The sequence below is a fragment of the Eleutherodactylus coqui genome, chromosome 10 (assembly GCF_035609145.1).
Source record: "Eleutherodactylus coqui strain aEleCoq1 chromosome 10, aEleCoq1.hap1, whole genome shotgun sequence".
Lineage (NCBI taxonomy): Eukaryota > Metazoa > Chordata > Amphibia > Anura > Eleutherodactylidae > Eleutherodactylus > Eleutherodactylus coqui.
In genome coordinates this window covers 114,537,261-114,667,789 of record NC_089846.1, presented here as the reverse complement: position 1 = coordinate 114,667,789, position 130,529 = coordinate 114,537,261, and the positions used below count along the sequence as shown (strand labels likewise).

The following is a 130,529-nucleotide window of genomic DNA, read 5'->3' as shown; positions in this document are numbered from 1 at the left end:
AATTTAATGTGTAGCCCAAGATAATTCTTCTTCCGACGTGGCCCAGAGACACCAAAAGGTTGGACACCCCACAAATTACAAGTGTAACAGTCGAGAAGTGAAAAGACTACTAAAAATGTAAAAGAATAAAGCACACACAAACTAAAAGCGTAAAACTATAGAGTGACCGAATGGACAACTTTACGGGAACTGTGGTGTCCAGGGACAACTTTCTAGCAGTAGATTCTGGAGCAGATTAACCCAGGGGCGTAACTATAGAGGATGCAGGGGATGCGGTTGCACCCGGGCCCAGGAGCCTTAGGGGGCCCATAAAGCCTCTCTTCTCCATATAGGGAGCCCAGTACTATGAGTAAAGCATTATAGTTGGGGGCCCTGTTACAAGTTTTGCATCGGGGCCCGGGAGCTTTAAGTTACGCCTCTGGATTAACCGATGTCCTAAATTAAAAACTGTTGCAAGAAACTTTGTCGCTGGACATTTATCAAGCGTCTGCAGCATCACTTGAGACGGGTACGTTGGTAACTTGTCTTTTGTGTTTTAATAGAGGTGTGTGAAGGTGTGGCTTGTAGTCATAAATCTTCAACATATTTATGACTGTCTAGAGAGTGAAATGTGCCTTAGAACAATGGAGCACATGTATGACAGGTCAGCCCTGGCACACAACCTATGTCTGTTTTATAGGTCTGTAGTTTCTGACACATTTATCATGAGCTGTAGGACTTCCTAGAGAATATGTCACTACATTACTCTAATTTGTCTCAGGCTTTATTTTAAAGGGGTTTTCCAGGTAGCGCCGGAATACACCGAGGTTGGAGCGAAAGCCGCTGCTCCGACCTCTATGTAGTGGCCAGCATCGGTAATTGCAGGCGCAGCTCCCATAGATTTTAATGAGAGTTGCAATGGCCACTACATAGGGGTCGGAGCAGCAGTTTTCGACTCCGACCCTGGTGTATTCCAGCACTGACAGCCGGCGCTGTTTAGAAAACCCTTTAATAAGAAAAGCTATCCACGTACTGTTAGTAAATTCATCCCAACAGGCAAACCTTATGCTATGAACTAGATCCCGGGTTATACAAGGTTATGTAGAGGTTATTATATAAGCTAGTTGCTGCCCTATAACTGTCCCACATCACTTTTAGACGCCTCTGTAGCTATAAGTATACATTAACATTTCCAAATGCTTTGTCCTAAGTAGAGAGTGAAGAATTTGGACAGGAGGGAAGTGGGCAGGATGCTCAGAACAGGAAGTCAAGAAGGAAATTGGCACTTTAACAGCGGTCACTGCTAAGTATCTACTTTTATAGTAAAGCAACTATGTTTATTAAATGTCAAAAGTTACAAATAGCCAGTTTTTTTTAGTAGTTTTAAGAGCAATATGTGACTCACAGGCAGCCCCTATGGCCATAAATACAGAGCACCAGATCTGCCTTAATCAGTATGAATAAAGGGAAAGATGATTTACAATAGTTTCTAGATTTTGAAAGTTGTTCTTCAGGCCACATTTACACGCATGAGAAAAACGCATGAGTCCTGTGTGATTGCGAGCGCATTGTAATAACCCAATGTTTCTCTCGCGGTAATGCCTCAAAATAGAAGAATCGAAGAAAGATCAATTTTCTGGGTGATATCACCCAATTTTTTTCTATGGGAGCAAAAAATAAATAAAAACTCATATCACTCGCATGCAGATGTCATTTTTAGGCGAGTGCAATGCAATTGTTTACTTTTCCTATTGAAAAAGTCCCTTTCGGAGAACTCAACTTGCATGAATGCAACCCAATGGGCTTGGACAAACAAAGTTGGCCAAACTGCTTCTCTGACTACCTGATGCACAAGGGGCATAGCATGCACCATTACTATAAGACCCTGCACCAGCTTTGATTGGCCAGTGCTGCCCATGTGAGCAATGATGGCCAGTTGGAGCAGTATGTGGTGTCTTAGACCAGTGTTTCCCAACTCCAGTCCTCAGGGACTGCCAACAGGTCATGTTTTCAGGATTTCCTCAGTATTGCACAGGTGATGTAATTATCATCAGTGCCTCAGACCTTGCCAGGTGTACTTACCATAAGATACCCTGAAAACATGACCTGTTGGTGGTCCCTCAGGACTGGAGTTGGGGACCCCTGTCTTAGACTACCAATGCATAGTATGCACAGCGTGCATCAGGGGTGTAACTATAGAGGATGCAGGGGATGCGGTTGCACCCGGGCCCAGGAGCCTTGGGGGGCCCATAAGGCCTCTCTTCTCCATATAGGAAGCCCAGTACTATGAATAAAGCATTATAGTTGGGGGCCCCGTTCCAGGTTTTGCATTGGGGCCCAGGAGCTTCAAGTTACGCCTCTGGCGTGCATTAGGTAGTCAGAAAAGCAGTTCGGCCATCTTTATTTGTTCAGGGCTGGAGGGTCCCTTTACCACTACACAATTGCGTAATGTTTGATTTTCCTCGATGCAAGACCCCATCTGCAATCAGCTCATTGTCTACGAACCTATAACACAGAAAAGGGTTTGCCAAAATGGACTAAGCTTAAGGGCTCCTTCACACTGGTGAATGCGATATCACCACGAGAAAATCGTGGCAAAATCGCAACTTATTTCCTGCGATTTTTAAGCATCAGCACTGCTTTTTATCGAAAAAAATAACTGCCATGTGCGATTTTCTTGCGCGTTTTTTCCGTGTGATTTTTCTGCGCAAAATTCAATAGGACTTTTTAATGTTAAAAATGTGTTGCATGAAAATCGCAAGTTTGTGCTTTGCTATGCGATAAAAAAGAGGTTCCATGGAAACATAGGAGATTAAAAAAAAAACACAAAACGCAGAACGATAGGACATGCTGTGATTATTCTTTCTTGTAACATCGCATGAGTGAAAACATTGCAAATGTGAAGGAAACCATTGAAAAATCACTGATTTCATAATCCTGCGTTTCACACTCGCATCACGCGATTTTATCGCCCGTGTGAAGGCAGCCTTAAAGGAGTATTCCTATCTTGGCAAATCATGGCTGTGATGGGAATACACCTGTACAAGACAACTGGGGTGGTTGAAAGTAACACAAAAACAGCCAAGTGGGCTATGTCATGCTGTTTCTGTAAATCCCCATAGAAGTGTATAGGAGTTAATCGCATCTATGCAAATCGCATCTATGTAGATCCCATGCTTTCCTATGGGTTTCTCCACACAAGCGATATTTTGTAGCCTGTGACGTTGCGAGACTACCAAATCGTAGCATGCTCTATACAGTAAGAAAATAAACAATTTTTTGTAGCCCATGTTTCCCTATGGGGCCTTCCTTTCTGTTGCATTGCATCACACAAAAACGCCATTTTCATGTAGTACGATGCAACTTTTACAGTAGGAAATCCTACTGTTAAAGTCCTAAAATAAGCCCTAGCTGCATAAAAACAAAATAATACATCACCTCTCTGGCACATCTTCTTCCCTGAAGCTTCCCCGGTAGCCGTCTTCAGTCTTCTGCCAGCCCTTCCTAGATTGGAGGATCAAAATCCCCGCCTCCAAGAAGGGTCGGCTGTGACTGGTTCACGAGCGCCGTGGCTTAGCCAATCAGAGCCACTGCTCGATGAACCAATAACAGCCATTTATTGAATCATTGAATCAGATTCGTTCTCAGTTGCGCGGCTCAGCCAATCAGAGGCAGAGCTTCCTAGAGGCGGGGATTTTAAAAGTCCCAGCCAGAAAGCTCTGCAGGAGCCTTCAAGCAACTTCCGGGGAGCTTCAGGGGAGATGCACAGGGAGCTGACAACGCCGGAGTGGTGATGCATTCCTTCTTTTTTTATGCAGCTAGGGCTCATTTTCGGGGTTGCACAACTTTGTAGCGAAACGTGCGACTTTGTACCAACACCAAATTGTGTTATCTGTGCCAGAAAACGCAGTGATATCATACGGACTACCGATGCAATATCACTGCGATCTTCTTGTACTGAAATCACATTGCCTGTGTGGATGCGGTCTAAGGCCTCTTTCACACGGGCTACAAATTCTCACTGCAATATCAACGCATGTATGTGAAGCTCATGGTTTTAAATGGGTTCTTTCACATGACATGTTTTGTAGCCTGAAAGAAGCAATTGGAAACCATGGGCTTCACATACATGCATTTCGTAGTGATGATTTTGTAGCAAGATTTCGTAGCCCGCGTGGAAAAGGCTTAAGGGCTCATGTCCACGGGCAAAATGTGATTTAAAATCCGCAGCGGATCTCCCGCGCGCGGATCCGCACCCCATAGGGATGCATTGACCACCCGCGGGTAGATAAATACCCGCGGATCGTCAATAAAAGGCATTTAAAAAAAAATGGAGCATGAAAAAATCTGGACCATGCTCCATTTTCATGCGGGTCTCCCGCGGGGACGGCTCCCGCGGGCTTCTATTGAAGCCTATGGAAGCCGTCCGGATCCGCGGGAGACCTAAAATAGGAATTAAAAGCATTTACTCACCCGCAGCGGACCGCGAAGCTCTGCTCTTCCTCACGGCCGCATCTCCCTTGCTTCGGCTCGGCGGATGTGCCCGGCGCATGCGCGCGGCACGTCGACGACGTGCCGGCGACGTGCCGCCGGCGTCAGGAATTCATCCGCCGGCCGAAAATGAAGATCCGGCCGTGAGGAACAGCTGACCTTCGCCGCCCGCTACAGAAAGGTAAATGCTTTTAAATTTCTATTTTCGGCGCTCATGTCCGCGGGGCAGGAGGGACCCGCTGCAGATTCTCCATGTAGAATCTGCAGCGGATCTGATTTTCCCCGTGGACATGAGGCCTAAGGCCTTCTTCACACAGGCGACACAACATACACGAAAAAAAATGGCAGCGATATTGCATCTGTGGTCCGTGGGATATCTCTGTGGTTTCTCGCCTTTACCGCGACCTTGTAGCACCGCTTGTGGGGATCTTCAGGGAGAATAAGGGGTGTGTGGCTTGAAATATAAGCCCTACCCTGAAAATAACCCCTAGCTGCAGAATAAATGTTTAAAATAAAAAAAATATCCCCTAAGAAGCGCTGTCTGGCTTCGCTGCATCTTCTCCCCGGTCCCTGGCACTGGTCTTCAGCATCTCTTCTGGCCGGGGATTGGAAAATCACTGCCCCCAGGAAGCGCTGCCTCTAATTGGCTGAGTGCTGTGATACTCAGCCAATCAGAGCCAGCGCTCGATGAACCAAATCACAGCCATTCATTTGAATGCGCTATTGCAATGCCAAATTTCCGCTATAGTAACATAGTATGTTAGGCTGATGTCCATCTAGTTCAGCCTGTTTCAACTCCACCCTTGTTGGTCCAGAGGAAGGAAAAAAAAACAAGCAGCTATTTAGCTCATTCGGAGGAAAAAAAATCCTTCCTGACTCTATAATGCAGCCATAGTAATCCCTGGATCAACGTTTGAGATTAACAACCCCGCTGGTCACCTAATGTCTATATCCTGTAATATCATAGCGCTCTAGAAAGACATTTAGTTCCCTCTTAAACTCCTCTATGGATTTTCCCATCACCACGTCCTCAGGCAGAGAGTTCCACAGTCTCACTGCTCTTACAGTAAAGAACCCCCTTCTCTGTTGGTGATGAAAGCAGCTTTCTTCTAGAAGTAGAGGATGCCCTCTTGTTACTGTCGCAGTCCTGGGTATAAACAGATCATAGTATTGTCCCCTCATGTATGTATACATAGTTATTTGATCGCCCCTTAACCGTCTTTTTTCCAGGGTAAATAGTCTCAATTTTGATGCCTCTCTGGGTATTCCAGTCCTCCCATTCTGTTTATTAATTTAGTTGCCCTTCTTTGAACCCCCTCAAGCACTGCAACATCTTTCCTGAGCACCGGTGACCAGAACTGTACACAGTATGCCATGTGAGGCCTGACAAGTACCTTATATAGCAGTAGAATAATGTTCTCACCCCTCGCCCCAATACCTCTTTTAATGCACCCCAAGGTTTTATTTGCTTTTGCAGTAGCTGACTGGCATTGGTTGCTCTAGTTAAATCTACAGTCCACTAGTACTCCCAGGTCTTTTTCCATCTCACTTTTCCCTAGCAGTACCCCACTTAGTGTATATTGGTGACATCCGTTTCTCCTGCCCATGTGCATAACCTTACATTTATCAACATTGAGCTTCATTTCCCATTTTTCTGCCCAAGCCCCCAGCTTATCTAGGTCCTTCTGTAGCCGTACATTGTCCTCCGTTGTATTAATTGTCTTGTATAATTTTGTATCATCTGCAAATATTGATATTTTACTGTACAGCCCCTCTATCAGGTCATTGAGAAATATATTGAACAGAATGGGGCCTAAGTCCTATTGTGACTCTACAAGGAAACTGAGCACTTACTGCTATCTTTCCCCTCAGATTACAGCTGATTGGGGGGGCAGGGGGGCACAAAGGAGGACACATTGTGATATTATTGTCAAGGTGCCCTTCAAACAAGTAGAGATTGTCTTGAGCAAAGAACCCATTTAATCCCAAGCAGGCACTCATCTACATTTTTTGCTGCTGAAGAAACAGTTGCCAATCCAGTTGAGAGAATTATGTTAAAGGGGTTTTCTGGGACATGAAAAAACAAGTTATACGAGCTCAAAATGAAGACACAAAGAAGCAGCAACTAAAAATGGCTATTTCATCTAATGCATTCCAGATGTGTTCTTTTACCAGCGGTATTAGACAGTGTTTCATGCATCTCCTCGCGTATTTACGCACCCTGCATTGACTTCTACGGAGAACTTTAGGGCACAAATGCGCATGAAAATAGGACATGTTCAATTTTTGTTTTGTACGACCGTAATGTGTGCGCAAAATACGGAGATGTGAGCGAAGCCATTGACATCAATGGGTTCTATTCTCTGCGTATCGCACGTGCAAATACATCCGTGTGAAGCCGCCCTAAAGATACATGTATCCTTATTTTATTCTTGTTCTAGAACGGAGTCGAACAGTTGAGTTAATAAGCACAAGTGTGAACGAGCCCTTAGTTTTTAGACATGAATCAAATCAATGTTTCTTGTTACAAAACATGTGGCATTGATACAATTAAACTGGTGTAAACAAAATATGTTATTTATTAGGAGGTCATAACAAAATGATGGAACTTTAAACATATTTCTGTAGGTTCTGAAGCCTGAATGTCATTTCCTTTTGTAAACATGTTCTAGTTGTCGCCCTCATCATCCCGCTATGCAGCGATTACAGTTTCCGTGAGCATGCAGCTGATGAAAGAGTCTCTTAAAGTAACTAAACATGTTGCGGATTGATGTCATAGCGATACAGAAGAATTACGCCCCTTTGTTTGGTTTATACAAACACAGCAATAGCTAAACAAATGTGTACACAACACTAACATACCACCTAATGCAGGCCAGATGCACTGAGAACTGGAGCAGTTGTGTACAGTGTTGATCAAATACATTAATAATAGAGATGAGCGAACGCGTTCGTCCGAGCTTGATATTCGTGCGAATATTAGGGTGTTCGGGATGTTCGTTATTCGTAACGAACACCATGCGGTGTTCTGGTTACTTTCACTTCCTTCCCTGAGACGTTAGCGCGCTTTTCTGGCCAATTGAAAGACAGGGAAGGCATTACAACTTCCCCCTGTGACGTTCAAGCCCTATACCACCCCCCTGCTGTGAGTGGCTGGGGAGATCAGGTGTCACCCGAACATAAAAGTCGGCCCCTCCCGCGGCTCGCCTCAGATGCGGTGTGAGTTAGATGAGGGACAGTGCTGTTTATACCGGAGCTGCTGTAGGGAAAGAATTGGTAGTTAGTGTAGGCTTCAAGACCCCCCAAAGGTCCTTATTAGGGCCACTGATAGCTGTGTGTTGGCTGCTGTTAGCAGTGGCAATTTTTTTTTCTTCTCAAAATCGGCTCTGCAGAGCGTTGCACCCTGCATTAGGGACAGAAGTGCTGCATAGGCAGGGAGAGTGTTAGGAGTGAGTGTAGCCTTCAAGAACCTCAACGGTCCTTTCTAGGGCCATATTTATCCGTGTGCAGTACTGTCCAGGCTGCTGTTAGCTGTGCTGCATTTTTTTTTGCTTCTCAAAATCGCCTCTGCAGAGCATTCCACCCTCCATTGATACTGCAGGGAAAGAATTGTATAGGCAGGGCCACAACACAGTTATTATTCATTGAATATACGCAGTGCTGCCTTTTGGTGCAAAAAAACGGAAAATAATTCTATTTGTCCTGCCTCTGTCCATCCTAAGGGCGGTGGACACGTGTCGGCTGCGTGTGCAACCTTTAAAAAACAGATGCACCCAGATACGTTTTACTCCTGGCTTCGCCATTTGCTTTCCTTAATTGGGAAAAAAACTACCTGCTCTGCCACAGTTAATAACTCTGCTACCCTCACGTTCTGTGACACATTAGCAGGAAAACAGCACAGTTATTAAACTTCTCATGTTCATAGAATATACGCAGTGCTGCCTTTTGGTGCAAAAAACCGGAAAATAATTCTATTTGTCCTGCCTCTGTCCGTCCTAAGGGCGGTGGACACGTGTCGGCTGCGTGTGCAACCTGTAAAAATCAAGCGCACCCAGCTACGTTTTACTCCTGGCATCGCCATTTGCTTTCCTTAATTGGGAAAAAAAATACCTGCTCTGCCACAGTTAATAACTCTGCTACCCTCACGTTCTGTGACACATTAGCAGGAAAGCAGCACAGTTATTAAACTTCTCATGTTCATAGAATATACGCAGTGCTGCCTTTTGGTGCAAAAAAACGGAAAATAATTCTATTTGTCCTGCCTCTGTCCGTCCTAAGGGCGGTGGACACGTGTCGGCTGCGTGTGCAACCTGTAAAAATCAGACGCACCCAGCTACGTTTTACTCCTGGCTTTGCCATTTGCTTTCCTTAATTGGGAAAAAAAATACCTGCTCTGCCACAGTTAATAACTCTGCTACCCTCACGTTCTGTGACACATTAGCAGGGACACAGCACAGTTATTAAACTTAGATTATACATTCACTAGAGGCAGTGGGGCCTTTCGTTTTCAAAAAAGGGAAAAAATTATATTTGGCCTGCAGTCTTGCGCCAATTTATTAGCTGCCTGTGAAATCAAATCACTGGTAATACAGCATGCTGAGGGGTAGGGGTAGGCCTAGAGGACGTGGACGCGGCCGAGGACGCGGAGGGCCAAGTCAGGGTGTGGGCACAGGCCGAGCTCCTGATCCAGGTGTGTCGCAGCCGACTGCTGCGCGATTAGGAGAGAGGCACGTTTCTGGTGTCCCCACATTCATCGCTAGAGATGAGCGAACGCGTTCGTCCGAGCTTGATATTCGTGCGAATATTAGGGTGTTCGGGATGTTCGTTATTCGTGACGAACACCATGCGGTGTTCTGGTTACTTTCACTTCCTTCCCTGAGACGTTAGCGCGCTTTTCTGGCCAATTGAAAGACAGGGAAGGCATTACAACTTCCCCCTGCAACGTTTAAGCCCTATACCACCCCCCTGCTGTGAGTGGCTGGCGAGATCAGGTGTTCGCCTAATATAAAAGTCGGCCCCTCCCGCGGCTCGCCTCAGATGCGGTGTGAGTTAGATGAGGGACAGTGCTGTTTATACCGGAGCTGCTGTAGGGAAAGAATTGGTAGTTAGTGTAGGCTTCAAGACCCCCCAAAGGTCCTTATTAGGGCCACTGATAGCTGTGTGTTGGCTGCTGTTAGCAGTGGGATTTTTTTTTTCTCAAAATCGCCTCTGCAGACCGTTGCACCTGGCATTAAGGACAGAAGTGCTGCATAGGCAGGGAGAGTGTTAGGAGTGAGTGTAGCCTTCAAGAACCTCAACGGTCCTTTCTAGGGCCATATTTATCCGTGTGCAGTACTGTCCAGGCTGCTGTTGGCTGTGCTGCATTTTTTTTGGGCTTCTCAAAATCGCCTCTGCAGAGCATTCCACCCTCCATTGATACTGCAGGGAAAGAATTGTATAGGCAGGGCCACAACACAGTTATTATTCATAGAATATACGCAGTGCTGCCTGTTGGTGGGAAAAAACTGAAAACAAATCTATTTGTCCAGCCTCTGTCCGTCCTTACGGGCGGTGGACACGTGTGAGCTGCGTGAAAAACATTGCTAAATCATACGCAGCCAGCTACGCTTTACTGCTGGGTTCGCCATTTGCTTTCCTTAATTGGGAAAAAAAATACCTGCTCTCCAAGAGTTATAATAACTCTGCTACCCTCACGTTCTGTGACACATAAGCAGGGACACAGCACAGTTATTAAACTTCTCAGGTTCATTGAATATACGCAGTGCTGCCTGTTGGTGGGAAAAAACTGAAAAGAAATCTATTTGTCCAGCCTGTGTCCGTCCTTACGCCTGTGGAGACGTGTGAGCTGCGTGAAAAACATTGCTAAATCATACGCAGCCAGCTACGCTTTACTGCTGGGTTCGCCATTTGCTTTCCTTAATTGGGAAAAAAAATACCTGCTCTCCAAGAGTTATAATAACTCTGCTACCCTCACGTTCTGTGACACATAAGCAGGGACACAGCACAGTTATTAAACTTCTCAGGTTCATAGAATATACGCAGTGCTGCCTGTTGGTGGGAAAAAACTGAAAACAAATCTATTTGTCCAGCCTCTGTCCGTCCTTACGGGCGGTGGACACGTGTGAGCTGCGTGAAAAACATTGCTAAATCATACGCAGCCAGCTACGCTTTACTGCTGGCTTCGCCATTTGCTTTCCTTAATTGGGAAAAAAAATACCTGCTCTCCAAGAGTTATAATAACTCTGCTACCCTCACGTTCTGTGACACATAAGCAGGGACACAGCACAGTTATTAAACTTCTCAGGTTCATTGAATATACGCAGTGCTGCCTGTTGGTGGGAAAAAACTGAAAAGAAATCTATTTTTGTGTACCGCCGGTGGGTTCCAGGGAGCCACCCATGCTGTAGGTGCACACTGAGTTTTTAATACATCTGTACACTTCTAAAGAACCCGTCTGACTGGGGCATGCAGTGTGGGCCGAAGCCCACCTGTATTACGCACGACATTACTACCTCAGCTGTGTTGGGCAATGCAATGGGATATTTCTATGTACCGCCGGTGGCTTCCTGGCACCCACCCAGGCAGTGGGTCCACAGGGAGTTAAACCTACATGTGTCCACTTGTAAAGAACCCCAGTCTGACTGGGGCATGCAGTGTGGGCCGAAGCCCACCTGCATTACGCACGACATTACTACCTCAGCTGTGTTGGGCAATGCAATGGGATATTTTTGTGTACCGCCGGTGGGTTCCAGGGAGCCACCCATGCTGTAGGTGCACACTGAGTTTTTAATACTTCTGTACACTTCTAAAGAACCCGTCTGACTGGGGCATGCAGTGTGGGCCGAAGCCCACCTGTATTACGCACGACATTACTACCTCAGCTGTGTTGGGCAATGCAATGGGATATTTCTATGTACCGCCGGTGGCTTCCTGGCACCCACCCAGGCAGTGGGTCCACAGGGAGTTAAACCTACATGTGTCCACTTGTAAAGAACCCCAGTCTGACTGGGGCATGCAGTGTGGGCCGAAGCCCACCTGCATTACGCACGACATTACTACCTCAGCTGTGTTGGGCAATGCAATGGGATATTTTTGTGTACCGCCGGTGGGTTCCAGGGAGTCACCCATGCTGTAGGTGCACACTGAGTTTTTAATACTTCTGTACACTTCTAAAGAACCCGTCTGACTGGGGCATGCAGTGTGGGCCGAAGCCCACCTGTATTACGCACGACATTACTACCTCAGCTGTGTTGGGCAATGCAATGGGATATTTCTATGTACCGCCGGTGGCTTCCTGGCACCCACCCAGGCAGTGGGTCCACAGGGAGTTAAACCTACATGTGTCCACTTGTAAAGAACCCCAGTCTGACTGGGGCATGCAGTGTGGGCCGAAGCCCACCTGCATTACGCACGACATTACTACCTCAGCTGTGTTGGGCAATGCAATGGGATATTTTTGTGTACCGCCGGTGGGTTCCAGGGAGCCACCCATGCTGTAGGTGCACACTGAGTTTTTAATACTTCTGTACACTTCTAAAGAACCCGTCTGACTGGGGCATGCAGTGTGGGCCGAAGCCCACCTGTATTACGCACGACATTACTACCTCAGCTGTGTTGGGCAATGCAATGGGATATTTCTATGTACCGCCGGTGGCTTCCTGGCACCCACCCAGGCAGTGGGTCCACAGGGAGTTAAACCTACATGTGTCCACTTGTAAAGAACCCCAGTCTGACTGGGGCATGCAGTGTGGGCCGAAGCCCACCTGCATTACGCACGACATTACTACCTCAGCTGTGTTGGGCAATGCAATGGGATATTTTTGTGTACCGCCGGTGGGTTCCAGGGAGCCACCCATGCTGTAGGTGCACACTGAGTTTTTAATACTTCTGTACACTTCTAAAGAACCCGTCTGACTGGGGCATGCAGTGTGGGCCGAAGCCCACCTGTATTACGCACGACATTACTACCTCAGCTGTGTTGGGCAATGCAATGGGATATTTCTATGTACCGCCGGTGGCTTCCTGGCACCCACCCAGGCAGTGGGTCCACAGGGAGTTAAACCTACATGTGTCCACTTGTAAAGAACCCCAGTCTGACTGGGGCATGCAGTGTGGGCCGAAGCCCACCTGCATTACGCACGACATTACTACCTCAGCTGTGTTGGGCAATGCAATGGGATATTTTTGTGTACCGCCGGTGGGTTCCAGGGAGCCACCCATGCTGTAGGTGCACACTGAGTTTTTAATACTTCTGTACACTTCTAAAGAACCCGTCTGACTGGGGCATGCAGTGTGGGCCGAAGCCCACCTGTATTACGCACGACATTACTACCTCAGCTGTGTTGGGCAATGCAATGGGATATTTCTATGTACCGCCGGTGGCTTCCTGGCACCCACCCAGGCAGTGGGTCCACAGGGAGTTAAACCTACATGTGTCCACTTGTAAAGAACCCCAGTCTGACTGGGGCATGCAGTGTGGGCCGAAACCCACCTGCATTAACCCTTTCCAGTCCACTGTGTGACCTGTGAAGACATTAGGGTTTAAGGCTGTACAGCTCCGTTGTTGGTAGACGTCCGTCGGGGTTCTCTTACTGTATATTGCCAGCCTCTCTGCTGTCGGAGCCTATCCTACGTGTCAGCTCATGCAGTACTGGCTTTAGCCAGCATATAGCGCCGTTGTATAACAGCAGAAAAAGAGTAAGCCCCCTAGGAAAACCATATACAAATTGGATTGGAAAGGGTTAAGCTCAACATTACTACCTCAGCTGTGTTGGGCAATGCAATGGGATATTTCTATGTACCGCCGGTGGCTTCCTGGCACCCACCCATGCTGTAGGTGCACACGGAGTTTTTACTACATCTGTACACTTATAAAGAACCCCAGTCAGACTGGGGCATGCAGTGTGGGCCGAAGCCCACCTGCATTAAGCACGACATTACTACCTCAGCTGTGTTGGGCAATGCAATGGGATATTTCTGTGTACCGCCGGTGGGTTCCAGGGAGCCACCCATGCTGTGGGTCGACAGGGACTTCACAATAGGGAGTTGTACCTGCCTGTGTCTATGAATTAAAAAGCCCGGTCTGACTGGGGCATGCAGACACCTTGACAGAATGAATAGTGTGTGGCACATAGGTTCCCCATTGCTATGCCCACGTGTGCAGCTCCTGATGGCGGTGGCACAGGATTCTATTTATCATTGCTTCTGTACAGCATTGTGGGCTATCGCTCCGCCACTTTTAAAGAGGGTCGCTGCCTAGCCGTGCCAACCTCTGCAGTGTGTGCCTGCGGTCCCTCGTCATGGCAGACGCAATTCTAAATAGACATGAGCGTGGTGTGGCATGAGGGCAGCTGAAGGCTGCGCAGGGACACTTTGGTGTGCGCTGTGGGGGGGAGGGGGGGCGGTTGGGCAGCATGTAACCCAGGAGAAGTGTCAGTGGAGTGTCATGCAGGCAGTGATTGTGCTTTGTTGGAGGTAGTGTGGTGCTTAGCAAAGGTATGCCATGCTAATGAGGGCTTTTCAGAAGTAAAAGTTGTTGGGAGGGGGGGGGCCCACTCTTGCCGGTATTGTGGCTTAATAGTGGGACCTGTGAACTTGAGATGCAGCCCAACATGTAGCCCCTCGCCTGCCCTATCCGTCACTGTGTCATTCCCATCACTTTCCTGAATTGCCCAGATTTTCACACATGAAAACCTTAGCGAGCATCGGCGAAATACAAAAATGTTCTGGTCGCCCATTGACTTCAATGGGGTTCGTTGTTCGAAACGAACCCTCGAGCATCACGGGAAGTTCGTTACGAATAACGAACACCCGAACATTTTGGTGTTCGCTCATCTCTATTCATCGCCCAATTAATGGGTCCACGCGGGAGACGGTTATTAGAAAATGAGCAGTGTGAGCAGGTCCTGTCCTGGATGGCAGAAAGTGCTTCGAGCAACCTATCGTCTACCCGCAGTTCTGCGCCGTCCACTACTGCAAATCCGAATCCTCTGTCTGCTGCTCCTTCTTCCTCCCAGCCTCCTCACTCCACTACAATGACACCTGCTCAGGAGCGGGAACACTCCCAGGAACTGTTCTCGGGCCCCTGCTTAGATTGGGCAGCAGCGGTTCCTCTCCCACCAGAGGAGTTTATCGTCACTGATGCCCAACCATTCGAAAGTTCCCGGGGTCCGGGGGAAGAGGCTGGGGACTTCCGCCAACTGTCTCAACAACTTTCTGTGGGTGAGGAGGACGATGACGATCAGACACAGTTGTCTTGCAGTGAGGTAGTAGTAAGGGCAGTAAGTCCGAGGGAGCAGCGCACAGAGGATTCGGAGGAAGAGCAGCAGGACGATGAGGTGACTGACCCCACCTGGTGTGCAACGCTTACTCAGGAGGACAGGTCTTCAGAGGGGGAGTCAAGGGCATCAGCAGGGCAGGTTGCAAGAGGCAGTGCGGTGGCCAGGGGTAGAGGCAGGGCCAGACCGAATAATCCACCAAGTGTTTCCCAAAGCGCCCCCTCGCGCCATGCCACCCTGCAGAGGCCGAGGTGCTCTAAGGTCTGGCAGTTTTTCACAGAGACGCCTGACGACCGACGAACAGTGGTGTGCAACCTTTGTCGCGCAAAGCTCAGCCGGGGAGCCAACACCAACAGCCTCACCACCACCACCATGCGCAGACATATGATGGCCAAGCACCCCGCAAGGTGGGACGAAGGCCGTTCAGCGCCTCCGGTTTGCACCCCTGCCTCTCCCCCTGTGCCCCAACCTGCCACTGAGATGCAACCCCCCTCTCAGGACACAGGCACTACCGTCTCCTGGCCTGCACCCACACCCTCACCTCCGCTGTCCTCGGCCCCATCCAGCAGTGTAGTTCAGCGCACCGTCCAGCCGTCGCTTGCGCAACTGTTGGAGCGCAAGCGCAAGTACGCCGCCACGCACCCGCACGCTCAAACGTTAACCGTCCGCATAGCAAAATTCATCAGCCTTGAGATGCTGCCGTATAGGGTTGTGGAAACGGAGTCCTTCAAAAGTATCATGGAGGCGGCGGCCCCGCGCTACTCAGTTCCCAGTCGCCACTACTTTTCCCGATGTGCCGTCCCAGCCCTGCACGACCACGTCTCCCGCAACATTGTACGCGCCCTCACCAACGCGGTTACTGCCACGGTCCACTTAACTACAGACACGTGGACAAGCACAGGCGGGCAGGGCCACTACATCTCCCTGACGGCACATTGGGTGAATTTAGTGGAGGCTGGGACAGAGTCAGAGCCTGGGACCGCTCATGTCCTTCCCACCCCCAGAATTGCGGGCCCCAGCTCGGTGGTGGTATCTGCGGAGGTGTATGCTTCCTCCACTAAAGCACCCTCCTCCTCCTCCTCCTCTGTCTCGCAATCAAGATGTGTTAGCAGCAGTACGTCGCCAGCAGTCGGTGTCACGCGGCGTGGCAGCACAGCGGTGCGCAAGCGTCAGCAGGCCGTGCTGAAACTACTCAGCTTAGGCGATAAGAGGCACACGGCCCACGAACTGCTGCAGGGTCTGACACAGCAGACCGACCGCTGGCTTGCGCCGCTGAGCCTCCAACCGGGCATGGTCGTGTGTGACAACGGCCGTAACCTGGTGGCGGCTCTGCAGCTCGGCAGCCTCACGCACGTGCCATGCCTGGCCCACATCTTTAATTTGGTGGTTCAGCGCTTTCTGAAAAGCTACCCACGCTTGTCAGACCTGCTCGTAAAGGCGCGCCGGCTCTGCGCACATTTTCGCAAGTCCCACACGGACGCTGCCACCCTGCGCACCCTGCAACATCACTTTAAGCTGCCAGTGCACCGACTGCTGTGCGATGTGCCCACACGGTGGAACTCTACGCTCCACATGTTGGCCAGGCTCTATGAACAACGTAGAGCTATAGTCGAATACCAACTCCAACATGGGCGGCGCAGTGGGAGTCAGCCTCCTCAATTCCTTTCAGAAGAGTGGGCCTGGTTGGCAGACATCTGCCATGTCCTTGGTAATTTTGAGGAGTCTACCCAGGTGGTGAGCGGCGATGCTACAATCATTAGCGTCACCATTCCTCTGCTATGCATCTTGAGAAATTCCCTGCAAACCATAAAGGCAGCTGCTTTGCGCTCGGAAACGGGGGCGGGGGAAGACAGTATGCCGCTGGATAGTCAGGGCACCCTCCTGTCTATTTCTCAGCGCGTACAGGAGGAGGAGGAGGAGCATGAGGAGGATGAGGAGGAGGGGGAAGAGACAGCTTGGCCCGCTGCTGACGGTACACCGGCTGATTGCCTGTCATCCTTTCAGCGTGTATGGCCTGAGGAGGAGGAGGAGGAGGATCCTGAAAGTGATCTTCCTAGTGAAGACAGCCATGTGTTGCGTACAGGTACCCTGGCACACATGGCTGACTTCATGTTAGGATGCCTTTCTCGTGACCCTCGCGTTGCACGCATTCTGGCCACGACGGATTACTGGGTGTACACACTGCTCGATCCACGGTATAAGGAGAACCTGCCCACTCTGATTCCCGAAGAGGAAAGGGGTTCGAGAGTGTTGCTATACCACAGGACCCTTGCGGACAAGCTGATGGTAAAATTCCCAGCCGACAGCGCTAGTGGCAGAAGGCGCAGTACCGAGGGCAAGGTAGCAGGGGATGTGCGTAGATCGAGCAGCATGTACATCCCAGGCAGTGCAACAGTCTTTAAGGGCCTGGCCAGCTTTATGGCTCCCCACCAAGACTGTGTCACCGCTCCCCAGTCACGGCTGAGTCGGCGGGAGCACTGTAAAAGGATGGTGAGGGAGTACGTAGCGGATCGCACGACCATCCTTGGTGACGCCTCTGCCCCCTACAACTACTGGGTGTCGAAGCTGGACACGTGGCCTGAACTAGCGCTGTATGCCCTGGAGGTGCTTGCTTGTCCTGCGGCTAGCGTCTTGTCGGAGAGGGTGTTTAGTGCGGCTGGGGGAATCATCACAGATAAGCGTAGCCGCTTGTCAACCGACAGTGCCGACAGGCTAACACTCATCAAGATGAACAAAGGCTGGATTTCCCCAGACTTCTGTTCTCCACCAGCGGACAGCAGCGATACGTAAGCAATACGTAGGCTGCACCCGCGGATGGAAGCTACGTTCTCTCTCACCATCCAAAACGGGGACATTTCTGCTTCATCAATCTGTGTCTAATATTCCTCCTCCTCCTCCTGCTCCTCCTCCTGAAACCTCACGTAATCACGCTGAACGGGCAATTTTTCTTAGGGCCACAAGGCTCACTCAAATAATTTTTCTGAACAATTTTTATAAGTTTCAATGCGCTTAAAAGCGTTGGAACTGTAACTTGAACCAATTTTTCGTTACACTGGGCTGCCTCCAGGCCTAGTTACCACTTAAGCCACATTAACCAAAGCGATTAATGGGTTTCACCTGCCCTCTTGGCTGGCCATGGCCAATTTTTGGGATGTACATTAGTACTGTTGATACAGCAATTTTTGTGGGCCCTCGCCTACAGTGTAATCAAATTAATTTTTAGCCCACCTGCATTACAGCTGACGTTACCTCAGCTGTGTTGGGCAATGCAATGGGATATTTCTATGTACCGCCGGTGGGTTCCAGGGAGCCACCCATGCTGTAGGTGCACACGGAGTTTTTAATACATCTGTACACTTCTAAAGAACCCGTCTGACTGGGGCATGCAGTGTGGGCCGAAGCCCACCTGTATTACGCACGACATTACTACCTCAGCTGTGTTGGGCAATGCAATGGGATATTTCTATGTACCGCCGGTGGCTTCCTGGCACCCACCCAGGCAGTGGGTCCACAGGGAGTTTAACCTACATGTGTCCACTTCTAAAGAACCCCAGTCTGACTGGGGCATGCAGTGTGGGCCGAAGCCCACCTGCATTAAGCACGACATTACTACCTCAGCTGTGTTGGGCAATGCAATGGGATATTTCTATGTACCGCCGGTGGCTTCCTGGCACCCACCCATGCTGTCGGTCCACAGGGACTTCACAATAGGGAGTTGTACCTGCCTGTGTCTATGAATTTAAAAGCCCGGTCTAACTGGGGCATGCAGACACCTTGACAGAATGAATAGTGTGTGGCACATAGGTTCCCCATTGCTATGCCTACGTGTGCAGCTCCTGATGGCGGTGGCACAGGATTCTATTTCTCATTGCTTCTGTACAGCATTGTGGGCTATCGCCCCGCCCCTTTTAAAGAGGGTCGCTGCCTAGCCGTGCCAACCCTCTGCAGTGTGTGCCTGCGGTTCCTCCTCATGGCAGACGCACTTCTAAATAGACATGAGGGTGGTGTGGCATGAGGGCAGCTGAAGGCTGCGCAGGGACACTTTGGTGTGCGCTGTGGGGGGGGAGGGGGGGCGGTTGGTCAGCATGTAACCCAGGAGAAGTGGCAGCGGAGTGTCATCCAGGCAGTGATTGTGCTTTGTTGTAGCTAGTGTGGTGCTTAGCAAAGGTATGCCATGCTAATGAGGGCTTTTCAGAAGTAAAAGTTGTTGGGAGGGGGGGGGGCCCACTCTTGCCGGTATTGTGGCTTAATAGTGGGACCTGTGAACTTGAGATGCAGCCCAACATGTAGCCCCTCGCCTGCCCTATCCGTTGCTGTGTCGTTCCCATCACTTTCTTGAATTGCCCAGATTTTCACACATGAAAACCTTAGCGAGCATCGGCGAAATACAAAAATGCTCTGGTCGCCCATTGACTTCAATGGGGTTCGTTGTTCGAAACGAACCCTCGAACATCGCGGGAAGTTCGTTCCGAATAACGAACACCCGAACATTTTGGTGTTCGCTCATCTCTAATTAATAACCCTAAATATATCAATGTTTAGGTACCTTTACATGGGATGACTGCTGGCTGAGTAATCGCTCAAGCATACATGTCCTGTACACTATTGAGCTCCACCCTTGATCATATGACAGTGACATAATCATCCTTCACAGAACTTGTCCTCTTCACTGCTAAACTTTGTCTCGTCATAATAATAATCATAATAATCTTTATTTATATACCCTGTTTCCCTGAAAATAAGACATACCCTGAAAATAAGACATAGCATGATTTTCCAGAATTTTTGAGGATGCAAAATGATTTTTCAGGCTTTTTGAGGATGCTTGAAATATAAGCCCTCCTCCAAAATCAAACCCTGCTAGCAGTTAATTAAAAAAAGTCAATTTAAATAGTGTCCAGGCAGCTATACATGTAAAAAAGTTAAACTTTTTGAACAAAAATTAATATAAGACACTGTCTTATTTTCGGGGAAACACGGTAGCGCCAACATATTCAGCAGCGCTTACAAGACAGGGGGAATAAAAACAAGACCATGGTTACATTAAATATTCAGTTGATGGAGACAGAAGGGGTCCTGCTCCAACAAGCTTACATACTACAAGTAATGGGGTGATACAGAAGGTAAAGGGGCTGGAGATGTGCACGGTATGGCGAGGTGGAGAGTGAGGGATGCTATGAACATAAACAATGGTCAGACCGTATAGTGGTGGAATCGGGATGACTGCAGGTGCCGGTTGATTACAACTAGTAGGAACTGCAGTCGGTAGGTCAGGGAGCATGTTATCAGGCTGAGTACAGAGAGGTTTGGTTTAGGGGATATACTATGCCTTACTGAAGAGGTGCGACTTTAGAGCACGCCTGAAGTTGTGTGAGTCAGGGATTGTCTAAGTAGCTTTTGGTAGCGCATTCCAGAGGTACTGGTGCTGCTCTGGAGAAGTCTTGGAGGCGGGAATGAGAGGTTTGAATAAAAGGGGCACTTCGCTTGATTTCGTCATCACATAATAATGACATTACCACAGGTCATTTCCACTAATCTTCTATACAGCCTGCAGCTTTGACTTGTCCCTTCTTAAGAGCTGGAGGATGTCACCTCAACTTGCCTCATGATAGGTGTTCCCCTGATGATGGCCAGTCAATTGCTTTCTGTTTTGCCTCATACGGGGGGTTCCCATGCAGGGAGATGCCCCTCTATTATATTCCAATTCCTTGAAGGGGCATGTAGACATGGGCTGCCCTGTTGGAATAACTGCATTAACTTCAATGTGGGGATGATTTGCTGTCTAAAAGATGTGCAAAAACTGTGCAAAGGCCCATTTAGACACAACGATTATCGCTCAAAATTCACTCAAAAGACATCTTTGGAGCAATAATCGTTGTGTCTAAATGGGCCTTAACAGTTTTAGCACATCACAGTCCTGCGATTTGAATCCTCTATATATATTGTTCTAGCAACATTTAAAGTGGCTTTACACCTAAGATAGAAGCAGGTTGATGATTGAACTATGGTTGAAGAAACAATTGCCTGGTGAGCGCTCATTTCACACATGCAGCCATACACATTTTAGTCCATATTTGCTGTTACAGTTGTTTAAACTGGCCACAGATGTTCAATGACACCAGGAAACAAGCGAACAAACTCTTTGGGAACATTCTTTTGAAGAAACATCATTAGTGGACAAAGTACATTTTGCCTGACTACTGGCCGAAAATTTCAGATAAGACTGTCTTCTTTCCATACAATGATAATCTACTGCTGGTTAGCTAAAATGATTGCTAAATTTCACCCATCAAACGATTCTTTTGGCTAAAATTGGCCATTTTCATCAACTTAATATGTTTTATCACCTTTACAAGATACTTGCCATTGCTGAATCCAAAAATCACATTCACTTCCTCCAGTTATATCTAGTTTTTCTGCAAAAGGCTGCTTACTGATAAACTGTTAGGCTGCATTCACACAGGGCGGATTTGCCGCGGAAATTCCGCGCGGAACTTCACTGCGGCGAATCCGCCTGCGGCCGCTAATCTCGGGGTTCGCCAGCCATGTGGACGAGATTTCTCAGAAAGTTCGCCCACACGGGACGGGCAATCCGCTGCGGTAAGTCTGGCTGGAGATGCAGCATGTCTATTTTTTTTTTATTTCCGCCGCGGCCGCGCTCTCCTCTATGGGAGCGCCGGCCGCAGTGGAAGAGCGAGCGGCCGGGCCGCTTCAAAGCCGCCGCGGGTTTTTCCGCGGCGGTTCTCCCGGCGGAAATCTCGCGGTTTTTGCTGCGGCCAAACCGCGGGATTTCCGACGGGAATCCGCCTAGTGTGACCCCAGCCGTATAGTAAAAACGTAATGTGAGCGAAATTATAATGTATTGTTGTATTGGTATGTATGTGGTCTCTGGAATGTGTATGGGATGTCCTTCAAGAGCACATGCTACACAGGGACTAAAAGGTGTTGGCTAGAAAGATCTCAAATATTTCCATATGGACGAGGAGCTTGTAGACTGCATTGACGTCAAAGGACTTATTGAGTCAATGGGATGTGATAGTCATCTACCTGCAGAATGGAGGCTTTTTATTGACAGTTCAAAGAGAAGTCTAAAGTGTGTGTTACTTCACAATGGTAACATATTAGCTTCCATTCCTATAGCTCACTCGGTTAATATGAGAGAAACTTATGAATCCATGAGAGCCATCCTCTAATAAAATCAAATCTAGTGATGATTGCTGGAGTTTATGTGGCCACCTGAAAGTTATATTGATTCTTCTAGGACAGCAAAGTGGATACACAGAATTTCCTTGTGCCTTTGAGATAGCCGAACAAAGGCAGAACATTGTATAAGGACCGCATGGCCAGCTAGAGAGAATTTTACAATTGGTGAAAAGAATATCAAGAATGAACCACTTGTTAAAGGGGTTGTCCCGCGCCGAAACGGGTTTGTTTTTTTTTCAACAGCCCCCCCGTTCGGCGCGAGACAACCCCGATGCAGGGACTTAAAAAAAAAACCGCACAGCGCTTACCTGAATCCCCGCGCTCCGGTGACTTCTTACTTACCTGTTGAAGATGGCTGCCGGGATCTTCTCCCTCGATGGACCGCAGGGCTTCTGTGCGGTCCATTGCCGATTCCAGCCTCCTGATTGGCTGGAATCGGCACGTGACGGGGCGGAGCTACACGGAGCTACAAGGAGCCCCATTGAGAAAAGAAGAAGACCCGGATTGCGCAAGCGCGTCTAATTTGGCTATTAGACGCCGAAAATTAGATGGCTCCATGGAAACGAGGACGCTAGCAACGGAGCAGGTAAGTGAATAACTTCTGTATGGCTCATATTTAATGCACGATGTATATTACAAAGTGCATTAATATGGCCATACAGAAGTGTATAACCCCACTTTGTTTCGCGGGACAACCCCTTTAAGTTTGCTTCAGTTATGTTTTGGTTTTCATGTCCTTCGGAAGGACCCAGGGCTATCATATATGTCTCTCTATTAGTATGGGCCTGTGCCCTGCGCAATCAAACAATTTCAAGTTCAGGTTCCCTACTGGGACTAAAAATAAAAAGGATAAAGAAGAGAAAAAAGTTTTATTGTTGTAAAAAATAAAGATACTAATAAGTAAAAAAAAAACCTTTTCCCATATTTATGATAGAAAAAAAATTAAAACACATTTGGTACGACCTCATCTGTAAAACTCTGATCTGTCAAAATAATGCATTATTTATTCTGCGTGGAGAATGCAGTCAGAAAAAAAATACACAACACCAAAATTGCACTTTTTTGGTTTCCCTGTCTCCAAGATAAAATGTAATAACTTAAATGAATTCAATTATCCAGGTCCAAATAAATTACACACTGTAGGAAGCAGCAGAAGTAATTGCTGAACCACTCACCATAATGTTTGAAGGTTCCTGGAGAACAGGAGAAGTCTCAGAAGATTGGAAAAGGGCAAATTTTGTCCCTATCTTCAAAATAGGGAATAAGGTGGATCCAGGAAACTACAGGCCTGTGAGCCTGACTTCTATACCGGGAAAGAGCTTATTAAATTATTAAACAGCATGTATGCAAGTACTTGGATGAGGATGGAGTAATTAACCAGAGTCAGCATGGGTTTGTAACAAAGGTTATGCCAGACAAATCTAATTTCTTTCTATGGCAGAATCACCGACTGGGTTGATCAGGAAAATGTGGTAGATATAGCATAAATTGACTGTAGTAAAGAATTTGATTAAAAAATCTCATACCATCCTTATTGAAAAAATGACCAAATATGGGATTGACAAGGAAACTGTTAGGTGGATTCAAAACTGGCTGAGTGATTGTACTCAAAAAGTGGTCATAGATATACATCCAAGTGGAAGAATGTGTAAGTGGGGTACCACAAGGCTCTGTCCTAGGCCCAGTATTGTTCAACATTTTTATAAATGATCTAGAGGAGGGAATTAAGGGGAAACTGATGACGTTTGCCAAATCACACAAAGCTAAGAGGAATGGCTAACACTGGAGAAGAGAGTATTCAAAAAGATCTGGACAAACTTGAACAGTGGGCAGCGACTAACAGAATGGTCTTTAACATGGAGAAATGCAAAGCACCACATCTGGGCAAGAATATTGAAAAAAACACATACAGAATTGGCGGAATTGAGCTAAGCAGCAGCACATGTGAAAAAGACTTGGGTATACTAATAGATCATAGACTGGACATGAGTCAACAATGTGATGCAGCAGCCAAAAAGGCAAACACAATTCTGGGATGTATTAAGAGAAGCATAGAGTCACGTGAGGCAATTATCCCCCTCTGCTCTTCCTCAGTCAGACCTCATCTGGAATACTCTGTCCAGTTTGCCCCCCCCCCCCCTAATTTAAAAAAGGAATTGACAAACTGGAGCAAGTTCATAGAAGAGCTACCAAGATGGTGAGCGATCTGCAAATCATGTCTTATGAGGAACGGTTAAAGAATCTGGGAATGTTTAGCTTGCAAAAAAGGAGGCTGAGAGGAGACTTAATAGCGGTCTACAAATATCTGAAGGGCTGTCACACTGCAGAGGGATCAGCCCTATTCTCATCTGCCCAAGGAAAGACTAGAAACAATGGGATGAAATTGAAAGGGAGGAGACACAGATTAGATATTAGAAAAAACCTTGTGACAGTGAGGGTGATCAATGAGTGGAACATAGCATGATTAAGGCTGTATAACAGCCGAAAAGCGTCAGCTTGTCTTTTAATCCCTGTGCGCATGGGAAATTTTAAAATATGTACCCAATAAAGATGTGATTTTTTATTAAAAAAAACATTGGTGCTGGATCAATCCTTCATACTTTTCGGACCCCATTATAGCCAATCGTGTCCATTTGGTACAGGTTGGTTCCATTATGAGACGTATCCATTCATCCAGGGGATTGCACTCTCCTGCTCCCATAACGAAGCAGGAAAATTGAATCCCTACCGCAGATGTGAATTTAGCCTTAAGAACCTTCAGAATATATATGTGTTTTAAGAAGTACTTCCCCCATGCACACTATTTCCAGCTGCCTCACTCCGCCATCTTCCTGTTCAGGGCACTTGTGAGAAGCTAACAAAGGGCGAGGCTTATAACCAGCACCATAGATGGAAGAGATTCAGGGACTCCTACTCTGTGCTGAGGGTCCTCCAGCAGCTTCCTTCCCGGGTGCTGCTATATACCAGGAGGTTCATGGCGCTGCCACACTGTTTTACATATGAGGCTCTTCTGAATGCTGCCTCATGCAGGACTAAAGGCCCATTTACATACAACGATTATCACTCAAAACTCTTTAGCTGAATGATAAATTTAAGGTGAACTTAAAATCCATTGTTCAGCTGGAGAGTAGATAACACAGACTGCATGCTGTGTTCTCCACAGAAGCAGCTGATTACATTGTATTCATGCCTGCAGCCTGTGACAGCCCATATGAGAACAAAGGAGCTGATTGCAGAGCTCAGACCACCTGCTGAGCTCCGCAAGCAATTCCTGGAGGCTCACTTGCACGTAAATGAAGCTGATAAAGTGCTAATAGGCATTAGTACCCATTAGTACTTTATGCAAAATGATCACTAAAACTGTCAATCTTTCAATTGTTTGAAAGATTGTCTTTGCATGTAAACGAGCCTTTAAAATCTGCCGCCTGAGGCAAGAAACGCAAGCTGCCTCATGAGTGGAGCACTCCTGGTTTTCATAACAGGCTTCTTCTGATGATTCACTTCCTTCTTCTTTTTATATTGCAGGAGTGCTAGTGCTGAGAGACCGAGAGCTGACATTTTTTCTCATGCAATGTAGTTCCTGACTCCGGTTGATTTAAAAGTGTAGTATAATGTAGGCTGAACTTTGGTGAACCTTTCAGAGTATATTACGGAATTGTTTAAATAGCTCTTGCATGATATAGTGCAATTATCTGAGTCGCTGCCTTCAGCAGGCCAACAGAACTGTTCCAATAAAAGGGATTCAAAAGGAATGGTGCAGAAGTAAAGCGGATTTATTCATACAGGATATACAGCAGACAGAAGGACATAAAACAATAGAACTCTTCTCTTTTTAATGTACCTTACAGATCTTCGATGTCGGCGCCGTTGGTGACATTAGACGGCCTAAAACAATGCATCTGTACTAGAGATGAGCGAGCGTACTCGCTAAGGCAAATTACTCGAGCGAGTACTGCCATTTTCGAGTACATGCCCGCTCGTCTCAAAAGATTCGTGGGCCGCCGGGGGGCGGCGGGGTAGAGCGTGGAGGAACGGGGGGGAGATCTCTCTCTCACTCTCTCCCTCCCGCTCCCCCATGCTCACTCCCGCAACTCACTGCTCACCCCCGCCAGCCCCCAAATCTTTTGAGACGAGCAGGCATGTACTCGAAAATGGCAATACTCGCTCGAGTAATTTGCCTTAGCGAGTACGCTCGCTCATCTCTAATCTGTACTGCAGTGGAATCGATAACAGATAATATGGACTACTGCACTACTGACATGACATCTGTTGTGTCACCAATGGCACCCACATCAAATATCTGTAAGAAGCAAAGAGGTAGACTGTAGTAATGCTGAGGTACCTCCCGATTCACCAGTACTACTGATGTTAATCAGAGACAGTTCAGTTTTGTTCATCCCATGAGTCAGCCCCAGTGTCATCGTAGCCTTATCTGCAGTTTGCGGCAATAGGGAAAGCAAAGTCTCATGGCCGGGCTCTAGCCATTCTAGGCTGGGATGGAGCCAATGTTGCTTATCACGGTATCTGCCTCGCCCTGAAAGGGTGGCTCTGGAGCTTCTTGGGTAGGAGACAAACTCTGGTTCTCTAGACATCTCTGATGCTTTATAACTTTTATTCAATAGGTATGGCAGCAGAACAAATAAACTGGCCATACTGGCCGCAGCAAGATGTAACAAAGTGCAACAAAGTCCTGAGACCCTGGGAGCTGACTATATTAGTACAGTCTGTAGAACATTGCTGGTAACCGACTATAAGAAAGTCCATTTAGTTAAACACTGAGATAACCAGATACTGGAATTTACCAGGAACAAGCTTACTGCCGTCATAGTTCAGAGAAGCGTGATAATGGCCGCTCATTGGCTGGAGGAAAGCTTATGGAGGAAGCAGAGTCCAGCAGAGTGCAAATTATATGCCAATAGGCAGGAACTTAGCTCAAGGCTCATGGGCCCGGGGGCAAAAGTTTATCTTGAGGTCCCCCAACTTCTCTTAACCCCTTAATGCAGAGGCATAACTTGAAGCTTCTGGGCCCCAATGCAAAAGCTGTAACAGGGCCCTCAACTATAACACTTTATCCATAGTACTGGGCTGCCTATATGGAAAAGAGAGGCCTTATGGGCCCCCTAAGGCTCCTGGGCCTGGGTGCAGCTGCATCCCCTATAGTTACGTCAGTGCCCATAGGGCTTCTGGGAGTAGTCCGCCTTGCTTGGCTGTCCATAGGACGTATCTACTCCGCAGCCTATGCGGAATTCCCCTCTTGTATGTGCAATCTGTAAAATCTTCCCTAGCACTCTGACGCCCTCAAAAACTGGAAGTGCAGAAACACATGTTAGACTCTGCTCCTCCCCAAGTCCCTGCATAATACCCTTAAAGGGCGCACACATTGTTAACACCACCGAATCAGCAAACAACAGTAGAGAACAAGCCCTATCCCCTTTACAGATGCATTCAAATCTTGAAGAGCTTTTCTACCTTTTCTTGTCATTCTGGCCGTTGTAGGTCACATCATGTATGAATAAGGGTGGTTTCACACCTGCACCCGGGGTTTTGCTTTCCTGTCCATTTGGGGAGCAGGAAAGGGGAACCCCCGCGGCCGAATGGCTCCGTCTCAGGAACCAAATAGCATCATTGAGTATAATGGGGTCAGTTTGGTTTCCGACTTTTGCACGGAAGAAAAAGCGCCGCATGCTGTGCTTTTTCTTCTGGCATTTTGAGCCGGATTTACAGCAGAACCGCTGACCGGAGGTCCCAACGTGGATGTGAAAACGGCCTAAATCAGCTTTATTATTGCACCCGTGTTTTTTGAATCACCCCGTTCAGCTGAACAAAGTGATGAGCTTTCATTCCCTACTGCTCTTCTGTTAGCATAAAACCAATAGTTTTACAACAGTCTTGAGCCTGTGTCCATCGTAGACTTCTGGCTGCTCTAAGTATCCAGTTATCTGCTGACAGATTCGGAGTGTAGCCGTCATGAATTCCAGTCTGCAGAGCCCTAAATCTTATCCTTTGTTTGTCCTTGGATCGCTGCTGCAGCTGGGTTGATTCCCGATAACAAATTCTTGCATTATTATTGCGACGTCCCTGAATAAATCGAGCATTTGCGCTGCTTTCTTGCAGAAAGGGCATTGTGCGTTTTTTACTGTACTGTTTGCATGCACAAATTGTGCACATTTGGGCACAAAAAAAGACCTTATAATTCTCATGAGTTGCTTTATCTTCTTGTAAGCGTTTTTTAATCATTTTGAAGCCATTTAATAGCTATATGTTGAACATTTTGGGAAAGGGATACATTTTTCGCACGTCTCTGCACCACAATTTTTTCAAATGCTCCCTATTTGCTTTTTTGCCATATACTTGTAGAACTCACAGTAACTAAGAAAACACCACCCCACGCAGAGTGATGGCACGCTGGAGTCCAGAGCTACATTAATTTTTAGCCATGGGGAACGATGATTTTAGTACCTCAAGATAGCAGCACTATTGCATCACCTGATAAAGTTATACCAAGATCAGACTCTTGCTACTAGGTACATTGGCCCTTGCTTTTTACAAAGAGATGATTAACACTACCGTCGTACGTATTGTTTAGAAATGATTTTGATTTTAACTCTTTGCAATCCAATTTTGGATTCAGGGTTTCCTAGGGGGCTTTCTCTTTCTGCCATTATACAATAGCACCGTCTGCTGGCTAGAGCCAGTACTGCGGTATGGGAAATGCTGGAGAGGCCCCCGACAACAGAGCAGCCAGTAATATACAGTAAGAATACCCTGCCGGACGTCTTCCGACATCGGAGCTGTACAGCCTTCAATCAGAATGTCTTCAGACGTCAGACATTGGATTGGAAAGGGTTAAAACGTTCATGTTTTTGTAACACTCACCAGCCCCAGTACAGTTCCGAAACTATAGGCGTATTCTGCGTAAAAATACAAGCACCCAAAAGAAGTTGTTGTTTTGCTGAAAAACTCAGCATGCAGTTACATTTCAGGCAGATATGCAAATAATTAGAGTTGTGGCATGATTAGATGAACCGCCCGAGGCCCTAAAAGTAGTTCCCCCCTTGGCCTTGACCACCGCTTCTGTAGAGTTTGTTGACCACTAGACGTAATTGGGAAGATTTCACCCGGTTAACAAAGTTTAAGATGGGAATATTATTGGAATGCGAGAAGCTGGATGGTCATATTGACGAATTACCCCCCACCGGCCGTTCTGACCAGACTGTTAGGAGCTGTTGGGACCAGTGGATGTGTGAGGGCACACTCACAAAGTGTCCGGGCTCAGGATGCCCTCAACAGACCACCAGTAAAGAGGATCGTCTGATCGTCCCACAAGCATGAGCATTTCCAACTGTTTTGTTGTCCACCATCCAGAAACAGGTGGCACCTTAATTACAAGCCATTTTGTCTGTTGGAACCATTTCCAGGTTCTTGGCTGAAGGACATTTGTTCTCACAGCACCCATTACATGTACATAATGAGCCTTGTGTGGCGCAGAGTGTAAGCTCTCACCTACAACCTGAAGGTTGCAAGTTCAATACCCGCATGGTTCCCGTAGCCAGCTCAAGGTTGCCTCAGCCTTCCAAGGTCGGTAAAATGAGAACCCAGCTTGGTGGGGGGTAATAATTAATAATTACCTGAAAGCGCTGTGGAATAAGTTGGTGCTATACAAATAACAAGATTTTATTTTATTTACTGCATTTGACACCTACCATCGCCTCCATTTGCAGTGATGTCATGAATCATGAAACTGGATGCTACAGAGTGGAATCGGGTTGTTTCCAGCACTGAATTCAGGTTTAGTTTGGGCACTGACAACATTCATATTCATGTCTGAAGACCCCGGGGAGAGCAACTCAACCTTGTGGAGCAGCACACTGCACCCACTGCGGGTGTAGTGGTCTAGGGAGGGCCATTGCATATGACAATCGGTCACCCCTAGTAGTGGTACCAAGGACAATGACAGCTCAGTGGTATGTTCAGGACATCCTGCAGCCACATGTGTTCCTCTCATGGCGGTTTCCAAGAGGCAGCAGGATAATGCTTGGCCTCACACACAAGAGGATCACAGGATTTGGAGTTGGATTTTCAGAATGGGCACAAACTTCACTGCCGGACAGAGTGAGAATGGGAAAGTGGATGAGTATAAAAAATACATCTCCCGGTTCCCCGTCACCTTCCTGAACAGCACCATAACTTACTTTATAGTGCTGCTCCAAGGTGACAGGTTCCCTTTAAAGTCACTTTCAGATGAGCATATTTTTGATCCATATTTCATCCATATTTTGCAGACCCTAATATGGAGCTAATGAACACCTACATATCTATTTAGACGGGAGTATTCTTCACAGCTAGGTTTAAAATCTTGCTCTACTTTTTATGAAAGACACGGCCGTTATAGTATATAAAAAGTGAATAAAATCAGATACATCCATATTTCAATGGTATTTGGCCTTTTTTTGCATTCATAGGTATTATTTTCTATTGGGCAAAAAACTGATCTGTATTTGCCTAGTAGAAGATAAAACCAACGACAGCAAATACAGATTAAATACAGGAACACATACTGATGCAATACTGAATATTGGGACAGTTGGGACAACAGCTGATTGGCTGGGGTCCCGAGTTGGGGATCCCCACCAAAGTTTAGTCATGGAAAACCCCTTTTAAATAAAGGACAACTCTACAGGCAAACCTCTTTGAGAGCGCCAGAGATGTGAGACTTGGACGGAAGATCGTGATCCGGCAGGACCAGGGGCGTAGCTAAAGGCTCATAGACCTGGGTGCATAGTTCATCTTGGGCCCCCCCAACTTCTCTTAACCCCTTAATGCAGAGGCGTAGCTTGAAGCTCCTGGGTCCCAATGCAAAATATGCAACAGGGCGCCTCAACTATAATGCTTTATTCATAGTACTGGGCTCCTTATATGGAGAAGAGAGGTCTTATGGGCTCCCTAAGGCTCTTGGGCCTGGGTGCGACCGCATCCCCTTTAGTCACGGCAGTGCAGGCCAACCCTAAACCTACTGCTAAACCTGCACAGGAGGGGTGTAAAGGGGAAACATGGAAATGTCTTGCAATAGTCTAGTCAAAGCCCAAACTTCAAGTCAGGCCACAGATTTACAATTGGATTGAAGACAGCTGTATATCAATGCAACCCATCTAATTTAAAGGAGTTGGAACACTTTTGACTGCAAGAATGTGCAAAAATCTGTATTTGCAGCAAATAGTGGTTCCACGGAGTATTGACTATTGGGGGGAATACTATTCGTACCAATTAAGTTCTCTTTGATTTTATGTTTATTTGTGTCGCAGTTACTGATGAAAAAGTTTTTGAAAAGTTCAGTTTGGCTGGATTGCCAAACTTTTGCAAAAAGTTCAGTCGGTCTTAATTAGTTCGAACCGAAACTGGTGTATAGCACTGTCTAAAAGCCATAAAAACCCTGTATAACACTCTGAGAGGGTCAAACACGAATGTTCAGGACTAGTGTTGAGCACATAGGCGTACCGTCAGGGGTCGCTAGGGTCACAATGGCGACCCGGCCCCTGCGCTTAAGGGGGCCCAGAGGCCGCCCTCCACCATATACAAAAACACATTCAGGTTGCGCTGTTGGCGGCCACATGATTAGCTTGAGCAAGAGGAGAAGGAAGGAACAAGGACTCGGAGGGAGGACTAAGGAGGGGGAGGGGAGGAGGACCAGCAACGTGGGGGTAAGTAGGAGGGACACAGAGACAGGCGCACGGCAGGGCAAGGCATAGAGTGGAGCAGGGATGATGATGTCATCTCCCTGCTGCTCCCTTCCTGCTGATACTGTGTATAGCTGCTCTCCTCACACAGAGAAGTGGTCCGGACCCGAGAGTATGTATGTATCTATCTGCTTGTGTTTCTATCTTTTTCATGTCTGTCTATCTATCTCTCTCATATCTATCTATTTATCAATCTATTTCTCTCTCCTATCTATTTCTATCGATCTACCTCTCAATCAATCTATCTGTCTATTTCTATCAATCTATCTATCTCTCCTATCTATCTCTTCTATCTCTCAATCTATCTAATTCTATCTCTCTCTCTCCTATCTATCCATCTATTTCTATCAATTTATCTATCTCTCCTATCTATCTTTCAAATCTCTATCTATTTATTTCTATCAATCTATCTCTTAATCTCTCTCTCTCTCTCTCTCTCTCTATCTATCTAGCCCATGTGTAGCTCATGTCTAGCTATCTCTCCTATCTGTCCATCCATCCATCTATTTCTATCAATCTATTTATCTCTCAATCTATTTATCTATCTATCTATTTCTATCAATCTATCTCTTGTATCTATCTCTCAATCTCTCTATCTATCTCATATCTATCTATCTCATATCTATCTATCTATATCATGTCTATCTATCTCTCCTATCTATCCATACATCAATTTATCTATTTCTATCAATCTATCTATCCTGTCTATCTCTCATATCTATATATAGCCCAATCTCTCTCTCTCTATCTGTCTCATATCTATATATCTCTATCAATCTATCTATCTCTCATATCTATCTATCTCTCAATCTATTTCTATCTATTTATTTCTATCAATCTATCTCTTCTATCTCTATCTCTATCTATCTCTGAATCTATTTATTTCTATCAATCTATCTATCTCTTCTATCCATCTTTCGCTGATATCTATGCATCGATCTCTCATACTTATATCTATCTCTCTCATATCTATCTCCCAATCATCTATTTCTATATATCTATTTCTCATATCTATCTATATCTATCTTTCATATCTATCTTTCTCTGATATCTCTCTCATCTATCTACTATCTCTCACTCTCTCTCATATCTATTTCTATCTCTCACTCTCTCTCATATCTATCAATCTCTCTCCTATCTCCATCTATATATCTTTCACTCTCATATCTATCTATCTCTATCAATATATCTTTTCTATCTATCTTTCTCTGATATCTATCTATCTCTCATAATTATCTTTCATCTATCTCTCATAATTATCTCATCTATTTATCGATCTCTCTCATATTTATCTATCTATTTATTTCTATCAATCTATCTTTTCTATCTTTCTCTGATATCTATCTATCTCTCATAATTATCTCTCTCATATCTCTCTATATCTATCTTTCTCTCATATCTATCTCACACTCTCTCATATCTCTCTGTCTCATATCTATCTCTCTTATCTATCTATCTATCTCTCATTCTCTCTCATATCTATCTATATCTATCTCTCAGATCTCTATCTACCTCTATCTACCTATCGATCTTTCACTCTCATATTAATCTTTCTATCTTTCTCTGATACCTATCTATCTCCCTCTTTCAGATATCCATCTATCTATTTCTATCAATCTATCCCTTGTATCTATCTAGCTCTCTCTCATATCTATCTAACTATCTCTCAATCTATCTATCTATTTATTTCTATCAATCTATCTATCCCTTATATCTCTCTATTTCTCATAATTATCTCTCTCATATCTCTCTCTTTCATCTATCCCTCACTCTTTTTATATCTATCTATCTATCTCTCATAGCTATTTCTATCTATTTCCCACTCTCTCTCATATCTATCTATCTCTCACTCTCATATCTATCATATCTATATCTGTCTATCGATCTTTCTCTCATGTCTATCAATCTCTCTCATATCCATTTCTATCTGTCTTTCACTCTCATATCTATCTATCGTTCTCTGATACCTATCTATCTCCCTCTTTCAGATATCTATCTATCTAGCTCTCATATCTATCCATCTATCTCTCGCTCTCTCTCATATCTATCATATATCTATCTATCGAACTATCTATCTCTTATGTCTATCAATCTCTCTCATATCCTTATCTATCTTTCACTCTCATATCTATCTTTCTCTGATACCTATCTATCTTCCTCTTTCAGATATCTATCCATCTATCTCTCACATCTCTCTCATATCTCTATCTTTCATGCTCATATCTATCTATCTTTCTCTGATATCTCTCTCTATCTTTCTCATATCTATCTCTCTCTCATAATTATCTCTCTCATACCTATTTTTCTCTCTCATTTATATTTATTTTTTACATCTGTTTATCTCTCATCTATCTGTCTCTCTCATAGCTCTCTCTCTCTCTCTCTCTCTCTCTCATATATCTACGGCTGGTATAAGTTATACATCTTTCTGTATGTACTGCATATAATTGCACACTTTACACACAATTAAATACCGCATCAAAGTTATCTGTGAACCTCTGGTCCCGGACACTTTCTCACAAACACTTCACAGACTCTCTACCGGCACACACTCACGGAGTAGTAGATTTGCACCCCACGCTGCACAGCGCGAACCTGTACTTCTTGCGGCCTTTCACTCGGCTACTCCTCTATACAGGGGAGAAGAAGGGGGTCCACAGCACACGTTTTCTATCCTTTCAGCTTCTTCCATATCCATTACACATAGACTAAGGGCTCTTTCACACGGCCATAGTCTCTTTTACGTGGGCCCGCCGGCGCCATAAAAAAGCGTGAACGGGCAGACAAATCTAAGGTCTGTGCGCCCGTTCAGATAGCACAGCCCCAGCGTATATACGCCAAGGCCGCAATGCCGTTGGGCGTGTGGAGACAGCTTAGCTGTCCCCCCCCTTCCCTCCCCCTCACCAGCTCCCCTCCTCTCTCCTCCCCTCCGGCTGTTTGCAATGAGAGGGGGGTGGTGCGTAGCTAAGCTCCCGCCCCTTGTCCGCAGCCAGCAATTGGAAGGGGTGGGGTGGGACAGAGCTTAGCTTTGCCACTGTCCCCTCCAATTGCAAACAGCCGGAGGGGAGGAGAGAAGGAGTTTAGCAGTAACGCTGCTTCTCTGGCCACTGTCATTAGCTCCCATAGGAGCCCATGTAGCAGCTGACGTATTCCGGACGGAAAGATAGTTCCAGGACTATCTTTTCGTCCCGGCGTAAAAGCGCCTAGCGCTATATTGGCCTGGCCGGGCGCTTTTACGCTGCGGGAGTACGGCCATGTGATCTGATGCATTGGAATCCAGCGGCAACAGCTCCGATAAACTGTGTGGCTCATTGGAGCTGTTAACCCTTTAAATGCTGCCGTTAATTCAGACAGCAGCATTTAAATTCCCCCGCCGATATTTAGGGGTCACATACGCAAACCCCCCCCATCCCGCGCAATGAGATCGCGTACGGGTGTCTGCAGGAGCGATCAAAGCATCGCAAGTTCTTGTTCCCTCTGGGGACTAAAAAAAAAAGAAGTAAAAATTGAGTTTGAAAAGGTTTTACTAATTATTACAAAAAAGGTAATAAAAGTTAAAACCCCTCCACCCCTTTTGCCATATTCACAATAAAAAAATCTATGTAATAAAACAAAAATACATATTTGGTGAAGCGTTATTTACCCTCCCCCCCCCCTCCAAAAACATAGAGAATACCAGAATTGTAATTTTTTTTTTTTGGTCTCCAAGAAAAATGTAATAAAAAGTGATCAAAAATTCGTATGTTCTCCAAAATGGTACCAACAGAAACTACAGGACATCCCACACAAAATGAGATGTCGCACAATGATGTCGACAAAAAAAAATAAAAAGGTAGAGCCGTCAGAAGATGGCAGCTGGAAATAATTTTAAAAAATTAAATATCCTTGAAAAAAGGTAAAAAACTATATAAATTTGGTATCGTACTATTCGTATTGACCCATAGAATAAAATTATCAGGTCATTTTTGTTGTAGCGTGTACGCCGTAGAAACAGGACGCACACAAAGATGGCGGAATTTCGTTTCTTTTCCACTTTCACTCCAGTAAGAATTTTTAGAAAGTTTTCCAGAATATTATATGGTACATTATATAGTACCATTGAAAAAAACAACTTGTCCCGCAAGAAACAAGCCCTCATACAGCGACGTCGATGAATAAAAAAAAGAGTTACAATATTTTAAGGGGGGCGGGGGGCGGACATAAATGGAAAAAAAAGGGGACGGTCCTTAAGGGGTTAATCTAGAGGTGTTTTCTTTTATATAGGGTTTTAAAGGATTTAAATAATCCCCAGTGATGTATGAGACATGAATATACTGACTACATGAAACTGTACAAAGTTGCAGAGTTGTGCAGCAGTTGCCCATAGCAACCAAAACTCTTCAAGGCAAGAAGTGGAAAGTGAAAACAAAGCCCTGATTGGTGGCTGTAAGCAGCTGCTCGGGGTTTTTCTAACCTCATTTAACCTCCCTGTATATACATACACACTTCTTCTTACAGCTCGCCTGCATTTTCTACAGCGCCGCAAGGGTTACTAAAACCTTGCCCTGAATAAACCCGAGGAGCACAATAGACGCCTGTGTGTCCGTGAGCGACAGGCCTCTTAGCCAATGGGAGAGCAGGTGGTGTGGAGATCATCCAATAGGAGCGTGGAGGCGGGGCCGGAGCCGGAGCTGAGCGCTTTGGCGGCCGCTGAGTAGTGCAGAGTGCTGGGGCTGCGCTGTGGGGACCGGAGTGCGAGGGAGCCGGTACTGCGCCGGACACCGCGGACCAGGCGGCCATATGGTGAGGACCCCGGGACGTTACAGTGCGGCCAGGCCGGGTCTTGTGGGCTGTTTGTTGCCTGTCATGTCCTCTGTGGTGGCTGCGGTACCGCTGCTGTGACATGTCATGTGTACGACAGCCGGGAGGGGGGGATGCTCCGCATTGTGGGGGGAGGGGGGGCAGTAACTTTTTAGGACTAATTATGACATTTGTGTTGATGAGATAAATATGTGTTCACAAGGCAGAAATTCACTAATGTGGACGCTGCGTTTTATGGACACTCGTAACCTAAAACGCGCCGCGCAAAATTTATCGCTGACTTATCTCACTACTGGCGTCTATAAAATGCTCCGTTACGTGACAAATGGCGTACCGCATGGAGCAGGACGGAAAAAAAAAATATATATATTACATTGTCGCTGCCGCTTTGACACTTCAGCGTCCGTATTTGTATATCATTTATTTTTCCTCGCTCCGGCTAGATTCGTACGGGCGACAAACTGTCGGATATCGCACTTTTAGACTCGCGATTTTTTTTTTTTATATGGTTTTTCCTAAAACATGGAAGTCGTTCCGATTTTCACACTCATGGAAAAAAAAATTGGAATTACTTCTAGTCGTTTCAGTGGTAAAAATTTCGCTTTCGCGATGCGATATTTATTTATTTTTCCTTTGAAGAACTTATTTAGCGAAGAATCGCCCCAAAATGGGACGTGCAGCAATTTTTTGATGGTCCAAGAAAAGAAAATTGCTTGTGAATATACAGGTTGAAAGAAAATCGTGACTTTTCACGCGGTTACCATCCATATCGCTGTTGGACAGAACGCGCGCGTGAAATTCGCCTTGTACGGAGACTGCCTTGACTTGCGTTGGTTTGTGCGTCTGCAGGAGCTTGCAGTCTAATAAGGGCGCCTTCACCCTTGCGAGCGCGATACACTGCGTTTTTTTAACGCGAATGTCATTAGGACTTTCGAAGGTTAAAAACTCATCGCACAAAAAAAAAAAAAAAAAAAAAAAATCGCAAGTTTGTGATTTGTGCGATTTTTTATTATTTTTTTTTTTTTACTTTAGAAAGTCCTATTGACATTTGCGTTAAAAAAAACAAAAAACGCAGCGATATCGCGATCGCAAGTGTTTTTAGGTGGCGGTCCCAAATTTTACCTTATTTTATTATTTTTCCCCCCAATATGTTGTATATACCTTGGTCTGGTTTCAGGCGAGCGTTCTGTAACACGGATGCATATCACGGACGCGCTCCCGATGATACCACGACCGTATAATCCGTTTTTGCCTCCGTAGATTTCACTTTACTCATTAGAAAATAATAGCAATATGGAGGCAAAACCGCGAAAAAAGCGCGTACGTTTAAAAAGAATCCGACCGTGTGAGTAGATACGTATATTTCTATTACGGTCCGCAAAACACGGACCAAGTTCGGAGGTAAAATACGCTTACGTGAAAGCGACCTATGACTGTAAACGAGTGCTACATCAGACCAAGAAAATTGGCGGATGTATCGTAGACCTGCCATTTTTTTTTCTACAATTGCGAAAAACGAATCGCATCGCTTCACATGCGAAAATATTGCGCGCTCTCCCCACACTTGCAGTAATATGAAAAAACCCACAGCACAATCGCATGCAAGGGGGATACGTTTTTCACACACCCATAGGAAATAGTGGGTGATTTTTGAACAGAATTGCCCCAAAACAGGACATGATGCAATTTTTCGCTCTCGCACTATTGAACCTAAAAGCAACAAAAAAAATTGCGTATATAAATTAACCCGTTGAGAACCATGTGTTCTTTTTGTGTCCGATTTTTGTGCATCTCGCAACGCGCAGAAATCGCACTTGAAATTCGCCCATATTTCCTAGTAGAGTAAAGGAAACTGTCACCCATTTTTTGGGTGATGGGACCCCTATGAAAACAGACCTTCTACCCACTTTCGGGTGATGCGGCACTCAAGTGGCAGCGTGGTTGGTCTAGTGGTGAATCGTACGATCCAGTGTTTAATTCGGACGCACAATATAAATGGCGACCGCGATACAACTTTTTGGGGCGGCTGTGTGATGACTCTTTTGCTCCGTATCAGCACTGAGGATGGCAGATGGTGCAGGGCACAGGCGTTGGCGGGATGCTGCCCAGTGTAGCACACCTGTCTCCCTGTGATATCCACCACCTGTTCTTGCGCAGCGTCCCACCTCTTGCCTTCCTCCCCTCCTCAGTCACCTCTAGCCAATCTTTCCAGGGAAGAGAGGAAGGGAGGAGCGCAGTTTGGCAGGGAGGGCTCCTACGTGGCTGGAGACCTGGGGTGGGAGCATGAGATTCCTGTCTCCAGGAAACCGCAGTACCACAATCTCCCTCCACAAGCCTCACTCCTCCCCTTGCCATAGAAATGTCCAGAGAGCAACGCACGGATACATGAGCCCAAATCACGATGGATGCACGGTCACAGCACTTCTGCTTCTTTTTTTCTTGTTGCTAAACACCAGAAAGTTACATTTTTCTGTTTTGGTTACATTTGAGATGTTTACAGATTTGTAAGAACATTGTTTCTTTCCAGGACAGAAGTTACTATTGTAGCGAGTTGAATCTGTCATTTAAAACTTTTTTTTTTGCTGCATAAGTTTTAAGAAATGTGACAAAGTTCCTTGGCAAGACTAGAGCGCTGTGTCTCTGCATCATTTGACTACATGAGATTTGTCCTGAAGCACTGCTGCAGAGCTGATGGCCATCTGCTTGCTCCGTCCTTTATGTTGGCCCATTATTCATTCCCTTCATGCCGACCGCTGCCTGAGCCTCTCATGTACACAGTTTTTCTTAATGACGTTTTCGCTAATAAGTATCTACATTTCTACATTTTTGACCGATGGCAATGGCCATCTCGTCTTTGAGAGGTACACACACGGTGTTTGACATTTGCTGGATGATCCATGGAAAATACTATCAGCGAGGTCCTAATAGAGCTGTTTTTTATAGCAGGACCAAGAATTGATCCTGTAAGGAAAGGTTCTACCTGTTAAGACTGATGTGAAGCCCCTTAGTATGTACCAGACCCCCACCTACCACATGCATTGTTCGCAGTGACTTCACTCTATGTAAGATCTATGTTCATTATAAAAAGTTAACCCTTTCCAATCCACTGTCTGACCTGTGAAGACATTATGATTTAAAGCTGTACAGCTCCGATGTTGGAAGACGTCCGTCGGGGTTCTCTTTCTGTATATTGCCAGCCTCTCTGCTGTCAGAGCCTATCCAACGTGTCAGCTCATGCAGTACTGGCTTTAGCCAGCATATAGCGCCATTGTATAACGGCAGAAAAAAAGTAAGCCCCCTAGGAAAACCAGGATACAAATTGGATTGGAAGGGGTTAAGGCCCTTCTAAACAGGCAGGTATTCTGCTCTTCTTAAGTGACACACCCTATTTTGAACTTTAACGTTTTTGGGGGAATTTTGTCTCCACTTTTCAAAAGCCATAACTTTTTTATTTTTATTTCGTCACGGCCGTATGAGGGCTTGTTCTTTGTATGGCGAGCTGTAGTTTTTATTGGTACCATTCCTTGGGTACATATGATGTATTATAAAACGTTTATGAATTCTTTATTTTGGAGGACAGGGAGGAAAAACACCTCAATTCTACCATGTTTTTTTTTTGTACAGCGTTAATCATGCAGCATAGCTGACACCTTCTCTGTGTGATTGTAACATTGATATAAGTAAGTGATTACAATATCAGAGCAAAAGGATCATTTATTGTGGAAAATTGAACACTTGAAGGGAGGCTCTAGTACCCTGTTGTACCGCCTCTAGCTTGGATACAAGATGTGATGCAGGTGGGCATGGAGGCTCTAGTACCCTGTTGTACCGCCTCTAGCTTGGATACAAAATGTGATACAGGGGGTATGGAGGCTATAGTACCCTGTTGTACTGCCTCTAGCTTGGATACAAGATGTGATACAGGCGGGCATGGAGGCCCTAGTACCCTGTTGTACCGCCTCTAGCTTGGATACAAGATGTGATACGGGGGGCATGGAGGCTCTAGTACCCTGCTGTACCGCCTCTAGCTTGGATACAAAATGTGATATGGGGGTGGTATGGAGGCTCTAGTACCCTGTTGTACCGCCTCTAGCTTGGATACAAGATGTGATACAGGCAGGCATGGAGGCTCTAGTACCCTGCTGTACCGCCTCTAGCTTGGATACAAGATGTGATACGGGCGGGCATGGAGGCTCTAGTACCCTGTTGTACTGGCTCTAGCTTGGATACAAAATGTGATATGGGGGTGGTATGGAGGCTATAGTACCCTGTTGGGCCACCTCTAGCTTGGATACAAAATGTGATATGGGGGTGGTATGGAGGCTCTAGTACCCTGTTGGGCCGCCTCTAGCTTGGATACAAGATGTGATACGGGCAGGCATGGAGGCTCTAGTACCATGCTGTGCTGTCTCTAGCTTGGATACAAGATGTGACATGGGCGGGCATGGAGGCTCTAGTACCCTGTTGGCCTACCTCTAGCTTGGATACAAGATGTGGTATGGGGGGAGGGGAATGGAGGCTCTAGTACCCTGTTGTGCCGCCTCTTGCTTTGATACAAGATGTGATATGCTTGGGCATGTAGGGTCTAGTACCCTATTGGGCCGCCTCTATCTTGGATACCAGATGTGATACGGAGGAGCATCTAATCATGCCACAACTGTAATCATTTGCATATCTGCCTGAGATGTAACTCAATGCCAAGTTTTGCATCAAAATGACAACTTCTTCTAGGGGCTTGATTTTTTTGACAAGGAGTGTACTCCCAGTCATCGTTAAAAGGCTCGTTACAAAGGTCCAATATTGATTAGCAGTAATGCAGCTTTCTAATAGGAGGTGCTGTAGAGGCATAATTCTATTTTCCCATTTACATACATTTCCCAGAGCAGCATGCTTGGCCCTATAAGTTTCCTCACATTTTCTAGGTTCTCTCCATTGTACCTCATACGACATATAGATGTAGGTTGTGCAAGCACAGTTCTCACTGCAGGAACCGGATTATCACAGGATGAATGTTGCAGTTTTATTACTTTTTTCCCCCCTTTCCTTTCCACAGTTTTGATATAGTATATGCTATCACAATGCTAGAGGTTCAATCCGTGATTTTTTTCATAGGTCAATGACAATTGTGTAACATTGATTGGTACTTTGTGCAGGACTTTTAAATGGCATTTAAATCCAGCAAGTCTCAGTCAGACTGAATGGACATCTTCAGACCCCGCTGGGCTTCTCTTAGGACCAGCACCCTATGCTATATTAAAGTTATCTGTATAAATAGATGTATCTAACACGCAGTTAGGAACAATTCTAGACTGTGGTGCTGCAGTCGCTGTTGTGTAAGAGAGCTGCAGATTCATCCTGTGAATGGTCCATTTGTGACAGAGATACCCAGGAATGTGGGGTTACCAGGTCAAAGGATTAAAGCCTATCAAATGAGAGAGACTCTGTAGATTAAAGGGAATATTTGACCCCAACTGGCCAAGGCCTCTGAGATATTTTTTTTAATGTTCTCCTGCAACTGCAGATCTGTGGAGGAGGCATCTCGGAGTAGATTACATTATGTACATTAGATGAGGTTCCCATGGAAACACATAAGTAACATGATTGATTTATCATTGTTGCAATTGCAATCTGTGGTGTATGCTTTATGATGAAGTGTTGTATGTAATTCCCAGTTTGCTTGAAGGAACAGAACTTGCCATTGCTAGTTATTTCTCCATACTTTGGTCTAGATTGTTGGATTACATTGCACACAAAAATTGTATTGATTTCAGCTAAGATGGATTACGCTTCGGGACAATGAATCAGTCATTTAATGTCGTCATTGTTTTCTCACGTCTTTGCTATGCACAACGTCTTTTATGTTGAGCAATTTGAATACTTGATCTGTGCAATAAAAAAAATGATCTGGTTACTTATTCACCCAAGTACAAAACTTTACAGAACACAATTTTTTTTTGTTTCTCGATCAGTTAGTATTGCGTTCTGCAGACCTTCTTGATTGGTATTGAAAAGAGCAACTAGATTCCTGGTAACTGGCTGCTATGGGCAATACTAGAGACTTTTTGCATGGGATTTCACAAATAGGCCCTATTTTATTCTAATGATCTAGATACACAGCTGTTATTTTGAGTAAGATTAAAGGGACACTGTATTCCCATCTCAGGGCCTTATCCCATCCAGATACTCTTGTCCCGCTGGCTTCATCCCCCAGAGGTAAATGGGAGTCCTATAGACACTTTAGCACAGGGCACTTGGCCGATTCTGTAAAACCCCGGCCACCTCTGTGAGCCTGGATACAGTGGGACGGGGTAAAGCCATAAAGATGGAATTCTCTTTAATGCCGGCTTCACACGGATGTACTTACGTGCAAGATATGCAGAGAACAGAACACATTGATGTCAACGGGTTCGCTCACATTTCCGTATTTTGGCGAGTGCATTTTGGTCACACAAAAAAAGATGGAACATGTTTTACCATTCTGCGTATTTGTGCTCCCAAGGTCCCCTAGAAGTTAATGGAGGGTGCACAAATGCACGTGCAATACGCAGGGATATGTGTGAAATACTACGTAATTCCACTTTAAAAAAAAACAAAAACATTTTGTGCATTTGTGTCCTGCAGGCAAAAAAAAAACAACACGTCCTGTGGGCAGCAATAGTACAGTGAAATATGCTAAGACGTGCGCGCAAAAAAGCCTTGGTCATTACACAAAAACATGGTGCTGAGGCGCAAGCAAATGCAGATATGCTTGTGTGGACTTTTTAATAGTATTTTCCTCAGTATTTGTAAATCAAGAATAGGAATAAGTCCAAAATCTAGAAAAGGCACCAGCATTTCCATTAAAGGGGTATTCTGGGCTTTTACTATTTATGACTTTACCTTGGGATAGGTCATCAATAGTTGATGGGTGAGGATCTGCTGCTCTGGATCCCCACCGATCAGCCGATTCTCCGGCGCGCTGTCAGTGCAGTGGGGCGGATGTCTTCACCAGTGGTCAGGGCTGGAAGTTTACTCTATGGGATTGGTGCCCTCTATTACAATTTCGGCACCTCATTGTGGTGAGAGCCAGAAGTGTAATAGGAGGCATTACTCCCATTGATTTCAATAAGAATGAATCTGTCTATTACACTTCCTGCCCTTACCTCCGATATGGATATCTGGCCTTGCTGAAATGACCAGCGCGCCTGAGGATCAGCTGATCCATAGTTAAAGCACAGAATACCCCTTTAAGCTCTTTTCTCTGATTTAGCTTGGAAATACTGTTTTCAATACCGCTGTATGAAAATGGCCTTAGGTTTATGCAGATGACTGCTTGTATCTGTATGGTACAGATCCGTAATACGACATTCATAGAAATCGCCTATTGTAGCTTTATGCGATTTTTTTTTTTTGCCTGATAAATTCCATGGGAATCCACAAGAAGACAATAACAGAATTCTCCCTAGAATGTTACATTGCTTAAATCAGCATTTCCCAACCTTTTTTGACGCACCTCATCCAAAAGATTTTATTTTATGGCATCCCTGCGCAAAACAGAAAAAAAAAATTCTCTTTTGCGTTCTCTCTCGGCACTTTGCACTGCAACCTGGTTGGGAATCGCTGTTTTAAGCAATTCCCCCTTATAAAGCTTGCACAACACGGCACCCCTGTGTATCTTTATTGCATGCATGGAAATGTTCAGTTGCAAGGATGGCCTGGAATCTGCAGCACTAACTGCATGTGGTGCCATCTGTGCTGAACATCCACACTGTGCTTGAGGATGGCTTCAGGGTTATATTAGGGAACGGTATAGACTGCGGCTTATTATCACAATCACCATTCCTGTAAGCAGGAGGGATCCTAAACCGCGGGGCCACGAGGAATTTCATAAAATCGGCTACTGTCCGAGGAATACAAGCTCCAAGATACAAAGTGTCAGCCCTCCTTTCTGCAGAAGAAATCCAGTTGGTAAAGAGGGCAATTGATAAATATATAAGAATTGTATCAATAACGATTAAAGTAGCGCTTTATGTTTTGCTTCTAGTTTGTATTATTACTGTGTGTACACGGATGCAGAGGCTTTGTATAATAAACTCTATTGTATCTTTTTGCAAAGTTTTTTTTTGCAGCTGACCGGCTCTGATCTGCCCACTTGCATCCCACTATAGATATACTTGCTTATTTTAGATTCCTCTTATTATACTGCGCTCGGTTTTCGTTAGCTTCTGCCTCGTTATTGCAGTCAGAGGCTGGAGTCCAGGAGATGTTGGTGTGTAAGTGATTAGAGGGTAAGCAAACGCAGATTCCTACATGCTGACGGATTTCCTGCAAAGTTGGATTTTTCTTTTTTTTTGCTGATCTTTCCTTGTCTGTCCCTGGCCACCGAGTGCAGAGTTTCCGTTCCAGTGGCCCCACTCCAGAAGGCTGCCAGGTTTCCTGGTTACAGAAATACTAACCCTTTCATTGCTGAGTTATGAAATAAATGGCTTTGGCTGTCATCCCCGCCTCCTCCTCCTCTTCTTCTTTCCCCCCCCCTCTCTCCATGACTTTCTGTTGTATTGCAGAATGTGTTGGTGCTAGATGTACATTCTCATATTGCGGAAATAGGGGTGGTAGTGCAGCAAAACTTTACCCCACTGTAACAATACCGCATGTAGTAAGAGGCACATTTGCAGTGGATTGATCGCAAATGGTTGGGACAACAGTTGCAGTAAAACAGCAGCAGAAACACAAGTATTTCCAAGTATGAAGTTGCTCTGTAGCTTCTGTCGATGAACAACGATGAAAAGAGTGTAGGAATGTTAAAGTGAAAAAGTGGAAATTGTTTATGACTCCATATGTCAGTAGTTCAAATTGTAATTATTAATTAGTCATTCATTTATTCTAGCTAATTAGCAATTTGTGCATGCTGAATACGTTTTGGGTTGCTGCCTAGCAATATGTGTTGCTGCCAATGTGTGATGCTGCCCAATGTCCATGCTGCTATGAGCTGACTGGCAATAGGATTTTCCGAAAATGGCCACCATATCCCCAGTCCTCAAATCTGACATTTTTCTTTCTTTATCTTCAGTCCTGTGATTTAATAGGATGGTGAAGCAGGCAGGAGACAGCAATTTCTCCATGGAGACTCCTTTTTACTAACAGTATGTCTATGAGATTAGTGAAAATGGTAGTGAGTATTCAGGATTCTCCCTTAGGCCTCCTTCACACGGGCGACACCGCATCGCTGCACTGTATGATATTGCTACGATTTTCTCGCAGCAATACCGCGATTTTGTAGCATCTGCTACTGTCAAAGTTGCAGCGCGTTGCATGCAAACCGCATTTTCGTGCGATGCGACGCAACAGAGAGGAAGGCTCCATAGAGAAACATGGGCTACAAACCTAGCGTGTCGTGGGGATATCGCCGGACCTGCGAGGTTTGTGTGTCGTTTTGTAGCATGCTAAAAAACATCTCATGTGTGAAGGAACCCATAGGAAACATGGAAGCATGCTGTAATCTAAGCCCTAACTGCAAGGGAAAAAAAACAAAACACATACCTCACCTTAGACGAGCGGTCAGTCCAGCCGCAGCTTCTCCCCAGATCCCGGCACTGATCTTCTTCTTCTCTTCTGACCGGGGATTCAAAAATCCCCGCCTCCTGGAAGCACTGGCTGTGATTGGCTGACACTTAGCCAATCACAGCAAGTGCTCGATGAATGGCAGTGATTGAACCAATCACAGCCATTCTTCGAACACTGGCTGTGATAGGCTAAGTATCAGCCAATCACAGCCAGCGCTTCCAGCAGCCGGGGATTTTTCAATCCCTGGCCAGAGGATGAAGAAGATCAGTGTCGGCACCTGGGGAGAAACTGCGGCGGCGCCCCGGACAGCGTGGAATAGGTGATGTATACTTTTTTTTTCTCCCTTAGTTACAGCTTATTTTCGGGGTAGAGCTTATATTTCAAGCCCCCCCGAAAATCCTTGCACGTGATGCTACAAAGTCGCACGATTTTGTAGCATCACATGCGACTTTGTAGCGCTACGAAATCGCGGTATTGCTGCGAGAATATCGCAGCGATATCGCACGGTGCAGCGATGCGATATCGCTGCGATTTTCTTGCAGCGATGTGTTGTCGCCCGTGTGAAGGAGGCCTAAGGCTTCCTACACACGGGCATGCGTGATATTGTGCTTGTCAATGTGCGACTTTCCCACGGATGTGAGGCGGTTTTCACGATGCGGGGAGAAAGATTAAAAAAAAAAAAAAAAAAAAAAAATCGCTCATGTATATGATCCCACTCAAAAGCATTGAGTTCACATGCATGCGAGATTTGTGCGTCCAGCAACACACAAATCCCGCATGATTTTCTCGGCCGTGTGAAAATGGCCTTATTAGGTTATGTCCACATGGGGTGGGATTGGCTGCGGAGTGTCCACAGCGAATATTCTGCAGCAGAAAAACTGCACTATTTTGTTCTGACTTTGGCGCGGATTTCACCTCCTCGTTTGAAGCAGGGGAATCCACATTGAAAGTCCGGTGCTGTAATTGACATACTGTGGATTTAGATTCCGCACCACATGTAAACTTCACACGTTTTGAAACTCTCATCCATCTTCTGCTACTGCAAATGCATCTCAATTTTCCGTGCCGCAGGTCTGCATGCAAAATTTGTGGCCAATTCCGGCTCGTGTGGATGCTATTTTTTTTTCGAAAACTGTCATTTCAGAAAGTTTCTGACATGTTCGAAATTTTCATTGGTGGGGATCTGGGTCCTGACATCCTCATTGATTGCTGAAACTAAGGGGTAGAAGTGCTCATTAGTAGTTCAGAAGCGATGGGGTTGGGGAGGTGGAGTGCCTTGCAACCTCACGTAAAGCCATTGCTTCTAGGAAAATATGGTGCCATCATGATACAGCAAATGCAGTACGACTCCCATAATATGATGTATCTGTAGTGTTTTGGTCTCTTTGTGCAACGATGATGCGTGTTTGAACCCTGAGGGCAAGAACACATGTATCAGATTAGTTCAGAAGTTTTTGAACTAGTCTCATTCATGTGAATGAGGCTTGCAGAAATCCATGTGCTCGCTGCCAAAACATCCCCGGTCAGATGACTGCTACTAATTTTCATTTGCAGGAATTTCTATAAAATATTAGCTGTGTGGAAATGCACCCTCAGGGTGCCCGTACCCCCGCGGTGATCTGCTGTCACTGCATACGGATGACCATTGCTAATTGCTGGGCGGTGCCTGGAATTGCTGTTGTTTCAGGCGACATTAGCAGTCCCGCAGCTTGTCCGACTTCCTATTGTGCAACTGGTTCAGAGCTGTTCTAAAATAGCCAGAAAGTCACAGTCACGCGAGACTCACATTCATAGCTATAGTAGAAAAAGTTGCATGTGACTTGTGATTTAGGCTTTCTGGGACTGCCATGTTGCCGTCACGTTAGATGTCAGCATGACGCTATTGGCAATCACTAGATGCATCGCTGCATGGGACACATGTTTCCGTGTACCTCTAGCCTCAGCTGCTACCTGACAATTAGCGTTGATCTGCGAATGGTTCCAGTGGATCCCTACAGCACGTATGGGCACCTTTAGCCCTTAGAATACTACAAGAGGGCTATTAACACTCGTGTTATAGCGCAAATTGCCAGGTCATCTCAGCAATTGTTGGCAAGAGGCGATAGCTCAGCCGCTAATTCTTCTGTAATAGCATCTTTAGGCTAACTGTAGGTGGGAAAGCGTGATATCAGGCCGAGAAACTCGTTCCAATATCGCGCTTGTCAACATGCATTTTACATGCTTATGCAAGACAATTTTAGGGGAAACGCCTTGCATCGCTTCTTTGAAATTCCGATCCTCTTGTGCGATAAACAGTCGCTCAAAGGTTGAGTGACTCCTGTTTCGGGCGGACTCACACAGGCATATGAGCAAAAAAGCACATAGCAGCGCAGCGCATTTGCTCTGTTAAGGACGTGCTTTTGCGCGCATTACTGTAGTTTTTTGAATTTGCAGGGCCTTTTCAGCACCTCGATCTAAAAGGTTCTTTAGCCTAAATTAGTTCCAGAGGTGTTCTTTTTCCCTGCACAATTGCACAGAATATCGCATGGGTATCAGTCGCACTTCCTATAGACTTCTATGGGATCTTTGGTGGACAAGTTTGCACAAAAATAGAGCACGATGCATTTTTTATGCACGCAAAAGTGAAAAATTTGAAGCAATGGGCCCTACGCTCTGCACATTGCGCTCGCCCGTACCCTGAATGAGAAGTCGCTTTATTTCAGCGAACCGAAGTGAAGCTACTAGTGATTTCTCGCTCAGTGCCTTATTAGTGGCTGTGTGCACACGGTTCAAGCATCGCCAAAAACGGTTCCTTTGTATGAAAGGTATGTTAACACTAGGGATGATACTATGTCACAGCGCAATATACCGTGCGACAAGCGCTACGTAGCCCTGGTCTGATGCGTCTGCAGCAGAACTGGTTGCTTGCGAGTATACAGAAAGGGTCAGCGCGGCGGAGGAACCCCATGGTTGTCTGTATATGAAATGTAATATAAAAGGAATGACCCCGAAATCCCTTATTGTACCATTATGTAAATATTCTCTTGGATACCTTCCTCCTTTAGAAACATTACTCGCCGGCCGGCGTTCGGTCTTGTTGCTTCGCTTTACGTATTTTGGCTTCTGGGTTACATCATTAATTTCCTTATAATGTTCTTACAGTTGATTAAACATCCACATTGTTCTAGTGCAGAAAGGAAACAAACATTTGCACCTTTGTCTACAATGAAGGCAAACTTTATGTCAACACATTATATTGGCACTTCTTTAGTTGCTGTGGAGCTGAACAATGGGAAGCATTATGGACATAAATGAGCTGGACGCTTATCAGCCGCTCAATAAAAGGGAGGAGGGGGCATTGTAAGCGAAAACCCCTATGACATCAGACATAAGGAGCAGACATAGGATATGGAACCTCTCCCAATTCTCAGCAAAGTACACAGCGCTTCATGCATGGAGGATTTGTTACATCTTTATACAAAGTAGCTTTTCTGTAGATGGCTTTGCATGTTCTGCAAGGTAACATTTCTCAGCATGTCTAATGACTTGCAAGCATTGGCTGGAGAGCGGTTCTGCAGTGGATTTCGGAGGCTCACATGATTCTCATCAGTGCGGAGGCCGGTTACATCAGCATCGCTATGCAGAGGGAGGCATCGGAGTGGGGGATGGAGTTGCAAGGATTTCTGTATTTGTGTGTTTCGCTGGCCGTAGCTTTTGTGCATATTCTCTTACCTTACACCCCCCCTTCCCCACCAAAACCACTAGTTTCCCAACAGCCATCTGCATTTAATCAGTATAAAATCAGGTTGGAAACTATTTCTGATTGACTCTGGTTACATAGTTATGGTTCATTGTAAAAGGAACAACAGAAGAAAAAAAAAAAAAAGAGTGGAATCTCTAAGCTCTCATGCTGGACATAAAGCCTTCTGCTGCCTCTCCGCTTCCTTCCTACAGGGCAGATGCACTCTGTGTGTCGCCATATGGTGCCTTTGTACAGTGCAATTTTGGAGATATTGTTCCGTGATACGGAGTAAGTTGAAACAGGGCACAATTTGTGTTCTGCTGGACTCCCATGGAATAGTATGAATCTATGCTCTAAGAATTAATATTCTCTTGATATAACTAGTATTATAATGGATTGTTTTATACTTCTTTATCACTAATATTCCAAGTATAACCGTAAAGGGCGCCATTAACACTTATGTAATAACGCTAATGACTGGGCTACCACTGGGCAAGCATGTTCAGCCTGGCAATCAGGGCCGTGGAGTCAGAGTCCCATTTTGGTGGGAAATGTACCAACTCGGTACCATATAAATGCAGAATTTGTTGCATATTTGCTTTCATAGGAATTTAAGAAACTTTTGAAAAGTCCTATAAATATATGTTCTATTCATCTAAGCCCCCCCTCCCAATCCCATGTAGATTTTCCTTTTTTTTTGGCAGCCCTGCCGTTGCCTTCCTTTTACAAATAGGGAGCGTTTCCTAAAGATGCCATGCTACCAGTATTGTACCGGATGGGACTTCCACATTCATTGAAACTGATGAGGTGTGGTAGGACATGATGGTTCTTAGGATCTGCACATCCAAATTGAACGCTTCTCCTTTGGTGACCTAGGGAATGGTTGCTTGGAAGGACTAGAAGTTCCTTATCTACATACTGCTTGTCCTTACACATGGCTCAATATCCACAATACAGCCATAGCTTTCCATCTAAAATTGATCCAAAACATGAATGGTCCATAAAATGAATATCTTCTTCCCATTTCCTTAGGTTTACTCCTTGATTTACCCAAGGCCACCTTGAGAACGTCTTGAATGATAACACAATGTATGTTCCCTCTTTATTGAGCTTCTCTTTCTAAAGCTGGGATTGATTTAAAGGAGCTGTCTGGATGCGAGGCTATTTTCTAAATATCGATAGAGGCCTGTTAGAACAATAAAAGCAGGGGTGCGTTCCCTTCGACTGGTGCTATTCAGCGCTGCAGCCTCGCAGTCCTCTTCATCTTTGCTGTGAAGCCAATCAGAGGCCGCCCCCAAATGCTGGGAGCTTTGATGCCAGACAATGGCACCCGACTGCTGCGACCTCTGATTGGCTGCAGTGGTCAGGTATTATCCCTTCCAAAACAAAGGCTGGGAGGACCATGGGGGTGCAGTGCTGGATTGCCCTAACAGAGGATGGGTAAGTACCCCTGCCTCTATTATGCTAACATGACTGGATTGATTATTAGAAAGTTGACTCGCACACTGAAATAATTATAAAACTTTTCTTAGACTACTGCTTTTAAGACTTGCTTCAGATTTTGGTTGAAAAAAACATACTTAAAGAAATTCTCCATGACTGAAACCTAGATAATCTACTTTTAAGGCGGGCCATCAGTGTTTGGACGGCACAGAAATCCCAGAACCTTCATCAATTATCATAGTAACATGGTATGTTAGGCTGGAAAACAAAGACATATGTCTATCTAGTTCAGTCTATCACCCCCCCCCCCCCCAATAGGCAAAAAAAAAAAACCCAATGAGGTACGAGAAGCCACTTTTCCTCATTTAAGGAAAAATGTAATATTGTATCTCTCAAGAAAATCATCCAAGCTTCTCTTGTATTCTTTTATCTAATTCACCATCACCACGTCCTCAGGCAGAGAGTTCCACAGTCTCACTGCTCTTACTGTAAAGAACCCCCGTCTGTGTAGAAACCCTTATTCCTTTAGATGTACAGGGCGCCCCCTTGTTACCATCACAGTCCTGGGTATAAATATATGATGGCAGAGATCTCTGTATTGTCCCCTGATATATTTATACATAGTTATTAGGTCGCCCCAATTTTGAGAACCTCTCTGGGTATTGTAGTCCACCCATTCCGTTTACTATTGTACTTATTCCCCTTTGTACACACTCAAGCTCTGGTATGACCTCCTTGAGCACCGGTGCCTCAAACACTACAATATTCCATGTGTGTTTTGACCAGTGACTTGTAAAGAGGAAGAACACGGTTCTCGTCATGTGCCCCTCTTTTAATGCATCCTATGATTTCATTTGGCTTGGCAGCAGCTTCCTGACACTGGTTGCTCCAGTTAACTGTAAATGTAACTAAAATCCCCAAGTCCCTTTCCATATCAGTTTTGCCCAGTGGTTTCCCCATCAAAATCAGTTCTGTAGCTACTTCCATGTTTATACAGACACATTAGTTCCTCCATAAGTAGCGCATCAAAGCCTGCAGACCTTTAGCTCTGAAGAACCATGGTGGTACCCAGGAGTTGGACCTCCACGATCAAACACTGCAGGACTGTTTTATGGAATACCCTTTATGGATACATCCACACACGATGATATAAACTCCTTGGGAAAAATCCGCTGCAGATTTTACATAGAATCCGTTGCAATATCTGCACCAGTTACAGATTTGTCGCCGCACCCCGAATTGCTGCAGATTTAAAATCTGCACCGCCATCTATGTGGATTTATTTAGCCTCATGTGGATGAGAGTTTTAAAAATCTTCCCCCATTTTGCTGCTACTGTAATTCCATGTGGATTTTCTGCAAATACATCATTCCATGTGAACATCCTCTACTTTGTCCTTGCAGGCACCAGATGATGGCTTATGGAGCCACTATGTGACATCAATATAAATGGTGGATCTGACCTGTTTTCCTATCTTTGGCTAAATTTAAATACTAAATCGGTGTTTGATCTGTTGGAATGGGAATAGGTCTATCTATACACATTCTATAATCTGATATATCACACTACCAAGAAGCGTCTAGTGTCTTGTATCTCAAGATCTTATTCTGTATCTGGTCAGCGGACAGTAGAGCCTCCTCAAGGAACAAGTTTCCATTAGTTGCATTCTTTACTTGGCTCTTCCAGAATTGATCTCTCTGTTCCATTTTTGACAGCTGGTCCCTTCGGCTTGGCATCTGGCAACAGATGGGTTAACTGACATCTCCTGGCAGTACAAAGGTAGCAGTACCTTTTTGTCTATCTGCTGAATAGCCCTACCTCTAGGAGGCTTCTGTGGCCTTGGAAATCAGAAGTATCAGTTGTCCTTTGATCAGTGTCCCCTTGTTAAGTGTATGCAGAGCATAGAAATGACTCAGATTTCCGCCCAGTTTTGGCCTTTGTTCTGCATTCCGCGGTTTTATATTATTCTCTGTCCCTCTGGAATCTGCAGCATAGAGATTTCTATCCACTGTAAAAGATATATCAGGAAGGCTTCATCAGCGTATGTTGTGTATACATGTAACGTTGGGCTGGAGCTCTGGCACTGGTATTGCTCTGGAGTATATGATTTTATACAGCGCAGCTAAGGGCTCGTACGAAAAAGTCCACTTTGTTTTATAGAGAGACAGTCTGAGACCGGTCTTCTACCTTCATCAAGCAGGTCAGTTGCAGGCCAAGTTCACACTTAGCGGTGTTTTTTGCATTCTGGCCTCTACGACACTTTATTGCAGGTGCAGAAGACAAAAAAAAATCAGATTTGCACAATGGAGTCCAATGTTTCTTCGGAAATGCAGCATTTTCTGTCATATCACCATACTTGTGCCTGACGGACCTCGTTGACTCACAATGGGATCCAGTTAGGTTCCATAGGTGACTATCATTTTGACCAGAAGACTTCTCCATGTGTTCCTATTTTTTTGGCCATTATCTCTGCCAAGACTTCCATTGGAAGCTCATACACATAGCAGAGTCTATACAATGTCATCAGATGTCAGGATCCGGGAGGGGAGAAAAAAAAAAATCACCCTTTGAGCCCTGAAGAATCATTCTGCGTTATGACTCTGTACAACTCGAAATTTGTACAAAGTTGTAATACAGAGATGTGCATAAGGGCTTAAACGGATGGGCATATGCACAACTACGCTCGACGCTACGGAGCGTGCATGAACTGGGGGGGTTATTTTGTATGCCGGTCAAGTCCACACGAGTTCTGAAAATCTGACTCTTCTCAGACTGCTGCGCTCTCAGATAGATTGTTGGGGAAAAGGGGTTTTCATTTTTTTTTTGGAAACATTTTTAACAATGTAATTTATTAAAACTTATATTTTTGAACTTGCAATTGTTTGATCGCTTCTACAGTAAGTACACTGTAATTTTGACAATCACATATTAAGCCCTGACACATGGAATTGGGATCTGGAGAGTTTCCTGGCCGTGCACCCAAAATTCCAGTGTTTTGTTCACTGAGCCACTTAGATAGGACTCTCGCCTTGTGACCTGGTGTTCCATTAGGTTGGAAAGAGCATTGCTCATTACCAAGTTGCTCCTGATTGGTTGGGAGAAGTTGCTCCTGATTGGCTGGGAGAAGTTGCTCTTGGAGGATGTTTAGATACCATTCTTTATTCATGGTGGTGTTCTTAGGCAAAATGTTGAGTGATCCCGCCCCCTTGGATAAAAAGCAACCCCACAGATGAATGGTCTCAGGATGCTTTACTGTTGGCATGGCACAAGGCTCCTGGTGGCGCTCACTTTTTCTTCTCTGGACAATCATTCTTCCAGATCTCCCACACAGTCTGAAGGGGGCTTCATCAGATAAAACACTGTACAAGAAATGGTCTGCAGAGGACAGAGGAAACGAAAAATCTCATGTATGGAGCAAGCCGTTTCTTCAGCCTATATGGGGACTTTTGTCGCAACTCACGCCACACAGCCACAGTCCTGCCTGCATTGCGTGTAAAATAAGTCAACGTGGCCCATGATTTGGCATTTGCAAGAAATCCAGCAGGTTTGGCTTTCTTGCAAGTCTTAATGCGCCTCCATTCGCTTACACGCGGTGCAGGCAGGGCAACTCATTTTTGAACTCTGGGAAAACATGTAACGCTAACCGGATTTTTCTTCCTGCGTTCAGGGTTGTCCCTGCTGCTCAGGTGACTCAGCCGGTGTGGTATGGACAGTCAGGCTTGGCTTCCGGCCATACACCTGCTTCTCACCACACCCTACACTGTAGAAAAATGCAGGCAGTTCTGGAATATGTTTACCGAATCATACAGCGTACCCTCTTTACCTGCTTGACATGCAAATTTTTTCAACCGTTCACATTTTGCTTCTGGCTCACGTGTTCAGTTTCATGTACTTTGCTCCTCTAACCGTTCATCCAGAACAGTCCAGTTCATAGACTGCTGTGCAGCAAAACAGACAAACTGTGCATGGCTCAAAGTAACTGCAGAACTCCGCATCTTTATAGTCCATTCAGAGTAATGACTGCCATAACGGCTCGAAGCCCATACTATTCATGCAGAGTCACAGTGGGACCATATTGTGGACCTCTAGGAGGCTCGCATGCGGTCATGCACAGTACAGTTTTTTGTTTGTTTGCATTTCCCGCACCGTCACTTAGCGACGACACGGGCATCCGCAGCTCATACGTTGATTGTGTATGGGCGTGTGGGTCAGATGCCTCCATTGACGTCAATGGAGGCAGTCTGCGCAGATTCCGCGGTAAAATAGAGCATGCTCCGATTTTTCTTCCGCTCGTGGAATACGCAATTCGTATCCGCAAGTACGAAAGAAAATTCCAAAATACATACCTTTCAATACCTGCATTGCGGACGTTGATCACAAAATCCGCAATTCAAATCCGCTCGTGTGAGCCCGACCTTAGAAGCATGAAGCATTGCTTCTAAGGCTGCCTGTCCACGGGCGTATTTTCATTGCGCTCCCCGCGGCGATAGTCCGGCCGCAGGGAACGCAGTGAACGCTTTACATAGTGTTGCTATGGAAAGCACAGCCCCCCTGTCCACGACAGGGGAAGCATAGCGATTCTCCGGTCACAGGCGGCAAATCGCGGCATGCCACAATTCTCCACTGTGAGCCCATCTGTCAGATAGGCTCAGTGCGGAGAACCATCAGATGGCTCCTGCTCACCGGCAGTGGCTCCCGTGGCGGAGATCTGCCGTGGGATATCGCTACGTCCGTGGACAGTCAGCCTAAGGGAGAGTAGCTCCATAATATGGCATGGATTGTGTGCCTTGGTACGAAATCACACAGAACATTGATCTACAATGTATTGTCACTTTTGGACACTCCACAAACTATGGATCGTATAAGGGAACATTCCCACGGTATTTTTTTTACTATGCTTTGGGATTACGTCAGGGGGTTCCATCATAGCTGCTGGAAACACTGTGACAGAACCCCCAAGGAAAGGAACAGAACAAGTCACTTGCATTACTGAAACAGAGACCACTTGTTAAAGGGATTGTCCAGGAGTAGAAAAACATGGTTGTACTCTCCTAAAAAAAAAACAGCACCACACCTGTCTGTGAGTTGTGTCTGGTATTGGAGCCCAGCTCTTATGAAGTGAATAGAGCCGAGCTGCAATGCTACACACAACCCATGGACAGGGGTGGCGCTGCTTTTGAAGAGAGCAGCCATGTTTTGGTAATCCGAGAGAACCCCTTTAATTTTACCCTGAAACGCATAGTCTATCCAGCGAAGATACCTGCATGTATTATATGCTGGGAGACGGCATTCTCTTACTGTTTGCAGTACTACAAGTATGAAACATTAAAACCTAGTACTGTGAGGAGTTAATAGCTGCTATTAGTCCCTCGCAGTCACCGACAAAGGGTTAGATCTGGAAGGAAGTTCACAATCCAGTTTGATTTCCTGCAGCGCTTAATCTTCCTTTTACTGCCGAGCGTCCTGTGTACGAAGGCAGATGTTACTCAGAAACCATTTTTTTGATCAGTGATCATTAAGAAATGCCTTCTTTTCTTATTATTCCCTCAGCGACTAGATGTCCGACAATTCTATATAGTACAGAATGAAAAGACTTCATCAGGTTATATTACTAACCGCCCCCCAATCCCACCTAGTCCCAGAGCAAATCATGTTTCACGATCGAAGGGTTTGGGTTAATATTATACATTGTGGAAGCTTCTGAGGAGCGCCACTAAGTATCAAAACTTCACGATCAACAGAAGGGAGCATAGTCAAGTGTCCTTCAGAAGGTAGAAGACAGCAAGGGCCTAACAATACTAGTTTTCCAACATATGAAGGCCAGCTATGATCAATCACTTTCTCCAGTTCTACCAATGAGATCATTTTCTAGTACAGGTCTCGGCCTGCACAATTTTACTGGCTTTGGCACCTGTTAGGCAGGAATTAAAGCACCCTTATTACTTCACTAGAAGTCCTAGGGTGGTGCAGCATACCTGAGCTTCCCATGACACATAATATTTCCTCATCATAAAGGTTACAGTCAGACAATCTCCTATTCTGGCGATTGGGTGGATTCACCCACTAATACTCATCATAATGACCATTCTGCTGATACTGAACCTAGGACGTTAGCAGGTTGATATAACTCAGCACTATATAGAAATCTGTCAGAAATATAGTTGCTGAGGGAATAATAAGAAAATAAGGCATTTCTTAATGATCACTGATCAAAAAATGGTTTCTGAGTAATATCTGTCTTCATACACAGGTCAGCAGTTTGCAGGGAGTGTGATTGTGCACCGAGCTGACGTGTGCAGGAAGCAGACAGCTCCTTTCCCACTGCAGTGGTGAGGTTTGGTATTGCAGGCTAAGTTCCCATTCATTTCAATGGAAACTAGGCCTACAATACCAAGCCTGGCCACTACAGCAAGAACGGTGCTGTATGCTTCCTGTAGAATTCAGTTCAGTACACCAGCCTAGTGAACAACTGATCGGCAGGGGTCCCAGGAATGGATCCCCACCAATCTACCATTGATGACTTATCCTGTGTATAGGCCATCAATAGTTTACAGCTGGACAATCCCTTTATTCAATAGGTACTGTATATTGATCAGATTACTAATATAAACGCAATTGCTGTCCAATCACAATGACCTCTACAAGATTCTCTAGCTTCAATAAAAGTCATGAATAATTGTCATTTTTTGTAAATGCAATCACTGGTAAAACTGCTTTATTTTTACGAACCGTCCAGAAATTTATGGCTGGTTGGAGACCCTTTTTTATTAATCATATGGGAGAAACGGCCGACAGATGAAAATTCTTATTGGTTAATGTTGGATAATATTACAATGAATGAACAACTTCAAGCAGCCAGTGAATCCCTGCAACATAGATTCATTATGTCCTACAATGTGACGGACTGGTGGTGCTAGACCAGAGACATATATGGAAAAGAGCAGCCCCTACCAGGTATCTGTGCCTCAACCAGCTTGTCTGTGGGATCTAAATTCATGGTGTTTATGTTACAATGTAACTAAAGGTCCTGTGATATTAAACATCGGCCCATGCCCTGTGAGACAAGGAGGTGAGAGGGGAAACCTGATGGGGGGTTTGTTATTTTCTTGTGTAATCTGAGTAAAGGGAATTTACAAAGTGTTGCTTTGAAATGATCCAATGTGTGCCCTCAGATAGCAATTTAGTGTCAGGAATCGGAGATCCGTTAATGAACAGCAAAATGTCATACAAAGAGCCGACTTCAAAGGGCATCTTATCAATGACATTAATAGTTACAAATTCTCAAACGTTTTGCAACCAAAACGAATGAGATGTCACATTCAAGCTCCTATACTCCTTCAAGACTATAGGATGGCGTTGACAAAAATATAGAATATTTGCATGAGTTAAAAAAGGGGTTTTCTGGGACATATAAATAAAAAAAAGAATTATAAAGGGTTAACCCTTTCCAATCCACTGCCTGACGTCTTCCTACATTCTGATTGGAGCTTGTACAGCTCCAATGTCAGAAGATGCCCGACAGGGTATTCTTACCGTCTATTGCCAGCCACAGCTCTCTGGCGCACACACACTGGCTTTAGCCAGCAGGTGGCACCGTTGTATAACAGCAAAAAGTGAAAGCCTTTTAGTAAATCCTGAAAACAAAATTGGATTGGAAAAGGTTAAAATTAAGAAAAATTGAATAGTCACCTATCGCAGGTGCTTCCCATCCAGAGCTGCAGCTCTAGTGCCCGCCGCACAGAACCCGGAGAAGGGGCTACCAGTCATGTGATGTTCATTGTGCACATAACCATCCAAGCACTCACAGGCTTCGGTGGTGGTTCTTCTATGGTCGCGGAAGCCTGTGAGTGGCTGAGCGGTCACGTATACAATGAATGGCAATTTTCTGTTTTTGTAATGTCCCAGAAAACCCCTCTAATGTTTATTCTCTGGAAGCTGCTTGGTGATTGGTTAGATATCTCTAGTATTTTTTTATTTATAGCGAATGGAAAAATATAAAGGCTTTGCATTGGTTGGACTTTCTTCAGCAGGTTATTTGCGGTGGCCATGCTACCTGTATGAATGTGTTGCTGTCTTTTTCCTCAGCTGTCTGTCACTTCCTTACAGCCTTCTTGTCATCTACAAAGAATGTGGACTGGGTGTTTATGATATAGGCTTTATGATCCACCCCGCTCCCTTGTTTAGGTGTCCGATGTACTCCTGAGAATTGTTGCTATTGTATGGCTGATAATACGATTTTGTTATTCAGATGAATGTGAGTTCATTAACAAATGAAGCAACTTTTTAAATGGAAACTGCAATCTAAAAGGTCCATAGTTCCTGCTTTATGTGGAGCGGCCCTGAATTGTCTATAAGCCCATTTAGACACAACAATTATCGGTCAAAATTCGCTCAAAAGCCAACTTTTGAGCGATAATCGTTGTGTGTAACTGCACTGGCATCGCGCAGTTTTCGTTATGCCATCGCTCATCGTCGTCTTTTAGCGAGCTCAAAGACGACGATGAGCCTTATCAGGGATTCACAGTGGGATACAGCTGATACTATTGTTTCAGCTGTATCCCACTCCCTGATAATGGGCTGAGTATGAAGGACAGAGCGGTCCAGCTCTGTTCTCCATACCCGGCACGGAGCACTCGGCTGTATAATAGCCGGGCACTTCGTGCAGAAAACATCTGGATGCATAAGACAAGCAGGGACACCCCGCTTGTATTCTGCATCCTCCGCTGGGAGCGCTCTACTGTATGACATAACAGCTGGCGCTCAGAGCGGGGAAACATCTGTATGCAGAAGACAAGCGGGGACACCCCGCTTGTCTCCTGCATCCTCCGCTCTGAGCGCTCGGCTGTATAACAGCCGGGTGCTCCATGCAGAAAACAGCTGGATGCAGAAGACAAGCTGGGACACCCCGCTTGTCTTGTGCGTCCTCCGCTGGCAGTGCAAGGGGATCGCTCATCTTGAGCGATCATCTTGGCCTGCAAATGACACGATTATCGCTCAAAAGTTGCTTGAGCGACATCTTTTGAGTAATAATCGTGGGCCCTTAGTCTTGTATGTTCTAGCAGTTCCACATACAGTAGCTCAACTTACCATTACAGTTCATGAAGGTGTGAGAAAACATTAGGAATTACAATATAGCAGTGCAAGAGTAATCTGATAACATCCAGGCCTGGCCAAGTTTTATATTCATGCAACTTGGCTGTAGACATCTCAGCAAAATACAGGCTCACTACTGTATAATGTCATTGACAAACCATGGACTGGAAATGTGCAGCCTGCTTTCAGGGTAACCATTGGGAGGCATTATATATATTCTCTTGTCTGTTGCTGCGGTTTTACAATAGCCCATAGGCTTTACAGCTATATTTCTGGATTATGGTTACTAAATGTTGGATAATGTATATATTTTTAAATGTGTTTTCAGACTGAAGACAGCAGTAGACTGAAGAACATTCCTCATAGGTTCACAGACCTCCTCATGATCAGGAAAGCGTCACAGTGTTGGCCGACAGCAACTCTCATCAGACAGAAATAGGTAAAATTACAGAGATTTGGTTCACCTCAATCTGCTCTTAATTGTTAACCATATTATAACGAATGTCATTTACAAATGTATTCTCTAAAAAACAAATTATCCTTGTTAATTGAAGGGTAACTAAACTTTTGACATGACAGTGACGTGTTAGAAGTTTTGATTGGTGGAAGCACGGCTGCTGTCCCCCCCCCCCCAACCCCACCCCCGATAGCTTAAGTGAATCAGTAGTATGTGCTGTGCCCGTTCGGCTGTTTCCGTCACTGCTTGGAACAGGGTACAGGTTCAATAGAAAGTCTATGGAGCCCTTATAGCACTGGCAACGACAGCTGACAGCGTTCAGATGAGCCCTGCTGGCCTTTTGTTTTGGTGATCGTGGGGATATCAGCACTTGGACCTCCACTAATCAAAATTTCTGAACTTATGATGTCATCACGACATATATAAAAAGTTTTGAAAAAGTGTAGTTATACTTTAAATGATTAGAAATTGGATTTTTCACATCGTGAGGTCTTTTTTAACCATGAGTATTTAACAACAGCATTAGGCCTCCTGCATACGGCGTACGTGAATTTCCGCAGTGGAAGACCTGTGAGTCAGTGCGCAAGTGATTTTTAATTACTTGGCAGCAAGGGCAGGAAAAAGAGAAAGGAACCCCCCCCCCCCCCAAAAAAAAATAAAAAATAAAAAATAAATAAATCGCAAGCCCAAAGTGACTGCCTTCCCACCTCCCTGCTTGGTCTCCAAGCAACCAGAGTGGCATCTGCCTACAAATCCGCAATGCATCCGCAATTGAATTGAAGATGGCTCTTTTCCATAGAGATCAATGGAGCCCATCTGCGTGGAATCCGCGGTAAAATGGAGCACGCTGCAATTTCTTTTAAATACGCAAAACAAATCCGCATGTGTGCATGGAGGTGCGGACGCTCCATGCTTTTCTATGGGCGACTTGAGCTGTGGATCTTCCGCGCGGGTGCCGATCACGGATTCCGCAATTCAAATCCGCCCGTGTGCATGGGGCCTTATAGAAGCGATATCTTTATTGGCTAACCCGAACACATATTTGTAAGCTTTCAGAGCACAGAGGCCCCTTTATCAGGCAGGTAAATAATGATTCTGCACATTGTTAGGAGTAATCTGCAGTGTATCAACATTTTCAGTTTGCTTAGTGTCAATGGCTGACTAGTAAATCCCATCTGGGATTGCTCAGGCTTTCCTTATTGCAAAAGTATAACACCAATGTTAAGTTTGGTTGGACTAGGTTTAAAAAAAAATCTAGCAATGTGTTGCGGTTCCCAAAATTGATACGAAATTGCTGCTGTTGCAGGTCACTTGGATTCCAGCTTTAAGGGGACAGTGTTGGAGATGAGGAATTCAGAAGAACAAGCAGCCACCACAGTGTTGCAGAGACTGCTGCAGGAGCAGTTACGTTACGGGAATCCTAATGACAACCGTAACTTGCTGGCCTTGCATCAACAAGCTACAGGGAACGTGCCCCTCTATGGTGGTGGGCAGTTATCCCAGAACGAAGGACTGAATCCTCAAGACATCCAGTTCGTTCCACATGCTGCTCGCCAGGAGCCACAAGGGCAGGAGATCCAGGTGGAGAATATGATGGAGAAGCAGATACCATTGAGAGCTCAGAACAGTGAAGAGCTCCCGACTTATGAAGAGGCCAAGGTTCAGTCTCAGTACTTCCGTGGACAACCTCATACTAGTGTTGGAGCTGCTTTCTACGTAACTGGTGTGACCAATCAGAAAATGAGGACAGAGGGTCGCCCCACGGTTCAGAGGGTTAACACAGGGAAAGTTCATCAGGATGATGGCCTAAAGGACTTAAAGCAGGGCCATGTGCGGTCCCTTAGTGAACGACTCATGCAACTTTCACTGGCTACTAGTGGTGTAAAGGCACATGCCCCTGTTACCAGTGCCCCCCTTTCCCCACAGCCAGGAGATTTCTATAAAACCTCTGGATCAAATGAAGTATACAGGAATCAATCACTGAGCTGCGGACAAAAGATGGAACACAGGGGGCCGCCTCCTGATTACCCATTTAAAAATATTTCCACTTTACCTACACAAGGAAAAGCCAAGGACATGGGGTATCATTATGGGGATCCTAGAGGCAGTCTGCCCAATCGATCAGATGGTCCAATGCTCCGTTACCAGCCTCCTCCAGAGTATGGGTCATCCAGGTAGGCTACTTTTTCCTGTTCCTTAACTTGACCTAACTTTTATGTATGGTGTGAGAATGGTTTCAACAGACTTAGAGTATATTCAGACCTAGCGGTTATGTTGCCCTTTACACTTTTTTTTTTTTACTGCGGCCACCACAAACCTATGGTAAAGCAGTAGTTTTTGTCAGATCACGGCAAGACCAATGACCTTTTGCTAGGGGCATAGCCAGGTGGGGTCAGGCGGGGCATGTGCCCCAGGTGCTATCAAGATGGAGAAGGTTGGGGTGGACGCCAGCCTAGCCACTTAACCCCCCTACATTTTACCTGGAGTCCGGAGAATTGGCTGTTCATTCGACAGCTATTGAAGGTGGATGAGCATTATAGATTGCATTCACATGTTGAGGAAATTCCGCAGCATTTCCGCAGAAAAACCACGGGTTAGAGCTACAGTACAGATACAGCAGAATCTGCAGCATTTTTTCCCTGTACATGTGAACAGGATTTACTTTAATCCCATTCACTTTAATAGTAAATGTTTCCGCTGCTGAAAAACGGCAGCGTTTCCGCAATGTGTGAGCGCACCCTAAGAGGGTATTCCGGGACTTTAAAGTTGATCAATGGGAGCTCCGCACTCAGGACCCCCACCGATCAGCTGATTGTTCAGCCTGATGTCAGTGCAGTGGGCCGGATGCTTGACAAAGACCACAGACGTGGTCGAAACATAGCATGTTCTATCAGTGGATTCAATAAAGAAGCAGCCTGGATGCAAAGAACTTTTTGTAAAGTTTCCTGTGTGCTGCTCAATTTACTATTGCATATCTGGATTCTGTGGATCCTTGAAGTCCAGATCTGCCAAGAAGTGCGCACACCTACGGCTCCCCCAAGTGTTTGGGTATATGGTTGTGCTGCTGGCACCCTTCTATTTCATGCAGTGAGGCAGATGTTGGTCATGCTTGTTGGGGAAGGGAGGGGGGGGGTATCGTGTTAGCAGCTTCACTCCTATTGCAATCAATGGGAGCAATGCCTCCTATTACACTTGCAGGTCCTCATTGCGTTCAGGGTCAGATGTTCCATCCTGACCACAGTGAGGAGCCATAAGTGTAAGAAGAAGCAACCCTACCATTAATTTCAATAGGGGTAAAAGCAGCCATTACATTCCCGGCATTGACCAGCGATGCTCACATCCAGCTCACTACACGGACAGTGAGCCGAACAATTAGCGGGAATCCCAAGCAGGCCCCCATCGATTAACTACTCATCACTTATCTTGAGCATAGGTCATCAGTAGTTAAAGTCCTGGCATACTCCTTTAAGATACAAGCATATTTGTTATCATCTCCTACATTTCATGATAGTAAGACTCTCCATACAAAATGTTGTAAAGGTCAGTTTGTTTTTAACCGGCAGGTTTGTAGGAAAAGTTGTTAAATATTTAAAGGGGAGTATATTCAATAATTTCATTGTCAAGGAGCTATGAGTTATGCAACTATTTGACTCCAAACGTGTTATCACAAGAGATTTGTAGCAGAATATTTAATACACTTGCAAATATTTTACCATAGAAGGTCAGTACACCTTTGCAATTAATTGTTGTTTTATTGCTCCATTGTTTTTAAAGGCCCACTTAGACACGATGATTATCGCTCAAAAGCCGTCTTTTGAGCGATAATCGTTGTGTCTAAATGCACTATTCGATCATCGGTGATTTCTAGCAAGCTAGAAATCACTGATGACTCTTATCAGCGCCACAGGCTGATTTTCTCAGTGGGCAGCGCTGATAGTATTCTTTCAGCTTGTATCCCGCTGGCAGTTCTCAGCGGGACACAAGCTGAAAGGTCCAAGAACAATGCAGCTGCTTGCATATACAAAACAGCTGCTTTGTTCTCTGAGCTATTGCGGCGGTATCCCACTCCCTGCATAACTCTTAAGTAGCTAATTAGCTACTTTGAGTTATGCAAAGAGGATCGCTCAAAACTGTCAAACTGTCGTTTGAGCGAATTTTGAGCGATCATCATTCCGTGTAAATGGGCCTTTAGATAAAACATGAAAGTAATTTGCAAGTAGTGGATTAAAAATCTCAAAACAAATCCGGAGTAGTTTAAACCTTTAGTAATAGTCCCTTCCTTCTGTCCTCTACCAAATAGCCAGAGCAAAAAAATGGGGGACAGATGGAAAAGTAGTAGTATGACTGCAAGATCAGACTGCATAGGGCTTTTCAGTCTGTAACCCCTATAGGTCTGCATTGGTGCTGCATTAGTCCTAAATGTTTTTAGTATATTTGTAATAGACTGTACAAAATTGCTTTTTTACGTTAGTATTGATTTTTGATGGATTGGAACAATAATAAAGGCTGCACAGCTCAGCTTACCGTTTAATGTCAATGTAGGTCTCTCCTTAACTTTGTATACATGAGCGCCGTACAGATGTAGAGAGCATTGCTAGTCTGATGTGATACTGTATCGATCTAGGCAATGAGATAGTTTGTACAAGAGCATAATCTCTTAATAAGTATGTGTCTGAATTAATGCAGAAGAAGCAGGTAGTGAAATGAGGTAGGGAAACCAGTCCTGTACATTCTTGATGGCTGATAAATTACACCTCTGAGGAGAGAGTGTGAGGGATGTGACCTACATTCCTATTAATGACACATATCCAGATCCACCTTCTGGACGTGGGAAGAAGCTATGATGCTGGCCGGTCCCAACAACCTCAGTCACACACAACATCACAAAGCTTTCCTCCTTCGAGAGTTCTCAATTTACTACTTGTTCTGCAGAGAACATAGTCCACAAGTGCCCTCATAAGGCTTTAGATCAAAAAGAGCCAATTCGTCTCCTACTGGAAACATTGTTTCAACCCTCTTCGGCTTGCTGTACCACAGAGGAGATGGAATATACTTGGGGGATTCGCTGATGATAAACAAGCTGGTACTTCTAGAGGATGAAGAAGGGAGGGACCACCAAATAATTTGGAGTATGCGGTGAGACTTTTGTATACTTGGACATCTCTCCTGCTTTTCATGTATGTTGCTTTCTTTTTTTTTTTAGGAAGAAGTTTCTTATTTCCCCCTTTGTTTTTTTTTCTTTAGTTTTCTTCTGTTACAATGAGAGTTGTTAGTAAGCAGTGTATTCTTATTTCATGTGTGAATGGGATGTATGTTTTGCACTAGGGTTTTGTACAGTGTGGAAACAAATATGAAGAATTGTAGTTGGTCAAGTGGTAAACCTTTAGATGCAACAGAGATCTCCGAATTTATTATGAGATTCTGATAACTTGCTTGCCTGCTGTCACTCATCGTAATGTAACACTATGGATGCATTTACTCTCATTGACAAAAAATATAATGCACCCAGATAGAAATGTCAGATTGCTGCAAAACGCGTCCCGCAGTTATGTCTCAGGCAGATATGTAGAGGATTACACTTGTGGTCCGATTAGACATAGGGGTCTTACCACCTGAGGCCATAAAAGTGTTTCCCCCATTGACCTATAAAAAGGTCTCAGGGGCTACTTTGGTGTTGTGTACCTCTTGTTGAGAGATCGCTGACTACCAGATATGCTCTACGATGCATTTGAAGACATTTTGCTCAGTTAACAGACTTTTAAAGGGGCACAGAATTTGAATGAGAGAAGCATTATGGTCGTTTTGATACGCTATCTTTTCTCCTTAGGGAGAGCACCTAGATGGTGAGTGATGAGACTCAAAAGGCCTTTCATGCTCCTCTGGGTAATATGCAAATAAGGGAGATGGAATAATACCTCCACAGTGCCACCCAGGCACTTTCAATAGGTGGCACTGTGAAGGTATTTGGTCATTTTGATGAATTGCCCATCATCTTGGCCATTCTGACCAACCTGTTAGCAAGTACTGGGAGCAGTGGTTACATAAAGACATGCACACATGGTGAATTGGCTCCGGATTTTCCCAGTTAGACGACCAGTAGAGAGGAGCATTTGATCTTCCAATAAGCAGGAGCAGATCCAAAAGTTTTGTTGTCCAGCATCCAGACATAAGTGGTACCTTCGTTACAGAACCCTGTCTCTGACTGGGCCATTTCCAGGCACTTAGCAGAAGGAAATTTGGTGTCACGGTGCCCATTATGTGTCCTGCCATTAATACCCCAACACCATAACTTTTGTTTGCAGTGGTGTTGTGAACGACAAGCCTGGACTGCTACAGAGAGAAACCATATCCTATCTAGCAACGAATCCAGGTTGTGTTTGGGAGCCGACAACAGTATTGGAGACTTTGTGGTGAGCGCTTCAATCCTGCCTTTGCTGTGGAGCGGCACACTGCCCCACTGCTGGTGTGGTGGTCTGGGGGTCCATCACATACGACAGTCGGTCACCCCTAGTAGTGGTACGAGAGCAATGACAGCTCAGCGATATGTCCAGGACATCCTGCAGCCACATGTGTTCCGCTCATGGCGGCTTCCAAGAGCCATTTTTTTAACAGGATAACCGCACACACACAGTAAGGGTTTCCTAGGAATGCCACTGCCAGGTTGCCACACTTCCTTGGCCTGGCCAGTCAGCAGATGTATCTCCGATCCAGCATTTATGAAGCCCGCTGGAACTCCAGCTTCAACAGGTAATGAGTGTGCAGGATCTAGAGGCCCAGCTGCAACACCTGTAGGCAAATGTGCCGCAGGATAACATACAGAACCTGTATGCCTCCATGCCTGACCCCGTATCTCATCATGTATCCAGGCTAGAGGTGGCGCATGGGTACTGCAGCCTCGCTTGAATTGTACAGCCTTCACCAATAAACGTATCCTTTCCTGCTAATATTGTAACCACTTAAATCTATCATCAATACAATCACACATACTACATTTCAATTCAATGCAGAGAATCGTAAGCCCGGGTGCAAAAGATCAGCTTGGCCCCCACCACTCCAACCACTCTTCATAGTAGCTGCTTGTGTCCTACCCAGGACTTTCTGCTGCATCGCTGGGGCTCTTAAGTGACCTATTAATGCAGCCCTCGCAGCCAGGTGTGTTACTAGGGTCCGAAAAGATTAGGGGCTCCAAGACGTAGATTTTGCCCCCCACTATTAAAAAATAAAAAATATATACAGTACATATAGGAGCTGACGAAGGTATAAGACCAGTTTTATAACCAGGCAGGCTCAGATAAAGCATCTCAGCTCTAGTGTACCTCTAAATGATGGTCACCATATGGCGGATACCAATTCTATACAGTGATGGTAGATCCGCAGCGGACATCATCCTCTTCTATTGAAAGGGTGCGATCTTCTACAACAAAATATGTGTCAAAAGCACATCAAAGGGTGTAGATTTTTACTCAATGTTGGTACGGATTGGCAACAAAACCTCCAGTGCAAAATATGCTGCAGATGTTGGTGCAGATCCACACCAAAATCTACAACACGCGAACCCATCTTAGTAAGGCCAGGAGTGATCACTGCACCAAAAAACGGGTTTCCCTTTTCAATATTTGGCACATTAGGGGCCCATTAAGCTATGGAGACATATTCCATCATACCATAGTCCGCAGCTTGATACCAATAACCCCGGGCTGTTGTGGCGTGTAAGACAGCTGAGCTGATGGGGCACAGGAGTGGCGAAGAGGCCCATGCCGTACAATTGGAGGGGGCTGTATCCCTAACAAGCTGCTCCCTGTCCGCCTATACTATGCATAGAGTTGCATAGCCCAACTCCTCCCTGCTATGTCCTTAAAGGGACCCTCCCGGCCCGGATAAACAAAGATGGCCACACCAGCTTCTCTGGCTACCTAATGGACAGTGCATCATTAGTCTAAGACACTTCACCTGCTTTGATTGGCCAGTGCTGGCCAGTTGGAGCTGCATGTAGTGTGTTAGGCTACTATTGTATACCAATGCATGGTGGGCAGCAGATAGTCAGAGGATCTCTGTTTGTCCAGGCTTGGAGGGTAGCTTTAAAGCACTGGGGTTAGGCTATGCTGTACACAGCCTGACAAGCAATACAATGGAGCAGCGTGATAGGGAAAGTGACTTGTCTTCTGCACGTGGGACAGAGTTTCGGAGGAGTTTGCGGTTGGAGGATAGACAGCCAGCAACATTCGCTGTGGCGAGGGAGACCTCTAGGTCCACCTGGCATGGGTGCCCGGTTGCAGTTGCTACGCCACTGAATGCTACAGGGGTAAGGTATGACTGACCTTTGATGATCTGAGCAACACAGTCCAATATTGCATTGCCACATTGTAACCTCCTATAAGCTAAATGTATCAATATTGTAGAAAAAGGCAAGATGCACATCCACATATACGCTGATCTTGTGCTTCTGAGCAATGTTTATAAACATGAGGGGCTCTGTTACATTTTGATCACATTATACAAACCTACTAGCCACTTCATAGCAACCTGTTTTTAGTGGAACCCTATGGTACTTGCACAGTACTCCATAGTGACCCCTGCTACTATGATACAGTGCCTGCAGGAAGAGTGACTTGGTTGCCCAGCAATTCCACTGCTACCAGGCCAAGCCCCCCCCCCCCCCCCCCCCCCATGGCTCTGAGCCACCCCACGGACAATGCAGCACTGCACCATGTGAACAGGCTTCTAAAGCTTACCTGCCCATACACTCTCCGATATGAGGTGCTGCACCCAGTAGCGTGGGGACCGACTAAAGAGGTCACCGTGAAGTGGCTAATGGGCTTATACAATTTGATCAGAGTGTTAAGGCAGCAGAATGCAGTCCCAAGCTCTCGCTCACGGCCTGAAGGTTGCGAGTTCAATCCCCACATGGTTCAGGTAGCCGGCTCAAGGGGGGACTTAGCCTTCCATCCTTTCAAGGTCGGTAAAATGAGTACCCAGCTTGGTGGGGGGTAATAAACAAATTACTTGACAGCGCTGCGGAATAAGTTGGCACTATACAAAATACAGTTTGTTTTTTGTAAAATGCTAAATATTGCCATACTGCATCACATGTGTCTCTATCAAAGTTGCTGTGTAGTTCTAACCTAGGGCTCATTCACACAGGCATATATACAGAGTACTGGAACCAATTGATTTGCATTGGGCTACTAAGACTTGCATTTTTCACATGCACAAAAAAGGAAAAACTGCATCTTGGCCCACTTTGGTTTCTATTTCGGACCACAATAGTTCATTAAAGTCAATGGGGCTGTACAAATACACAGGGAATGCACATGCCATCAAAAATAAATAAATAATGCAAGCAGGCCCCAATACACAGGAAATACCCAGTGTTTCGGTATGTGGAAGTGCTGCCTATTCACAGACTGTAAACTACACACTTTCATGTGAATGAGCCCTGGATCTGAAAATCGCAAGACTGTGCCTACATGTAAGTTATGTTAGTTGCAGCAAAAATGTGCCTGCTTTGTTTCTACTGGAAGGATCAGGCTTGCACATATGTGCTTCTCACCATGGCGTTTTGAATGCCGCGCTAATTGCGGTACCACGACCCCATTGATTTCAATGCCATTCGAAAATGCTGATTAAAAATTGCGGCAAAACTCTGCAATCAAAATCACTGTGTTTTACTGACGCCGTGTGAGAGTGGCGCTAATCAACAGATTGCCACAAAGCGCTCCTATGTAGCAGCTGTAGTGTGAACACCCCAAAGGCCAATGTTGTACAGCCATGATCTTCAGAGCGCGGTCACCCTGTAGGGCTTCTTCACACACGCAATACACCGTGAATACAACCCATTAATTTCAATGGGTTCGTTCACATGAGCATATTTTGCGCACATGCAAAAACCCTGCAGCATGTTCTATCTGTGTACATATTGCGCACCAACATAGCACACATTAAACTAATTTAACTTAATTGCCCATTGAAATCAACAGGAGCATGGTTGCGCATTGAGGTTTTTTTTTTTGCACTTCCGAATATGCATAACATGTGCATGCAAGAAATACAGTATAACATGCACAGGAGCCCGCAAAAACGCAACGTCCATCCCTCACTTGCGTGCGTAAAAACGCTTACACGGGTGTGAAGCCATCCCTAAACCTGCTTTCCATTGCTGCAAAAGCTACCTGCATCTGAGGCTCGGCCCCGCCATAGCAGCCAATGGCCCATCTTGCTGATATGTCTGTGATGTATGAAAATGTCTTCCATGAGGATTCTTTTTGAAGAACTGACCGACGTTACTGCGAGTGCGCATTTTGCATCAGTCTTTGCACTTGTAACGTGTGAATCTCCTGAATGTAGCCTGTTTTTCACATGCGTGAAAAAAGATAGAAGTTGGCGCAATTGATGGCATTTAAAATGCGCTTCAGCTTCTGACAAAAAATTGCGCATGTGAGTTCACGTACTCCAATGGGTCCAAGTTCTATCTCTAACAGAACTCGGACGTAAAAAGTTTGCGTGACTAAACCCTAAGGTCGCTCTCACACAGCCCACTTTTACCCCGATTAGCACAGCGTTTCAAACACCGCACTAAAGACAGTACGACACCTCCATTGATTTCAATAGAGCTTCGCAGACTAGCGCTCGAACGTGACGCTGTCTGCTCTATTCTCATGCTTTTTTCCGCACCTCATTAACCATTATAATGATGGGGTGCGTCAAACGCTGTCAAACGCAGTGGAATGTGTTAAAAAATGCGGCGCAAGATCGCGGTAAGACACCGCGGTTTTGAATAAGCCGCTTTGGTAACGCATGTGTGAGTGGCCTAAGGGCTTATTTACTTGGGTGTATGCAGATTTCGATCCTCGAAAAGCAGTGCATTTGCAGCCTGAAACACTCTGTATTCTGTACGTGTCGCGATCCGTCTTTTTTTTTTTTTTGTGCCTTTTTTACGTGATCGCTCAGCGTTCTGCTCCCGGCGCTTACAGCAAGTAGCTGATTTAGAATGGCTGTCAATCTAATAAAAGGACGGGTTAAGTGGAATGGAAACAACGGCTCTCCGTTTACGCACAGGGGACTCTGGTCTATGATGTGCTTATGCCTACTAGGGTACATGGATATTGGTGTCTCCATTAAAAAGCCAATTTAGAGAAATTTCTAGAAAAATTATTATAATTTATCTTTTATTTTAATACTTTTAGGCAAAATCAGGATGTGCACCAACATTACCAGCAGAGATCCCCACACTACCACAGTCCCACCTCTTCTCTTACCTCCTTGGGATCAATGAGCCTCATCCAGTCCCCTCTACCATCAGGCATGTCACCATCTCAACAGCTTCCCTCCCCAAGCCATGGGGAGTTCTTCTCCGGGACACCACGGCCTCATCAAACATCCGGCCATTTTCACCATGGAGATTTTTACCGCATGTCTCAGACGTACCTCGGTCAGCAGCAGCCGCAGCAACAGCAGCAACTACCACAAATGGACCCTGCAAGACCCCCTCCATTACCCTCCCCGTATTCCCAGATGCAGGGTGACCCGTTCGCCATTGTTTCTCGGGCACAGCAGATGGTGGCCGTTCTGTCTGAAGAGAACAGGTCTCTGCGCCAGGAGCTGGAAGGATGCTACGACAAAGTGGCAAGGTTTCAAAAAGTAATTATGGACCATTGACTTTTTTGTTGTAGTGTTGTTGTAATTTTGGGATAATGTCTCTTGTTAGCACCTTCTATCTTCTGTTTAGTGGGTTTCTGCAGTATTTTATGGAGCAGATGCTTATTTTCTTTTACATCAGTTTTTGTTTGAAATCTCCTCATTTGGGAAGGGAGGAAACAGGTGCAGTGTGTCATTACGGAGGGAGGGAGGGTAGAGTTGGCCACGCTCCTCATGACGTTCTCTTGGCACTTTGTAGATGGAGATGGAAATCCAGAGAGTCTCTGAAGCATATGAAAATCTTGTAAAATCCTCATCCAAGAGAGAGACTTTGGAGAAAGCTATGAGAACAAAACTGGAAGGCGAGATCCGAAGGATTCACGACTTTAACAGGGACCTCAGAGGTACATTTTATAGCGCCGTGAGAATGTGTTAATGCTCCGTCAAGGCATGTTTAGTTTTCCTTGTGCATAATACAATAAAGCCAACTTTAAGGCACCAATTTAGTGATTTGCGCCCTGAAAAGCAGACCTTGGTTTTTAAAGAGAATATGACAGGACTTCTGACAAGCTGGACAAGCCTCAACCTTTAGAGCTGGGTCCATGCTGACTCAATTGCCATGTTGATCCAGAAGAAGGCAAAAAAAACCCCAGTGAGGTAGAAGCCAATTTTTCCCCATCTGAGGGCTTATTCAGACTACTGTATATCGGCCAGGTATTCTCGCCCCGGCCGATATACGGTGTCCCTCTCTGCAGGGGGAGGAGGCTGGAAGAGTCAGGAGCAGTGCTCTGAGCTCCCACCCCCTCTCCGCCCCTCGTCACTATTTGCAATGAAAGGGGGCGGGACAGGGACTTAGCTAAGTACTGGGACTTGGCTCTGCCCCCGTCCTACCCCTCCCATTGTAAATGGTACCGAGGGGCGGAGACGGAGTGGAGAGGAGGCGGAAAGGGGACAGGAGCTCAGTGCACTGCTCCCGACTCTTTGGCCACTGAAAATTTCCAATTGCTGCGGATTTTCCATTGCAGAACGCCTGCAGTGATTTACCCTGTTGGTGAAGGCAGCCGTAGGGAGCACAAGAATGGTGCATGTGATTTCCCACCAGTGAATGGGGCAACAGTGCGCCTATATGACAGCAATCCATTAACTTCGGTAGGACTGAGGGAGCTACCTGTTTCTACCTCTTGGCTATCACCATAGACAGTAAATGGATCTGTGGTCACACATGCGCACTGCCTCTTCATTCTCTAGGAGGGACTGGAAATCAAGGAAACTAGATATGAGCACTGTTGCTTAAAGGAATTATCCCCCAGAACATATGTAAGATGGTTGGGAGGGCTGACCTCTGTACCCTCTCCCCCCCCCCCCCCCCCCCAAGGATTACGAGAATAATGAACTCCGATTAAAGGTCAGCTTCCTATGTCAGATTGCTCTGGGATTCTTCAGAATTCCTGTTTGAGCAATCAAGGATTATTTTGCTAGGATACAGAGTAGAATTTTATCATTTCCATTTAAGCTTCAAGAATAAGTGTTGCACCAAGATTAGCGCTTGATCTGTAATCAAAAGTTGAACCTAGAAGAAAAGTGTCTCATACGGTGATGGTCAGGTGATCTTCCCAGCATTCATAGCAATAATAAAACTATTGCTACTACCTGCAGCAAACGTGGGTGAAACTTCACCACCCAGGAAAAGCCTATCAGGCTCTCAGCCGAGTCCACCATCTTGGATTTCACCTGCTAAACTAAGTTCAACTAGTTTGATCCACCAAAATCAGGGGCTCAGATTGAACATAGATTTGAACCAACATCATGGGCTAAACTGTTGGTGCAACATTTTTCTGCCTGATCTTGGAACAACTCTTCTTGATCTCGTATCAAAACTTCGGTGCAACCGGCCCTTGGTACACCAAAAATGGTAGCGTCTAAAAGGACCTTGTTGTGTGCTTTCTGTTATCACATATTGATCCTGTATCGGCACTCCTGCCTATAGTCATTAGAGCTACAGACTAACCAAGCAATCGTCCTACTCCATACCAAGCCTGTGCTTTCAGTTTCCTCGCAAGTAGAATGATATACAGATCATCTGTGCTAAACTTGAGTTGTGGAAATGTTGGCAATCGAATGACCTGGTTTTCCAGAAGTAGTCCTGTTGGGAGGATTTGTTCATATGACACAGTTGTAAGAGTTCTCTTAAAATTGTTTAGCTGTTCCTTATATCGGAGGCCCGTCTTTCAGCAAGACTTTTTTTTTTTTTTTTTCTTCTCTTTTCTGCATTATTGTCCTAAAACTTTGACCCTTGCAAGAATGAAGAGTCGTCTCCTTTTCATCTGTGGATCCTGTTCATTGAGTCTTCTAGCACACAATGGCCATCTGAAGCATGCAGTGCAGATAATTGATATTGTGAAAGAATAGAGCCTACCCCTTTTGTCTTCTAGAAGGCATAATACCTTCCTACATTGCTTCTGTTTTATGCACCCTGATTGTACAAATCAATAATTATATCCTTTTTTTGCTCTTCTTTTTGTAAGAACGAATGGAAACTGCAAATAAGCAACTCGCAGCAAAGGAGATCGAGGGATCTGAGGACAACAGGAAGACCATATCCCAACTACTAGCACAGAGTGAGTTCGGTGTCCTTGAATGTAACTTGTATCATAAAAACAAACCCAATGAACTGAATCTTTTGTGTGTTTTCCAGTACATATCAATCTTTTATAGCGCATACGTGTGTGCTTTTTTTTTTTTTCCTTCTTTCTAATGCATTCTTCTCTAGGGCTTCGGGGCACTAGCTATACACAAACCCTGCCACGTGACCACTTTCACCCCTGATGTGGACATGGCATAGAGACGTGTCAAATGTATTGATCAGGGATCCCGCTGCTGAGACCCCCACTGATCACTACAATGAGGGGGCTGCAGTATTCGCCTGACCGCTGTGCCCCCTTGGCTTTCTTCGCTGCTCCCAGTAGCTGAAGACAGCCCTGATAGAGGTGTGTAGAAAGCGCTGTACATTTCTGTGAGACCATCTTCGCTCGTTTTCAGCTACTTCCAGGAGCTGAAGATAGCGAGGGGACCCATCACTCATTTTAGCGATCAGCGGCACCCCATTTATAAATATTTTTGATACGTCACGGAAACCTCTGAAAGGTAGTAGCTACTCTTTAATTTACCTTGGATGGAACAAGTGTTCCTTGTCCATTTCTGACAAATTATTTGCATAAGGCCGCTCTTGCGCAGGACACTTTTTACCGTGATTAGCGAGGCATCTGGAATGCAGTTACAATGCCGCCATTGATTTCATTGGAGCCTTGCAGACCAGTGCTTGAATGTGGCGTTTCGAATGCTGCTATCTTCTAGCGCTGTCTGCTCTATTTTCGCACATTTTGGCGCCTTTTAACGCACCTCATCACCCATCGCAGTGACTGGGTGCATTAAAAAACACTGTAACAGTCGTTTGAAGATGCCACTCGAAATCGTGGTAATATGGTGCGGTTTCTGAATGCATGTGTGAGAGCAGCCTAAAGCCTGCCTTCACATGAGCGTATATGCACAGCTATTTACCTGCGTAAATACGCCGGCCATCAGAGAAAAAAATGCATTGGATTTAGTGCATTCAGCTGGCCCAGCGTACTTGCATGGGTAAATAGCTGCACATATATGGTCATGTGAAGGCGGCCTTAGGGCCAACATTGATCAATGCCAGTCAGTGTGATTGATTTAAAGAGCACTTTTTATTTTATGGTATGGAAGAGAAGTTTCTTTAAAAAAAAAAAAGAAAGAGGGAACCCCCCCCCCCCCCCCAAGTAATATGAAGGAAGATGTAAGAAGAAGAAGAAGGTCATAAGGTTGAAGCTGCTATTGAAAAATGAATTCCTTCCTTTTAAAAAATGGAAGTAAAGTGTAGGTAACAATCAGTAGCTCAATCCGGGGTATGGGGGGGGGGGGGGGGGTATTCTGCCTTTAAATTAAACGTGTGTTTTGTGGAGATCTGGGTTAAATGTCATTGTGTTTTAATGATTTGTAGAAACAAAGGGTTTCTGCATTCCTTGTATTGATGTCTTAATCTGCGGTTTGATTTTGTATTTTCTCTCTTTTCTTCATCTGGATCTCTTGTGTTTGATGTTTGAGGCTTTCATCTCCGTTTTCCCACCCATTGGAAGGAGGGGTGATTATTATGTGGTTTCTCGTATGGAAGCTTTTCAAAAATTAAAGGAATTTCTATCTAAAGTAAAGCAGATGATCCTGTTTTAAAACGCGACTAATTGTATGAGGAAATTAAAGGTGTTTACATATTTTCTGTGGGAGTTAACTAGCCAGACCATATTTTCTGTGGGAGTTGTCTCATTTCTCTTTTTCACATTTCTATGGGTGTTACCTTTGTTTAGTACTCCATAGATTTCTTTTGCCTTTGCGAGCTCTGAAAGGGTAAAGTTTCTTCGTAGGGTAGTTTTTAGCTAAGTAGCAGATCCAGTCCAGAGAGCTGCTAAGTATCATCTGGGGGATGCCCATCATTTAATACTACGCTTCCATAGCTGCTGCAATGATCTACTGCTATTATACTCATCTGTACCTACACTTTGTGCTATAGCACCAATCAGGGCATTTAGACAAGCCTGATTGTTAACCAGCTTCTTTCTAGTCGGCTTTAGGGTTTTATTACAAGGAGTATGAAATGACCCGCAGTCCGATGTAGATGTGGACGTAGCCCTGAGTCCCATGTGGGGAACGTTGTCTTACCTACTGGGCAACTACCTTTCACTTGACCTGACCCAACAGATTGTCACCCTTGTTCCTCGTTATTCCACTTTCAGTAGATCGGCAGTAATTATTCTACTTACCTCAATTATAGTCATTAAAACCTCCAATTGTAGAAACTGCACCAGCTCCTCTAGGGACAAATGTTGCAAGACCTAACCATCCATCGGTGAAAATTCAACTCTGTTCAGGCATCTTGAAAAGTTACGTCCATCCGTCATCTTAAATCAAATTCTGCACTGCTGCTTTGTGTCTGAAGTTGGCCAAAGAATGTCCCATAGCTAAATGCTTACATCTTTTCTTTCCTGGTCCTTTTTAAAAGGGAAAGATCATGTCTCATGAAGATGGCTGCCTTTTTTTCCCCATATGCCGCATTGGGATATGTTTAAAAGTCATAGAAGCGGATTCTCCTACTGTAAATGGGGTTTCCCTGCATTGGTGGACCTAGCCCATCCCTACAGTATATGGACGGCCATTCATTTGAATAATCGCCATGTAAGGCTCAGTTCACCATGGCTTTTTAGTTCTTCACTGAGCTTTCTGGCAGGGAGATACATTTGAGTACCCGAAAACGGTAAAAATGATCAAAAATATCCCCTAGTGGGTTCATCTACTTTAATCGGGCTGAATCCAAAAGTTTATACTTTGCACTCTGTTTGCCCTAGTTTGGATGTGTTGACCTCTTTTCTTTGGCTGCTGCCATAATGTACTCTAACATTTTTATAGTGTCCTCTCAAAAAGACGCAGACAACAAGCAAGTCAAATAGAGCCCAGCTTGGACCTTTTGGACTCTGGGTCACCAAAGTGAATGGAACTGCTGTGGTAGACCTTGTTAATACAATTTTCAGATATTCAAACATCCCCCTAACCTCATGGAAAGCCCAGCAGAGATCTTAAATGCTGTGTGAACCGAGCCTAATGCTACATTCCCCCCCCCCCCCCCCCCCCGGCAGTGGTTGGTTCAGGAAAAATGGCTGGCCAGAAATAATTGGAGACTCTGGACCTACAGCGATCAACCGGCTTTCATATAAAAAGGATTACTTCAAGGCACAACGCATACGCACAACTTTTAATTTTATCTTGTACTTATTGGCCTTTTAAGTTCATATTGCCAAGCGGAGGGTATTCTATGCCAGACTTTCCCCGGCTGCTGCGTTAAGCTGGTAAAGACAGCAATTAGTGTTACACTTTCAGTAGATTCACAAGGATGAGAAAGCGTCTTCTCGGAGCTCATTACAGGCTCTGCCTTCGTCTCCTTCACGTGTAAACCTTTGCCCTGATTCACCTTCCTCCCACAGCCGCGTTTCAGGAATGCGGCATTACTGGTCCATCAGTGTCAGGGTGGTAATGGCTGCAGGGACTCTTCTTACCAGATCATCCGATTAGTTATTGTTACCAGTCACTTGCAATTTAGCAATGCTGTAATTTCACCTGTTCTGTCATAATCTCATCTGAAATGAAATATGTAGGCGCCATGCTTCATTTTAACACCTTCCTCTCTGACTTTCTCTTGTGCGACACGGTCTAGATTTTAATTTGTTGGAAATATCTGTTACTCTACCTTTTTTTAAATTGGGGCTTTATAAGTGATTTCTTTCTTTATTTTTTTTTTTTACAAAAATTTCACAAAATCCCTCGTTTTTAGGTTTTTGTTTTTTGTTGTTGTACCACAGTCCAGTATGGGCTACACAGTCAAAAAGGGGGGGGGGACTTTTCTTGTACATTTCATGCAGCATCATGGCATTTTCTTAGTGAAACTACACCCACTTTTTGCCCTGTTAACAACTTTTTTGTTTCTGCCATTGATTTATGCCCTAGAGAATTGTACAGAAATACACCCTTCACTCCAGTTACGCCCAGATGTTTGTGCGTAGCTGGGAATAGAGGGATGTGGGTGATGTTGTTTATAATTACTTTTTAACTGAATGAGTCAAAGGATTGGCACTAGCAACGAGGGAGCGACGGCAGGAACAATGAAGGCCATTCAAAGATTGCTGCGCTTTCTGTACAATAATATGAATATTACGCAGCCGAGGTCAGAAAACTGTCACTTAGTGATACTTGAGCAACTTATTTCTAATGCCTAATGGGGGAAAGGGTGATATTTTCAGATACCAAGGTGACAGTCTCTTGTTTATTCGCCGTACCGCAATATTCAATGGGGAAGAAATAGGGTAGAGGTATAACGGCTTCGATCTGTCTACCTGGATTCTCCATATAGTGTAATATTACTCCATGACCATTTTCTATGACTTGGCATGTTTTCGTTTATAGCGTAATGCCAAAGTATTCATGGCCATGAATATGTGAGGAATGTGACATCCTCCAACTCAAGCATCACAATGCTTATATAGGAAAGTGAGATGCTCACACTGCAGGCAACTTGTGTCCTTATTATCCATCTACAGTTTGGTAACTTTTAGAAGACTTAACATGTGTTTTTTTTTTTGTAATCTTTAAAGACAAAGATCTGCAAAGAGAGAAGGAGAAGGTGGAAATGGAGTTATCCTCCTTACGATCCATGAATGAGGACCAGAGAAGGCATATTGAGATCCGAGACCAGGCCTTAAACAATGCGCAAGCAAAAGTGGTGAAGCTGGAAGAAGAAGTAAGTTTTAAAGTCCTTTAGTGGTGGATATAGATGTAGAATATGTATGTGTGCGGCAGCTAGACTCCTCTTCCTATCCAGTTGCTTCTCAGATGCCTCTTCACTATGCTAGTTGCTGCACTGGCTGCCCATCCACTACAGAACTCAATTCAAGCTCATCACCCTTACCCATAATACTCTCCATGGCGCCACGCCACAGTACATCACTTCCCTCCTGTCCGTACACCACTCAGCCTGTGCTCCGCTTTGCTAACACACTCAGACTAAACACTGCTCTAATACAAATCTCACATGCTCGTCTTCAGGACTTCTCCAGAGCAGCACTGATCCTCTAGAACGCTCTACCCCAAAACATGCTCGACGCACGGAAGTTCAGACATGCCTTAAAGACGTAACTCTTCTTCAAAGTAGCATACCCAACCTCCTGATCTAGTCTCCCACCCCACTATATGCCCCTTGCCCCTACCTATGGCTTTTCACTTTTGCCTCACATGTATGCTTCCTGCCTTGCACTTCCTGTACTACCCCCACCCTGTTTGTGTCCTAAAAACTGTATATCACGTTATCGTTGCATTGCTGTTTCCCCCTTGCTCCGCCGTCTGCCCCTGTACCTTCTGTATCACCCCCCCTGTTTCTAAATAATTGAATACCACATGTAACTTTTGTAACGTCTGTAATTTTTGTATTGTTTGTGCTCCCTATGTGCCTCGAAAGCGCTACGGAATAAGTTGGCGCTGTGCAAGTAAAAATTATATATGATGATCCTGCATGACTATAAGGGTGCCCTCACACATCTCTGATTAGCTGTGGATTTTTTTTGCGGCTCTGCAGCAGATTTCAGCCCTTTAATTGAAATGGTGAAATCTGCTGCAGTTCCGCACCAAAATCTGCAGCAAATCGACTACTTTTGAATGCCCCCTGACTCACTTAAATTGGTTAAAGCTTGCTTGGAGACCGCATTTCTTTTCACTTCCAGAGGCTAGCTTCGCGTCTGCATTGAAAGTTTCCATTCGGAGGCCAGCGTTGCCAATGTGGATTTTTGTGTTTTTTTTTCTGGACAACCTATCCAATAATCAAGCAGCCAGTATTTTTTTTTTTTTTTTTTTTTTTTTACTGAAAAATTGGAAAACCACGATGACTGATAATAAGTCATACATGTCTATAGGTCAAATACTTCTATGACCTCATTATTGGCATTTACTCTGAGCTGTAAAAGGATGATGATTACAATTCCTCTCTTTTTATAGACTGTCCAGGAATTCCTGGACTCTCGGCAACCCTGTCGGAGTCTCCGTTGCAGATTCAATCATTCCTTTTTCACTGAAATCATGAAAACCCAATGGACCCCATTAGTTTTTGGTGTTCATTATGTGACAGATAGCGCTGTGCATCACTTTCTTCTTCTGTTCCTATAATGAACCAGAAAATTGGAAATGTTTAGCAGAGGTGTAAAAATAACCCAAAAAATTCCCTTGCTTTGTAAACAGCGGACAAATCTATTTTTTTTTTTTTTTTTTCTTGGGGGAGTTGGTACAAAGAGAAAATGTCAGTAGTTTTTCTTAAAATAAATAAATTCTAAAAAAAATCACATGAGTAATTAAAATACTTTATATTCATGACTCATTAGTAAGGCCATGTCGGTGTTATTTTCTGAAAAGGCTGGCAACCCCGAGCGCTGTGACTCTGACCTGCTTTTAATCATAAGGATAAAGTCTTTAAGTTCTTACTGGGTAGTAAAGACCCTGCTTCTCCTCACCCTACACATTCCACACTTCTACCACTCATGCTTTCGTAAGTGGCCTCACATTCCAAAAACTGTCAACTCCCGGCTTCTTAATGATACACAGATTGCCAGATTTGACTGCTTCATTTATCCCTGACTTTCGAAAGCTAGGCTTGACATTCTTTGCTGGGAGTCTGTGCAGTATCTGAGAAAGGAATTTCCAGCAAATGAAGATGGAATTTTTTTTATTTTCTTTTTTTAATTTTTAAAAATTTTTTTTCTTGTTTTTACTGTCTGGAAAACATCAAGGTCTTTGTAACATTCCAACGCGAAAGGAACATTGCTGATCGGGCTGGAAGACTAGTGGACAATCCACACCACTGTATACCTCCAGCGTCCCTTATGTTCAGGCTAAATCTGCTACATGAAGCAAACATTAAGAAAAATTTTATCTAAATTAGAAAATGTATTCTTAAAAAAAGTATCGAAACATTCCAAAAGACTAAAAAAGGATAAAAACATGAAATGTTTTTCTTTTTCCTTGTTAAAGGGGACACATATTTGTAAGATATGAAACACATTGGCTTTAGTGAACTGTAGCTGGGGCATAATATACCGTATATACTCTAGTATTAGCCGACCCAAGTATAAGCCGACTCAGTAAGTTTTACCGCAAAAAAATGGTAAAACTTATTGACTCTAGTATAAGTCGAGCTATACTGGGTAAAAAAACCCCCACAATACTCACCTCCCAGCCGGCGTCTGTGGCAAGCTGCTTCAGAATTCTCCCCGCTGTCATCTCCCTGCTCGGCTTTGAATTCCCCCCGCCCTCAGCACTGTGTAAGTAAGCGCTGTGATTGGATCGAGAGCTGGCTGTGATTGGCTGGCACTCGAGCCAATCGCAGCGCTTACTTACACAGCGCTGACGGCGGGGGAATTCGGGAGCAGCTTGCCGTACCACCCGGGAGACCATCGTGCCGGGGACACAGACGCCGGCTGGAAGGTAAGTATTGCGTTGTTTTTTTTTTCCTTACCGCACTCAAGTATAAGCCAAGGGGGACTTTTTCAGTAGCAAAAATGTGCTGAAAAACTAGGCTTATACTTGAGTATATACAGTAATTCATTTTGACATAAAAAGTTAGCGTTTACTTTATATAACAAAGTAATGTAATAGCTAAAGTTATTAGTGCATAGCATAGCGGTTCGGGTGTTTATAGGACTGCTGGTTGACAGGCACAGGGCAGCGGATGATTGAGGTTTGATAAATATCCTATAGAAGTCCACAGTAAATATTCATGCACAGCAATATATAGTTAAGTGCACCAAAGATTTCAGTGGCATATTCTTGGCCCTATAATGTGTTTTGCTCCGTGCGATGATCATCATGACTGTCAGACTGACGTCTCTGGCCAACCTTCTACCGTAAGAGGCATCTTGAGCTGCAAGTATAAACAGAGGGGATTCCTCTCATAGTTCTGTCAAGTGCCCTCTAGAAGAGACTTTGCTTGGCAAGGGCTTGGGATATACTGGATTCCTTACATACTAGAACTGGACCATAAAAGGCACAAGAGTAGAACGCCTGAACATTACTGTATACATTGCATGCTTTCTTTGTTCCGGAGCCAGGACTTGAACATGCAATGTATTTAAAGACCCGGCATAGCAAGCCGAAATACTTTGATTAGAACAGAGCAAAATATAATCTACACTCTTTGCTTGCTAATTCTGACTTTTCCCCAGCCTTGGTATGGAAGTTCTCTTTCATACTCGTAGGAGAAAGTAATAAAAAGGAGACGTACTCTACTTTAAAAAGGGACTTTCTGTTGCATAATGGGTATCATGGAGCTGAGGAACATTTTTCTCATGTCTTTGAAATGTGACCAAACTGGTATAGTGCTACCTTGCCTCCCATAGAAGCACGTTTGGACAGGTCTCCTCCTAAGGGATCCTATCATTCACCTGCTGTGCCAGTAATGGGATGTGGGAGATCTCTTTACATCCAAAGACCTTTTCGACGATGAGGTTTTTAGACTCTGCTCTTGCTTTAGAACTGTGATGCCCTGCCTGGCAGCCACATGCCACCCTGGTCGCGTACAGTTTATTGCCTTCTCCAAGTTGGCCCATTCATGGTTTGGTGCTCAGGTTTGGACATGAGCCACAGTAGCCCAGGACTAGTTTGTTGCAAGTTTTACTTATATAGCTACAATACATATGAGCCTAGACATGTGAAGGAAAGCAATCTGCAAATTTAAAATGTTTTGAGTCGAGAGATGTATTCTGCTTTAATGATGTACAAATCTAAATTCTGAATTGTGGGTACTCAGATTGTTAGTTTTTAATTGTTAGTACGCACCGTGAAGATTAAAGTATTGACTGTTTTCATTGCAAAGCAGTTACTTATACACTATGTTGACAAAAGCAGAAAGTGATGGAATTCGATTTTATTTGCATTTTTTTTTTATATATGCTGTTGGGCCGCCTTTGACCTCAATAACTGCAGTGACCCTCCTAGGCTGCTTTCCACCAAATTATGATGTGTGGAGGGATTTGCCTGCATTCCTCAAGGAGAGCTTCATATAATGATTCGGGGGATGATAGGCATGCATGGATATGGTGTTCTAGTTCATCCCAAAGATGCTTGAGGGGATTGAGATCCGGACTTTGGACTGGCCAGTAAAGTTTGCAGACGTTCTGCTTCTCAATCCAAGCCTCAACACTGCGTGATGTATAACATGGTGCTCAGTCATGTTGATAGGGATTCGGATCTGTACCGAAGTATTGCCACAGGATAGGTAATGCCACACTGTCCAGAACGTCTCTATACCCATTGGTGCTGAAGATGGACTTCACTATAACCAATGGCCCTAGTCTTTCCCAGCCAAAATACCTGCAAACCATAACAGAAACTTCTCCAAACTTTACTGTTGGGACAATGCAGCAGTGTATAAACCGCTCTCCAGGCAATCACCACACCCAAGTCTGGCCAACCAATCTGAAGATGGCATACCATGATTCAGCTGTCCACAACCCTTGCTTCCATTTATTTACAGTCCAAAAATTACCTCCAAGCCCCATCAGAGGGACCTCTGTGCACTCACTGCTATGATGTTTGCAGACACTCATCCATGGTAACCTTTTGCATGCAGTTCCCTATGGATGGTTCTGTGCCAATGTATGTTCCAATGGCCTGTGAGACCTCCTGAGCGAGTATTTTGGCAGACGACGAGCATGATACCTTCACAGCTTGTAGAAGGCTTCCTTGTCTACGTTCTGTAAGTTAACCAGGTCTCCCTGACCGTGGCTGCACTGCCCACAGACCAGTTCATTTTGGATTTCAAAAATAACATTGCCAACAGTGGACTTTGAAAGCTCCAGAAGTACTACCATGTCCCATACTGATTGGTTGCTCAGGTGACATCCCACCACCAGACCCCTTTGGAAGTCTATCGCCTCCATACCTCATTTCTGTACTGGGATATGCCTGTGAGATATACCTAATTCTCACACATCCAAGTTACATACCGTATTCCCTTCACCTGACATAGGATTGGTGGGGTCCGCAATACTTTTGTCAACATTGTGTATTTACATCTATATAAAAATCTGAGTGAATATGTAAAATGTGCCGTCAGGTAAGCCTGGAGGCGAAGAAAAGAATGGCTAATAGGCATTTTATGAAGAGGCTTACGCATTACAAAAAAAGTTTGGTTAATGTGACACTTTTTGTTTCATTTCTAGTTGAAGAAGAAGCAGGTTTATGTTGATAAAGTAGAAAAGATGCAGCAGGCCCTGGCTCAGCTCCAGGCCGCCTGTGAGAAGCGCGAACAGCTGGAACATCGACTACGTACCAGGTTGGAAAGGGAACTGGAATCTCTACGAATGCAGCAGGTACCGTCAACTAGGTTTTCATTTCTTTATTTGACTTGTATTATCCAATCCTTTCCTCCAAAAAAGGGGACAACTGATGCCAACTAATGGCACGCCAATGATTTTCATTGGAATTGTGGTATTTTGTCTCCCTTTTTCCTTCCTTCAGTTGGGACACTTTTGCAGCTCATTTTGCCTCTGATTGGTGTCATTGTATCCTGTCATAATGGACACCAGTTATTTAAACAATGTAGTTTACTTTTTAAAGGAGAATTTCCATCTTGGCCAAAATTAGCTGACATGGGAATAGTAGCCTGTATCTGTGGCCTCCTGTGACCAGGATCACGGAAACCACTGAATTGGTTGTTCGGTACTGTTTCTGTAACTCCATAGAAATTAATGGAAGTTGTGTAGCACAGCCAGCAACGCTGTTTCAGAAGTTACGGAAACTGCATCGCTCACTGTGCTATACTGCTTCTGTAACTTGCGTTTATTTCTATACAAGTAATGCTGTCTGCGCCAAACTGCCAGTTCGGATGTTTCTATAATCCTAGGCACTGAACCTGCGGCATACTGGCTGCTATTCCAAACTCTTAAACTTTGCACGTTAGAATTTCCTTTTTTTTTTCTTAAAAGATCTCCGAGAAAAAAAATTGAAAATATGTTTTTAGTGGATATTGCATGTGTTTAAAGGAGAAAAAAAAATAAAATATATATATATATTTTATTTTTTTAAATTTTTTTAAAGAGCTCATACTTCAGGATTGAAGTTACAGACCCAATCCTAAAGTCTTGACTAGCAAAACATCTAAACTCCTTAAATAGCTCCCCACAATACCTGCATTGCTCTACATGGTTTTTTAAACTGTTGTGCCCTTACAGTTATCTATTTTGCCCGATGGTTGGTACTTTGGGTCAGCTGAAACGGATACCAGTCTCTTTTAAAGAAATGGCCAAATTAAAGGGGTTCTACTACAATTGCAAGTTATGCTTTATCCAAAGGATAAGGAGATTACTTTCTAATCTGTGGAGGTCTCGCTCATCTCAAGAACAAGGGTCCCATGTCCCTCTCTCCTTTCACTTCGGGGTTCGCTTCACTACCCACAGTGATGTCACTGTGAATGGAGCGCTGGCCAAGTATGCACCATAAGCGCGCCATTTGTTTCAATGAGGCTGACGGAAATAACTAAGCAGTACCCACTTGGGTATCCCCACAGTCCTATTGAAAATGAATGGTGCGCTTATGCGAGCAGCACTCCTTTCAGTCTCCTCCTTGGAGTGAGGGCAGTAACCCCACAATGAGGAGGACTGCACATGGGACCCCCATTCTCGAGATCAGTGCATAGAGCATAACTGTAATCGTGGTACAACCCCTTTTAATTGGATGTACAGTACCCTTTAGAAGTTTGGAAATGCCCCATGTTTTAAACAGGAATCGCAAACCTCTGGGAGATTTTTCCACCAAGAATTGAAATGCACCCCGACTAAGGAGCATCAAGATTTTAGATCTTTATTTCCAATTTTACAGTTTTTAAAGCATGTTTCCCAACATCTGGATGGCACTAGAATGGCAAGAATCCAATGTTGCAGGATACGTGGCATATTTTGTTCTGGGTTGAGCACCAGTAGGTGACCTGCATGACAACGGTGTTCTCAGGTCTTGTAAATGCGATGCTGAAATCTGCTGTAACATTTGTGTTTCTGCAGCGTTTCTGAATGTTGCTCATTGTATTCTAGTACACACGCACTTTAAATATACATCGGCCTTCATATAGCCGACCAACAGACTCCCTACAAATAGCCGGTATAAATTTAGTTCTTTCTTTGGCCCAAGCAAAGTGCTGTGTGTGCACATTACTCGGAGATTATTTGCACAGTCAGGTCATTGCAAACCCCCGGCCTTCCAAGAGTCCTGCAAAAACTAGCGGAGGTGAACTGTGGTCAGCGGCTCCTGCGGAGAGCCAGCAAGACAATCGCCTTGTTTGTGTGTTGTGTCCAGAATGAAAAGCTAATCCCGCTTCCCTCAAACCGCTGCTTCAATGACTGGACTTGTATCTTGTACTCTTACATGTAGAGTCTCTTCTGTGTCAATGCTTCATTGTTCTCTTCACAACATTCTATTACTGTATCTCTTCTGTATCCTGACACTTATTTAGTCGACTGTTACACTATACTCCAAATATAGTGGAAATGAACTGAACCCCCTGTGGCGAGATATGCTCGTGTTTCCCCGGCCTAAATGGGATCCTTCAGTGCCGGTTTGGATCCGTTGTTGTGACAGATCCATTTTTACATCATGTCTTCCTTTATAAATGGGCACCGAATTACCAGAGCTGTAAATATCAGGGTCTAAGGGCACATCTAAAATTGGCCCAAGTGAAAAGCCTTTGGAATAACTCAACGTGTCCAGAGCATCAGAACATATGCCAAAGTTGCATAAGTTTTTTTTTTTTTTTGATTGAGGTAGTTAACTTTTTAGCTATGGTTGAAGGTCGTAGCAACAGTTTTGTAGCTTTTATATAAAAATAAACACACACGTCTTGAGATGGCACACAAGTACTGAGGCTTATTGCAGCTGTATGTACTATACAGTAACTGATACATTTCGTATTAAGACAAGTTTACTCACTCTTCTATCCTTTGTTACAGCGCCAGGGAACCTCTCAATCCACCAGCGTTTCCGAATATAACGCTTCTGCCTTAATGGAGCTGCTGCGGGAGAAAGAGGAGAGAGTGTTGGCCCTGGAGGCGGACATGACCAAGTGGGAGCAGAAGTACTTGGAGGAGAGTGTTATGAGACAGTTTGCACTGGATGCTGCTGCTACCGTGGCTGCTCAGAGGTGATTGACTTATGTCTTGTGTGCTGCTTCTTCTAATTAAATGTCTATTGTCTATTTTTACCTAATTTTTGAAAGAATACATTTAATACTACAACACGACTCTAAAGGTATATTTCCACAGTGAGGTCACTTACTGGATCATACTTGCCCTCCTACCAAATTTTGTTTCAGCTGTAGATAGTATAAATGCCCCCCCCCCCCCCCTCACCACCTATTATACAGGTAATTGAAAGCACCAATACACAAGATACCCAAAACATATTTGGCCGCAGTAGTAATGGCGTCCCTGGTTAGTAGCTGCAGTAGTAATGGCATTCCCCAGCGGGGCAGCAACCGACAAGCATTTCACTTGCTCTGCAGTTCTAGCCTGGCGGAGGCTAGGGCTGCTGCTACGATCATAGTGTGACCCCTGACCTCTCGTCCGGAATAACAGAGCAAGTGAGTGAAATGTTCGTCAGGTTGCTGCCCAGCCGGCTCGCGGGTGACAACTATTTTTTTTTACTGGCCATTTATATGGGGCAGCAACCCACTGCCCCACCTGGCAGTCTGAGGTTGCCTTCTGATCCGGGCGCCCCTGGCTGTAGAACTAATTTTTTTTTTTTTTAATGAAGAATCCAGCTGAGAAATTTAACCATTTTAGCCTCATTTCTAGATCTTTTTCAAATATTTATTTTTCATCTTGTATGGTTAGTTTAAAGGGGTTGTCCCGCGAAACAAAGTTGGGGTATACACTTCTGTATGGCCATATTAGTGCACTTTGTAATATGCATCGTGCATTAAATATGAGCCATACAGAAGTTATTCACTTACCTGTTCCGTTGCTAGCGTCCCCGTCTCCATGGTGCCGTCTAATTTTCAGCGTCTAATCGCCCGATTAGACGCGCTTGCGCAGTCCGGTCTTCTCCGTGTTGAATGGGGCCACTCGTGCTGGAGAGCTGCTCCTCGTAGCTCCGCTCCGTCAAGTGTGCCGATTCCAGCCAATCAGGAGGCTGGAATCGGCAATGGACCGCACAGAAGACCTGCGGTCCACCGAGGGTGAAGATCCCGGCGGCCATCTTCGCAAGGTAAGTAAGAAGTCACCGGAGCGCGGGGATTCAGGTAAGTACTATGCGTTTTGTTTTTTTTCAACACATGCATCGGGTTTGTCTCGCGCCAAACGGGGGGGGCTATTGAAAAAAAAAAAAAACACGTTTCGGCGCGGGACAACCCCTTTAACAATAGCCCATGATGGGGAATATTAGGCCGTAATTCAGTCCCGCTTCTTGTTACTATCTGGCTGACAGATGTCAGCCGATCATGCTCCATCAATATCTGGGTAAATTACTTTGGTTAGGGTGCTTTCACATTGGCGGGGTTAACCCGCAGGATGCGCCATGCTGCACTGCGTGGTTTTTGGTGACAAATTTAAAATGGCTTTAGTCTGCTAGAGTTCCACATCAAAATTTGCAAAAAGAGATTTGTGGGTTTTGGTGTGGAATTTGCTGCGGCGGATTTGGGTGCCTAATGCGTGCCAACCCCAGCCTGTGTGGGTATTACCTGGGAAAAGACTGAGGCTTTGTTAAAGCACCAGAGAAGAGGCTAAATCACAGGAAAGTTGCTTAAAGCTGCATCTTCGTCCTGCGGGTGAAGATTTTCCCTTTTTCAGCTTTGCGCTTTCCCCTTCTCACCGCGGAGGAGGTAGTTGTTCTAAGACAGGTAGGTTACTTAATTGGCAGCTTGCAAGTCCCAGTTGTGCTGATGTAGTGAAAATGTGGCCAAGCCCCAATAGCTGGTTCTTTGGAGCACTGTGCATTCTGGCCTTATCTTATCTCCTGGTGTGCTCTTCTCAGGACCGTGTGTTGGAATTTTACTGGTTATTTCAGGGACATGGCTGTTTGAAGAGCTGAAAGTTGTAAAACGCATATCTTGGTTCTGAGCCAACTAGTGTAAGCAAATACTTTAACTGTGTATGCTCTGGGTAGGCACACTCGCTGGATTATCTAACGGATAACTAGTATCCCAGAATGATAATCGGGCCCTTTTAACGTGGCCTGATTACCAGGGATGAACTTTTGTCCGCCAGATCATCGGGCCGTGTAAAAGGCACAACGGTCAGCCAATGAGTGAACACTTGTTAGTGAGTATTTTCATGCTTGCAGAAAACAACCATTAGCTAACAGCAGAGGCGTAACTTGAAGCTCCCGGGCCCCGATGCAAAACTTGTAACAGGGCCCCCGACTATAATGCTTTACTCATAGTACTGGGTTCCATATATGGAGAAGAGAGGCATTAATGGGGCCCCCTAAGGCTCCTGGGCCCGGTTGCAATCGCATCCCCTGCATCCTCTATAGTTACGCCCCTGGCTAACAGATAATCTGTACACACCGGTGAGATGTATAGCCGGCTTATGGGGATGAATGTTCATACTTGCAACCATTTGTCCCTACAGCAGTCCTTTCCAGGCAGGAAATGAGCACCAATCGACTTGCTTTTTGATCTGTGCACATTACATCGTGCCAAGGGTCGTGCCCCATAGTTTGTCGTCACCAACCCCCTTCCCTAAGAAATAATCCTAAAATAAAAATACATAGCAGCTAAAACGTACCATGAGCTGCAAAAAAAAGCCCTGTTTGGTGCAGAGTGCTAAGGCAGCAGAATGCAGTCCTAAGTTCTCGCTCACGACCTGAAGGTTGCAAGTTCAATCCCCGCTTGGTTCATGTAGCCGGCTAAAGGTTAACTCGGTCTTCCATCCTTTTAAGGTCGGTAAAATGAGTACCCAGCTAAATAAATAAATCGACTGAAAGCACTGTGGAATAAGTTGGCGCTGTAAAAATAACAAGAATGTTGTACACACAGCCTGGCTTTTATATTCTCCATTGCCTATTGTATTCCTTACATTTACCAGGGTCCTGAATGAAAGCTGTGCAGTTTTGATAACTTCTGTTTTATTTGCATTCTTATTTTAGGGACACCAGCTCAATAAGCCATTCTCCTAGTGCAAGTTTTGATACCACTCTGGAGGCCCGTATCCAGAAGGAAGAAGAGGAGATACTTTTGGCCAATAGAAGATGTGTCGACATGGAGGGAAGGTGAGCTCTAGAAGGCACAGTGACATAACACTCGAGAACTCTTTCAATGGCATTCGGCTCTGTAGTTCTCAGGAAAGATTGAACCTTTTAGAGACCAATACGGAGTTAATTAGATTTTTACAGCAAGCAAAAATGTTAAAAAGAAAGAAAAAGTAACTATAAACCTGCCGATTGACAGAAGATGAGTTGTATACTGTTACTATTGAAGCATACATTTTTGGCAAAAACTTCCTTTTCCACTGGTCTTTATAGAAGGATTCCTAGCATAACATGACTTTTGCCATGCATCCTAGTAACAGACAGAAACAAGGTGGTACACAAAATATATGGTCAATAGAACTTGTTTGTGTTCTCAAAATAAATCCCAATATATCTATTAAACTCACGCACTGATTTGTTACAGAGCCATGGCTTTCAGTTGTGCCATCTTTCGCTTTCAGTTGGCTAACTGTAGATCCTATTGACTAAGGGCTAGAGATAAGCGAGTATACTCGCTAAGGCACATTACTCGAGCGAGTAGTGCCTTAGCCGAGTATCTCCCCGCTCGTCTCTAAAGATTGGGGGGCCGGCGCCGGTGACAGGTGAGTTGCGGCGGGAAGCCCCGCCGGCCCCCGAATCTTTAGAGATGAGCGGGTAGATACTCGGCTAAGGCACTAATTGCTCGAGTAATGTGCCTTAGCGAGTATACTTGCTTATCTCTACTAAGGGCCCTTTTTACGGAATGAGTATAATTCGGTTTCTTGCTGGATCGTGCAAAACTGGACTATAATCAGCCAGTGTAAACTCTGCCAGTGACTGAACGATCAATGATCATTTGTTCACTTATTTGTGGTTCAGTGTAGGCAGGCATAAAAGTCAAACGACTATCGGCCAATAGTTCATCTATGACCAACTGCCTGTTTACTGTGAATGGAGGCGGGCAACCGGAACTATCTCCATCCCGCTCCGCCTTCCTTCAGACAGTTGTCCTACCTAAAAGGACCCTTAACTGTCCATACATTTTTAGACCTCCATTGGCCAAGGATTTCATGTGATGAAATGTAAAGCAGAACTACAAGAAAAAACTGTGGACCTGCGCTACTTTCATATATAAAAAAACAATATTAAATATCTCAATAGCCAATATTTGGATAGAGACAAAAATAGGTTTTTATTTCATACACATAAAAGAGTGAGGTCTCAACCTCATACAATTGTATAAAAATACTTGCGGGATCCTATGCAACGCGTTTCGGCGTAATACACGCCTTTCTCAAGCATGTGATGAAATGTAATTTATCTAAACTTAAATCTAAAGATTTTAAACTTTTTTTTAATTTTTGCTAGGATAAAGACTCTTCACGCTCAGATAATTGAGAAGGATGCTATGATTAAGGTGCTTCAACAACGTTCCCGTAAAGACACCAGCAAGACGGATCAACCATCTTCCATGCGCCCTTCAAAGTCCCTTATGTCTATCTCAAATGCCAGCTCGGGGCTACTCTCTCACTCTTCTACACTCAGCAGTACACCCATTCTGGAGGAGAAGCGAGAGGACAAGAGCTGGAAAGGCAGCTTGGGTAAGACGGCGCACCGGATGCAATATGACATGAGGAAAAGGATTCTATTTGCAGAATCCTTTTATCTTCAGCCTTTGATTGGACATATGGTAATTTGTAAAGGGGTAGATGGACTAGCTAATATTTCAAATTATTCATAAAGTTTTTATATATTTTTTTTAAACGTGTATTTTTTTTAAATTTTTTATTCTAAATATGTAAATTTTTTTGTGTGCAGGTGTTCTACTAGGAACAGAATATCGCTCGGAGTCCATCTCCTCTACTCCCTCTCCTGTACTTCCATCCACGCCACAACTTTCTGGACATTCAAAGTCTGGTAGCAAAGACTGCTGCACACAGACGGACAGAAGTAATGAGCAGAGCAAAGCCCCTTCAGTGAGTGCATCTCCAGGCCCGGGGAGGCTGGCCACTCCGAGCCCTATGTATAGCTCTGAGAAAACTGGTAAGATCGAACCCCACAATGACAGTTGGCCTTTTTTCTTAGAATAACTAATGCATTGTAGTAATTCAGTTTTATTACAAATTATACTATTGTCTTGCTTTGTGAAGTCATGTCTTCTGATGCCCATGCCAAAAAATACAGACTCCCCAAGAAATGGCTTTAACACTTGTGCCATAGTATCTGTTTGGATTACTTGGCATTAGTTGAGCGAACGTACTCTGTCGAGCTTGATGCTCGTTCGAGTATTAGTATACTCAATGGTGCTCGTTACTCGAATGAGCATCACGCCGTGTTTGACCCCGCCCCAGTTTTTGGCTCCTCCCCGCTGTGACGTGCCTGTTTTGGCCCCTCCCTGCCGTGATGAGAGATGCGAACCAAGAAAAAAAAAGGCTGGGGACTCGGCGTCCCTTATACAAAAATGCTCAAGTCTCCCATTGTAGCCAATGGGGTTCGTTACTCGAGTAGAGCTCTCGAATTTTACGAAAAGCTCGACTCGAATAACACGGACCCGGTCATTTGGGTGCTCGCTCATCTCTCGTTGGCATTGATAACTTACGACTTTTGCATTTACTATTGAAATGTAATATTTGAAATTTTTTCCCCCCACAGATACAGCTTTTCAGTCCAGCACTTTGGATCGAAAAAATGCCATGCCGTCCCTGGGCCAAGATCTTACAGATGGGGAATTGGTGGAATATCTTATATAAACAAGATTTTTTTTTTTTCCTTTTAAACTATTATGGTATTTATAGGAAATCTACCCCAAACGTATTTATACATATTTGAATTTTTTTTTTTTTTCTTCCAGTCAAGCAGACTGTGTTAGACTGTTTGTAAATTACATGAATGGCTTTTGTACAGACCTGAAGGGACCCTCGTGTTGAAAGTAATCTATAATTCTTGGCGGAAAGCCTACGACCGATTTTTGTCTTTGTAGCTTAAAGCACATGGCCTATCTGCTGGCGGAGGACTTGGCACTTGGTCTTTTTGGATGAAGTTGGAGGATACACGGGCACTTTTTTTATTTTTTTTTGTCTTTTGAAGGTGGAATAAATAAATTCTCTCAGCAGCAGCAGCATACATTCATGTTGCCGCCTTACTTTTTCAGAGAATGGAAACCTACACTATAAAACACAGATGGTAATGCAAAAAGACATCCTATGATATATATGGCCTTTTTGGAAAAGGTCTCACTTGTTAAAGAGTAACTGCTCTTTTTACAAGGTTTTGACTTGTCAAAAGTTTTGATCACTGGGGGTCACACTGCTGAAACAAGGGGCCTACAACACTTACCCAAGTCCTGTGCCGCCTCAGCTGTCTTCGCAAACTATCGGGTCCTTTCAGCGGCTTAAGACTTGACTCGTAGAGATCCATAGAACATGTCTATAGACCTTTTATGCGTTCATCTTCCACCACTCCTAGAAGCCAACAGACATAAGGGCTGCTCGGGTGAGTCCTGCAGCCCCCTTGTTTCAGCAATCAGCAGCAGGATCCCTACAGATCAAAAACGTCCGACATGTCAGAAGTTTGTAAAAAGTGCAGTTTTTTTTTAAAACAATAATAAATAAATACAAAATAAAATCTTTTCTACTAGTGAGCATGATGGTGACCACTTTAGGTGAGCATGATGGGGACTGCTGTGTGAGCATGACAGTTTACTTATCCTGCATTTGTACCGCATCTAACATTCCAACGTGCTAATTACAATGCGTAATTGATGCATAAACCCTTATCTACAGTGACTGTATGCTCTAGAGTGCATGAATATATATTCATTACATAGGCACAGAAAATGACTCAAAAAATGTGTTGATGGGAATTTGCTGAAGAATGTGTACTAGGTGTCAGTAGCAAATACTGGGGCTCATGTATGTATATGGTGGAAAAAAGAAAAAGGGTGTCCAAGGGCAGTTGACCACTTGCAAGCCTTTACTAGACAGGAGCGAGCATGCTTGAATAAGTCAGTTACTCGAGCGAGCCTCGCTTTTCTCGAGTAACTGTATTCTTGTCCGAGCGTGCTGAGGGGGCGACGGGGGAGAGAGTGCGAGAGATCTCTCTCCCCCCCGCTCACCCCCGCCGCCCACCTGAGCATGTTCGGAGAAGAATGCGGTTACTCGAGAAGAGCGAGGCTCATTCGAGTAACTGACTTATCCGAGCGTGCTCGCTCATCTCTAGTCTTTACCATAGAATCATTGTTTTAGCACACTGACCCTCTGTGGACTGCACAAAAGGATTACAGAAGATGGTTGCGCAACTCATTGCTTTTAATGAGGTAACACTATTTGCTGGCATATCAGTTAGACCTGTGAGAAGGTTACGTCAATGGGAGTCTAGGAGCTGGGATTACACTGATGTTTGCACATGAGAATTTTGGCATTTATATCATGGGAAACCATTAAATTCCCCTATCCATTGGTTTGTGTGACTCTGATTGCTACAGATGCCAACATAGGGTGCCAGTGCCAATTTGCGTAGTGTCATTGATGGATTTCCAGCTCCTAGACCCCTTACTCAAATTACTTTCTTGCATCTCTGTGAGTAAAGTACAAATTCACTTGGAATCCGTTTTATGGGTCCAAAGTTTTTTTCGGACCTGCTTAGAGGTTTTTGTGACGGCTAGTTCTTTTTCCTGCAGTCCTACTACTTTAACAATCAAGAACTGCCCATGTGGAACATTACAAATTGCAATCCTAATTCAGCCCGTTATCCATAACCTCTCGACAAGAGATTTCACATGCAAACAATTTACTCTAAAGGCAGAGACTTGTGGGAGCCTGGATTATGGTGTATGACACAATTAGAAGCATTTGTGGCATAATGCATATGAGTTTTATCCGGTAGCATGTTGCAACTTTTTGTCTGTTTTTGAATTTGAAATGACAAGAATCTGTTACGTTTTTACTTGATGTGAAATTAAGACTTCGATCAAAATGGCTCAGTGGAAAGGGGTGAATGTAAATGGCGAGATGCACTCAAGTCCTATTTAGTGGGCATCAGTCCACAGCTGCAAGACTTCACTCTGTTCTATCGCTGTTACCTTCTGCTTACTACGGTGGAGGTTAACAAAGAATTCGCGTTATGGTGCCGCTGCTGAGTATGCCAGTGCAAAATTACGGTACTTTGATAGCCTCTGCACCATGTAAATCTTTTCTGATGACCTATTCTTGACTGCTAGTGCTTCATTTTCAGCACGGTCCAGCAAAACCTGCCTGTCCTGGGTGAAAACGCCTTTTTTTCTACCATAGGGCAGAATTGTATTTAATTTAGAAATACCCTGTGATTCCTATGAGCATGCTTGTTGCATAAATAGCATGTGTACACATTATGCACCTCTCAGGCCATAATAGAATGTCTAAATATTTCTATAGCGAGTTGCTTCATACCTTAATGCAAGCTGTATGCCTTATGTTTAACTGTATATGAGCAATTAAAAGCTATGGAAAGCCTTGTGCATGGAAAATCAGTACATGCATATTTACGAAGTCCCTGCAGAAAAATGATGCACTTAAATTTTTGTTTATTTGCATTGAATTTTCCTTCTCATGCATTTAGAAAGTTCCATACTTGATTTGCAGGTTCTTCTGCATTCAAGTTTCTCGCTCAGAGGTGTTCTCAGCACTGATCGGCTGGTCTCTCTCATGAATGACTACAATCCCAGCTCCCGCTGCCCACTCCTCTTTCACAGGCTGTGTAGCATAACCACACCCACTTAATACTACACAGCTCTCTCTAGCCTTATCTCATCCTGTCTGAATAGCTACTGGTCCTCTTCACTCTCACTGCTGATGACAGCAGAAAGTTCGCCTGGAGTGTAATATTAGTTTACTCTGTTCTCCTGATCTCCTCCACCATCATTTTACGCTGTCATACAGCCATCTGTAATAGCTCAGTGGAAAGGCAGAGAATGTACCTTCACAACAGGGGAGCAGACTGGGGAAGAGCTGAGAAACAACCCGTCAGTTTACTCTGACTGAATTTGCTAAGGTTTCAGTCCTCCAGTCGGCAATGCCTTGGAAAACAATACAAGTGTAGACCTCAAACAAAATTTAGAAATTTTTAATGAAAACCAATTACAAAAAGTCTTAAATTCCAAAAAAAACACATAGATTAAAAAAAATGCAAAGGTGTACACAGCCTTTAATACAAGGGATACGGATCCCTTCTAATATGAATCTTCCACAAAGGGAAATTATTCCTCTTTGACTTATGAGATTAACCCCTTGCTGTATTTTGTTTTCCAAAGGCAAAAATGAGTAACCTCGTATTTAATGATTGCCTGTGGTTGCATTGTGACCCCTCATCTCCCGCCACTGGGCTGTTCCTAGACATCGAAGCGTGTTGTGTGACTTTTCTACCCTGGCAAGACAGGGTACATGACAAAGTCGCAGATTATATATAATATAAATTCCACCGCATTTATGGCACGTGTGTGAAGTCTCTCTAACTATGGTAAACTAATCATGTTCTCCTTGGTTACATTGTCCCGTGGCACCAAGATCCTCTGTGCGATCACTTTGACCCACGACATGGACTGTAAAATACGCTATTATGTTTGTTTAGATTACAAGTAAATGTCTCAAGACTAGAAACTCTTCCCGTTTCCTGTGGAAATGTAGAAGTTCTTGTTGAATTGGGAATAGATCAACTCAACCATATATTTAATCACTCAGCCCTAAGGTTCTCAGGCACCCCCCCTCCCCTTTTTTACATCCGTTTTTGCCATATAGTTGAATTTTGACGGATCAATAAAATGTTTTCTATAGATATTGTAGATATTTAGGCTTTAATAAACCTTACTATGAAGGAGATAACATTGCATTTAATTCAGACCGTAGAAGTCAGAAGCAACATTACTCAGAAAAAAAGCTAAATCTGTGGATTTTCACTTCGTCGCTCTAGCTGCAGCTAAATATAAATTTAGGTAGGTGGAAAAAACCATGAACTTCTTCTGAAGATGTAACTACTTTTTGACCTGCTGAATATTTGGGTTAATGTGCTCAGAAACAAAAGGCTTTTTTTTTTTTTTTCGATTGTCTCTGTTAATAGTATTGCCTATTAACTTTGCACTGCCAAGTAGAAGCATTTTAGTCTGATTTTGATTTTATTTATTTTTTTTTTCTTTTTGTTTTATAGTCATTTTATATGTAATTTTTTTTATTTTTTTTCTTATTTTTTTCCATTAAACTCAACTTTTGTCTTTTCTCTTCTTTGACTGTCGGAGGCATCCAGAGTATTGCAGAGCAATATATAGCTCGATGTTTTGGTAGCCAAAGGGTTAATTTAATGAATTGTATATTTAAAAGCATATTTTTCTTTTTTTTTTCCCTTACCAAGTAGAACTTGGGTCTTTTTTTATTATTTAAAAAAAGATATTTTCTGAGTTTTATGACATTTTTTTTTTTTAAGTATATGTTTTAGTTACGTTTATGCTTGTCTCTTTGAGCGGTTCTCCAGTCGTGCTCGCTATACCTTTTTTTTTGTAGGATTCCCTGAATTTCTATGAATAAGTTCTCCTTGTTTACAGTCAAGTGGCGCTTTCTGGCATTCCTCAGTAGAACATATTTCAGTTTGAGGGTTTTTTTTTATTCTCTTTTGTTCTTCTGAATAGACTCGAGCATCTTTCCTGCCTTTTCACCATCTTATTGTGTGCTTCTTCCGCTGTTATTGTGAGACAGAGTAACGTGAAAACGAGGGAAGTATAGTCTCTGCTGTTGCCAAGACTGGCTTAAGCAGGAAAATGTTGTAGCGGTGCCAATACATTTTTATCCTGTTGTTCTGGCTGATAGTCTCACTCCTGTCCCTGCTGCCAGTACGGTGTGTTAAGATGAGAACAGCAAGGGGTTGGAAGGGGAACTGCTGACTTCCTGGATACCATAAGACCTAATTGTATGCATTCCATGTCCGGATTATGGCCACATACTGTACATTCGCTTCTGAAAAACAGAGAAATCCCTCAATTTCCTTACTGAAAGATGAAATTTACATTCAAAATGTTTAACCCTGAAACTATTCTAGTTATTAGAAATTACAGCTAGTCTCTTAATTGTCAAATCAACTTAATTTTGGCACTTTTTCTAAAGAAAAGGAGTGATTTCCATGATAAGAGAAATCACAACTATTATCTATGCTGTACATAAGAGGGGCAGTTGTTTTTCAAGATTAGGTCTTTAAGCTACCTAAAGTGGCGCCTACTTAAGATGTACATAACCCAGAAGCAGGCTTATATGTCTTCTATGGCCAAGTCCTAGTGATAAAATGTGCAAGACTTTCCTCTCCAAAGGAGCTGCAGGATTGGCAAACATAGGGTAGGGAATTTCCCCAAAGACCACGGAGAAAAGACGTGAAGGGAGGTCAATTTTGATCTTTCTTGTGGAGCCCCCCCCCCCCCTTTTTTTTCTTTTATGGCTGCCACAATTCCCCCAATTTTTTTTTTTTTTTAGATTTGATTAATATATTTCAGGTTTTATTGGGGAAAGACACTGCTTTCATGCTGCTAAAAAAAATGCTTTTTTCCCTTCATTGCTTTTACATCAGCCAATCCTAATTTGGTTGTGTTCATACTTTTTTGTAGATTCTTTTTTTTTTTTGTCTTTACGTCTTTAAAGTCAAATTTTAGGTCCAGCTCCAAGGAAGTGAACTCTAAAGCTTTCATTCATACTTTGCCGTTTTGAGCTGTTTTCTTTTTTGTTGAAGCCAAAACAAAAGCGGGAAAAAGTGTGAACTTTGGCCCTAAGCTTTGAAATGAGCGAGCCAGGTGATGTAGAGTATTCGTAAGGGGCACAGTGCTAAACTTCTAAAACCTTTTTAAATTTGCATCCGATTACTGGACTCTTTAACCAAATTGTCAATGGGATGAGGATTTGGGAATATTTAGACCAACATTTTCCCTTACAGCCATAACCTAAATGGAGAATGTTTTTAGCATCAACAATAAGACAAACGTGAACCGGAGAAGCCACAGCGTGTGTATCATTTTTTGGGGCTATAATGCAGTGCTCACTGAAGGCATCTCTTCAAGTATTACATTTGGGGTTTATGTAACATATGGTGCAGGTATGTGCCAACCATGTACAAGGTCTTCGGAAATACAGAGTAAGGCTAGAGATGCACACACAGTTTTTCACTGTAGTTTTTTGATGCAGCTTTTTGAGCAAAGGCCAGAAATTAGAGATGAGCGAGCGTACTCGTTGAGGACAAATACTCAAGCGAGTATCGCCCTTTTCGAGTATCTATCTGCCTGCTCGTCCGCAAAGATTCAGGTGCCGGCGGGGGTGAAACGGTAGGTTGCAGGAGGGAGCGGGGAGGAGAGAGGGAGAGAGATCTCCCTCTCCCCCGCCGCCGGCACCCGAATCTTTGCGGACGAGCAGGCAGATATTCGAAAAGGACAATACTCTCTCATCTCTACCAGAAATGGATCCAGCAAGATGGAGAAGTAGAAGGTCTTCCCTTTTTAGATTTTCCATTCTTTTTGACTCCATTTCTGGCATTGGCTTGAAAAAATGCCACAAAAACTGCAGGTCTGATTTTCTGTATTAGATAGACTTCACCTGTCCATAATATTGGCACATTTTAGCATCCATGTTATGGTGCTAATAGCTGGAGTGTCCCGTTCCTACTGAACTGCTGTTAATTACCAAATGTGCCTATATTATGGCTGCATGATGGTGGCCTAACCATTCTTGGTGTAGGTGCAAAATGCATGTGAAAATGATATTGCAGCATCGAAATATTAACGTTAGGTCAGCATTAAAAACCACACTTGGTTGGTCATGGCAACATTTTTCAATGAAGAGGCATTCCAGAACAGATCCTCAGCTCGGCTGGAGCTCCAGTGAGAAGAAAAATCATTTTTTTTCTCATTCGAGGTCAACGTAACGGATGATTGTTAATGACTTGGATTCGGTGCATTTTCCTCTCGTGGTGCTATGAGCTCCCTTTGGAATTGCGATACTTTTTAATTTTGGAGCAATCGTTATGTTCTTCTGGATACATTGTTCAGCTTTATGGATATTGTTCAGCATTCTACTGTTTTTTACATTTCCTTAAAAAAATAGTGTTGGTTTTCTAATGCTGAGAGATGTTACACTAATGCCAAATGATCTTGTGTTGCCAACTGTCTGATTACCAGTCTGCCTATCAACAGTGAATGTAACAAATCTTTAATAATGTGCATGAAGAAGCGGGGGGGGGGGGGGGGGGGTTAGATGAATGATGCACTCTTGTCATTTGTGACCATTGTCGAAAGATGGATTTGCTGGGCAAAAGTATGTAACTTTTTTTTGTACAGTTTTTACAATGTTTTGTAACAAAATAATTATTTTTGCACTATTCTGTTGCTATGCTCTTGAACTGGAAAATAAAAGAAATCCATGAGATACTTACATATTTGGATGATTTGCAACTTGTATATTTCGCTATGGCCAAGAACACTCTTGAATGCTTTTGTCTGGAAATGTCTGATATTTGTCATCGGAGCAGTACTGTGTCAGTTAGTGGATTTGGATCTAAAATCCACATCCTTTTAGAAACTCATGCACAGACCTGTCCTCCACATAGGTACTTAGACAGATGGATTATTGACCCTGGAGATTGCAAACATTTACTAAATGGTAAGCTTCACATTTCTCTGTAGCCCTCATGTTGATTGCATCGGATCTAAACTTGAACAGATTTAGGAATGTTTTTATGGTTTAAAGCAATTATTTTTTTCTTAAAGGGCCACTCCAGAGAAAACACATTTTTCTATACCTGCCTCAATCACCTGATTGCCTGTCACACTCTAGAGGGCTCTCTGATCTGTCTATTCCAGACACTTTTCTACAGTGTAGCCCCCCCCTGTCTAATGCTTATCAGGCACCATCTTGGGGATGAGATTTTTTTACTTTCCAGTTTCACATCTATCGGCTGTGCAAACCTGAAAGTAAGTGTTCAGTTGCCCTGCATAGCCAGCACAGGGAGATCTGGGCATTAGGCAATGTCCATTCAAATAAATGGGGTATAGCTATAATACAGGATAAGTCCTCCAGGGCAAGAAGTACTTTTTGTAGCTACCTTCAGCTCTACTTTGCTAAAGCCCATGTAATCACTGAAGAAGAATTAATTAAAAAACTAACTTTATTAATAATAATTAAAATCAAAATGGACAGAACACAACATATATCTTAGATTGAGGTGTTTAGGAAAAACCCTTCACTCCTCTGAACCTAAGTAGGTCCCTCAACAATGACTCCACTAGTAATTATTAGGTGTCTCAATTCTCATGTGTAAATTTATGAAGTACATGAGATGACAATCTTCCTTTATTGATGTGGTATTAGTCATTGAAGTGAGTGAGGTTTAAACCACCTCCTGCTGATTAGATAGATAAATTATGGGGTTACCCTCACGGTAGGTCCCCAAATCGGACAGGAGCTAAAGCCCATGTTGGATAACCTGTCAAAAAGTAAAATACTATGTATTTATTACACACAGAAATTATATGTTCTAACATCTTCTCTCAACACGTCTACTTCATACATTTCTAGTACCTAGGCCTCAATTGACCTTTAAATGAGTTGTGTCAAGATGAAAAGCTATCCGTTGCCCAAGTGTTAGGGGATAACTTTATAATCATGGTGTCTGACCACTGAGCCTTCCACTGCTCCAAAAGGTTTCCGCATGAATGGAGTGGAAGTTGTGCATTTGCACTGCTGCTCCATTCATTTTAATGGGAGTGCATAGAATTGGACACCCAAAAGTAGGATTAGGAGACCCTAGCCATAATCTTTTATATATTTTAATTTTTTTTTTCAGACCAACTGTAATAGCATTTTTAAAATCAACGTGAGAGCACTTTTGGACGGAAGAAAACTCTGCATGCATTTTTAATAGCAGCATGTTCAGGTACATATGTATAGAATAACTTATTTTTTCTTTGAGGGGAATTTGGGAAAAAATCCACCTTTTTTGTGTTTTTGGATTTCATTTTGATGGCCTTCAGCATGCACAGTAAGTAATGTGGTAACCTTTTTTTTTTCTGGTAATGCCAAGTTCATCTAGTATTGTTATGCTTTTGCTATTTTTCAATAGCGACCGGCAGAGGAGCTGTCTTCACAGGCAGCTTCTTTGCACTTATAGGCTGAAGGCTGACAGATCTGCAGCCACTGTAATAACCATCTCCACAGTCTCTGCCTTTCATGCTGTTAGTGTGTGTGTGTGTCTGTCTGTATAAATACATGTAGTAGGTTTTCAACAATTTGATCAGAATGGCTCTGAATGCCTAAATCCTACTGAGAAAGCAGAGGGCTTGGCATTCAACTACTACATTCCTCCTGATTCTACCACAGACTGTTCAATGCACATGGGAAGTATGGGCAAGGAAGTGCAGGACAGTAAACTACTGGCACAATGCGAGGCTTTCTACATGTACCCTCACTGAAAGGGTCTGCCATCTATGATGAGCCTTATAAATGAATATAATACATTGCTATTCTGAAGTATTATGGTGTATTATCTCAATGATCAAATGTAGTGACAATCAAGTTCCATAGTGGTGCATTTTTTTTTTAAGTTAAAACATAAGTCAGAACTCCACCTATCTTCTTTTACTATAAAACAAAAACAAAAAAAAAAATCATCACAAAAATGCAAAAAAAAATCTACTTTTTTTTTACACAAAAGCAGAGCAGAAAGTGATCTAGTTATATGGATCATCAAATGATACCGTTAAGTAAAACCTTGTCCTGTCAAAAAAAATGTTTTTAAATTAAAAAAACGCATATATATTTGGTACTCATACTGCCGCCCCCCCCACCTCCCAAATAATTTAACATATTTGTTTATAGCATGTGATGAACACCATTTTTTAAAATGCCCAAATTGCAGTTTTTGTGAATCTTGGCTCGAGAAAAAAATGGAATAAAAAGTAATCGAGAAGTTAGGTGTTCCCAAAAATTGGACAAATGAAGACTAGAGCTCACACTGCAAAAAGTGAGCTCTCAGAACTGTCGATGGTAAAATAAAAAAAAAAGTGTGTTATGGCTGTCAAAATGTGGCAACACAAAAGCAAATCTATACATAAAAGTATTTTGTATATTTGTTTTTGCTCCTATATGCCTTGATTGTGTACACCAAGTTTGGTTGAGATCCAATCTTCATGATCCAACTTAAAATACTTGGGAAGGGTTCAACTTTTTTTTTTGTTCACAGCAACCAATCACAGCACAGCTTTCATTTTACTAGAGCAGCTTAAGGAATGATGATTGGTTGCTAGCAGTAATAAACAGTGTTTTACACAGTTTCAATGAATGAGGCCTAGTGTATAAGCTATGGTAAAATAAGATTCTTTGGGATTCAGCATGGCGAATGATTTAGACACATATAGTAGATCCAGAACGCCTCCAAAAAACCAGACACCCATTAAACAAATCCAACAGATAATAAAGCAAGTAAAATTACTGCAAGAGAGTAAGCAAACAATGTGACCAACGACTTAAGAATGATCGGGTAAGAGCCAGGATATCAAGGACTGCAGAGACCTTATAACAGTGAGAGCCCCAAATAGAGAAGAGGCAGGACCTGAAATGAATCAGAAACCCCAGAACAGAGTGAGACCCCACTTCAAGTATTATAGGAAAGAGCCATTACATCAAGGGCTGCAGAGACCCCAAAACAGCATGAGGCCATAATTAAAAGAGTGAAAAAGAGCTAGGGCATCAAGGGCTGCAGAGATCCCGAAACAGCATGAGGCCATAATTAAAAGAGTGGGAAAGAGCTAGAGCATCAAGGAATACCCAGGCAACGCCAGCTGTGTAAACAAGTCTTTAAAAAAAAAAAGTGTTTTTAGTGTAGCAAAACATAAAAATTGTATAAACTTTGTTGCCCTGCAATTGTACTGACGAGGGGGGTGGGGGGTGGGGGGGTAAAGGTAATGACATTATTTATTCTGTATGCTGAACACTAAAATGAAATAAAACAATAGATGAATTTCTTTCTTTTTTTCTCCACAGTTCCCCAACAAAAAAATAAAAAAAGTTATACAGATGATGCCATTAAAAAATACCAGTTTTCCTGCAACCCCCCCCTCCCCAAAATAAACCCTCCTACAGCTATGTTGATGGAAAAGTTAAGTTCCTAGCAATATGACAGTGAAAAAAAAAGTCTGGTCATTAAGGCCTAAACTAGGCCCGTCATTAAAGGGGTTGTCCCGCGCCGAAACGGGGTTTTTTTTTTTTTTCCAACCCCCCCCCCCGTTCGGCGCGAGACAACTCCGATGCAGGGGTTAAAAAAGAACACCGGAGAGTGCTTACCTGAATCCCCGCGCTCCGGTGACTTCTTACTTACCTGCTGAAGATGGCCGCCGGGATCTTCACCCTCGGTGGACCACAGGGCTTCTGTGCGGGCCATTGCCGATTCCAGCCTCCTGATTGGCTGGAATCGGCACGTGATGGGGCGTAGCTACACGGAGCCCCATTGAGAAAAGAAGAAGACCCGGACTGCGCAAGCGCGGCTAATTTGGCCCTTGGACGGCGAAAATTAGTCGGCTCCATGGAAACGAGGACGCTAGCAACGGAGCAGGTAAGTGAAAAACTTCTTATAACTTCTGTATGGCTCATAATTAATGCACAATGTACATTACAAAGTGCATTAATATGGCCATACAGAAGTGTATAGACCCACTTGCCGCCGCGGGACAACCCCTTTAAGGGATTCAATTTTCAACTATTGTTGGAGTGACATGTCCATTGAAATAATTTGTCAGTCTGCCATGTCCTTGCTCTGCCCTCTGATAAAGAGTTAAGATCATCTTCTAGTAGATGTCTCCAGCTGTTTTTCCTCAAGAATGTGAAGTTTAATTCAGGAACATGTGATCTCTTCAAAACTCCTCCACATTTCCTTTAAATAAACTCCGGACTAGTAAACAAGACACACTGCTCCTTATTAACTCCTTCCTTGTATACCAGGCACAAGTTATTGTAATCTTTAGTCATTTAAATGGAAATCTCTGGATTCTGGGAAGATTTAGCACTTCAATCTGTAAATGGGTGAATTTTGTAAGGCTGCTTGGGCGTATGCCGGCCTCTTGTGAATCGCGTGAGCTAGGGTTCTAAAACTCAATGGATCAAATGATCAGAATCTCTTCCTCTGTTGGCCCAAAGGAACTCTCTTCAAACACTGTCTGGAAGCCTCAGTGCGTATAACTTTTTGACGAAGGTAGAAACGGCGGAGTATATTTATTAATAGCGTTGACACTACACGAATGACATGGCGGTCTCACCTCCGGTGCAGTATGTAACAAATACATAAGCACCGGGAATATTGTGTTGATGAATCTGTTGTAGTCTTAAATAGTGTTGAGTGAACCAAACCAGTAGCACTCTGGTTCGGATCCAACATTGCAAAAAGTTCAGTTCAGCAAAGCAAATTTCTACTCGAAACAGGGTTCTACTAAAGATGAGCGAGTATACTCGCTAAGGCACATTACTTGAGCGAGTAGTGCCTTAGCCGAGTATCTCCCCGCTCGTCTCTAAAGATTGGGGGGCCGGCGGGGGAGAGCGGGGAGGAACGGAGGGGAGATCTCTCTCTCCCTCTCTTCCCCCCCACTCCCCGCCGCAACTCACCTGTCACCCGCGCCGGCCCCCGAATCTTTAGAGACGAGCGGGGAGATACTCGGCTAAGGCACTACTCGCTTGAGTAATGTGCCTTAGCGAGTATACTCGCTCATCTCTAGGTTCTACTGGTTCGTTTTGCTCAGGGGTTTTGTGAATTTCTGGTCTGTTTCAAACTAACTTGAACCAAAGTTTTGGCAAAAGTTCAGCAAACCGGCTGAACCAAACTTTTCAAAAGTTCGCCTATTACTAGTCTTAAAACAGTAACGTTTAATACTTTTCAACTGTCCGACAGATAAATTTTAGGTAAATTAGTCTGAAGCTTTTGACTTCACTGTATTTTTCAATGTCACTGTCTTTACATTAATCCACAAAGAAGTATGTGTCACGTGGCCATCTACTATATAAAAAGTCAATATTCTTATTTATTTCAGATAAGGTATATAAACTGACCAAATACACTTTTTGTCAGAAAAGAAGCACCTAGAAGATGTTTTGCTGCAAAACTCTGCATCCAATTACATCTTAGGCAGATAGATATACGAATGATTAGAGTTGTGGTTTGATTAGATGAACTGTCTTGCTACCTGAGGCCCTAAAAGTGGTTCTACTCTTGGCATATAAAAAGGCTTTCAGAGACTACTTGTGTGTAGGGAACCTCTTTTTTTTCCCTCTGGTTGACCATAAGATACCTCTACATAGCAATCTAAGAGATTTTGCCCGGTTACCAGAGTTTGAAAGGGGGCGCATTATTGTAATGCAAGAATGGTTGTATTTAAAAATTGCCTACCACCTGGGCCATACTAACCAGACTGTTAGGGGGTGTTGGAACCAGTGGATGCATGAGACAGAACATCAGCACATGGCAGCCTCAACTGTTCCATTGTCTGCCATCCATAGACAGGTAAAAAAATCTTTACAGGCCCCTGTCTAACAGCGCCAATTACATGTACTGCCTCTGACACCTACTGTCACCTCTGTTTGCAGTGGTGTCATGAATCATGAAACTGGACTGCCACAACGTGGAACTGGCTTGTCTTCAGTGACAAATCCAGGTTTAGTTTGGGCACTGGAGATGGCCGTGTTCATGTCTGGAGACCTTGGGGCTGAGCACCTCAATCCTGCCTTTGCTGTGGATTGTCACCGTACCCCCACTGTTGGTGTGATGTTCTGGGGGGCCATCGCATATACTAGTCACCCTTAGTAGTGGTACGCGAAACAATGACAGCTCAGCGATATGTTCAGGACATCCTGCAGCCACATGTGTTCCTCTCATGGTGGCTTCCAAGAGGCAGCAGGATAATGCTCGGCCGCACACACAAGGGGGTCACAGGAATGTCCTCACAACATTCTCGTACTTCAGTGGTTGCCCGATCACCAGATTTATCACCAATAGAACATGTATGAGACCATCTGGGATGCCAACTTCAACAGCCCGTGAGTTGCATGATTTAGAGGCTCAATTACAGTAAATGTAGGTAATAGAGATGAGCGAGCATACTCGTCCGAGCTTGATACTCGTTCGAGTATTAGGGTGTTCGAGATGCTCGTTACCCGTGACGAGTACCACGCGGTGTTCGGGTCACTTTCATTTTCTTCCCTGACAAATTTGCACGCTTTTCTGGCCAATAGAAAGACAGGGAAGGCATTACAAGTTCCCCCTGCGACGTTCAAGCCCTATACCACCCCCCTGCTGTGAGTGGCTGGCGAGATCAGGTGTCACCCGAGTATATAAATCGGCCCCTCCCGCGGCTCGCCACAGATGCATTCTGACAGAGATCAGGGAAAGTGGTATCTTGGTGGAGCTGCTATAGGGAGAGTGTTAGGAGTATTTTAGGTTTCAAGAACCCCAACGGTCCTTCTTAGGCCATAGAAATCGCAGATCGCACCTATGTGCGATCTGCGATTCCTGTTCTCTTCTCTATATGCGCTCAACGGGGCCGGCGGCAGCAGCGCCGAGAACATATAGAAGACAAATCATTCTTCTCTGCCACAGCTGTAACAGCTGTGGCAGAGAAGAACGATGTTTGCCCATTGAATTCAATGGAGCCGGCAATACAGCCGGTTCCACTGAAAGCAATGGGCTGCCGGCAATCGCGGGATGAATTGTCGGGAAGGGCTTAAATATATAAGCCTTTCCCTGCAATTCATCCAGAAATGTGTTACAATAAAAATATATACCGTATATACCGGCGTATAAGGCGATGGGGCGTATAAGACGACCCCCCAACTGTCACCTTATACGCCGGGAATACAGCGGAGCAAAGAATAAAAATCATTACTCACTTCCCCCGGCGTTCTGCGGTGCTGCTGCAGGCTGTCGCTCCCTCCTGGTCGCCGGCAGAGCATTGCTTTCTGGATGCAGGGCTTGAAATCCCCGCCTCCAGAAAACACACGTGCCTTCAGCCAATCACAGCCATTCAATAACATCATCCGGCAGCCCATTGCTTTCAGTGGAACCTGCTGTATTGCCGGCTCCATTGAATTCAATGGGCAAACATCGTTCTTCTCTGCCACAGCTGTTACAGCTATGGCAGAGGAGAACAATCTTTATGCTGACAGTGCGGGGGGGGGGGGGGGCACTCTTGCCGCTATTGTGGCTTAATAGTGGGACCTGGGAACTTGAGATGCAGCCCAACATGTAGCCCCTCGCCTGCCCTATCCGTTTCTGTGTCGTTCCCATCACTTTCTTGAATTGCCCAGATTTTCACAAATGAAAACCTTAGCGAGCATCGGCGATATACAAAAATGCTTGGGTCGCCCATTGACTTCAATGGGGTTCGTTACTCGGAACGAACCCTTGAGCATTGCGAAAAGTTCGTCCCGAGTAACGAGCACCCGAGCATTTTGGTGCTCGCTCATCTCTAGTAGGTAAATATGCCTTAAGATACCATACAGAACCTGCATGCCTCCATGCCTGCCCATATCTCATCTTGCATCCAAGCTAGAGGCGGTACAACAGGGGAGTAGAGCCTCCATGCCTGCCTATTTCACATCTTGCATCCAAGCTAGAGGTGGCCCAACAGGCTACTAAGGTACTAGGGCCTCTATGCCCCCCTGTATCACATCTTGTATCCAAGCTAGAGGCAGTACAACAGGGACTAGAGCCTCCATGCCTGTCTGTATCACATCTTGTATCCAAGCTAGAAGTGGCCCAACAGGGTATAGAGCCTCCCTTCAAGTGTTTGGTTTTCTGTAATATATTATCCTTTTGCTCTGATATTATAACCACTTATATCAGTGTTACAATCACACAGAGAACGTTCAATTCCATTCTGACAACTCCTTCTAGGGGCTGGATTTTTTTTTTTTTTTGACAACGAGAGTATATACAGTACTTGGTTTCTGCTTGGAAGAAGCCTGCTTTAGTTATATATGATAAATGTATTGTCTGTGCCTCTCAAAATTGGCTCTGATTCACTTAGAAGCCGTGCCAAATGAATAACCATCTGTCCATAGAACCGATCAAGACTTCATAACTCAAGAGATATAAAAAGTACTAATTCTACAAATCATGTGAATCCGAACAGTCATTGCTATTCAGTTGTCCGAAATGAAAGTGCAGAATGCCATGTCTTGTCAGAATTACCCACCAGATCAAGCCCCAATATGGCTGCAGATATGCACATCATTCCGCTTCTTTATGCATAATAAATGACGCCATATGCTCTTCTGTCTAGTGAAATAAAAATAAACCCTCCTGAATATAATTTATCTTAGAATTATCTGTTTCTTACTCCCAAAAGCTGTTCTGTATAATATGTCACCAGAACAAACGGTTAGGATTTCTTCTTTAGATAATCCACCCATAAATGTCAATCTTTTAAAGAGATACACTCATAAAGGAAAATTCTTCAACATTTTTATGGTTCGTGGAATCTAGTGTCCTCCTGTATCAGCGGTGGGGTTTACATTGTTTCAGTCTCACTATGTAACACAACGATCTACAAAGTACAGTCTTTGGAGATACTGAGTGGCAGAAAGCAAGTCTAGTGCAGATCTGTTATGGACGAGCCTGCTACAAACGATCAGTTCAACGGTTCTGGGATTGAGGAGGGACTTGCAATAAGTGAACTCCGCTAAGGATCTTTCAGCCATGTGATTGTAGTTTTGTAAAAACCCCATTTACTTTGATTGTGGTGTACACTGTGTCACACTGGCAACTGAATGTTTGTCAGTCAACAGCTACTTCTCTCGACTGCCCTTTAAATCTGCACTCTCATCTTGGTTGAGCAAGCATGTTTATATCAAACACACTTGACAATGACCTATCTCTGGCGCAGCAAGATATCGAACATTAAAGATTAAACATGGCTGAACGTCCTTTCCATTAACATTTACCATCTGGAAACACCAGGGGATTGGGGTGGCTACTGTAACCACCAACGATCACTAAAGGTACAGTAGGTGACACCACTGCTATGATATGCCCCTAGTGATGTAGTAATGGTGGAAAGCAGAGAGGTAAGGTCAAAACGGATTGGACATTGGTGAGATATCCTAATAGAATGCAATCTGTGTTTGTGCTGCGACAACCCTGAAGATAAGACTAAAAGTGCTGCTATAGAAGAACTGATTCAATTCTGTTCTTACCACATTGGCTTAAGGCCCTTTTACATGGAACTAGAGATGAGCGAACGTACTCGTTTCGAGTAATTACTCGATCGAGCATCGCGATTTTCGAGTACTTCCGTACTCGGGTAAAAAGATTCGGGGGGCGCCGGGGGGCAGAGGGAGGCGTGGCGGAACGGGGGTAGCAGCGGGGAACAGGGGGGAGCCCTCTCTCTCTCCCTCTTCCTCCCACTCCCCACTGCAACCTCCCACTCACCCACGGCGCCCGAGTACGGAAGTACTCGAAAATCGCGGTGCTCGGGCGAAAAAGGGGCGTGGCCGAGTAGGTTCGCTCATCTCTACATGGAACGTATCATTCCAAACATTGTTCAAATAAATAAAAATAAATAAATCTTATTTGTGTAGCGCCATCTTATTCCGCAGCGCTTTCAGGTAATTTATTTATTACCCCCCTCCAAGCTGGGTACTAATTTTACCAACCTCAGAAGGATGAGTCAACCTTGAGCCGGCTACCTGAACCAAGTGGGGATTTGACTCACAACCTTCAGGTTGTGAGCGAGAGTTTACAACTGGATTTCTGCTACCTTAACACTCTGCGCCACACAAGGTGTAAGGGAATGATAGTAGTTCAATGTAAACACAGCCATCAATCAAACGATGAGAGATAAATTGTTCACTTTTCGTTCGTCGTTCATTTTATGCAGACAGAAAAATCATCGTTGGCGCATTCACTAATCATTCGGTTTAAATACTGATCATTCAATCATTCTCATTCACTTATACATTCAATGTGAACGCCTGAATGATTTCTCGTTTTAACAAGCCAACGATGTATCTGCCCGTATAAACAGGCCGCCCGGGCAAACGCTGACATTGTTCATTCAGTCGCTCATTCAAATGAGCAATTGGCTTGTCTAAAGGGACCCATAGTCACTTCAGGTTTACATATTGATTCAGCAAGAAAAAAATGGATGCAAATGACTCATTAACTTAAAGGGGTTGTCCGGTTACTGAACAACATTGCACTTACACTACCGTTCAAAAGTTTGGGGTCACCCAAACAATTTTGTGTTTTCCATGAGAAGTAACACTTATTCACCACCATGCGTTGTGAAATGAATAGAAAATAGAGTCAAGATATTGACAAGGTTAGAAATAATGATTTGTATGTGAAATAACATTGTTTTTACATCAAACTTTGCTTTCGTCAAAGAATCCTCCTTTTGCAGCAATTACAGCATTGCACACCTTTGACATTCTAGCTGTTAATTTGTTGAGGTAAGCTTGAGAAATTGCACCCCACGCTTCTAGAAGCATCTCCCACAAGTTGGATTGGTTGGATGGGCACTTCTGGCGTACCATACGGTCAAGCTGCTCCCACAACAGCTCAATGGGGTTCAGATCTGGTGACTGCGCTGGCCACTCCATTACCGATAGAATACCAGCTGCCTGCTTCTGCTGTAAATAGTTCTTGCACAATTTGGAGGTGTGTTTAGGGTCATTGTCCTGTTGTAGGATGAAATTGGTTCCAATCAAGCGCTGTCCACTGGGTATGGCATGGCGTTGCAAAATGGAGTGATAGCCTTCCTTATTCAGAATCCCTTTTACCCTGTACAAATCTCCCACCTTACCAGCACCAAAGCAACCCCAGACCATCACATTACCTCCACCATGCTTAACAGATGGCGTCAGGCATTCTTCCAGCATCTTTTCATTTGTTCTGCGTCTCACAAACGTTCTTCTTTGTGATCCAAACACCTCAAACTTGGATTCATCCGTCCACAACACTTTTTTCCAGTCTTCCTCTGTCCAATGTCTGTGTTCTTTTGCCCATCTTAATCTTTTTCTTTTATTGGCCAGTCTCAGATATGGCTTTTTCTTTGCCACTCTGCCCTGAAGCCCAAAATCCCGCAGCCGCCTCTTCACTGTAGATGTTGACACTGGTGTTTTGCGGGTACTATTTAATGAAGATGCCAGTTGGGTACCTGTGAGGCGTCTGTTTCTCAAACTAGAGACTCTAATGTGCTTATCTTCTTGCTTAGTTGTGCAACGCGGCCTCCCACTTCTTTTTCTACTCTGGTTAGAGCCTGTTTGTGCTGTCCTCTGAAGGGAGTAGTACACACCGTTGTAGGAAATCTTCAATTTCTTAGCAATTTCTCGCATGGAATAGCCTTCATTTCTAAGAACAAGAATAGACCGTCGAGTTTCAGATGAAAGTTCTCTTTTTCTGGCCATTTTGAGCGTTTAATTGACCCCACAAATGTGATGCTCCAGAAACTCAATCTGCTCACAGGAAGGTCAGTTTTGTAGCTTCTGTAACGAGCTAGACTGTTTTCAGATGTGTGAACATGATTGCACAAGGGTTTTCTAATCACCAATTAGCCTTCTGAGCCAATAAGCAAACACATTGTACCATTAGAACACTGGAGTGATAGTTGCTGGAAATGGGCCTCTATTCACCTTTGTAGATATTGCACAAAAAAACACATTTGCAGCTAGAATAGTCATTTACCACATTAGCAATGTATAGAGTGCATTTGTTTAAAGTTAGGACTAGTTTAAAGTTATCTTCATTGAAAAGTACAGTGCTTTTCCTTCAAAAATAAGGACATTTCAATGTGACCCCAAACTTTTGAACGGTAGTGTATATCCCCAACTGGGTTAAGATAACAAAAAGAGCTCTACTTACCCTCCTCTGCCATGGGGATCCAGAGCTGTAGCCCCACCATCTTTCCAGTGTTTGCTGTGGAGATGATATCCCAGGAAGTCACCTGACCACTACAGCCAGATGCTGTGGCCAATCAGAAGCTGCAGCATCACTTCCTGTTCTCCTGGCATCAGCAGTCACATCATGGGTGCCATGATGCCAGGAGTTCACAACATCATCTTTCACAATAAATATCGGAAGGACGGTAGATCTACAGCACTGGATCCCCGCAGAAGAAGAGGGGTAAGCACTGTTTTTTTTTTGTATTTTAATACAGTTGACAGTATGGGAGCAATGTTGTCCGGTAACCAGACAACCCCTTTAATAGGTTGCTATACATTTAATTTGCTTTTTCTCTTTTTAACAGTTATATTTTTTGTTATATAACTATTCCGACACTGTTTTAAGAAATGTATGCCAAAAGGACCCACTTTTGTAATATGTTTGCCCCATATCTCAGGGCCCCTGCTTATAACTCCCCAGCTGCTGGCACCTGCAGACACTAGCATACACCAATGACACTAGGATAGAAGTTACAGCATTTCTAAACCTTGGCACCATGGCCAAACCCATACTGGCAGTTCACACCATGCTAAAAACCATACTGCTGATACTTGGCTCTTGGGTCAGGATCATACCTACAGATAGTTGGCATTACAGCCAGTTCTGCCACAGTACACTTCAGCCAGAACTGTCTTACTGACTTTTTTTCTCTCTTATACACTGTTTTTGTGTGATTATTTTAAAGGTATATGTTAGTAAATGGCAGTCAATTATCAATACATAAGATATAAGCACTTCCCTAAACTTAGACATACAAACAATCCTGACACAAGTAGTTAAATGCTTCTGATATACTGAAAAACTGAGGAAGAGGACACACTCCTCTGATGTAGACTCTCATAGCTGTCACATAGATGGCTGTCCATACTAGGTACAGCGGAGGTTACAGCCACGTGATATTGCGCTTTTCTGTAGGCGCTATAAGTAATTTTAATCATCCAATTCGGATGAAGTCTACGGGTATCTTCATGGAAAGTATCTCCGGTCAGGCCCAGCAACCTACTTTCACACCACTTTGTAGTTGGTGGCAGCACAAATATATGGGATTGGCAGTGTTAAAATGGACCAGTGTGGGGTGACTATATAAAAGCTATGAGAGCCTCTGGATATTCGATTTAGATACCCTAAATACAAACATTAATAGCAAAAAAAAAGCAAAAGTGGGGGAGGTGAGTGTCGGGGTGATCTTCAATTGTGCCACCTATTAGAATGGCTGGTGTTGGGGAGGATTGTTCCATTGCTCAATTTCATGGCTTTTTGACGCAAGCATTGCATGGCCTATGTAGGATACAAATTAAGAGTCTAAGTAATAAAATGATGTGTTCTGAGGAATTTATAAAAATTTTTTTTAGGAATGAGAAATTTGGCAGAAATGTCATTAAAGGGCAGTAGGTGATTACTTTCCCGTATATCTGAGATTGAGATTATCCCTGCAGTGATCCAGTTACTAAGGGTACCTACACACAGGTGAGCACCATATCGGGCCGAGAAACTCAGCTGAATTTTGCACTTGCCAACGTGTGATTTCACTGCAATGCGAGGCGTTTTTATGTCAAAAATACCTCCCATCACTTCAGTAAAGTAGCGACCGGCAAGTGTTTCCCATTGTTTTTTATGGGAATCCTTGCATCACACTCACATGATAAAAACCTAATGCAAATTGCATGTTTTTTGCTCAAAAATGCATCCCACATGCCAGACAATCGCAGTGAAATCACATGTAAAGTAGTCTCTTTTTCGCTGACAGATAGGCACACAGGCGTTTTTTTTAAAGTCCTGAAAAATTCAGGCTGGGTTCACACAGGGCGGATTTGCCGTGGTTTTTCCGTTGCGGTTTTGCCACAGAAGAACTGCTTCTGCAGCAAAACTGCTTCATAGGTTAATTTGGGCCTGCGGATTTTTCTGCGGATTTTCGTGCGGGAAAATCCGCAAGCGTTTTTTTCCGCTGCGCTTTTTTTAACTTTTTGCCACGTATTTGGTGCGGTTTTGGCTGCGTCCATAGAGGTCTGCCGGACAAAAAAGCGCTGCGGAAAAAAATGTAGAGTGAACATGCTGCATCTTTTAAATCCGCGTCGCAGTTGCATTTCCGCACTGCGGGTGTGCGGAAAAAATCCGTCCTGTGAGAACAGCTTTTTGGCAATTCTCATTTGTGCTGCATTGCACTGCAAGTGCAGCGGTTTTGCCGCAGGGCGGATATGCAACGGCAATCCATGGCAAATCCGCAGTCTGATTTTTCTTGCAATTTTCATACGATGTTTCTGCGTTTATGTGATTCTTCAATGAGATTTTCATTGTTTTCGCATCCAAATTTTACATGTGTAAAAAAAACTAAAAGTCTAAATGTCCCGGCTTGGACTTACTGGCTGTCTTTATGTTTTCAATGCTCTCTATGGTTACAGGCGTTAAAAACAGATGATAATTGCATCACACAAATGCAATCAGTCTTTTCAAACACACCCATAGAGTTGAATTGCCATTTTTGGTCCAAAAATTCTAACAATAATAGAACATGCTATGATTTTTTATTTTGCTCGGACTGTTTGCTTGATTAGAAAAAAAATTGCCCATGTGATAACCATTTACAATACTGTGCTTTATTACTGTACAACTTCGGTCAGACTTTTTGGTTCGAAAATCGGATTGAAAAATCGCCCGTGTGAACACAAGGATACATGTACATGGGCGATATTTCTGTCTGATTATCAGACCAAATAATCAGACAGAAATAGCAGCTATTCATTTGGGGGAAACTGATCTAATTTGCTGATGACACAAAGCTAGGAGGGATAGCTAACACTAGGGAAGACAGAAAGAGGATTCAAAAAGATCTAGAAAAGCTTGAACAATGAGCGGCGACTAACAAAATAGTATTTAACAAGAAAAAATGCAAATGCAAAGTCCTACATCTGGGCAAGAAAAATGAAAAAAGCACATACAGAATGGAGGAATTGGGCTAAGCAGCAGCACATGTGAAAAAGACTTGGGTATACTAATAGATCATAGACTGAACATGAGTCAACAATGTGATGTAGTAGCAAAAAAGTCAAACACAATTCTGGAATGTATTAAGAGAAGCATAGAGTCTAGATCACTGGAGGTCATTATCCCCCTCTACTCTTCCTTAGTCAGACCTCATCTGGAATACTGTATCCAGTTTTGGGCACCCCGATTTAAAAAATACATAGACAAACTGGAGCAAGTTCAGAGAAGAGTTACCAAGATGGTGAGCGGTCTGCAAATCATGTCCTATGAGGATGATTAAAGGATCTGGGAATGTTTTCTTGCATAAAAGAAGGCTGAGTGGAGACTTAATAGCTGACTACACATATCTGAAGGGCTGTCACAGTGCAGAGGGATCAGCCCTATTCTCATTTGTACAATTAAAGACCAGAAGCAATGGGATGAAACTGAAAGGGCGGAGACACAGATTAGATATTAGACAGTGAGGGGGATCAATGAGTGGAACAGGTTACCACGGGAGGTGGTGGGTTCTCCTTCAATGGAAGTGTTCAAGCAAAGGCTGGAGGAACATCTGTCTGGGATGATTGAGTGATCCTGCGCTGAGCAGGGGGCTGGACCCGATGGCTCTGGAGGTCCCCTCCAACACTACCATTAAATTATTTGAATGGGTGTATGCACATAGGCTTTTTAAAATCTCAGGCACAACTTTTAAATCGTCCATATGCAAGTAACCTTAGGCTGCACAGCACTTGCACGCTGTAATTAACCTATTATTTACAATAGGTGTATTTAAGTACACTGGACACAACCCACACCCCAATTAATAAATGACATTTAGCCTTATGAGTTCCAGGTGTTTTCTTTTTATCACAGAATTGAGTAGTACTTCACGCATCCCCTGGCATATTACATCCCATAGACTTCTATGGGGACTCTAGGTGCACAAATGTGCCCAAAAATATAGCAGATCCTCTATGTAAAAAAGGAAATGAGAAGGAACCCATTCAAATCAATAGGCTCTATTTTCTGTGTACTTCGTGTGCAAATTTTGCATGCACAATACGCAGAGAATAGAGCCTATTCATTTCAATGGGTTCGTTCTCAATTCCCTTTTTTGTGTGCATCCTGCTCTATTTTGTGTGCATTTGCACTCTAAAGGCCCCTATAGACGTCTATGGGAAGTGCGCAAATGTGTACGCAATACACAAAGGAATGCATGAATTGCAGAACAAAACCACAGAGCACAAAATACATAATTGGTAGAGATGAGCGAGCACGCTCGGATGCAGCAGTTACTCCAGCGAGCATCGCTCTTCTCGAGTAACTGCTTACTGGTCCGAGTGTGCTTGGGGAAGGAAGGGGAGCGTCGGGCGCCGGAGGGTAGCGGGGGGAGAGAGATCTCTCTCTCCCCCCTGCTACCCCCGGCTGCCCCCCGCCCGAGCCTGCTCGAACCAGTAAGCAGTTACTCGAGAAGAGCGATGCTTGCTCGAGTAACTGCTGTATCCGAGCGTGCTCACTTATCTCTAATCATTAGGCTAAAAAGCCTTTCAAATCAGGGCAAAAAGGTACAGTAAAATGTACAAACACGTGTGCAAAAGCACCTCATTCATAACGCAAATACATGGCCCTGTGGCATGCGCAATTGTGCATACGCCCGAATGAAGGAACACTAAGGCGGATCCTGATAATCACACTACATTAGAAAACTGCTCAGAGTGCACTTCCCTAGTAAATTGCTTTAATTACTCTCTGGTTTAATCATTACACAATGAAATGTTCTGCAACTTTCTAATATACTTGTTGCTTCAGTTCCTTTTTCAAAATCTCAGCTTCCTGTCAGTGAATGGGAAAATCTGAAGGCAGAAACCCCCTATAGATCTAATATTTCTTACAGCTGAGATTTGCTACAATTGTATCCATTGCAGACAGTCTGGGCATAAGACCGATACATTGTATCAATCTGCAGCAACAGGAGAGAGGCTTGTCCTGCTGATGTATCTGGCAGATGAGCGAACAAGAATCTGTTTGGACAGGTTGTCAGCCCCAGTGTATAAACATAATGGTTCCCATTCACTGACAGCAAGAGGAAAATGACAAGGCATTAAAACAAAGTGCGTTAGAAATGGCTTTTCAATATGCAACGATTAAGCTTTATTTACATCGAACCAGAAAGTTTTGTAAAAGCTGCTCGGAACTGGAACTTCACTTAAACAACTTTCATCAGAACTTGGCTAGATTTATGCTAAGAGAATGATATGTAACGATTGTGCCAGTAAACGTCATTCACCTTCTCACCCACAAGTAATAGCGCCGTCTTCCATTGGCACACAGCACCCAATACCAGAGCCCAGTTACAAGGGGGCAGAGTGCACAGAGCATCCACAGTGTAATTGCAGTCACCATTCTCTCCGTGAATCGCCTCTGTTGCCATAGGGATGTAGGGTGAGGACACAGAATTTCTGGCTTTTATACTCCACTGAGAGGAATTCATTATAATCTGTTTTTTTTTTTCTAAAGACTTCCAACTGTTTACAATGAATTCACTTCCTTTCAGAGGCCCAGATCTGCTCTGCTTTCAGCATTAAGCGAGCGCTCTGCAGAATCTCTTCTCCATTCTGCACGTTTGTCTTTCCAAGAAAGATTTTACGATGCACCAAATGTGCAGAGAACACATTCATCTCTTCCTATCTTGGCTTTGTAGCTGCTCTTCATTATATTTTCCTTCACTTTACATGAAATGCTCTTAAAATATATTAGTGCTCAGTAAGTTACGTCAGCGGCGTAACTGTTGGGAGATGCAAATGTTGTAGTCCTGACAGGTCTCTGAAGCCTTCAATAGTCCCCTTACTAGATAGGAGGACATCAATATAATGGTGTTGCTAGCACTTTGGTCTGTATCTAATTTGTCATTCCTATGGATGCATAAAGTTATTTGCACTTGAAATCTGCTGCCTGACGCTTTGATTGTATCTAATTAAGAACTCGTAAAACCCAGTTGTCCGTTAGACCTGGAGACTTTCTGGGGATTACTAAAATAGACATGTAAGAAGTGACAGTTCCTTTAGAAATCCAGTGACTTACAGGTGACATCTCTGATTGTAGACATTATCTTTCCTTTTCTTCTCCATCTGACCCAGACCACTGTGGCATTTGCTGCTGAGAAATTTTTGGACCTTCTCTTCTACAAGCATGCCCAGCCTCTACAGCCATACAAAATTGGGCCCGGACTAGACCCCCAAATTAATGCAGATTGCAAACCACACTTAAAAATTTATGCAGACGCCAGACCAGACGCTTAATTAAAGAAACCAGACTCATATACTTACCCTTCTTGCTCACAATCTTCTCTTCAGGTCCTGTACTTTCCAGGGGTGAGGAAAGTATGTATTACCACATTGTTCATTCATCATGGCATATTGACAGATGACATAATGGGCAGTTTGGATGGCCATGGATCATTTGGGAGCCATGGGTCACAGGTGGTGGCCCAGTACATGCATATTTTAATCTGCGACTGAGTAATAGTCACATGACTTCAATGTTCATTCGGAATGGGAAAATGGCAAACTCCTGATTTTAGAATTTCCATTTCTTTTAGTGAAGTCTGCTGCCAGCCATTAATCGCTGTTATAACACAGTAAGGCTGAGTTCACATCTGCGCTCAGATTGTCCGTCACAACTACGTCTCTCTATTCAGTTTTTGGAATGAAAAAACCGGAAACATAACGAAATGGAAGCAAACTGACAGCATTCCATTAAAAAAAAAGCATTGAAAAGTAAAAGAAAAAAGTAAACGCTTAATTACATTTTCTGCTCCAAAAATGGAACAAAGATGGAACTGAAATGAAAAGCCCCAAGTCAAGATACTACAGAGACCCCAATACTTACCTCAGGATCCGGCGTCCTCCGTCCCGCATGACGCTTCGGTGCGCATACGCACTAGGGTGCGTGACGCGCCGGCCAGGTCATATGACATGCCCACAGCGTCACATCACGCGCCGGCCGCGTCATATGACATGGCTGGTGGTGGGCGGGGAAGTGGTTTCACGCTATCTTCTGCTGTGCTACTGCGGAAGATAGAGTGACGGACAGCTTCCATTGACTGCAATGGAAGCCGTCCGCGGGTACACCTGTGGCAAATAGAGCATGCCGCGGGTGAGGACAGGTGATTTCACGGTACGGAATTCCGCGATGGAATTCCGCACCGTGAGCATTGAGCTATTAGGTTCAATAGAACCTAATAGCTGCGGGCAACGCGGCGGAAATCCGTCCGTGGGAAGGAGCCCTAAGAGTAAGTAAGATTCCATGTCACAGCATTTCTACTATAAACAAAAAGTTTGGTCCATGTTAGCCGGTAGATGAAAATGAGATTGTTCTCATTAAGAGAAAAAAAATAACCTTGTAGATATAATAACTTTTAATGACTAACAAAAAGAGGTGATAAGCAGCTCAAACTTCTCGAGACTGCTTGGGTTTCTTCATCAGGCTGCTAAAACAAAAAAAATGTAAAAAAATAAAGCTGGTTATTTGCATAGCGCCAACTTATTCCGCAGCGCTTTCAAATAATTTATTTATTACCCCCCCCCCAGCAAGCTGGGTACTCATTTTATCAACCTTGGAAGGATGGAAGACTGAGTCAACCTTGAGCCGGCTACCTGAACCATGCAGGGATTGTGAAAGAGAGTTTAGGATTGCATTTCTACTAAAGCACTCATGCACATACAGTATGTTAGAGGTGAATTTCCCCTTTTGCATCTGTTGTATGGAGAAATTGCATCAATAATCTGCTTCATATAATGCTGCTAGCAGAACGGCTACTATTAGCTGTGTGAGTGCTCAGATGATAACATGCAGACACTGGCGTAACTGTAGGGTATGCAGGGGATGCGGTTGCACCGGGGCCCAGGAGCCTTAGGGGGCCTATAAGGCCTCTCTTCTCCTTATAGGGAGCCCAGTACTATGAATAAAGCATATAGTTGGGGCCCTGTTACAGGTTTTGCATTGGGGCCCAGGAGCTTCAAGTTACGCCTCTGCATGCAGAGCTGCAGAAAGTTTAAATTTGTTTGCCCCACCAGTCCATCAACAGACTACAGGCTGCCATCCCATATTCTGTCTATAGTGTCCAGACTATAGTCTACCATAAGGCAACAAGAATGGGACAAGAAAATGTTTCTACTAGAATAGGGGATTTGCTATTTAAACTGTTTCCTTATATATTATTTCAGAAGAGCTACAAAAGTTGGGTTTCTAGCCGTACTTACTCATTTTTTATTTTGTTGGTGGGTCCTTTTTTATTTTTTTCAGATGGGACTTAGTTTCTTGGCCTCCACTTTGTGCTATTCTGCCTGCAGGATCTTATTTTATTTGGGCAATATAACATTTTAGCTGAAACATATGTTTGGCTTGTTTGTCAGTGTAATGGAGTGGAAGAGTTACATCGATACAGAGGGAAAAGAGGAGTCAGAGAATGGGAATCAAATAGAGGAAAAGACCACATAAACAAAAAAGTATGAACCAAGTAGATACTAAGGGGGGTCTCACACGAACGGATTCTAATTGCAGAATCGGAGATTGCTGTGCGTGCAGACGTTTTCTGCGACAAACGCAGGCATTGAAAGGCATATCGATTCGATTTTTCCTTCACACTCATGGATACAAATTGCTTATCCGCGAGCAGAAGAAAAATCTCAGCATGCTCTATTTTGCCATGGACAACGTGCAGACGGCCTCCATGGAAGTCAATGATGGTGTGCAACTCGCAGCCCATACCCAATTAACATTGCGTATGTGCTGCTGATACCCGCTTAATCGCTAAGCAATGGTACGGGAAATACAAACAAAGAAAAAAAAACTTTACTGAGGTTGACCCCCTGTGAGCCGCCGCAGTCATTGGCAATGCAATTTAATCAGGTATGCAGGTTCACCGGCTGTGGGCCTCCTGCATGCGGAGTCCAACTCTGTTCGTGTGAGCCCGGCCTAATTCTACTTATATGTTTTAGATTCTGGGTTCACTATTTATTGAATATTTACTAAAATAATAAGTTAGTATGGAAAATAAGATCGTTATTAGAGATGAGCGAGCACGCTCGGTCAGGTCTGTTACTTGAGCGAGCATCGCTCTTCTGGAGTAACTGCCTTCTCGTCCGAGCATGCTCGAGGGGGCGGCTGGGTTAGCGGGGGGGGAGAGAGAGAGAGATGCTCCCCTCCGCTCACCCCCACCGCCCCCCGAGCATGCTCGGATGAGAAGGCAGTTACTCCAGAAGAGCGATGCTCGCTTGAGTAACTGACCTTACCGAGCGTGCTCGCTCATCTCTAATTGCTATACATTGCTTCAAATAGGGTGCTACATAGTGATATAACACCACTATACAATACCCAAATAACGATGTTATTCAATGTTCGCCCATACAAGGTGGCTATATAGTAATCAATAGTGTTACGTAGGCACTATCACCACACAATGCCCAACTGTAGTGCCAACGTTGTCTTTGACATCCAGCAGCATATTGCAAATAGCCCTCGAAAATGAATTTGGAGACTGTCCCAGCCAGTTGGTGTATCACAAATGACGTGTTGGGAAGTGCAGAAATCTCTGAACCTGAAACCATACCAAATAATGTGGGCAGGAACTGAAAGAGCTCGACATGACTTACTGTACATGGTCGCTGACTATGATTGCTAGAGGACTTTTGGACCCATTGCTGTACTTCATGAAGGACGAAGTGTGGTATCATTTATCAATTCCCACGAATTCACAGAATACAAGGTACTGATCTACTGAGCATTCCCACCAGACTCATGAAACACCCCTGCATGACAAGAAAATTGGCGTTTGGTGCAAAGTGCCAGAAACATGTCCCCAATTGTCTTTGAATCATCTGTGAATACTGCTGCTTATCTGGACATATCTGAATACTTTAACGACGAACTAACACCAGAATAAAGACTGGACTGCTTTTTCCAACCAGATTAGGAAACATTCCACACCTTCCACGACTCACTGGCCTGGGTTCATAAACTGTTTATGGCCACCATGTTCCTCGGGCTCATCCACATGCAATTTTAATCTGTGGGGAAATTTAAATCAGAAAGTGTATATCAATAATCTGCATACCTTGGATGAACTCAAGGAAAACATCACAAACACTATCTGCAGCATCACCGTTGAAGAGCTGCAGCCAGTATCAGCCAACATGGTGAAATATGCAGGCAGGTGCATAGAAATGAAGTAACATGTGGGTAAATCAGTAAAGCTCTGGAAAAATCCTTTCTTGCTGTCACAGTGTTGTCAGAGGCAGGCTACTGTTCCGTGGCCCGCCCTGTATATGAGTAAAGTCAAAAATTTTGCAATGAAAGTAGGAGTAACAGCAATTCACGATAGAGATTGAGCTATATCTTATACAGCCTTTCAGGGGGCAATGAATAAATGAGCTTTAGACACAGACTTTTGTGTTCAGCAGTATTTTCTTTCTTTCTTCTTCAGAATTTCTACCCTGAAGCATTGACATTAACCAAACTCATCTTTGACTAGTGAGACAATGGACATTAATTAATATCATATTTTCACTATTACAGAAACATGTGACTTCAATCAATATGAATGTTTATACTGTACTGAAATCAAAGTGAAATTTCCAACCAAAAGGGCTTGGATAAAGTTATCTGACTATTATATCTCATGTTGTGTGCTTGTATATATTAACCCTTTCCAATCCAATTTTGTTTTCAGGGTTTCCTAAAAGGCTTTCTCTTTTTGCTGTTAAACAGTGCCATCTGCTGGCTAAAGCCAGAATGTGTGCACCAGAGAGGCTCCGACAGCGGAGTGGCTGGCAATAGACGGTAAGAATACCCTGTCGGATGTCTTCTGACATTGGAGCTATACAAGCTTTAATCAGAATGTAGGAAGACATCAGACAGTGGATTGGAAAGGGTTAATTTCTCAGGGTTAATTCCTTCTAAAGGTATAACTTGATGTTCCTGGATCCTAATGCAAAATCTGAGAAGGGGCCCAAGGTACAGTGTGCTTTTTATAATACTGGTGTCTTTTTATGTGATAGATGTGCTTTTGGACCTCCCTTGGGCACTAGGAGCTAGGTGTGATTTTTACATCTGCAATCCCCTTTAAGCCACATCTGTTATGCACAGGCTTGGACTGGCCCACAGCAGAACAGGTGAATATCCCAGTAGGCCCTCAGCCAGGGGGCCACTCAACCCAGGCACAGGATTTGCACATATTAAGAAAATGAGAGTCTATCAATTTGTACCCTCTGCATTCTCCATATACTTCTGGGGAAACAGGGCCACATGCAAATGCAGCCACCTTTCTTTCGAAGTATTATAGAGAAAGCAGCAGTAAAGAATTTGTGAACTGGGATCAGGTGATATTTGCATGTAGCTGTATACCAGGGTCCCCAGAATGAATTTAACTGGTGGACCCTGGTCTGACACTGGTTGTACAGACAATGTATCCACACGAAGATTGGGAGCATCAATAAAGAAATGCGGTGCGAAGCCTTGTCCAGCCCACTGAAAACAATGGGCAATGTGACGCCCAAAGATAGGACATGCCTTTGTGTATGAGCCCATTCAAAAGAATGGGGTTCATATTTGTGCCAGATTTGTGCATCTCGCAATGCACAAATCTTGCGTAGATTCTCAGCCGCGTGAAACTGGCTCATAGCAGAGCACATTGCATGAGGAACCTATTGACTGATCAGTATATATTTTGAATAAAACTAACACAAGCAGATGGATAATTGTTATATTACAAGCGCCAGAAAAACTGTGTAGATCATCGTAGCTTCATTTATTTAGCTGCCTTAATGCTCTAAAGCGACCGGGTTAGGGAAATGAAATGAGCATGTTATAAAGACTTTAGCAGCTGATTCAGGTCTAAACGAGTGTTTATTGCAGAGCTTTGAGGGGAAAGACCACCCTGGCAAGAGGTCTGCACGACTCTTTATGGAGGACTGAAGTATATTGAAGGAGGCAACTTTATGACAATTAGAGATGAGTGAGCATACTCGCTAAGGGCAATTACTCGATCAAGCATTGCCCTTAGCGAGTAACTGCCCACTCGGAAGAAAAGATTCGTCGGAGGGGAAATCTCTCTCTCCCTCTCTCTCTCCCTCTCTCCCCCTGCTCTCTGCCGCAACTCACCTCTCACCCGCACCGGCAGCCGAACCTTCTCTTCCGAGCGGGCAGGTATTCGCTAAGGGCAATGCTTGCTCAAGTAATTGTCCTTAGCGAGCATGCTCGCTCATCTCTAATGACAATATTTCAAAAACAGAAGTCACTTAAACTTCTAGGATCGGGGCACGAGAGTGTTCACATGGAGTAAAAATTCTGAAAGGCACCTTTGCTAACGTTTTTTTCTAAATCCATGTATATTTGTATTTAAGAATGTTTTCATAACATCCAATTACAAAAATTCTTTAACATTTCTTTTCTGCTATTGCAATGTATCCAGTACACCGCAAGCTGAGTGTTATTGCAAAATCCATTAGTCAGGCTGACTGATGGTCTCTGACTCTAATAACAGGAAGGGAGGGAATGTTGAATTTGCACTTTACAGCTAGGGGAGAAGTGTGACATGCAGTTTACTGCTGGGAGGCAGAGAGATGCTAAGATTTTAGGACAGTGATGCTGCAGCCTCTAATTCGCTGCAGTGGTCACCTGACTTCCATTGATACTTGGAGGTGCTGAAGGGAGGTGAGTATTGCATTTTTTTATTTAATGACATGCCCAGCTGTTTATAATTTTTTAAAGTGGGAAAACTACTTTAAACTCACATAGTGAACACAGTGAAATTTTTTATTTTTAAATTGGGCAAATTTGCTAATTTTTCACATCCCACCTAAAAAGAATGGAATAAAAACCAACAGCAAAACCCCATCCACCCACTGGGCCCAGCCTAAAATAAAAAAAGGGGGTATACTCGCCTCTCCTGGAGCCTAGGAATGCAGTTGAGAGCCACAGCCATTATTAGTGGCAACTTCCGGGTAGATGGCCCGGTGGAAGTCAGGGGTTGTCTGATTGGCCTGCAGCATCACTGTACATACTCCTGGTATCAGCAGGGTGCCATGATACCAGGAGTATGCACAGTGATGCCAATCAGAAGCCACAGTGGACACCTGACTACCGCCATGTCGTTTACTTGCAAGTCGCCAGGGATAACAGTGGTAGCTTACAGCTATTTCCCGGGTTCCATCAGAGGTGAGTATTCCCTCTTTTTGTTATTTTAGGCCAGATCCAGCAATTTGATGGGGTTTTGTGGTAATGACAAAACCCCCTTAACTCCCATATGTAGCACAGGTTGCTCAGCTATTTCTGTCATGCTGATAAGCGCATTCAGACTCCCCCCTGTGAAGTGAATGATCCCTCCTTACTTTCATCAATTGCTTGTTTATGGTTAACCCCTGGAGCTCTGTTTCTTTTCACCTATTGGTTATTTGCATTTTCTACATCTGAAACCCAAATTCAGGGTCCCTTTGACGCTTTCCCCTTATAGATGTCCATGTGACCAGGGCAGGTTGATCTCAATACATACAGTTTATTCAATTGCCTACAAGGACTTCAGGTGTGACGGACTGCCCTATGCTGGGTGGCCCGATCACGCCAGGTAAGTCACCTCTAGATACATTGATAGATCGGACTTTTACGGACACAGCGATACTAATTATATATTTTTGTTTTATTATTTTAATTTATTATATGTATTTTATTATATATATGGCAAAAAAGTTTAAAAAAAAATCTTTTATTACCTTTAATTATTTTTTAATAATTGATAAAACTTTTTTAAACTAATTTTTTTTTTACAGTTTTTTTTTAGTCCCCGGAGGGGACAAGACCTTGTGATGGTTTGATAGCTCCTGCAGTATGATATAATGCCATAGTATTACATTGTACCACAATCTAATGGGGCAATCCATCAAGCTATGCCAAAGGCATGACTTAATAGGCAATCTGTAATGGCATCCCTGGGGACTTTTAGAAGGCCCCTGGCTGCCATGACAACTGCGAGGCAATCTGTAATTTTATCGTGGGGGGCAATACAGAACCCCCGAACATCGTTCAGGGCATTTAAAGGGTTAGCAGCTCTGATCAGCAGCCCGGCTTATCGGAGCTGTTGCTGGCAGGAAAGAAGGAATAGTCAGCGCCCGCATAGTATGGAGTGGGATCTGTTTGAAGACTTCCATTGACTTCCTTTGGTCAATGCATGGATAGGTTTGAGCTGTCTTTGAGCATTTCCCTGACTTTTACCTTCTGTACCCATCTGAGATGCTTAGAAGAATGTCCTCACATCCTAAGTGAGTAATATGCAGCGTAACTGAGGCTTTCGGGGACACCAGAAGGGATTGTTTTTCTCATTGTCTAATAAATGATCAGAGACGTAATTTCCCTTTACAACAGTTTGTCATCCAAGTAAAACAGGACTCGGTTAAAGGGACAATAGTAGCGCGGTGATGATGGGGGTTATGTGAGGTGGGAGCAGTTGGGAAGCTCTAATGTGTATTTCATCTGCTCAAGTCATTCAGTGGAAATCACCACAGGATGTTTATAGAGGAATACCGGCTACATGGAATGTAAACAGGAGCCGGAGACATAAACTGTAAGTGTCCTGCAGTACCTGGCACACAGCACTGTCAGTGGGGACGGCCCTTCACATCTGAGTATATGGGATTTCTCCAAGTTTTACTCATACATCCCATATTACACCGTAAAAACATCCAAGTATACGTTACTCGGGAGCATCATTATATCACATATGTATAAATTATATTATAAGTGTAATTATAGTTTAGATCGAATAGAATTAAAGATTTTTCTTATTTGCCACACACCAAGCCCTAAGCATTATTTCTTGCCATCTGTCTCCCTCTAGTGGAAGGTTCATCTATATACAGAGTTCCACTCACTCTTGAATCAGATTTTCCAAACATTTTGCAGTTTAAATCTACATACAAGAAAAAACTTAAATAACTTTCTAAACTGTTTGCTTTATTTACACTATGTTGACAAAGTATTGCCCCCCCCCACCAATCCTGTGCGGTCAGGTGAAGGGGATATGCGCATTAGCTATAAAGGAGAGTATCACATCGGCATATACCAGTAGAGAGACCCTCAGCATGCCACAAGGTGTAGAGCTGACAACGGGGTCTGGTGGTGGGATGTCACCGGAGCAACCTATCAGTACAGGACATGGCAGCACATTGGAGCTTCCAAACTCCACTGTTGGCAATTAGAGATGAACGAGCACCAAAATGCTCGGGTGCTCGTTACTCGAGACGAGCTTTTTATAATGCTCGAGAGCTCGTTTCGAGTAACGAACCCCATTGAAGTCAATGGGAGACTCAAGCATTTTTCAAGGTGGCTGATGCTCAGCATTGTTTTTAATGGAGCCGCGGCTCCATTGAAAACAATGGTCTGCTGGCACCCCTGAATTGTTTTTCATGGAAGGGCTTTACATATAAGCCCTTCCCTGAAAAACAGATGTTTCCTTCATCCCCGCTAGTAAGAAGAATTCCCTGCTGCTACATCTGCCACATCTTCAATTCCCTACCGCAGTTGTCACACATGACAGCTGCGGTAGAGGATCCTGCTGCCGGCACCCGTCAATAGATTTCAGGGAAGGGCTTTAATATAAGCCCTTCCCTGAAAAAACAGAAAAAATAGTGTGAAAAATAAAGAAAAATTGATACTCACCTCCCTTCGGCTGCCGTGGCTTGTCAGCGTCTTCTCCGCGCTGTCCCTAGCTGTGTAGTCCTGATCTTTCAGCAGCCGGGGATTTTTAAATCCCCGGCTGCTGAAAGATCAGTGATGCTACAGAGTCAGGAACAGCGCGGCTAAGGTTGGTTTAAATATAAGCCCTTCCCTGAAAAACCATAAAAAATAGTGTAGAAAATTAAAAAAAAAGATACTCACCTCCCTTCAGCTGCCATGGCTCAGCCATATCTCATCGGCGCTGTCCCTGGGTCTGTAGTCCTGATCTATCAGCAGGCGGGGATTTAAAATCCCCGCCTGCTGAAAGAGCTGATTGTGATTGGCTGAGCGGCCCTACAGAGCCGGGGACAGAATGGCTAAGACGCGGCTGAGCCACGGCAGCTAAAGGTTTTTCAGGGAAGGCCTTAAAATGTAAGCCCTTCCCTGACCATGAAAAATAGTGTAGAAAAAAAAAAAAAAAAGATACTCACCTCCCTTCAGATGTGTTCTTTATCCCCGTGGGGGACACGTCAGCGGTGGAGGGTCCGTTTTTTTTTACACTAAAATTACTGTCTTACAGGGAAGGGCTTATACATAAAGCCCTTCCATGAAAAACAATTCAGGGGTGCCGGCAGGCTGCCGGCAGCTCCATTGAAAACAGGTGGGGAGGAGAGGGACAAAATGTTCTCGAGCACCGCACG

At 44.1% G+C, this 130,529-nt stretch overlaps 1 protein-coding gene and 1 long non-coding RNA gene across 3 annotated transcripts; one reads left to right on the top strand and one right to left on the bottom strand.

Annotated features, from left to right (window-relative positions):
- The first annotated feature begins 36,367 nt into the window (after window positions 1-36,367).
- Window positions 36,368-94,819, top strand: AMOT (angiomotin). 2 transcript variants are annotated; one of them, XM_066581736.1, is made up of 13 exons: window positions 36,368-36,466; window positions 60,613-60,723; window positions 62,048-62,915; window positions 71,925-72,378; window positions 72,635-72,779; window positions 74,901-74,993; window positions 79,590-79,735; window positions 85,197-85,346; window positions 87,975-88,165; window positions 91,111-91,233; window positions 92,560-92,792; window positions 93,010-93,234; window positions 93,844-94,314. In XM_066581736.1, exons 3-13 carry the CDS (start codon window positions 62,086-62,088, stop codon window positions 93,939-93,941), a joined length of 2,688 nt encoding a protein of 895 aa, XP_066437833.1. In that variant the 5' UTR covers window positions 36,368-36,466; window positions 60,613-60,723; window positions 62,048-62,085; the 3' UTR covers window positions 93,942-94,314. The 2 variants fall into 2 exon arrangements, with proteins under 2 accessions (XP_066437833.1, XP_066437835.1); XM_066581738.1 differs by lacking the exons at window positions 36,368-36,466; window positions 60,613-60,723; window positions 62,048-62,915 and adding an exon at window positions 65,605-65,877 and having other exon boundaries at window positions 93,844-94,819.
- On the bottom strand, window positions 80,896-94,660 carry LOC136580857 (uncharacterized). Its single transcript, XR_010787022.1, has 3 exons — window positions 94,528-94,660; window positions 87,955-88,037; window positions 80,896-81,144 (listed from the first exon to the last, which is right to left on the bottom strand). It is a non-coding gene; the product is annotated as an uncharacterized lncRNA (long non-coding RNA).
- Window positions 94,820-130,529: the final 35,710 nt, after the last annotated feature.

Excerpts from the sequence above, each read along its gene's own strand:
- AMOT (XM_066581736.1), top strand. The coding sequence starts at position 62,086 with ATGAGGAATTCAGAAGAACAAGCAGCCACCACAGTGTTGCAGAGACTG. Across the intron at positions 62,916-71,924 it reads CCAGAGTATGGGTCATCCAG|GCAAAATCAGGATGTGCACC; the intron begins GTAGGCTACTTT and ends TAATACTTTTAG. Across the intron at positions 72,780-74,900 it reads CTTTAACAGGGACCTCAGAG|AACGAATGGAAACTGCAAAT; the intron begins GTACATTTTATA and ends TCTTTTTGTAAG.